General features: G+C 40.9%; 1 protein-coding gene across 1 annotated transcript; it reads left to right on the forward strand.

Annotated features, from left to right (window-relative positions):
- Positions 1 to 38368: 38368 nt before the first annotated feature.
- LOC130885854 (type-1 angiotensin II receptor A) lies at positions 38369 to 80120 on the forward strand. Its single transcript, XM_057787656.1, has 2 exons — positions 38369 to 38434; positions 78111 to 80120. The coding sequence occupies exon 2, from the start codon at positions 78157 to 78159 to the stop codon at positions 79234 to 79236; it is 1080 nt and encodes a 359-aa protein (XP_057643639.1). The 5' UTR covers positions 38369 to 38434; positions 78111 to 78156; the 3' UTR covers positions 79237 to 80120.
- The last annotated feature ends 64059 nt before the right edge of the window (positions 80121 to 144179 follow it).

Raw genomic sequence — 144179 nt, forward strand, 5'->3', positions numbered from 1 at the left:
TGGGTGACACAGTAGTAGTACACTGTGTTTGGATTATATCACATACTGTATCCCAATGTGATAGCAGTCTGGGGAAGTTTTTACAGCTACCTTGACCATATAGTTCTAACTTCATTTGGAGTAGCTAGCTCTAATTCTGAGAAAAAAATTTGTTCTTTAGTATTTAAATTATCATAGCTCTTATTTGTGGATATTATCTTGATCTGTTTTATTATACTGGCATCATACCAGATTTAGCCTGTAAGATATATGGAAAGTCACATTTTTGAAGCAATATGATAACTATATAGTATTCCTTTAACTTGACTGCCTTTTCAGTATACCAAATGCTAAAAAGTGATAGAAACAAGAGATGAGACCCACTAGAAACCAGGATGCTATAGGCCTTGTAGGCGTAACCAAATCCCCTTTTCTATCTTCATAGTTAGAAACAGAAACTGGATTCTAAACGGAATCACTGTAGTGAAGTTCATTTCCTTTTTAATTATCAGAAAACAACTACTGTTTAATTTTAAAAAGCTTTATTTTTATTGTTTTTAGGTATCTCTAGGTGTATCTGGATATGTGTGCTCCAGTGCAGGAGCCTACAGAGGCCAGGAGTATCAGTTTTCCCTTGCAGTGGAGTTACATTTGGTTGGGAACTGCCTGATGTGGGTGCTGGGAACCAAACTCTAATCCTCTGGAAGAATAGCAAGTGTGCTTAACCACTGAGCCATCTCTTCAGTCCGCTAACTCTTATAAATCCTGGCTAATTATACTATATGACTCCTTAAATATTCATTTAACCAAGGACTATTAGGACTTAATGTAAAGAACATCACAAATTTGGTTATTAGAGACTGATGTCTTCTGTATAATTTGGTTAAGAAGAGTTAATGCCCAATCTTTGTGTGTCTCTAGCTGGAGAAATAAAGGGACAGTTACTTCATTTGTTAACTATCTGAGGATACTGTAATGCCATTTTACAACTTTTAATGTGATGAACAAATTTTAACATTCGTAGAAACATAATAATTAAATTGGCTAGACCCAGTATATATATGAGTGTGCATGTGTGTGTGTGTGTCTTTTACTTAACAATAAAAAATTTATTAACTTGTTTTAAGAATTTGAATTTATTTCCAAACTGAAGTATTGAGGGTTTTTTTTTTAAAGATTTTAAATAAGTTTTGGTGAATTTATCTAATTTCTTTATCTAATTTATACTGAATCACAGTGAGAAAAGTTGCTTCACAAAAATTGTGAATAAAGACACTTGAATCTTGAATCACAAAAATTAGATTTAAGTAAGGTGGGAGTCGGGATATGCTCATAGTGGTAAAAGCATGATTAACAAAAGGAAATGTTTCATTATCATATAATTTCATTAAAAACAAGATTAGCCTTATTTTGTTACTCAGGAACATACAAGTGAATTATTAAATGTCATAATTAAAATCTAAACATGAAAGGATTTAAGAAACATAAAAAGTGGGAGAAATGTTCAGTTACTCGGGGTTCTCAGTTGTCAGTGGCGGTGAAGGCCAGCATTATCCAGATTTTTGGATGTTATGTGGATATGTGTTTTCAGATGTAGCTGGCACATGTTTGACGGGGAAAATGGGAGTCTAAAAGTTCATCTCCTGGAGTTGTGTAACGCAGGTGTTGTTTAGAAGTACCTGGAGAGAGTTTCTTTCCTCTAGTCAGAATGGCAGCTTCATAACAATGTCCTTTTTACAATTGGTCAACAACAACAGCCTGCTTCTTTATCCCTCAAGGAAGGCTTTGTAACCAATTCTGATTCTTAGTTATTGTGTTTAAAGTCCTTTATAATGCTATATATCTTTATTTGTTAGAGATAGCTCTTGTTTAATTTTTATAGGATACCAAGTATTTGTTTTACAGCGAGATAATGATGATTCCCAAAGGAGTAAATCTTAATAGAAAGGCAGAGTTTTATTTCATTTATACAGTTCAATAGCATTATTGTTTGTCTAATAGATCACATTTTATAAACAGATTTCAGAATCATCCACTAAAGTGAGTTTCACAATCATTATGTAATTTTAGTAGGAATGACTCAACCAGGAATTGTTCCTTAAAGAGGAATTTCCCCACAATTAATATACTAACTATTTAACAAATCAAAGAGTTTGGCCAATGAGAAAAACTGTAAAACATAAAAGCAAAATTTAGCCATGGGTTTAGTAAAAAAATAAAACAAAGTATTTTTCTGTACCTCATATTTAATGGTTTTATACTAAGAATATTTATGAAAAAAGAAAGTCATATGCTTTTTATGTTAACCATGGTTATTACATAAGTGAAATCAAACTTTCGTTTATATATTTTAATTTAGAACCAGTTTTGGAAGAAAATCTTATCAAATATACATATTATATATATTATATATATAAAATACAGTTCACAGCTTAATGAAGCCTTTATCTTATGAATCCAGTGAATACTGTTTTATGCAAACAAATAGCATTTTAAGGTTTTATTAAACACTTAATAGACCCAAAAATATCATTTTAATACTTTGAAGAAGTTTAGAGTATGCAAGTATGCAAGGCAGTATGTATTTATTAGTGTTTTTAATAAATCATCAAAATGTTTGATAGCACCTTCCCATCCACTCTGGAATTAGTTTTCAGTTTTTGAAATTAAAATATAATTACATTATTTTCCCCTTTCTCTTTACTTCCTCCAACCCCTCACATATACCCATATGTGTGTGTGCTCAAGTGCACATGTATGTATTCCTGAATATGTAAGTCCAGTCTTCTTAGTCCATGTAATGTTAATTGTATGCATATGTTTTCAGGGCTTATCATTTGTTATTGGATAACCAATTGTGGTACTCTTCCCTTGGGAATACCATTTTCTTCCATTCTCAATATTCCTTAGTTGTCTGTGGGTCTTCATCCAGGGTTTATATTTTCCCCTTCATTATTATTTTGTCTGTGGGTGTCACCCTTACTCAGGTCTTGCTTAGGTAGCCATGTTGTTGAGACTTCATGGGTGTAGTTTCCCTGATGTTTCTAGGAGATGCAATCTCACAGCAGATATCCTGTTGCTTTGGTTCATAATTCTTTCTGACTCCACTTTTGCCATGATCCCTAAGCATTGGGTGCAGGAGTTGTATTATAGAAGAAGGATCAGTAGTTTAGTGCAATTCTACCTGGTCTGGCAATGCTTCCCTTAAAAGTTATAGACTATCTAACACCAGCCTTAAGACACCCCTTATATGTTACTGGTTATGGAACTCCAAGAAAGTCTCAGAATACTACAGGTTATTGCGGTTACCCTTGGTGCCTCCCAGAGGTTGAATATAAGTCCCTATCACTGAAGACACCTGCACTTCAGATGCAGAACCTGGAGGACATGAACTGTATTTGACCTAAAAGCATCCTTCATGTGGTCGAGCTTTCATGGTGCCAGAAAGTGCCATGCAAGTTTCCAAGGGAGGGGAGCAACCAACAGTCCTACTCAGCTATGATGCCCATGGAACTACAGCAACTACCATTTCACAATAAAGCCTAAGGGTACAATGGTGGCACCACATTTTGTTCTCTAATTGAAGTAAGACCTATTTAACAAAAGGGAAATTAAGTCTGGTACAGAAAACCCAGCCGTCTACCTGGGGCTAGTGACGTCATGGATCTTGGAGGAGAACCTACAGCCATTACTTTGCTAAATTAGCACATTCCTAACAGCAATCTAAATATGCATTTTTATACCTACAAATAAGTATAGCTCTCACCCTTCAGCAAAGAAACTTCTGCTTGCAGCAGATAGCGGTTATTACAGAAAACCACAACAAATCAAAAAGAGGACAAGCGATCCTGTGGTGCTCAGCCCCAGTTGATCCATGTTGGAATTTTTAACTGGCTGATGTTTTATTAGGATATAGAAGTAGAAATCTGTGTTTTTGCAACTTCAAGATATGGAGATAAATTTCAAGTAGTCAAGGAAGCCCCTCATTACCAGAATGAAAGTTCAATAAATCAGAAGACAACACAAAAGTGACATCTGCATATATTGATTGAACAAAGGTTCCAGAGACCAGTGGAAAATGATTGTTTAACAACTATTGATGGAAAAAACTGGATATGAATAAGGAAAATGTCACGATCACCTCATGATCTATACAAAACTTAACTCAAATTAGATTGTAAATATTTTAAAACGTAAATCCATAAAACTGCTGTAAATACACAAGCGAAAAATCTTCTTTTGTTTGAGATAAATAAAGATGTTTTATGGCCAAAGTAAAAGCTATAAAAGAAAAGGACAGCTGAATGTAATAGCATACACAAGTAATTCAAACACTGGGGAAACAGGCAGGACTGAAGTTATGGCCTGCCTGAGCTCCAAAAATGAGAGGTTATGTTAAAACATCAAGGACTGGGAATGCTGCTCAGTGGTAGGGAACTGGCCGCACGTGCACAGGTTCTGGGATTCACTGCTAGACCTAGAAAGAAAGAAAATAAAAGAGAGAAAGGAGAGGAAGGAGAGAGTAAAGAAGGGTCAAGGAGGAAAGGGAAAGAGACAGGAGGAGAGATAGGAAAGTGATGGAGGAAAGAAGAAAAACTGACTAATTTGACTTCCCTAATATTAAAATTGTCTAGTCTTCTATTAAAAGATAAGTTAAACTGATGGAAAATATTCATAACACATATATCTGATGAATGACCAGCATTTATCTTTATAACAATGTATTACATGAGATAATACTCTGCACTTCTCAGGCTTTCTCTCTCTCTCTCTCTCTCTCTCTCTCTCTCTCTCTGTGTGTGTGTATGTGTGTGTGTGTGAGTGAATGTTTCACCAAGCATAGGCTTATATTTCATGTGCTCTAGCCTATTCCTTTCAGAAAAACTAATTTGATCCATAGGAATAAAAGACTGAATACAAAATATAAGATGATGTGGCAAGAGTACTCCCAAAGTACAGTTGTATGAGAGTGGTATTCTCTGGGGTAAGTATTGAACTCTTACAACTACATAGCATGAAATCAAATCAAATAGAAATTTGGCAAATTTGTGTATAAATGAGCTTGAAATGAATCATCAGCAAAACAAATTTGAAGTCCTCAGTTTGGGCTAAGGATGTAACTCAGCTGGTAGCATGCTTGCCTAGCCTTCATGAAGCCCTGGGTCTGAGCCTCAGCACCACAGAAATTGGGGAATGTAGCACATACCCACATTGCCAGAGCTCCAAAAGTAATTGTCAGAAGATAAGAGTTTTACACTTATTTTCAGCTACATACAGAGTTCCAAGACCAGCCTAGGGTACATGGTATGGGGGAGGGGAGTCCCATCTCTAAAAATTAAAAGAAAAAATCTGATGCTACCATACAGTATGGCAAATGGCTAGATTTCAACATGATGATTCCAATGGTTAACATGGAGGTGAAACAACATGGAATGGAGCCTAGGCCTAAGTATTCGGTTTGACCTTGTGAACCAACAAACTCACCACTGGGTGTTTCCTCAATGGAAATAAAAGCATATATCTAGATGTATAAGGACTGGTAGAGAAATGTTTGTTGTAAGAAGAACCTACCTGTTAATTCCCGGCTATTCAATCCCGAAATAATTACACTGAAACTGTATTAATTAGATCATTGTTTGTCCCATTATCTCTAGCTTCTTATTGGCTAACTCTTACATCTTAATTTAACCCATTTCTGTTAATTTATATTTACCACAAGGCTTGTGGTCTACCTGCAAAGTTCTGTTGCATCTGTCTCCAACAGGGCTACATGGCTTCTCTCTCACTCTGCCTTCCCAGCATTCAGTTTAGTCTTTTCAGCTTAGATCTACTCTATCCTATCATAGGCCTAAAACAGCTTCTTTATTAACCAATGGTAATCACAACATACAGATGGGAATCCCATATCACCTTCCCTTTTCTGTTTAAATTAAAAGGAATGTTTTAACTTTAACACAGAAAAATTACATATAGCAAAACAGTTATCAAGCAAGATTTACAGTTAGAATGTTTATATCTACTTTATCTTTTATCATAATTAAGGAAAACTATAGTTATATATATCTATTTTTCAACTCCATCAAAGACTCCAGAAGTATATATTACCTAAATAAACAGGAAGTGCATTATAAGCAACTTCAAAAACTCTAGAATTGACAGAGACATCTCACTGTCTGGACAGTCACCTAAAGTTCTTCTATATCATTGGGACATCCATCTTAAGTCTACAGACCCCATAGTATCAGACAGACTTTTCCATGAAGCAGGAAATTTTAAAGACAGTTCCACCTATATTGGCAGTTTGTCAGTCACTTTTTTCCTGTATCATGCAGATTGTCTCATAGACTCTTTCATTGAAGTAAGAACCTCAAAGGACCATCTCACCTTTAGGCATGTTCAGCAATCATTTCTTTGTGGGTCCTGCATGACCAGTTAACCCAAATGGCTAACAAACTCCATAAGGAGCCTCTTTGATGCCCATCTTCCTCTTGAAGTAGATTGGTGTTGTCAGGAGCAGATGTGTCTTACTGTCATGAAAAGTTCTTAAACATTTTAAATGCCATATTCTGTAGCCTTTGAAAGTTTTGAAGAATACCCATCCATCTGAAATATATCTCTGTACATCTAGAAAACCCAACTAAGATATATAAACCCAACTAATATATATGTTATAACAGTACAACAAAATTGACCTTAAACTTATATCAATAAACCAAGATCCATACCAATGCAAATCTCTATAGCACATCCCCCTTTAATGCAAACAAGCATTTATAAACAATATTTGGGAATATGGGCGTAGTTCTTCTCTAAACTGCTTCCTGCTTTTTGTTGGGTGAAGTAATTTTTTGAGGGGTTTTCAAGGCAACCTTTCAGGGGATATTGGTCCATCAAACCACATTAGCCTGGAATGAATACACAGCTTCTCATCCTCTGTGGAAACAAAAGAAGAACCTCTTTTCCAAAGCATTATATCCATAGACCCAAATTTTAAAGTCAAGATACCTTTAAGATTATATATATTGGTTTAGCTTAGCAGTCCATAAAATGAAATGTCTCTTTGTGCTTAGCTTTTTCACAGTCAAAAAATTCAAAGACACAATAATATGCATAATTCTGACTCTCTGTGTATATTCCATATTTATGTGGCTTTTTAAAAAAACAATTTAATTATTTTCCAACTTTCTATACTCTTTTTCTTCTCTCTCCCAAGCCTACATACATTTTTCCAACACTGTCATTTTCCTGCTGTAATACTATCTCCTCCCAAATCATTGAAAAATTATTACTTGTACTCCTGAGATTTTTACTGTGAGACACTCAGGCCAGGGAACATCCTATTCCCTTGGGTTTGCTTTGGGAGTGAAGTCACCATTGTCATGATTAGGGAACACAGCCAGAGAGAAAGCACACAAAACACAACATCCCTCTACAGTCCCCCACAAGGATTTCTTATACACGAACTGACAAGAACATTCTGATTACAAATCCTTGCAATATGCCACTTATGCATTAGAGATGAGAAAACTAATTGTAAAATAGAAGGTTTCTCTAATAGATACAAAGACAGAGTCAAACAGCAGTGAGATAGGCAGGGATCAGAAGCCCATAACCTCTCATGATACTCAGCTATGCAGTGACAGCCAGTAAGGAGTTTTTTCTATACAGAAGCCAGACAAGCATAATGAGAAAACTATGGGGATATAGCTGGAGAAGTAGGAGAATGTTCTTTGTGGTTGTCCAGCATTGTCTGAGGAAGTAAGCAGACACCAGGGCAGGCAACATCAATGGTAGTACTAGTAGGAAGTGGGACCAGTTTACAATGCCAATTATATTGAAGTCTGCCTGAGTAATGAGTTAATTTTAATGGGAAAATTACTATTACAAATCATGCTGTTATTGGGACCCTGTGCAGCAAGGGACAGATGAACACACTAAAATGCACAACAATGGTATCTAAAAATTTTAGATTTTGCAAAGATGATTCATGAACAATATATTCTACTAAATAGTTGAATGTGCCAAGAGAATGAAAGAAACCTGTTATAATTATTGTTACACATTGAGATACACATTAATTAGTAGATGCAACAATATTATCAAGGTTCAACCTGTACATAATTTTCCCCATGTGTGAATAGCTATGGTAGGCCTGGAATTAGATTTTATTGGGTCATCTTTGATCAAAGGTCCATCTTTGAGCTAAACATTCTGCTGTAAAAGATGGCAAATGCTTAGGTTTGGGTCACATGGCTGTTCTGGAGTCAAGGGATGAAGGTACTTCACTGGGACACATAGACTGAAATAGTTGTAAGAATTTCTTGCTGTGCCCGTGGATAGAACACCCATCACCATAAATCTGCATACCAACCACAACAATAGTAATATACAACTTCCTTTTGTGTGTTACAGAGCCAGTCATCAGCCTGTGTATTTGGTGTGTGGCCACAGATGGCTTCAGTGTTTAAAGCTAGGCTCCATTACACATTTCTGAACCTTTGTTATGAAATTAGTATAACTATATAAAGACACAGCTTTGGAAAAGAGACATTTCATCTGGTTAACTCAACTTACGGTTGGATTCCTCGAGTGTTTTTATATCAGCGTATGACAAATTGTAAACTATGTTAAGAGTTCTGAAAATGTCGACTTCTGGCCACACGCTGGCCTTTTTTGTGACCGTGCAGTCTTATGCATCACCATGGCTGCCTCGTTCTGTAAAGCACACGGTCTAGAGCCGGTGTCTTCATTTCTCCTTCCCCCTTGTCTAGCAGCTGTCCTCACTGCCAGTTTCCTTGCTTCTAATTTCTCACCTCCGTTCTAGTTTGTCTTTCTTTTTTAATCCTCTTTGAGCAGGAAACCAGAAAAGCCACAATGATTGCGACCTTGACTGACTAAGAAGAAACAACCTCCAATGAAAGCACACATGTGTGCAAGGGGAAGGAGAGACACTCCAGACAGTTGTCATCTGCCTTCCTCACTCACATTTCATGGCACGCATGCACAAGTGCATACATACCCACACGCGCATGCACACACATATATAAATGTGAAAAAAAATGGTAAGAAATCCTGGTAACCTCCTCTCTTCTACTTCAAGTGTAGTTGATCTTCCTTCACCTAAGATACCTAAATTTAACTTATAATTGTATCCCTTCCCTCCTCCACGTCAAATAAATCGGTGGCCATTACAATCAAGCTGCTTGACTCGACAGAATCCTGGATGAACTGGTTTCTTAGAGGTAATGACGGCTGCATTACAGGTGTTCCCACTCCTCACTGCTTCAAGCTCAGTTCTGTTCATGGTGCTCTCCCGACTTGACCTCTGGATATGAGCATGACCACTGCACTGAAGCCAAGAGACAGAGGCAGGCCACAAACTACAGAAGTGATTGTACTCTGTGCACATGTGTAAAACTGCCATGCTGTGTATGCTTCATATTTTCTAGACTATTTCTTTTTTTTTTTTTTTTTTTTTTGGTTTTTCGAGTCAGGGTTTCTCTGTGGTTTTGGAGCCTATCCTGGAACTAGCTCTTGTAGACCAGGCTGGTCTCGAACTCACAGAGATCTGCCTGCCTCTGCCTCCCGAGTGCTGGGATTAAAGGCGTGAGCCACCACCGCCCGGCTAGACTATTTCATACTATTGAAAAGATACATCAATTTTGATACAGTTATATTAATTTTCTTGCTTTTGAAGCATGTACCACCATGTTACCTGCTTTACCTAAGAGAAACAGCACCCTTTAAACAAGGGGGGGGGCATGGACCAGGTGAAGAAAGCAGCCAGACCAAATGCTTGTCCTTTATAACAAATACAGAGATACCTTACCACCTTCTTTGGGTTTTCACACACTAGCATTAAGTGACAGAGGGCTTATGGAGTGTGAAAACACATCCTCTCAGCCAGGATATGTGGTAGAAGCCCCCAGGACTAATGGACCTGTCAGTTCTCAGAGAAGGTGGAGTCTGGCCCTTCTGTCAATAGGGCTCCAGGGGCACGCTTCCGTTGTCGCTTCATCCCCGTGTCAATACGGCATATTTTTCATCCACCTCTTGCTGTTTTAATCAGCATTCAAAGGAAGAGAGAGGTAGGGGATCCGTTAGGAGGAAAGGTAATTGAGTTCAGTGCCCCTGGCTGTCAGATGATCCTAAAATATCCATTCATCACTTCTATAAACTACTGGGGTTACACTACCAAAGAGCTATCAGAATGTTTAAAAACACCCATTAAAATAAATCTTTCAAGACCTCCCTGCATGAAAAAGGATTGAAAAAAAGGGGCTTAAAAGAAATCTCTTTTCTTTAGTAATTGAGTGTCACATTGTTTTATAGATCATTTTTCTCTCCAGAGGACAGGAAAATGAGAGACATTTTGAAGGAATTTTTATTTTCTTTTTTAAAATAAGTTGCAGGAAGCTACAAAATATATAACTTCTCTAGAAGGCACTTAATTCCCTAGCATTCTGATTTTTAAATTTAAATCTTTGTACTCTCTGAAACTATTCATGTTTTCCAATTGCAGGGTATTTATATATACATATATAAAGTACAAACAAAAGATTTCAAACAGAATTACTAACTATGGTTTCTGTCACTTAATCTTGATGTGCTTGTGTATTGTTGATTTTGCTGGGGAAGCAAGAACGATTGGAGACACGTATTACACACTGTATCCCCTTTGGAAGAGATGTTTTCCCGTATCAGTGTTGAATGGTGGGTGTCCAATTGTGGTTCTTCTTTCATAGCACTTGCAGTAAGTCACACTAAAAATGTATAACAATGCTCCCTGTTACTAATGCCAGCCCATTCCTTAAGTATTTTATATTGGCTGCCATTTTAAAGGTTATAGCATAAGGCTATAGACAGTGGTTCTCAATATGTGGGTAGTGACCCCTTGCCAAACTTCTATCTTCAAAGAATATTTGCATTACAATTCACAACAGCAGCAAAATTGTAGTTATAGAGTAGCAATAAAAATAATTGTATGGTTGGGGTCATCACAACATGAGGTACTGTGTTAAAGTGATGCAGCAGTAGGAAGGTTGAGAACCACTGCTCTAGACTCTGGTGCATTCAGAATGATAAAAGATGATTTTTTTTTATTAATTGGGGTCTTGTGCCTAAAATATGTAGAAATTTCTATGGGATTCTGGAGTGGTGGGATTAAAGACGTGCAACACCCCTCTGGAGGCAGAGGCAGGTGAATCTCTGTAAATTCAAAACTAGCCGTGTCTACAGAGAGAGTTTGGGATAGCCAGAGCTACACAGAGAAAGCTTTCCTGTGGGAAAAAATGCTCTTGTGCCCTGTAAAGATTTGTAACTTGTATTGGTTTAGTAAACCTGATGACCAGTATCCAGGCAGGAAGTATAGGCAGGGTGACCAGACTAGAAGAATTCTGGGAAGAAGAAAGGTTCAGTCTGCAGTCACTAGCCAGCACAGACAAGAATTATGGATTAATTTAAATTATAAGAGATAGTTAATAATAAGCCTGAACTAATAGGTCAAACAATTTATAGTTAATATAAGCCTCTGTGTGTTTTGTTGGAACTGAATGGCTGTGGGACCAGGCGGGACAGAAACTTCTGTCTACAAATTTTGTCTCAAAAAATTAAAAAAAAAATCTCTAAAAATAATTTTTAAAAACTTCATGATAAAATTAAAAAAGTATATTTTAGAAATAGTTGCCATTTTATTCATTTTTCTTTTGTTTCCTTTATATTAATAATTTACATTTCACAAATCTAAGCAAATGTTAGGAGTAATTTGCAATGAAAAGGTTACAATTTAGAGACAGAAGTTTAGATACTTTAGAGAAAAGTGCATTTTATATACTGATTACAAGAAAAAGAAAGATTCCATTTGTGGTGGGTTGAATGAGGAACATCCCCCATAGGCTCAGAAATTTTAGCACCTGGTCCTCATTTGATGGCACTATTTGGGGAGGTGGTTTGAATAAGAACAGTCTGACAGACTCATATATTTGAATGCTTAGTCCCAGGGAGCAGGACAGTTTCAGAAGGATTAGGAGGTTCGACCTTGTTGGGTTAGATGTGGTCTGCCTGGAGGAAATGTGCCACACAGGTGGGCTGTAAGGTTTCAAAAGCCCAGGCTAGGCCCAGTCTCTCTCTACTAGTGGATCAGGATGTTGACTCTCAGCTGGTGCTCCATCATAATGCATGCTGCCATGTTCCCCACCATGATGATAATGGACTAACCCTCTGGAACTGTAGGGAAGTTTCCAGTTAAATGCTTCCTTTTGTAAGAGTTGCCTTGGTCATGTGTCTCCTGACAGAATCAGAGTGAAGACAGAAAGTGCGGCCTTGTTGTAGGAAGTAGTTACTGAGCGTTTGCTTAGAGAGATTATAGCCTCTCTCCACTTTCAGTTCTCTCTCTCTCTCTCTCTCTCTCTCTCTCTCTCTCTCTCTCTCTCTCTCTCTCTCCTTTTTGGAACTCTCCCTATGGTAAAAAGAATAAACACTTCCTTCCAATAGCTACTTTAGGTCATGGTGTTTCGTCACAGAAATTGAGAAGTACCTATGACCCTACCTGAGCTCTTTGCCATTTACATTCTTAGAATAATGCCTGACAATGATAAAAACAACCACACCAGCTATTAGTAATCTTTACGTTATCCATTTAACATACACTCTAGGTATGAGTTCACTTTACAATTTCTTGAAGTTCAGCTTGTGTTTTCCCTGCTTTTCAAAAAAGAGTCAAGGAAGTTTAGAAAACTTAATTCATTAGCCACGTGTGCCCCCACCTAAGTCTTTAGTTAAAACTGAAATCGTGACTTCATAGTCAACTCATAATTTTGCTTTATGTAGTTCTTAGAAGCTGACTGTCTCCTGAACCTAGCGAGTCTGAGTGCTGCAGTAATCTTGAGATTACTTACCATTCGAAGCGGATACAATCGAGGTAATACAATGTGGCAGTGGCATGTATGTCCTTTTAGTCCTAATTTATAAGTGTTCTGAACACTGTAAGTCTAGCATGATGTAGACAAAACTATCACAGACAAAATGTCCCAAATGAAAGACTCTGGGTTCCTCTGCCTTGTGTTTAATTTGTTTTTTTTTTTTTAATTTGGAGTGAGATGATTGAAAAGATACAATTAACTTATAGAAGAAACGTTGACTGGAAAATCAATTAGTTACGGAGCTCTCTTCCCTAAGGAACTTCTGCAATGTTTATTTTGGACAGTGCTTGATTTTTTTTATGATGAATCATGAGTTCTTTGCAAGAAAAATATGTCTAGGTTTCCGAGCCAAAATGATTACAGCTGAAAAAAAGGACTCTTTTCTTGAAGATGAAATTAAAAACACAGTCATCAAGCCTTGCCTAGAGAGAAATCTGCCTCCTACGAAGTGTGACATGTTTCCATTCACTGGAGTGTAAAAGTGGAAACAAATAACTTGTGGTTCTCAGCTTATTGTTTATGAACCATCCTTCATTTGAGCAAAGTAAGATCTGATAGCGCATTCAAATTCATTTACTAGACTTTCAGACATTTTACTTAGACAAAATTATGAGTACGCTGTGTAGATGCCCAGGAAAAATGATGTAATTAACTTAATATTCTTCAATGGCTCAACTTACTAAGTACCAATTGGAAAACCTCAGGCATTGATCCTTACCTTCCATCTCATCTGAAAAAAGAACTTGCTCTTTGCTGCCTCTCATTCCGGGTGAGTCCGTGATCCTTCAGGGAATTGCCATCTTCGCCTCACGTCTTGTCTCAGGAACGCTGAGACTACAGATGTGTGCTGTTGCCTCTGACTTTACACGGGTTCTGAGAATCTTCAGGTCCCCACATTTGCACAGCAAGTACGTTTACCCATTGAGGCATTTCCCAAGCCCCACTGTTGTATTTTACAAAAGAGTCCCTGGTCATCCTGCCTCAGTCAAGTGTGGAGACTACAGGCCCATTTTTATAGCAATAAAACTTAGTTTTCCAGCCAGCATTAAGAAAGACAAAGAGCTGGAAAGATGGTCCAGTGACTAAGAGCCCCAGAAGCCCTTTGAGAGACTCTGGTTTGATTCCCAGCACCCACATAGTAACTCACCACCTTCTGCATCTCTAGGTCCAGGGGGGGTTGATCCCTTTTCTGGCTTTACCGGCAATGCATGAACATGCCGCTCAGACATACATGCAGGCAAAACACAAACAATACAATAAAAATAAATCTTAATAAAAGACTTCATCATGCCCCAATCAAAATAGCCGTCATCAAGAATGTACGTGACTAAAAATGACGGCAGGGATCTGACAACTGCTGTACACTCTTGATGGGAGTGGGAACTAGTGCAGCCACTTTTGGAATCCATCCGGAAGCTTTTAAAAATACTCGGAATAGACTTGAGACCTGCTCCACAGAATGGAATTCAGATCTGATACAGCAAACCTTGTCAAAATCCCATGTCTGGGGAGGTCATAGGATGACACATGATACAACCTACTATTGCTCTCATGCTAAATTGTCCTGTTGTCAAATTTTCTTCTGAATATATGTTTTGAGACCCATAGACCTGGGCTGCTCTTGACGTTGGCCAGAGAACCTTCTATTTCAGCAGGCATAAGTCAGTGCAGAGATTCATAACTGGTCAAAACATTTCTAATAAGCGACTGTGGGTTGGGTACTCAGACTTACACAGAACATCTTTACCAACACCCTTCCCCCACCTCTGCCAAGGCTCAGGAACCACAGGAGAAGAGAAGGCAGAAAGAACTTCTTTGTTATTTTTGCATTGTATCTCCTCTCAACAATCTTCAATTGTTTTGAAAGTAGACGAAAAAGAAAAATAGAAGGTGAAACTTGTTTTGTTTTGGGTTTGAAGCAAGGTTTCACTATATATTACTATCTAGATTTGCTGAGTGTAGAGTTTATTGGCATGTGTTGCCACAGCCAGCAAGGTACTTTTGAGACAGTTAACCTGAACATTTCTTTAGGACAGATGAAAAATACTTTATTTCAACCATTGACAACCACCCCTAAGATTTAGGCCAGTTTGTCATCCTGTTCCTCAATGATATTCCCCTTTCCAGAGCAGTCAATGGTTAGAAAAGATGGCCATGCATACGTAATTGTCTTTAAAATGACATCATTAAGGCAGGTCCTTGCTTGTTCCTCTAAGTAGGAATTACCTAAACAAATTGATGTAGCTAAGGGCTATAATGAAATTTTCAATTGAACTCGTCTGTAAGGCAAGATTATTTTAGAATGAAAATGAATTCCCTTCAGCCATCTTAGAATCTTCTTTAGAAACATTTACAGTAGGGGCCATGAGAAAGAATAAGTGGCTTCACCTGAAAGGCTAAATGGGAGGAAAGGCAATGGCTGTGTACAGAAGCCAACACACTTCTGCTTTCCACACCACCGTGCCTATTTCTGATGTCTTCTCTTCCACGCAACTCCTCTACTTACTTAAAAGACCACACAGACAGACCCACAGACACACACATACATAGACAGACAGGCAGACACATACCAAAGCTCTTTAACCCCAAATGAACAAAACTGTTTTGAGGTATTGTCTTTTCCTTAAATTATTACCTAAATTCGTTTTCTCCCGGTCAAATATAAGAAAATGTGTATTATTATTTCAGCAGCCTCTTGATTATTCCTTAACCTGTTACAGAAGAGTTTGTGTTCCTTTATTCTTCAGAAATCGTTTTTGCTGGGTGAAGATGCAATTTCTAATTTTTAGGACTCATTGCATTTTTACCAGAACCTAAATATTCCCCTTTAAATCAAGAAACAATTTGCAGCCCTCTTCCAGATTTTATGTGGCCTGGGATCTTAGAATTCTTTACACATTTTTAAGTCATTTCTTTTAAATCCAAAGAATAATATTTTATGACAGATAAAAAAATAAATTGAAATAGAATGTGGCTGAAACATAGTCACTGATCTTTTCTTATCAATGGCTACTTTTGCACATGGGAGACAGAGTGGAACAGTCACTATTATGATAGGGTAGCCGTAAGGCCATATATAATTAATCCCTAGGTAGGCTGGGTAGGTAGGATTAGATGAGAAGGAGCCAGGGAAACCAGCTGTGTCAGAGTGGCCCTTTGTGGTTAAATGTCCCTGAAATTATAGACGGATTCTTTCCCCTGTATCAGAAATCCATGGGACTCCCCAGTTGCTTACATATCATTGATATTCTTCCTCAAACACCTGGGGTTCTTGGTAACAGGATTTGCATTTGAGTTTTGATCTCCGTTATGCACCTTTTAAGAGGATCATAGCACAAACCCCACTACAAAGGACACAGGACTTATTATGATTTGGAAGTAGTGCTGCTTTACTCCTACAAATATGTTCCTCAGGTCATACATATTCATTACAGCATCTTTAAAATCTCCAGTGCTGAACGTGATGAGCTAATAACACCACCGCCCATCCTAGCCAGTCTGCGGTAATCTCTCTCTAACTTTTGCTTGGCTAACTAAACTTCTGTTAAATTGGCTATGTCTTTGACGGAGTTTTTCCCTCGGAGAAGACAGGATGTGTATCTTCTGTTTCTCTTTTGCTTCTGTGAAGATCAGATAAGATGCACAAAGCAGAGATGTTTTCTCACTGTTACCGATTGAGTTAGTGTTCATTCCTCCCTGTGTTGGCTAATCTGCCTTTGCCCATTCCTGAAGTTCCACCTGAATCTATTCATCTGCTGTTTATCCTCCAACCTCATTTCCCTCCTTTAGCCTCTGTGATGGTTTATAGTTATTGTCAACTTGATGGGATCTAGAATCACAAAAGAAGCGAGCCCCTGGGCATATCTGTAAGGGGTAATCTAAATTAGTTGAAGTGGAAAGAGTCACCTTAAACATTGGTGGCACCATTTTCTGTGTTCAAATCCTAGAATGAATAAGCAAGAGAAGCAAGTGGAGCACCAGCCCTCACTGCTCTCTGATCTCACTTCCTTCTTCCTCACTGCAGACACAAGGCAACCCCTTGGCCTCCCTCTGCCATGACCCTGGTACTACACCTTCCCTGCCGCCATAAGATGCACGCCCTCAAACTGCAAGCCAAAATAAATCCTTTGCCCTTCCATATTTTCTTGTTAGATCTTTTGACACAGCAATGAGAAACATATCTAATACAAGCCTCAGACATATTCTTGATGATAGCCGTTGCCCCGAGATACATATCCCAGCTCAGATTCTGCTTATGTTTGGATTGTAAAACTCTTCCCTTCTCTAAAACTTGTTTCTTATTTGCATTCTTAATCTCTAGGAACGGCACAGCCACCCACTGTAGCACCAAGTGAACACGTCTCTCTTGTGCTTCATTTTCATCCTTCACAACCAGTCAGCAAACCGCTCAGGCCCCACTGCATTGCAGATTCCACCATCCACACAACCATTACCCTTAGGAATATCTAATCTGATTCAAGGTGTGATGGCGCACACATTTAATCCCAGCTCTCGGGAGTCAGAGACAGGTGGATCTCTGAGTTTAAGGCCAACCTGTTCTATCTACATAGTGTGTTCCAAGACTGTCATAGTGAGACCCTATCTCAAAAAACAAACAAACAAACAAACAAGACAGCTTGACTCAACTCCCTGTCAGAAGTGACTTTCTATTTGAGTCCTTGTCCTCTATTTCCACCAGAATCAGCTTTCATCTTCCTACCCAACAAGTGATGTCACAGAACCCTGGACAGTGATTTGGTTCTACTTTTCCATGGGAAATGGTTCAAAGACTAGAATCTATCCTTTCATCATCTGCTCATTCTTTCAAATAGTGCTAATTGAACATGTCCAATGTGTTATATAGGGATTCCAGCTCATGAAAATTGATCTATATCAAGAAAAGACTCATGAGATTTCTCATTCAGCCACACTGGCAAAGGCACTATTTCATACCCAGTGGCATCTGCACGGGTATGACCTTTGTCTGGGGTACCCTAACCTTCAAAGCGTGACTCAATTTTTTTCTCTTCTGTTACAAGGCCTTCTCCCTACTTGCTGTCGTCAGAGTAAATTCTGGCCTAGCTAATCTCCGAGTCAGTCTCGAGTTCTCTATTAGTTAAACACAGTGGTGTACGTTCCTCATTCTCTTGCCTACCTGAATTGTGTTTTGGTTGTGGTGGTGTGGTGCTGGGAATCAAATCCAGAGCCTTGTAATCCAAAGCAAGCATTCTACCACTGAGCTGTATCCTCAGCACGAAAATCCTGAAGTTTGTCCACTTAGAGTCTATAAAATATCAATGTTGTAACGACTAACGAAGAATTATGATAGTTTGTATGAAGCTGTTTTGATTATTGATTAGTCATGTCTTTTGATGACTAAAGTCCACAAATTGCCACATGTGTATGTCAAAGTGATAAGCAGTACTTCAAAAATAAAATTTGTAAAAGAAACATTTAAAATTTATAAAAATAAATCCAAAAAAATATTCAAAGGATAACATTTTTGCTTCTGAACAAGTGCTGTGAAGAAAGGGGACTTCATTTGAAATATTAATCTATCACTTTAATAATATAATTTTTATAATTTTTATTCAAGAAAAGTCAAGTGTTTTGTCAAAAAAGACATATTACCTACTGATGCTCAATTTTTTACTATTAAATTTGGTTTGCATTTTACTATGTTTTAGTACATATCAATATCTTTGCAGATAAATATTGAGAGTTAATCTCACAATAAAATGTATATTTTATATGAATAATTTTTCTGACTGGAAATATTACTATTTATTTGTTAGTATATAGTTGAATACTTAAATTTTCAATACCATATTAAACAATTTGATTTGGAAATTAACATGCAAATTACATTAATTGAAATTTTCTTCCCCAAATTTATACTGTATAGAAATTGAGAAATTTTACTGGAAATTTTCATTTATTAAAGAAATACATGTGTGCATGGATGACCATGTCTTTAACCCAAGTTCTCAAGAGTCTGAAGCAGGCTGGTCCTGAATATCACAACAGCGTAGAACAATAGGAATTCAAAGACAGCCTGGCCTTTTATTTCAAAACTGAGTCTCAAAAAGAGTTCCATTTCACCGACAATGCTCAATAAGGCACTATGAATTCATTGCAATTTCTTTATGATTGCTTTTATTTAAAAAATTGATTTATAAGCATGGATATGAAATTCAGGTTATCTGTAAGAACCTTCTAGTATAAAAGAACAGGTGCTGCATGTGCTTGGCAAGCACAGCATGACTGGGTCATCCCTCAGCACACCCAGTGACATGTGTTCTCACTACTCATTGCTGTCTTACCTGCTAAGAGACATGACTGGGTCATCCCTCAGCACACCCAGTGACATGTGTTCTCACTACTCGTCGCTGTCATACCTGCTAAGAGACATGACTGGGTCATCCCTCAGCACACCCAGTGACATGTGTTCTCACTACTCATTGCTGTCTTACCTGCTAAGAGACATGACTGGGTCATCCTTCAGCACACCCAGTGACATGTGTTCTCACTACTCGTCGCTGTCATACCTGCTCAGACGTGGGTGTAGCCACGATAACCCACATCCACACCCCTCAGATCCACATGGCTTCTTTGATGCAAACTCAGGCAGAACATGCCAGCACGTACCCTGGTGTCACACGTTCATACAGCTTTCTCTGTGGGGCTTCTGATGCCAGTGGAGCTTATTTCAGACGTTTGGGACATCTTTTATGTCTTTATAATTTAATAGTAATGTTAGTTCTGATGTCATTTAATAATATTTCCTGGAGAAAAACTGTCTGTCTGTCTGTCTGTCTGTCTACCTATCTATCTATTAGCAAGGCCTTACTGTGCAGCCCTGGCTGGCTTGAGACTTGCTATGTAGATCAGACCATCCTCAGCCTCACTGAGGTTCACCTGCCTGTGCCTCCCAAGTGCTGTGAGCAAAGGCAGATCCTCCCACACCTGGCTTTCCCACGTGTTTTGATATGGGTCTTGCTCTGTTGCTCAGGCTAGCCCTAGAGTCCAGAGGCCCTTCTTGATATGGGATTTGCTCTGTTGCTCAGGCTAGCCCTAGAGTCCAGAGGCCCTTCTTGCCAAAGTCACACAAATGGCCTGAGATGAAAAGCTGTGCCTAGATAAACTATTTGCCATTCAAGACCTCACACGTTTATGAGTTTGTTTTTTATCTTACAGATATTCAAGTCATAGACCATGCAGAAAATTGGCGATGATACACAGTCTACACAAAGAGTTAAAAATATAATTATAGCAACAGCTATTTGGAATCTACGAAATGTGCCAAAGGGGAGACTCAGGAAATTACCTGCTAGTTAGCATCAATACCAGGGAAGAAAAAGAACAAGTAATGACAGGATCGATCAAGAAGTACTTAGGCAAGAACAATTTAATGAGCAAGAAGCAGCGTGAGTTTGTACAGAAAGATTGTGGAACACAAACCAATCGGAAAATACGAATCTAAGTGCTGGAGCCAAAGGAACCCAAATGTGGCAATTTTCTGCTATAACAGTAATTCTGTGAAAAGTATAAATTAAGGTAATCCTATGAGAATAGAAAGAAAATGAGCTTTGGAGTGGAAAATCTTGCTGCTTAGAAGACAGTTTCAACCCAATCAATGCTTCCACCACTGCCACACAACACATAATGAGTGTTAGGGTATTAGCCCACCACCCACTAACACGGTCAAAGCTGATTAATAAGCAGTAGCCACGCCAGCCAACATGGGCAGTTGTGAAGGCTTCATCAGTAACCCGAGGCTGAAAACTAACAGACAGTAAGCACTGAAAAGATGAAAGCTTTGAGCAATCCAAGGCCCTTAGGCAGATGTATTAAATTACTTTATTTCACATTTGTTTGTTATTTATTTAAAGCTGGTTGTGATTTTGTTTTGTTTTTTGGCACAAGGTTTCTCTGTGTAGCCCTGACTTTCCTAGAACTTGCTCTGTAGGCCAGGCTGTCCTCGAACTCAGAGATCTGCCTGCTGCTGCTTATTGAAGCTGGGATTAAAGGCGTATGCCACCACTGCTCGGCTTATTTTATTTTTCTGGAGAATTTCACACACGAGTACTGAGTACTGCTTTTATATTGTTTACAGCCTACCTAGATCCTGTTCTAATTCCTCCTGTGTGTCCCTGCCACTCTTTCTCACATACATGACATTTTCTCTTTATTACTGTTCGTACACACAGAGACACACACAGACACACACACGTGCATACACTCATAACAGGCTGAGTCTATTTGTTGTTGCTTGCATGCATATGTGTTTAGGGCTAACCACTTGGGATTAGATAACCCAGTCTTACAGTAGACTGTTTGTTGTAGAATAATCTTTTTGTACACTGTGAAGATGTGTTTGTGTAGAGCATGCCATATTTATTCAATGGTCATCAATGAAACGCTATTAGATTTAAAACACATAAAATATTTTGCTGGTGGGAATTTTTTAGCTTTTTAAAAATTGTTTCCTCTTACCTATCAAAATTATTTGCCATGCTTGGGCATGTAATATGTAATATGAAAGTAGATTGGCATAAGCAGGGGTAGGGAAAAGAGAAGAGTGGAAAGGGCCAATCAAAACAAAGGACACATTGAAACTGCTACTTGATAGGTAATTAAGATTAAATTAAAAATTCAAGTTAAGTACCTTTTGAAAAATTTATTTATTTTTATGTGTATGATTATTACCTGCATGTATGTGTATTGCGTACATGCCTGTTTTGCATGGAGGCCAGAAGATGTCAACAGACCCCTTGCAACTACGGTTACAGTTGTGAGCCACCACATGGGTTCTGGGAAATGACACCAAGTCCTCTGCAAAAGTAGCAAGCACGGAGTGATCTCTCTCCATGTTCAAGACCGTGCTTCGGCAAGGATACCACTTACCAGGGTGGGGCATGGGGATTAGAAAAATAAGTAAAGAGTATGAAGATGAGAGTGAAAATAATAAAACAGAAGCATGGGATAGCATTGAGAGGGAGTTCTAGTGAATACTGAAATCCACACTTTTATACCCAATACAACAAGGGGAAGAAGACAGAAGACTGTTTTAACAAGTTACAAAGAACAGCTTGAACAGTTGCTTGCTTCAAAATTTTGAGCCATTAGAAAATTAATCAATGAGAAAAGATTTCTGTTGTTTAGGCAGTGAATCCACCCTAGACCAAGTATCCTGAAGGCAGCCACTCCCTAAATCAAACCTCTTAATTCAAAAGAAGGAGCAGAAGTATGCTTGAATATCCTGACCATTGGGGGTGGGGGGGGCAGGGGAACTGCCTGTGTGGGCCTCTTAATGACAAAATGACGAAGCAACCACACCCTAGGTCAGGATGTGTAGCCACACTTGTCAACAATTCTGAACAAGCTAAAACTCTCTGACCCTCCAAGGTGGAAATAGGCTCACAGTTTTGGGGATTCCACATCTCCAGCCCTTAATAAATAAATCAATGAATGAATAAATAAGCAAATAAATTTAAGCAGTTACACTGCAAAGGTAGAAAGTAAAATGGATAAAGCAGCTGTTTATTTGCCACGTGTAACATCTGGCAGTACACTACACAGATAGTAGCAATAGATCCAGAAAATAAATCGCCAGAACTCAAATGGTAAAACTCTGAAAAAAAAAAAAAGACATGCGTGCAAACCCAAACATTGAGCAATGCTGTTTTTGTCATTTTTTTATTTGTCTCTCTGTTCTTATGAAATTACTAGAATGAAGAACATGAAATTTGGCAAAGCATACTGAATAAGATAGGTTCCTGTGTTGTCCAGTGGATTCATAGCTGGTGTGTTTGAGCTGTGGGCAATATCCATGCATAGAATAATTTGCACTGGGACTGAGGAAGTAACTAAATGGTGGACCATTTACCCAACATGTGTAAGGCACTAAGTGCAATTCCCAGCACCATCAGGAAAAATAAATAAATAGACAGAGGGGGGAGGGCGGAAGGAAGAAATAAAGGAAGATTTGAGCTAATAAAAATAGCCGACATTTATTGATCTTAATTGCAGTCAGTCACAATAAACTATTTGTGCCTGTATTAGTTAATTCATTGGATCTTCGTTCACATTGAGACCCTCTATAGTGCAGCAAAGCCCCTTTAAGACAGAAAGTAAAGAACTTAAAATAGTTTTGGGAAGTCTCTGAAACTGATCAAATTTACTAAGCCTCTCTTCTCAAGAGTATATAAGTGAAGAACACACGTCACTCAGGCCAGACAAGCTGTACCCTTGTGACAAGCCCAGCTTCCAGGATTAAACAGATACCAGCCAAGAAGCCTGAATGTAGACCAGCCAAGCTTCTTAGAAGAAGAAAAAAAGACCAGTTGAGCTGTCCGAAAGAGGCTCAGGCCCACTGGAAGGCCAGCCTGGAAGCAGCACTCTACAATCTAGTGAGGTTGCGTAGTGGGCTTCGGGTTCCCAGCTTGGTGAACTGTCACCTATCCTGGGGTGGGCTTATGATGCAGCTGTCTTTGAGTCATGTTTGCACCTGTCATAACCTCACGTTACCTCTCACCTATATTCCTGAAAGTAATCCTAAGAAAATTTATTGGCTCACCAAGTTGGAGTTTGGTGGTATCTGGTCTTTGGTCTATCATTGGGCATGTATCTGGGGTAAGTGGATATTGCTCATGTCTGTCTAGGAAAAGTCTGTCTTACAACCAAGTGCCAGGAAACATCTGCTGTCAGCTGGCCTAGCCAAGCTCCAATGGCACCTCTTTAAATGAATGTCACGTCTCTGGTCTCCTAGTTAACACTTTTCTCCACAAAATTATGCTGTCTCTGTATCTTCAAAAACAGGCATGCTGGGCAGTGGTGGCTCATGCTGGTAATCCCAGCACTCAGGAGGCAGAGGCAGGTGAGTTCTGTGAGTTCAAGGCCAGCCTGGTCTACAAAGCAAGTTCCATGATAGCCAGAACTGTTATACAGAGAAGCTTTGTCACAGAGAAACCAAAAACAGACATAAAGGGAGAAAGTAGCAACTCCTGGTAGATACGAAAAGAAAAATTAAAAACTGGCATTTGATCTCAATTTTTGAGGCTAGGCAAGTGTTCCAATAGCAAGGGTTAGATGGTAGGGCAGTCTAAACAATGGGTCACACAGGATAAAGATTGACATGGAAACTTGGGGAAATGTGTACAGACAGGAAAGGGTAAGAGAAAATGAAATACAATGAAGCCTGTGAGGGCTGAGAGTCAGCAAGGCTCTTTCCTAGCATTGACTTGGCGTGCTACACTGCCAACTTGCCAGACAAGAGAAGCATACTGGTGGGATAGTGGCATTATTGCTACCTAGGTAGCTGACTGAATTCTGATTCAGTCTGAGGCTTACTCCATACAAGGAAGTTAAGGCACATTAATGGCATGATGGAAGACACTAAAATGAACCTGCTTCTTCTGTTTGGCTAAATTGAGATGTTGTCAAACTGTCTCATAAATATTTATGTTTATACACCTAGACTAGTGATGCTTTCAGCGTTGACCAAGCAGCTAATTTAGATACTATAGCTGGTTAAAATTCTGAGAACAAGTGATTGTTGGATACTCAGCCTTAAATGAGACACCCATAAAATTCCCTTCCTGAATAAAGCAAGAGCAGGACAGTGGAGAGAAGGCCCATGAAATGCTGTGGAAAGCTGTGATTTCCTGACAGGGTCCTCACCAGACTGAGCCCACAAACATTTAGTCACAGACAGAGGAGGGGATAGTAGGGCCTTGCCCTGCCCAGCCGAGCTAGCGGGAACCAAAGGCTGTAAGGAAGAAGTCATTATCTCTAGTGCTGTAGCCACTGGTGAGTTACTCACACTCCAGCAAATAGCTTCGCACCCATGCCACACGGTGGCCTTGGCTGCTCCCAGTGGGTCACAAAGCAAAGCAAAGCAAACAGACAAAAACAAACAAAAGAAAAAGTCCTGAAGCTACAATGGGCACTCGGTGGCAGGAGGAGGGCTAGGATGACAAGCGACGCGAGGCATTAGCATGACCAGAGCGCATTATATCCTCATAGGACATCAAGAAAAATAAATTTATTTCAAAAGATAACATATTCCTGTACCTCTTTTTAAAAACAGGTTTTTAAAGTTCCTTATCTCAGTCAAGCAGAGGTAAGACAGGAGTGTGCAAATTTGGGCCGTTTTTTTTTTTTTTTTTAAAGGTACTCTGAAAAACCTACGTAGAGACTTCCAGATACATCTTGAGGTTTAATAATAATCTTGTGTTTCATGGTAATTGTATTTTCCATTTTGCAATGTACTTGGGATGATAACTCATCTCTATGCTTTTAGCTTTAGAGAAAGAGAAAGTAATTTAGGTAAAATACTGTTAAATGATTAACAGGCTTATCTATAGAAGAACAGTTAGCTCAAGGGAAAGGAAGTAGACAGGGAATAAACTTTATCCTCCTTTGGGTGCCTTATGAGCCCAAATCAGAAATAAAAACCTTTGAATGGAGGTGCTTTCTACATGCGTGTTACACAGGACTCAAATCTCCCACAGCAGAGGCCCAGGGCTTCTGACTGATGGTTTTGTTTGTGTTCAGACAAGCGTCCTGGCTTTTATTTACATATAATTAGCTTACAAAGAAAGAAATTCTATCTTATAATTTTTATCAAAACCTTTATAAATTTCATAATAATAATAGCAATAATAATTCAGGAATGAGCCATCATGTTAATAAGAAGGATGTAAGGTTTATAGATGTAAATAATTTTTTGATAAAGAGTGTTAAAGAGTAAGGAAATGCTTTTACATAAGGATGGGTTTTGTACAGGGAGCTTTGTCCTGAAGTAGAAAAGCATTTGAGGATGGGAAGACGGGAAAGGACAAAACTGAAGGCTGAGAGTGCCAAATGTACAGAAAGTGGACATGGCTATAACTAAGTTAATTGTAGTAACTAATCATTAAAGCTGTTAAAGTCGAAATTCAATACCCGGAGGTAAAACTGAAACTCAATTCTTCATTCACAAAAATCAGGTTTTCCTCTATATTGATCTATTCTTAGCGATGTTTACCAAAACCTGGAATAGAAGGACAAGAATTTTATTAATCCTTTTGTTAAATGAGACCTTTAACCTATCTCTCTAATCACTAAACTTATGTTTTCTTATTGAATAAAGAATTCACTTGCTGGGTGGCCTATGCAATGGAAGAAGTTTTGTGAAAATATATTTATATTGGGAGCATTTCTGGTGAATTACACAGTGAGTGGTGAACTTATTTTAATGACACAATTCAAATCTCCTCATACAATTAGAGCTCTTAGATGACACTAATAACCTTTCAAAATTAACCAAAATTTTGGCTGTAGTAAGACCCACCCCTTTGGAAACACCAACATCTCTTTATAAAATAAGTTCTTGGTGTGTTATAAGAAGTTAAATGAAAGCCATGTGAGCTTATAGGGAGGCACAGATGAAAAGAGACTTTAAATATGACAATCGAACATTCAGAGTTGGTTGCCATCTTCCTCCATAGATGCGAAGCCCAGGTGAGGGAAAAGAGCTTCAGGCTCACGCACAAATTCCTATTGTGTGGGCCTTCACTTGAATCAGACAGCTGCTGTTACACCCCAGGCGACAGTGCCACTGTGGCTCTATTGGGGCTATCGTGCCGACCATATTGGCTCCTGACAGATAGGACCATGAATTGCTCCCCTTCCTTGGCAACTTACCTATCACTTCTGAGGCTGAGAGCAAGTCACTGAGCGTGCAGATCAGTTCCAGCGTGATTCCTCCAACTCCTGTGTCCAAAGTGTGTGGTGTATTCAGAAAGAAGGTCTTACCTGCAAGTTCTGGGAGGCAACCCAGGGCACCTACAATAACCCATGTTGTTTTAGAAAGCTCTTGTTATCTCCCGACCAACAACTCAAAAGCTTTCCCATGCTTAATGTCGCAATGATGGCAAGGTAGTGTATGTCTCTCATGAACGTCATTGTCACACTGTGTGGTATCACTCAGACCGTGTGTGTGTGTGTGTGTGTGTGTGTGTATATATACATTTTAAAAATGTAAGCTTATTGAATAACATGTTGCCCTATGGTCTTTTCAACCATTCTTAGCGTTAGTTCTTTCTCCTTCCCCTTCCTGCATATTCCCCTTCATCCTTACTCTCTAGTATAGGTCTCCCCCTTTTCTATCACCTTCTTTGTAGTTCAAGTCTCCTGTTACCCCCTTTCCAGAGCTTCTCCTCCCCTCCTCACGTGGTTTCCTTCTGTTTCCCTGGCTTCCTAGGCTACTTCAAGTTACATCTGGGTTACCTCACTCAGTGTAATGTTTTCTAGTTCCATCCATTTACCTATAAATTTCATGACTTTATTTCTTTTAGAGCTGAATGGTATTCCATGGTGTGCATGAACCACATTTTCATCATCATTCGTTAGCTGAAGGGCATTTGGGTTGTTTCTTTCTCCTAGCCATTGTGAACGGAGTGGCTGTGAACACGGACGAGCAAGTGTCATGGGGTAGGATGTCAAGTCCTTTGGGCTTATGACTAAGAGTGTGGTAGCCGGGTCACATGGCAGACTGACCTTTAGCTTTCTGAGAATTTTCCACACTGATATCGACATTCGCTGCACCAGTTTACAGTCTGACCAAGAGTGAATAAGGGTCCCCTTTCCCTGCATACTCCATGGTCCTGGTCGCTGTTTGCTTGGTCTTCACCAACCTAACTGGGAAAATGGACTCTCAGAGGGGTTTAATTTTCACTTCTCTGATTGCTAAGGATGCTGAACATTTTATGATATATTTCTTAACCATTTTTATTGCTTCTTTAGAAAATTTTCTGTTCAGATTCAGAGGGCATTTTAAAATTGGACCTTATGTTTTCATGACTTTATTTTCTGAGTTCTTTCTATAGTCTGGCTATAAAGCCTCTCTCAGATGTACAGCTGGCAAAAAATCTCTCTTCTACTCTGTGGGCTTCCACTTCACTCAGTTGACTGTTTCTATTTCTTTCGTTGTGTAGAAGACTTTAAGTTTTATGAAGTCTCATTTGTCAATTGCTGGCTTTAATTTCTGAGCAAATGGAGTCCTATACAGAAAGTTATGACCTACGTGCATCTTGCAGAACACTGCTTGTGTTTTCTTTAGCAGTTCGACTGTTTCAGGTTTCACACTAAAAGGACCACCTACATTTCTTTAAACTGAGTTTTTGTTTTTATGTTTACAAAGATTCAACTCTGTATTTTCACAATGTTGGAATTTATAGAACTAACAATAGATTCACAAGGTAGGTTGACTTTGTAAGTATCAATGTTCCCAAGTAGTCTCTTGATAGCCTGACAAGGCAAATACAGGAGCACAGATTCTTTTATTCTAATCTTACCTATGAATATTAACTTTCAGATTGTGTATTATACTACACACAATATATATGCATATATGTCGTTTACAGATTGACCATATAGGATTGCAGAAGCCCACGTGAAACTCAAGGAATTGCAAAGATGCCTGAGAGGCAGACAGGGCAGCTATGGGATCGTAAAGAGTCTCTATGGCAATGAGATAAACCCCTGCTGGAGGTCTGCTTTTACCAAGTCAAGGTTTGCACTTAGTCAATGACAGAGGCTGGAGAGGCCACATGCAATACTCAGTCCAGAAGACAGTTACATGGCCGGTTGAGACAGACAAGTGGGCAAAGGTACCAATGGCATTTCGAGAAGAACAACCACAGCAGCAGGGACAGCCAATTGAAAGCCGCAGACTGCTGGGAGTTCTCTGCTGCACACAGGGTGGTAAGATAAGGTCTTCTGACCACTGAAGCACTAGGTCTCCTCTTCACGCGGTTCTGGTGAGGGAGCTGCACCCGTCCCCAGCCTTGTGAGTCCAGTGTGTTGTCATGCGGGTTTTCCCTGGTTTGATCTTAACATCAGCATGTGGTTGTAGCTCCCATTTACTTTGATGGTTTAAAAAAAAAATAGTGGGCCCCTTTTTGCTTTGAGGAATAAGTTCTTAATCTGTCTGTGCCTTGTGGTTGGTGCCAGACAGATGGTGTTTACTTGCCCATCAAGGTGTGAACTCTTCTGAAATTTTTTCTCAAAATGGAGTCAATGCTGCTTGTAAAACAGAACCTGCTGCAGTCTGAAAAGCCATTGTTTTGCAGTGTGGAGTAACTCAAAGCAGAGCACATCCTGATCTCAATATCTTTACTTTTCACTAGATTTGAACTGCAAACACTTCATTGAGGAATTGCATTTCTGTTCACAGAAGTCGTTAGTCTGATATCTTCTTGCAATGTGTTGCCTAGGTTTGGTATCGGAGTCATTCTGGCCTCATGATGCACTGGGGAAAATATTTTCTTTTTTGAAAAAAAAATTGAGTTCATTTTTGTTCTCAAATATTTTGTGCTATTCCTTTTTTCTGGCAGTCCGTTTTTATTTTCAAATAAGTGCAGGGCGAGCCACGTGTAAACTGGGAGGAACTGCTAATCGGCTTTCATTTTACAACTCTGAGATTAATCCATACCATCTGTGATCTATGACAAGGGCGCCAAATTTTTAGTTAGCCGCAGCAAAGACAAGGGAGCCAAATTTTTAGTTAGCCGCAGCAAAGACAAGGGAGTTCCCTAATTCATCCTTAAAAGTTTCTCAAGCTTCCCCCTCTCACCCTTTTCTAAGTGGAGCATTTATCTCGGAGTCAGTTCATGTGGCCTTACCCCAACCTCCCTCTATCTTCAATACAGGACCAGCTGAGCGTGGATCTGGGAAGTGACAGCCAGGGAGTGACTCCTAGCTTAGAAGAAGCCATCAGAATCCCTAGAGGGAGAGGGTTGGACGGAGGGTCTGGGGCGGGGCGAGGGAGGAGTGCAAAACAGAACCTAGGGGTTGGAACCTGTGGAGCAGCAACGCCCCCTAGGCTATAAATATTGAGGTGCTTCACTGCTCATCGCCAGGCAGCTGCGAGGGACTGGATGATGCTGTGTGACCGGAGAGGACACACGGCGGCGTGAGTCCTGCTCCACGGGTGGCTCGGGTGACTGAGGCCGACTGAGGCCGGTACCAGCGCAGCGGCTTTCCCAGCTCTGGTGCTCTCTCGGGTGCGGTGAGTCCTAGCCGAGGCGTCCCGCCAGCGTGGTGATCAGGGGCGGGAGGGGCCGGTTCCTTGTCACTGCGTTTGAACCGGGGGTACTGGGAGAGGAGGACCCTGAGGATCCTGGAGAGCAAGCACTTTCCCGACCAGCGGGCAGACTGGAGCTAGCCGCCCTTCTCCAGATCAGGTGGGAGGAAACTGCGCTCACTTGCAGCGTGCTCCAAAGAGTCATAGTGTTTTGACCAAACTCTTTCGAGTACAGGCTAAACAGCTACAGAAATGGGAGGCAATCAAACAACTTTCCTCCGTGCTTTTAAATAACTGTTGTGTTTTAACTGTGATCTGAATTTAACCCTGGCCTGTGTGACTGCGAAGCCAGCCATTAGAAGTTGCGCTACTTCGAGTTTAAGAGTGTTCCCACTTTGTTTGCCCCTGACCCCCTATCAGCGGGTCATTGTCATCAGACACAGTCGGTAGGTGGGCCAAACTCCACCACCGCTGGTGTTCCCAGCGGCTCTTTGATTTCTCACTCTGGGGCGGGGAGAAGCAGGTTGCTGTATCTTAGCAGGCCCACTTGGCCTGTGGTGACTGCATGATTCCAGTGGTTCAGTACCGAACCTAGAGAATGGCTCTCCACTCCTCTACCCCGTTCCCAGTTCCTTTAGCCCAGGGCCTCTGTAACCCCAAACTGTGGTGGTCTCCAGAAAACTCAAGCCGTCCTGTCTGTCTCCTCCTTCTCTTTGGTCAAGTATAGAGTAATTGGCTGCCGGTGTCCCCTTGTTTTCTAATGTCCTCACTAAGCATAAAAACCCACTACCGATTCGCAGGAGACTTTTTTCGCAGGAAAGTTTGGGCACTGTGTGCCCTGAGGTCACGTTTGGAAGTTGACTGCATTAATTTCCTGTGTCATTCCAGGAAAAGAGGCTGCGTCAAGCATCCTTATCCCCTTCTGTTTTCTTCAGCAGTAATTGTCTTCTTCAGGGTACTTCACTCCCAAAGTGATTTATTTTTTTCTGATAGTTACTACCATGGGGTTCCGGGGGTCCCCATATTTATTGCCTTAGCAATAACCCTCCTTAAAATATTCTATAAAAAAAAAAACCAAAAGGAACCCAAGAGGCTTATTTTAGGGTTTCATCTCCTTGGTTTAACCACAAACAAACACTACCTATTTTGTTTGCCTTCTAAAGGCCCTACTTGAACAATCGCTTCACTGGGAACCTAGAATAATTTTCTTGCTAATGCCCTTCTTGTCCTCCCACCAAATTAGCTGCATGGTATTAAGAGTGTTTTTATTTGTTCAACAAGTCTGAGTCTCAGGTCACTGCACAGAAGGTCTCCTCCAGTTACTAAAAACCCTTGATTCTTTCTGCTTATTGGCGATTGCTGACAAAATAAAAGTCTAAAATGTTTACCCCGTTAGCCCGGGTTTAGAGTCTTCAAAACTGTCTGTCTTTCCTTTTGTCTCCTCAGGACAGACATTAAGTTTCCTAATAGCTCCATAGGTCCATCCCCAAATCATAGGTGGCAATTCCTGTAATGTATAATAGATAATGCTGAGGTTTAGGGAGTGGCTTCAAGTTGCAAGGTCTTAATATTTACTGGATTTTCAGATTCTTCCTCTTCCTGGATTTTTTTGAGTTTTGTTTGTTCATGTTTTTGTTGTTGATGTTGATGTTGGTTTATTTTCCCCTTTATAAGGCCTTGGCTTCTAGTTCTGCTCTTCCTTGGTGTTAGTTGAGCCGACCTCAGTGCCCACCACCTCAGGAGAGAGTGGGTTTCCTCCCAGGGGAAAACCTGTCATTCTGAGGCTTACAAAATGTCCGACCATCACAGTGTCTGAGGCAGGCGTACTGAGTGCCAGTGTGTCTTCTGTCTTAACTTGGGTCAGTGTGAGGACACACCTATGAACCATTCTGCTTCCTCTCCGGTCTAGTTTGGAGGAAGAACGTTCCCTGATACCTTAGAGCTTATTTTTGCTGCCTTTGGCTGCTGCTCCTTATGACTGTGGATATTGTGTTACTAATTAACAGTGGCAACTAATTTTGCTTATTCCAAGGAACCAAAAGTTTAATCTTATACTTACTCCAAACCCCAGTGAAGTACTTAGCTGCGAAGGACTTTGAAGCACAGTTTGAACGATGGCCACCAGCCTCTCTCGTGATACCCTTCCCAGGCAGATAGCTGAGAGCTGCGATATTTTGCTTTCAAATCTGTTATAGGGACAGAAATGGAGTTCCTATTCTATTTGTATTTTTTTTTACTGCCCAGAACAGACTCCTGTCCCTCAGCCTTTTGTTGATCACTGTGCCTGGTCCTTCCTTTCCCTGAATAGTAGGTTCTAGCAATCAGCCTTTTAATGATTTTATGGCTAGTTACTTTTAACCAGTCTTACTCAGTGGCAGAAGGTAACGCGCAAATGATTTGGCGAGCGACTGCTATTAACGTATTAAAAGCTCAGAAATGTAGTGTTTGCCTCTCAGAAAAGAAATGTAAAGGGGTATAAAGTTTTGCGAGAGTTATTACTTTAATACCAGATGGGAATACAAAGCAAAATATATATTTGGGATATTCATAGAAATGACAACTCGATATTGCTGTTTTGTACAGCTCTATTACCAGGAAATATTTGCTGATCTTTAATTCTTTTCATAGCAGATATTCAGAAAAGTTCCTTTGCATATGAAAACTAAAATTATGATTCAAATTTCTTTAATAGAAAAGAGTTTGTTGTATGGTTTGAATGTTGTGTCATTGCTTTCTTCTACTTCACTCTTACAGGTCCGTTGAGAAACGCTCGCTTTAGGTTTCGTTTTTGCGCTTCCTCTAAGGGTCTTAAGGGGAGACAAGCGTCTAGAATCTGCTAGCTACGGTTACAGCTCCCATACCCAAGAGTCTTTTCCAGAGTTTTATGTTTAATTACATTTACAGCATTGAAAAGTTTGGGAAACAGTTGAACAGGGAGTCCACACTGCTTCTAGTGGCAGTCTTCTGGATGAGTTATGAACTTTAACTCATACGACTAACGATCCTTAGGTTTAGAGCAACTGGTTTCTTACTCATTTTGTTTACACAGAAGGCACCTTGATCTTCACCGAGTGATAAAAGTCTTGGCTCAGGCCAATGACTTTTAACTCTTTGTCTTAACTTCAGAGCAAGAATATTGGAGACACATGCATGTTGCTACGTACTTGCCTATAAAGAGACACTCTGCTTGTTAATTCACTTTCTGAGTTGCTTAGATATTTGCTCATTTTATACGAATCAGAGATCATACACTGCTTTGGAAAATGAAGGATTGTCTTTGAAACTGAATCAGCAGTAGTAGGTTCTTGCAAAGGCAGCTGTATGGAGCAGGGTGACATTCAGCCTTTGAGGACACGTCAAAGCATGAAAACGGTCTTTGCCCTGCAGAGTTAGTTGCAGGGATGTTGAGAAAGAGAAGACATTTAAAAGCCACTCCTCCTGTCCTGGTGTTCAGATGAGATGGGTGTCTGGCGTGGCTGTACTGTTCAGTTCCTGAACTTCTCCAACAAAGACAGCTCCTTCCATTCCCCCCTAAGACTCGCTTAATATTATAGATCATGTGTTTGCACCCTCATAGTCCTTTATTAAGTGATTCCTTGTGTCTGGGGGAAAGCGTGACAGCAGAGCTTCCTTTCCAACCCATCTAGTGTTCCATCCTGTCATCCACAATAAAAAGGCTTAACATTAACATTGGTCATTGGTCTCGTTGGCAATAGACACCAATATTGTTTTTTTTTTTTTTTTTTTTTTTGGTTTTTTCGAGACAGGAAGAACTACTGGCAAGGAAAGAGTGAAAGGATGAAAAAAAAAAAACAGAATCAAAGATGATGAAAGGCAGCCTCAAATCAGTGGTTTTGAATGTGTTGAGGCCAGTCAAGCTCTGTCCCCCTGTTCAGACTCACCACATTTCAAACCCAAAACAAGCGCCGTCCAGTCACCCCAGGTGCCATCCAGTCTCCCCTGGTGCTGTCCAGTCCCCCAGGTGCCATCCAGTCTCCCCAAGTGCCATCCAGTCTCCCCAGGTGCCGTCCAGTCTCCCCAGGTGCCGTCCAGTCTCTCCAGATGCCATCCAGTCTCCCCAGGTGCCGTCCAGTCTCCCCAGGTGCCGTCCAGTCTCCCCAGATGCCGTCCAGTCTCCCCAGGTGCCGTCCAGTCTCCCCAGATGCCGTCCAGTCTCCCCAGGTGCCGTTCAGTCTCCCCAGGTGCCGTCCAGTCATCTCAAATGCCGTAGTCCATAGAGCAGGCTCTTATTTATCTACTGTATTGTTTAAAAACTCTGAATCATCTGAGAATTTATGAAAATGTAAAATCTCACACTCCTTGAATAAGAATCTGCATTCTCAAAAGACTTCTGAGTGGTTCAAGCACATTAAACACAGAAAAGCCTTGGTATTCATGCCTTCCTTAAAATGATTACCTTGAATGTTATTTTTTTGGCCTTTGTATAAGATAATGTTTTAAAACTGGGTGGTGGTGGCACATGCCTTTAGTCCCAACATTCAAGAAGAGAGGCAGGGGATTTCTGGGTTCCAGGTCAGCCTGGTCTGCAGAACAAGTTCCAGAACAGCCAGCACGACACAAAGAAACCCCTTCCCTCCAACAGAAAATATATTTTTAATAAAGCTAAAATTTATTCATCACATAACACATGGCGCATAGTGTTCATTCTGTAAATGTCCTTCATTTAACCTTCAGAAAACTATGACATAGTCTCTATGTATCTTCATGTTATCTGCCAGAATACTAAGAAATAATGGAGATAGATTAAAAAAATACACAAATGTGGTAACATTTTAGATTTACTTAAATCTTAAAAGCCATGTACTTTGCCACATTATCTGTCGCACACTGGGCAACTTTCGTTTTGATGAAAGCTAATGGCGTAAGAATTTATTTAAAGTTGTAATTTGAAATCAAGACCCATTTTTCTCTGGGAGAAGAACACTAAGAACAATTGTTTTGTTTCTGGTATTTGACTTAAGATGCACTGAGAAGAAATCTAGAAATTTCTGCTATCGGTTGAGAACTGAAAGTGTGGCAGTCTGTCACCCGATGTGCATGTGGCGGGAGGAACCAGGGTAACACACACACCGCGATCGAGCTTTCTAAAAATGGAACTGGAAACAGTACAGTCTGGAGTCATAACTGCTTGGGAAACTGAGGCAGGAGGGCCCATTGAATCAGGAGTTCAAGAACAGTCTGGAAAATATACAAAGATGGTCCTTAAAAGGTGTAAAATAAAAAGGGTAGTAGGGCTTTTTAAAATAAACTTTTGGGGAACTGGGAGTGTAACTTGGGTTTCTTCCCCAGAACCGTGTGAGCTGAGCATGGTGGTTCATACCAGCCTGGATCACATCTTACCTTCAGCTTTTAGTATAGGCTCTTATTTACCTACAGTACGGGTTTAAAAACTCTGTAGTAGAGTCTAGCTGTAAAGTGGTCAGGCTCCACCTAAGTGGCAAATTCTTTGAAGTCAGTGACTCTCCAAATGCTTTAGTTCCTGTAGGGTTCCTCCCTATGTAAGCAGACTTCTGACAGTTGTTAGATAGACCCAGCCAAATGCTTCTTGTTTTGCCAGAAGATCATTGAAGTTGTCTAAAAGACCGAGCCGAGCCTAGGTTCCCTGGGATCGTGTCTAAGAATCATGGCCTGCCACCAGGACAGTTGGCACGGTTTTCTCAATGATGAATTTTACCCGCTGCTTGGATCTAGTATGTTAGCATCCAGGCAGATTTACCAGTACAGAATTTAACATTTATGGGAAAGACTGGGGGCAAAGCTCAACTCAGAGACACCAGCATGCCGTGCAGTGAGCATGGGAGAGAGTTAGTGCAGCACATAGGAGATGTACACGCAGCAGGCAGAGTTCCTCAGTGCTAACAAGCAAGGCAGTATCAATGGCCATCCTCACCGGCTTTGCCAGGCCCAGCCTGTAAGGGCAGACAACTTCTATTAGGTTTCCTTCTTCTTCCAAACAGATTAAAACATTCTGTAGCACTTCCTCCAACAAATGCCATATGCTTACAATTTTATCATCAGAATTTCCTCTACTCTTTGACCCACATTTTTCTTGGTATTTAATTCAATTACATTTCTTCATGATTCTAAATATGTGTAATTCTTCTTGAATAAGAATGCTCCATTAAGCCGGGTTTCATGACTGGCTTTCCATTCAGAGGATGTCACTTTAGATAAAACACATTGTACCATGAATAAAACACACTGCACCATGATGTTTCCCAGCCATTCGCTGCCCATAGTTCATTGTTGTTACTTTAGCCATAATAGGAGAGAACTGGAGTGTTTTCTACATGTTGATAGTTCTTAAATACTTTTTGAAGTTTGACCTGCTGAGAGAAGAGGTTTGAACCAGGCAGTCACAATATAATTGAGAAGTATAGAGTCATCATGTATGTATCTTATATTTTAATAACACGTAATGACAATATATTCATTAGCAACATATAAAACATAAATCACAAGTATCATTCTGTGCGCATTACAGCTTTGTTGATTCTTATCAAAATACTATTAAGGCCGGAATTAGGTTCTTGATGGTCTAATGAAAGTAATTTAGTTTTTTTATCACTGATTTGTAAAATAATTTTTTAAACTTTTATTAATGTCATAAAATTTGTATAGCAAAATAACCACAACAAAAGGATCAATAAAAAATACAACAGATCTGAGAAGTCCTAAAGGGCTAGTCATTAAAGATTTATTCTTCCTATCATTTTTTGTATGCTTTCTAAATTTCCTTAGTGAGTGTTTAACATTTCCACTTTGTGTTTGCCTTGGACCTTCTGGTACTTTCCCTCTAACCCACTCTGGTGGGTTAGAAACTTGTCTTAGCCGGCCACAGCTAACACTCTGAAGAGGGGCACTGTAAAATTGATGATTTTCTTATTTTTCTTCCAAAAATGTAGTCGTACAGAAAGCCCATAGCTTTTATATCATTTTAAGTGAAGAATCTTCTTATAAAAATGTCTTTGACAATGGTAATAATGCCCCAAATCCTTCTGTTTTGATACTATATTTCTGTTATGATACTATACTTCTGTGTACAGGCTTTCTGTGTCACCTGTACACAGTCCCTTCAAGTAACTGAACAGGTTAAAACAACCTTTGTAGACTCTCCCAAATCCATAATAGAAACTATCGATGAATTTAGCTACCTAAAAATAAATAATTAAACAAACAAACAAACAGCTAGATAATAAGCAGCATGATAAACAAATTCAAGAGATAAAACTGCAAACCTTTGGAAGCTGCTTGCCACACATGGCATGTAAAATATTAGCTTCTATAACTAACATTCACCTTTTCATATGAGAAACTATGCATGGCCTAATTGAAAAAGGAAGCAAAGGTAATGGCCATGTAAGATAGGAGCAGAAAAACTCCTGAAGAACATTAGAAGTTGAGAAACTCAGTTTAATCCACAGGCACTGAAAGAAGATTTTTGCAAAAATCTAGATTTTGGGCATCAGATTTTTATCACAAACTTTATAAATAGAATTTTATCACTATCCATCAAAATGTTAAAGAACAGTTTAATTTAATAATTCTATTTTGGACCTGTGCTAGTGATAATGTTCAGTAAGTATAAAATGTCTATGTATGAATATGAGCATTGAAACGTTTTGTAGCAGCCAAAAGGAAAGCTGGAAAAAAAGAGATTTAAGGCTTTAAGAACAGGCCGGCTAAGTAAATTATCAATGAATGGATCTGCTTTCTGTGTGCCCTCAAAGAACGTTCTGTATAGCTATAAGGCTAAATAAAACCAACAGATTAATGTCAACAATGAACAGAGAAGTAAAACCTTAGTTAAGAGAACATGAATGTACACACATGTGTACATGTATATATACTTTGAGTTCTAGAGGGGTAAAGAAGGAGAGTATCTCTGGGAGGCAAACTCACAAAATTAGAGTCAGACATTTACATTATTATGTAGCAACCTTTATATGACGTGCAGGTCTTATATAAAAAAGACAAACAGAAAAAAAATCTTTTGTAATAGAATTCTCAAAATATAGTTTAATAATACTTGCGTAAACCTCATAAAAAAAGAGAATATGTAGCAAAGTTTAACTGCAGTTTCTTAAGTAAAAGCCCAATCCACTGTAATAGTTTGCATCTTTAGGGTCAGTTTCACTAAGTCTGGTCCCCCTTGCCTGCAAGACACCGGGAAGGGTTGTTAAACATGATTAGGAGAGAGCAGCCTAACTCCATATTAGGGAAAATGTGTTCTCAGTGCGAAACATGTGGCTTCTTTCTCTCCTCAAACAGTCTTAGTATGCAGTATTAGCAAGTTTTTAATAGAAAAAATTAAAATCTGACCACATTTGTGAGTCCCTTTAATATTTTCCTCTTCCAGATTTAACATATGATCGATTGGTATACCATGGCTGGCACTTTCTCCAGATAAATCACTACAGCCATCCCTGGAAGTCATCACCAGGTAAGGGTCTCATAAGTCGTTTTCTCTAATAGTCAGTTATGCAAGCAGGGAAGAGTAAAATTTCACCTTTACTCTATTTTCTTGATACATGGCTTAGGAATGTGTTTCGTGTAACTTTAAATATAAACGCTATCATAGTAACCATTCATTCATGAACCGATGGCAAACCATGCCAGATAACTGAAAACCTTTGGCAAAGGGCCCTTCAGCATCTGATGGTTGCCCTGTGTTGCGTTCTCGCTGTGCAAGGGGTGAAAAGGCTAGCCACAAAATGGTTGTGGCCTCATCAGCTTCAGGTCGGGTATGCGTTCACTCATTGTCGGGAATCTAAAGACAGAGACCTTAACATTAAACCTGCTTGCTTTCAGAATGCCAGCGTGTCTCACAGTCTCTGCTTGCAAACCTCTCCCCTGCTTTAGTGATAATGCAGGGTGATATCAGTCAGGGAGGGAGGTCCTGTAAGCTCTGTGAGAAACGTGGAGGCACAGGGTCGCACACTGGTGCCTTGGAGAGTAACACAGCGGTCTGAGACTGTTTTGGAGATCTTCTTCTGTAGTAGACCTGATATTTTTCATGAAGGGGGGTCCCTTGAACTCAACTAGTAGGGAAAGGAACCTTCAGGAGCTTCCCTGTTCTATTTAGAGGAATTTAAAAGCCGTGTGTGTCCAGGGGTAGGTTGATCCCGACTTTCCTGAGAAACCGCCACACTGTTTCCAAAGTGGTTGCACAAGTTTGCATTCCCACCAGCAATGGATGAGTGTACCCCTTTCTCCACAACCTCTCCAGCAGAGGCTATCATTGTGTTTTTGATTTTAGTCATTCTGACAGGTGTAAGATGGTATCTTAATGTTGTCTTGATTTGCATTTCCCTGATCGCTAAGGAAGTTGAGCATGATCTTAAGGGATGTTCTATTGGGAACTCACCAAGGCCAGCTGGCCGGGGTCTGAAAAAGCATGGGACAAAACCGGACTCGCTGAACATAGCGGACAATGAGGACTACTGAGAACTCAAGAACAATGGCAATGGGTTTTTGATCCTATTGCACATAATGACTTTGTGGGAGCCTAGGTAGTTTGGATGCTCACCTTACTAGACCTGGATGGAGGTGGGTGGTCCTTGGACCTCCCACAGGGTAGGGAACCCTGATTGCTCTTTGGGGTGAAGAGGGAGGAAGACTTGATTGGAGGAGGGGGAGGGAAATGGGAGGCGGTGGCGGGGAAGAGGCAGAAATCTTTAAGAAATAAATAAATTAAAAAAAGGCCGTGTGTGCCCCTTGGGACACGCCATGATTCTGTTTTGCTGAGGCAGACTCTAGATGGGTGCTAGGTGGGCACAGAAATGTTACAAGTGGCTTTGTTCTTTTCCTCGCTGGCACGTAGGAATCTTTCTGGAAGGCACCCCAGGGTAGTGGTGTGAGCAAACTATTTAGGGCTACTTTAATCTTGAGGATTAAAATAGTCACATTCTACAGAGTTGTTGCTGTGTATCTTTGGCGTTTGTGTTTGGGGTGTGTGTGTGTGTGTGTGTGTGTGTGCGTGTAGATAAGCTTAAGAGTCTGGACAGTGTATGTTATGAAATTTAAAAAGTCAGCTTTGGAAACAAGTGCAATAAATTATATCAAATACTTTTCTAGTTTGTAAGACAGTAAGACAATATGTACGTTTTTTTTCAGTACTGGGGTTTGAACCCAAGACCTTACCCATGATATGCTGCTGAGTCACATCCCAGCTGAAAAAACAGACTTTTCTTTTGATTCGGAGTATTACTAATTACCCAGGCAAACTTTGTGTTTGTGATTCTGCTGCATCAGCTAAGCTCCCAAGTACTGAGGCTTAGAGGACAGCAACCCCAGGCCCAGCTGATGTGGTATATTTTTAGGAGTTCCTGTGCTGGTTTTTTTTTTTTTTTTTTTTTTTTTTTTGTTCATTTGACTTAAATCTAGACTTAAAGCTGTGAAGAGGGACTACTAATTGAGAAAATGCCTCCATAACATTGGCCTATAGGCCAGTCTGTAGGGCATTTTCTTAATTAGTGATTGTGGGATGCACGGTCCATTCCATTGTGGTCGGTGTCCTGGACTGGTGGTCCTAGGTTCTATAAGAAAGCAGGCTAAGGAAGTCATAAGGAGCAAGCCAGTAAGCAGCACCCTTCCATGGCTGATACATCAGTTCCTGCCTCCAGGTCCCTGCCTTGACTCTCCTGGATGATGGACTGGCTACAAACTGTAAGATGAAAGAAACCCTTCCCTCCTGAAGTTGCTTTTGGCTGTGGTATGTTAGCACAGCGATAGAAACCCTGACTAAGACAGCTCTGAAGAGGAAGGATCTCATTCCGTGTTATTTCCCATCAGCCCCAGGTGGAAGAAGTTCTAGTCTTGGGCCTGACCCCCTTCCCAACCTGTCCAAAGACATCCCATTCCTGACATTCACATTTGCAAGAAAACTTTTCAAATAATGGACACCTTGCTTAAGAATAGTAAACACAGACGATACATTGTACATTTATTTTTCAAACATTTCATTTAAGGCTACCACAAGCAGCATTCGTCACTGTAAGGCGCCATTTTTTTGTTGTTTCTAAAGAGCTGATGGTCTACCAATCCTCCTAACTAGCAACATTGCCCTGGTTTCCTGCCAACTCGTCCCAAAGGCCCTGTTTCCAGCTGTAGGCGCTCTGCTAAAATACAGAAGGCGTTTGTTTACCGAAGGACCTTGTGAACTCGGTAATGCCCCTTTAAAATTTCTGCCAACTTACAACTAAGGAACTCTGATCTCTCATTGATTGAAATGTGTAAACAGCATTTTAGAGTTTGTTTTACAGGTCCAAAGTGTTTATGTTAAAACCAACTTTTACAAGTAGGGAAGCCTGCCTACTTGTACATTTCAAAGAATAAAAAATTGGGGTTAGTGACATAAGAATCTGTGGACGTGCTAACAGCCATTGGTCACATGTGGGTACTGAAATGTAAATATAAATTAATCTGACTCCAGAAAGTAGAAATTCAGTTTCTCGGCTCCGAATGAGCATCTCAAGTGTTTAGTAGACAAGTAGTTGTTGTGTGACACAGACGTAGAACGTTCCCGTTCGCACAGACAGTCCCATTTCACAGGCTGCGATAAACACAGTTTTAAACGCTGCAGTGGACATTCGTGACCAGTTAAAGGAAAGTTTTATGTTCTTTTTTAACTTGCAAATTTCAAAGTATTTTGATATTCAAATTTTCTTAGTTCCCATTGCCTGAGATACAGCTATCACAGGCTTCTTTATGTGTTTCCTATTAGTTTTTACACTTGAATCTTTAGTAAATTAGTCTAGTTTTATATTCATGATCTCTCTAAGAGTTGTGCATAGGTCCCTATGTCGCCTCTTGAGCTGAGGACTAACATGTGGATGCGACAGTTGCCTTATTAACCTACATCCTTGTCACCCTTCTTTTTGTAAGGTCTCAATTTTGTAAGGAGGTGTGTCTCATTTGTTTTAACTTAAATACGCCTTATTGATTTTTTATAAAGAATTTGGTGAGTCAAACAAAATCAGTTGCTCAACGCTCTAGCTTTATTTGACGTATACATATTACATATAGTAGTAATTTGGTTTTATTTGTAATGAATACAACAAATCCCCAGTGTAATGTTCTTAAAGTTCTTGCTCCTTCTGTTTCCCCGTGTTCCAATAACGAAATGTCAGTCTCAAACACATTCCAGTCATTGTCTCTAGCGATGCAGTTACATTTATTTCCCGGAATAACACAGTTGCACAAGACCAAACACGGAAAACAAATTTGCCTTTCCTGTTGAAGCACAGGATTTGAAGGCAACTGTCAGCCTATCTCTCAGAAAGGCATGCCATATCTGCCCGTTTTCCAATTACATACTTAGAGTGTCACTTTTCAACCACAGCACGAGGTGGCCTGGAGCCACCTTAGACTTTTAGGAACAAATCCCCAAATGTTTCCATTGGGGGAAATTTTAGCCAGTGTGTGTGTGTTTAAGGAAACGAATGTGTAATTTGGTTTATAGGGGAAATTATGTAATATTTGCAGTTTATCGATGGTAACTTGATTCCTTTGTTGATTAGCATGGCTAGTGGAACTCTGCCCATGAACATGCTACTTTACATTGGTTAAGGAAGATGCTATAACATCTTAAACTTTTGTTCTTCTTCTCTGGTTCTGTGATGTTACCATCAATATAATATAATTAACATACTATCATATAATACAATGTATATGTATACATTTTCAAGAGAAAGTACTTTTACAATCTTTGTAAATGATTTATTCTAACAGTTAAAATTCTTAAATTGAAAAGGAAAAATTGACTTCACGGGAAGCTTTTATTCAGTATATGTAATGAGTTTTATTAATGAAAGGTTGCAAGTCAGGTTTACCTGATGCTGAAGATCCAAGAGGGTCTGTACCTTACCTCTTAGAAGAAGAGGCCATTTAGTTGGGAAACAAACATGATCAGATTTGAGCAGTTGAGTGTTGTGGTCTTGACTCAGAGTCACGCATTTACTTAAACCGGGTGTATACCGAGAAGAGGTAAGGAAAACAGTGTTGTCTTGCGCGCATTGACCATCGATGACTGAAGACAGTCAGGCTTCATTTAAAGAGGGCTGCTATAAATCCTTTCGTCGATACTGAGTTCCTTTAGAGTGGGACGGCTACAGCGGGATGATCAGTTCATACTCCTACTTGTCGCCGAGCCCACTGTCCTTGGCGCCCATGCTCCACACGGTTACTTAACTGTCTAAGGCCCTGGTGTTTCAGTTTTCAACTGTCAGGTATGAGGTACCTGTTAAGTTTCTTTCCTCCGACTACAAATTGGGAATATCAAGTAAGTGGTATGGCGTAGTGAGTCCTCAACAAAGATGACGGCACACACGTGGTGCCCTGATTCAGGCGTGCACTTGGCAATAGATTTTGCCATTCATTCAGTTGGTACTTGTGAACACCTGAGCTCTAGGTAGTGTGAGCACACAGGTGTAAACAAAGATCAAAGTCCCAGGACCCAGGTCTAGGATGATGGCTCATTTGGGAAAGTACCTTCTGTGTAAGCATGAGGACCTGCGTTTTGGTCCCCAGAACCCACAGAAAAGCTGAGTGTGGTGGTAGGGAGGGACAGGAGAATTGCTGGGGCTCATGGGCCGATCCGCCCAACTGAAATGGTGAGCTCCGGTTTCCCTGAGACATCCTGTCTCCAAAAACAGGATGGAGGAGTGAAGGAGGAAGACACCCAAAGTTGACCTCTGACTACACACACACACGCGCACACACACACATACACACACAAAGTGTACCTACACACGCATACACACATACCCCTACACTACACACACATGCACACATAAACCTACACTACACATGAGTACATACAAGCAAAAAAAATTTAAAAATGTCCTCATACCAATTGCAGTAGATGGAGAGAAAAATCAATTGAGTAAAATGCCTTAGGTGTTGAAGAACACAGAGAATGAGCAGTTTGTGGGAGCAGTGGGCAGAGGCTACTTCAGTTCTAAAGTGATGTTCAGAGAAACCTTTGACCAGAAAAGAATTATGTGGATGTTTGGAGGAAGATAACTCTGGGCAGAGGCTCTGAAACCATGAGGGAACATGTATAGTATTAGGAATGTCAGATGCGTGGGGTCTGACAAGTGACATGTAACTGCATGATGTGAATTGACAGAAACTAGAGACATGTTTAGAATGGACCTAGGAAAGGCGACTGACAGAATTTTAAATGTAAATGGTTGTAAAAGTTAAAATATTTTGATATGCAATGAATCATTCCCCTATTAAGGATTTTAAGTAGAAAGCAGGCCCACAACTCTGTCCTTATTGACGTGGCCTCTGATAGTGACTGTAACTTTAGAAACCCATCTGCTTAAAAATCTGCTCCTTCTGGAAAGCAACGTTCGTGTTTGTGCTTTTGTATAACTTCATTTATACTTTGCTTACAGTTGTGACCTTTAGTCTTGTTTCTGGGGATGAAAATATAGTTCTTCAAATACCAGAGAGTGAAGGCCTTGTCAGTAGATCACATTTAACGAAATACTTGGATTCTCAGACACACTGTGCTTAAGTCCTGGGACATCACGCAGTTCAAAATATTTTCATGGGCTTTTTATTCCATTTAAATGATTTTATCTTCAAGCTCAATAAGAAGATTCAAACTACACAATTCACATTGTAAGTGTGCTCATCCATCCCCATATAAGAGAGAATAAAATTATTTAATGGAAAAAAAAATCAAATCTACTCACTCTAAAATTATACGGATGACTTGAGTGAGAACAAACAATTCTGATGATCTTTGTTTTTTAATTGGTCTGGTTTTTCATACTCCTCTCTGCCTTCTCCCTCTCTGCTACCACTCAGGACTTCTAATGAGGCCAGGGAGCAAATGTATTTAGCAATCTGCGTTTCAGGGATGGAAACAAGGACATGAAGATTAACAGTATCATTCTTGTTAATTTGATTCTCTACAGCTTAAGGTCTCTGTTGCTATTTCCAGCAAATGGGCCCGAGGAGAAAACACAGGTGTGGTGCCGTGTTTCTTCTGAGAGCCTGCTGCCGTACAGGCCTGAGCTGGAGAATTCCTCAATAGTAGGAAGTTATAAGAAAAATGAAACTCCCTTCATTCAAAGAAGTGATAACAGCTCAAGGGTTGGGTGTTCCGTGAGCTAAGAGATTTTTAAAGCAGTGCGAATTCTGATAAAAATAAGAAAACTAATTCTGTTAGTATTACTCTTCAAAGAATTCTTTCCTTAATGCTTCTGTCAAGTAATTACCTTTTAAATAGATCTAAGCCAACAATTGAATATAACTGGAAACATGTTAATAGAAAATTATGCCTTCTAAAAAGCTTGTTTCACAATATATATTCTTCCTGCTAAAATGGTATTTAATGTAAAAACTAAGCCTTTGCTGGTCTCTTATAAATGATGACTTGTTTCATCTGGTGTGAATACATATCTGTGTCTTGGAAAGTGTTATTTGGACGACTTTCAAGCAACTAATATCCGCATATTCATAACTTTTATTATTTTACTTTAAAGACACAGCCTTGTTACACAGCTCAGGCTGACTTAGAACTCTGCCCTCCTGCAGGGATTATGGGTATGCACCATATTCCCAGAGCTCAGAACTTTCCTAAAAGCTGGGTCACCTTGTACACTGGATCACCGAACAGCAGTGGCTGTGTCATATAAAAGTACTATTGCAGTAAATTGAACCAAATTGTGCTCAGAGAACCAGCGTACCTACATTAAGCTGGGGAAAGGGTTCAGCAGGGTCCATGCCCCTTTGCCCAGCTTTCTGCCCCCAGTCCTGATTCTCCTCTCACTCATTAGTGCCCTCTGCCTTCTCTCTGAATCCCCCAGTGGAATCAAGCTTAGTCTTACAGAACTTTAGACTGCTCTAGAGATGAGCTTGTGCTGAAGTGGCAAGAAGATATGGGAATCAGCTGTCCTGGTGGTGTGTGGCTTCTAAACTGAAGTATATAAACCCAGAAGAATATTTGTGGCAGAATCCCAGGCTAGTAAGTACTCAAATCTCAGTCCATCACTGATAAGTAAGCACAGATTTGCTTGCCAATATCACTCCTGTTACTGAGAACACAAAAAACAGCCATGTTTGGAAGCAGCACACTTGGGAATACACAAATAACTTCACACAAGGTCTTCCTTTCCCAACAAAAACATGAAAAGGTTGTTCCAATTGTTCTGAAATTTTCGGCCAGGGCCTGGTTCCTGCTCCCCTGACTTCAGGAGACACACGCCTCTTTTTGTAACTCCAGTGTGTCCTTTGAAACTGCTCATAAAACTGCCAAAGTTTAGCCCCTCTCCTCCGAATTAAGTCTTTTTAGTTAAATGTCAGTGGTTCTCCTCAATGCTCATTGCAAAATAAGTCAGTTCTAGTTGTGAGTTCCAGGAGCACAGGGAGGAGCAGGTAAGCTAAGGCGGTGCCTGGGATTTAACCGCTGTTCCATTCAAAACAAGAAGCTTTAGATTCCATCACCAGGGGTTTCTTTGTCTGGAAAAATAACACCCCCACTCCCCCAAACAACAACAACAGAAAAAAATCCCAGCATTTGAGAGAATTACAACTCTCAGTGACAACCCATGGACTAGCGAAAGGGTCAAAACAGCGCCTAAGAAAATGCTAATAGTTTCTTTCTTTCGGTTCATTGAATTCAGATGGATTTTTAACCACTTTACTCTGCCAGCTGTTCCAAAAATGGCTTGTGTCTAGTTGATTCTTCTCTTTGAAAAATGATTTATCTTTATTTTATGTGCATTGATGCTTTGTCTGCATGTATATCTGTGTGAGGGAGTCAGATCCCCTGAACTGGAGTTACAGACAGTTGTGAACTGCCATGTGGATACTGGGAACTGAACCTGGCCTCTCTGGATGAGCAGTCAATGCTCTTAACCGATGAACCTTCTCTCCAGCTGGTTCTCAATTTCTATCTACTGTTTTATCGGGCAGAGTCTCAAGTTAAGCAATTATCCAATTCAGAAAAAAAGTGATATTAGAAAGAACTACAGTCTTCTCACCGAAAATTAAAAACCCAAGATTAAAATATTGTCAGCCCAGGAATGATTCATCTTTAGAATTCTCTCAACTTTTGTAACCCAGTTTTATTTTATGGACACTGGTGATGAGGGTTTCAAATCCCCTGAAACTGGAGCTACAGACAGTTGTGAGCTGTGTAACCCAGATTTAAAGGTGGAGATGGTAGGAGTATAATAGTTGGGTGAGCAGCTGGCACCGAGGAGTGATCTTGTCTGCCACTCACCATACTTTGAGGTCACCATGTTATTGACAATGTATTATATTGCCACTTTATAAATGAAAACAGGAACAATCGGAAAATCGCTGTGAACATTATTAAGAGGACACTCTCTGATAACCAGGCAATGTGTCCATCTCTTCACTTTTTTAAAGATCTAACAACAGTTTTTAAAATGTATAGTCTGATTTCTCTTACTGTGTCTACTTTTTGAAAGCAGCTGTTGTATACATTGTTAAATAAGGGTAGAGCCAGGACCCAGATCTGGGATTTACTCCAATAGCTTGTGTCTTAGTTCAGGTTCTTAATGTTGTGATGAGACACCATGACCACAGCAACTCTTATAAAGGAAAATATTTCATTGGAGTGACTTACAGTTCCAGTTTTTAGTCCATTTTCATCCTGGCAAGACATGGCAGCATATAGGCAGATATGGTACTGGAGAAGGAGCTGAGAGTTCTATATCTTGATTCACAGGCAACAAACAGGAAGTAAACTGTGTTACTGAGCATAGCTTGAGAAAAGAAGATCTCAAAGCCCACCCCTACAGTGACACACTTCCTCCAACAAGGCCACACCCACTCCAGCCAGGCCACACCTCCCAATAGTGCCACTCCCTATGAACTTATGGGGGCAGTTACATTCAAACTATCACAACTTGCTTCCAATCACTTCTCTCCCAAGTCACAAACCACTAAATATGCAGTACTCAAGATCTTGCTGATATTTTTAATTGCTACTGTTGGTAGTGTTATCTTCATATAAGTGAACATTATAATAATATCTCATTACAGTTTTTACTAATACCATGTCTATGTATACACTAACATTATTTGATAGTAGAGTGAGAGGCTCCAGAAGATATATTTGTTGTAGTGTAAAACAGATACTATGTCACATTTCAGTGTGGAAAATTATTAACTTATATGCCACCAAACATAGGCCCAAATGCAAAAGAAAACAAAGAAACACTTAGCTACTTTAAATGTATTCTGTAGGATATGATTGCAGTATGACTCAGTTTTTTTTTTTTTTGGCTGTATAACTAACTGGTCATTTGGGATGTGTAGAAATTGCTAAAATTATTCTTGAATTCTAGCTTAGAGTTCTATATGAAACATTAGCCAAGTTGTCTGATGATATATGGGGAACACTTTGAAAATATTTTACTTTAAATTATGTTTATGTCTGTCTATACCGCCGACATCCCCCCATACCTATCCATGTCCGCATTACTCCGACATGAGTGTATGTGTCTCTGGAAGCCAGAAGAGGGTGACAGACACCCTACAGTTGAAGTTACAGCCAGTTGCTAGCCACCCTTTGGGTTAGCATTCTCGGTAACACAATAGGGTCTGTGCATACCTTCTACTTCATAGATTATTGAAAATTATCATCTGCTTAAACTGAGGCATAAATGAGAAAAAATATTTCTTATTGCTGCAAAACTACATGGACTCTGTTGTTTGCACCATATCCTGTGTTGCTGTGCCCTCTCTGAGATATTTCACATAAATTTAATGGCCTGTGGGTTCTTGGTGGAGGCAAGTTGTTGACTGACCTGTCATCCCTGCAGCAGGTGTCCTGGTGAATAATAACGAGGTGATCTATTGGCAAGAGGGCAAAACCAGAGCAATTGGATCTGCTTGGGCAGGAGAAAAGGCCTCATGTGATCCTGCCAAGGAGAAAAAAAGAGTCTGTGAATGTAGTTCTTTGTGTGTGGATGTGGGTGTGTGTGCACATTGTTATGTGTGTGCGTGTGCAGGTGGAGGTCGGACATCTTTAGTAGCTTCTCCACCGGAGTTTTTCAAGAAAGGGTCTTTCACTGATTCTGGAGATCAGCAACTTGGCTAGCCGGGATGGCCAGTGAGCTCCACGGGTCCTCATCACCCCAGTCCTGGGGATGGAGAAGTCCACCACCCCACCAGCTTCCACACGGCTGCTGTGGGTCCACACGCTTGTCCTTGTGTGATGTATTGGTCTCTTCTCTGTCGCTGTGATCAAACACCAGGACCAACGGCAGCTTTAGGAAGAGACTATTTTGGCTTACGGTTTTAGAGTTAGAGTTCGTCATGATGGCAAGACATGGGCAGCACTTAGCAGGTATGGCTATAGGAACAGGAAACTGGGGGTTTGCACATTCAAATGCAAGCGTGGAGTAGAGAGAGCACACTGAAGTTGGGAGGCCTTTTAATCTCGTAGCCTGCCCCAGTGATGAACTTCCTCCAGCAAGCTCTACCACCTAAGCCTCCTGAAACAGAGCCACCAACTGGGGACTACGTGTTCAAATATCTGAGACAATGGGAAGCGTTTCTCACTTAAACCACTACAAATAGCAATCTTTGCGCTAAATGAGCCCTCTTCCAGCTCCATAGTCCTTTCTGAAAAAAGATTCACTATCATTTTCTTCTTTCCATATACACTTGCACTGGCAAATCATTGCAGTATTTCCCTGCAAGGGAGGGAAATGAATACAAGGCTTAAGGTTCTTCCCAGACCACATAACAGGGCTAGGACTCACTCTTAGACCTTTGCTTCCATACGAAGTGGAGCAACAGAGACCAGAGTTACAGCCATACCAGAAACAAGGTAACAGCTGGGCACACAAGTAAAACTGTGGTTTTCAAGACAGTGGGCCTTATGTGACAGAGAACCATAATCCTGAGGTATCCCCAAGAAGCAAATAAGGAGTTCGTAAGTCAGCCCAAGTTTGCTGTCTGTCTGTATTTCAAAGACAACCAATCCTTTTGTTGTTGTTGTTACTCACTCGGTAGACCAGGTTGGTCTTGAACTCACAGAGATCCACTTGTCTCTGCCTCCCGAGTGCTGGGATTAAAGACGTGCACCACCAATGCCCGGCCCATCAACCATTTTCAACATGCAGCTGCAAGAAAGTTCACATCCCCAGAGTACCACTTTTGCACCTAGGTTGTCTATTTTGCTATGAAAACTGTGTTTGGATAGAGATGAAAACACCTGCTCTTTATTATAGAATACAATTTGCCTACAAGTCAGAACTTTTGCAGAGTCCAACCATTCCTGTCCGAGATACCACACATAAAACCATGAACCTCTTTCTTCTATCTTCCAAGCAGCTAGCCTGCATATACATGTTATTCTTCAGTGGAATTTAAAGATTGCTCCTGAGTTAAGCTATATGTTTCTAATAAAGCAGAAAAAACCACCGATATGCTGATGTTAACATAATGTTAATATGTTTTACACAAGCTAGCCTGACTAGTGTGATTGCTCATCCAGTTGGGAAGGTAAGCCTCATGGAACTCTTCACTCAAATCTATGTAATCAATAGAATGAACTTAGGAAATGAGCTGGCATTGGAACCACGATGTGCCCTTGTCACATGAATGTTTAGGAAATTTCCTGCCTGCAAAGTGCACCTTAGAAACAATCGAAAAAACAAACAAACAAGAAAACATCCCAAACCAAATATTCTGTTATTCAGTAAGATATTTCAACTGTAATCTTTTTCTCATCAGTTATATAACAGGGGGCAATTAAATCAGTATGGAGTCAGTCTGTTCAGACTTTGGGTGCTAGATGATATTAGTTTCACAGATGTTAAAACAGGCACAAATCCCCCAATCCCATAGATTCCATGCTGTATTCATACACACGAAGGTGGTACATCACTGGACATCCACGCAACAGTCTCTTTTTATAGTGCAGAAAACAGAAGGAGGAAGATAAGTGTCTGTGTGGAACAGTAAGAGAGACGGCAGCGGAGTGGGGCCCAGGCTGCCATCTGGGGTGGTTCTCAGACTGAGCCAGGCTTGTGTCAGACACGTGGGGACAGGGCAGCCGGGCGGTCTGAGAGCCACAGTGGACAGTCCTCCCTCACACCATTCCTCTGTGTGCCTCCAGCCATCTCCGTGTTCTGGGCCATGGATTTTGTTGAACGCAGAAATGAGAGCAAGCCGTCTAGCAGCCTTGGGCATTTTTGCTGCAGGTGTTTAACATTGTGTAGAAGAAACATTGGATCGGTGTCCATAGCATCCTGCCAGGGCTCTGCAGCTGTTTTCTCAGTTATAAAATGAGGCAGTTGGCGCAGTCAGTTGGCAGCCGTGGGACCAGGTCTGCTGGCTAACAGACCTCTGTCCAGTTCCACCGCGTTGTTTCTTCTTGTGCTCCAGTGAAAATATTTCCGACCAAGACGTCTCCCATAAAATGTGAAATTCCCAGCCTATCTTTAAAAATCCCCTTCCCACCCCCAAGTGCCACAGTTGGCTGAAAAATAAACCCCCTATCTTCCTGTAAGGCAGAGGTGGGCCGTGGCTTCCCATCTGCTTACCCCTTGCTTGCTGTCTCCTGGCCCTGAAGTATGTGAGGACGAGAACCACGGTGCTCACGATTTCTAGGGATTATTCCAGAAATAAAACGGTAGGAATTTCTGATTTAAATTGTTTCAAGAGAAGCAAAAGACTGTGAAGAATGATTCAAATACACTAAAGGCTTAAAATATCCTTTTTGGTTAGATAATATGACAATCAATCACCTCTGATAATTACCATAGTATTGCGTTCATTTACAGAAACAGAAGACATATATATATATATATATATAATACATATATTACATATATCTATGTGTATTTTGATGAAAAAGGAATAAATTTGAATTACAAATTTCCTGCTTTTGCAGAAGATTCTATGACTTTTAAAGCCACATCCAAACAAACAAAGCTGCTCTCCAAGCCTCGATCGACAGTTGGAGAGTTAGACTACACAAACAGAACATCTTTGGTTTGGTTACGACATGAAGCCAGACTATTTACTGAGAGTGCAGTGAAAGTTGAATATTCCTTGTGGGTATGACTGGGGCTGCTGGAATAGGCTAGCTTCGAAAATATGGTTTCTGTAAAGGGGACCCTCTTCCTACCAGGGTTTCCAAAACTCTTAGTAATTCTGACATCCTTACAAAATTCTAATGAAATTCATAACTCTGCCTGCCCTCGAATGAGCAGAATGAAAGATGCAGAGTTATTTGTCTTTCCACTATTTTATACAGTAATAATGTAATACTTTAATTTACTGTAATACCGGTTACTATCACAACCGGTAGAGTATTGTGTAATTATTAAAAGCTGAAACCATGAACTCATGTTAGGGAACAACTGCAGATGTAAAGCCAGGTAACCCAAGGGAGAAGTCACATGAATATAAAAGGAGCAGTAAGCAAACAGAGTTCTGGACTCTGAACACTGTATTTTTAAGGTGGTTTTTTAAAAACACATTTTATATGACATATTCTGAGCACACTTCCCCCTTCTGCATTTCCTCCCAATCCTCCTCACCTCCCTGCTCACTCGATTCCATGCCCTTCTTTCTCACTCAAACAAAAACTAACAAGTAATGAAGCAAAAATCAGAAACACAACGACCCACAAAAACACAAAATCAGAAAACAAAATATGCAAGCAAAAGACCAATAAAACAAACAACAACAAGTACAAACAAAGCAATACGAGACAAAAAGCCTATGAAACCACCATTGAGCTTGTCTGGCCTTGGCCAACCACTCCCGGGGACTGGGGCCTACCCTAAAGTGTGGTTAACACGCCCAGCCCAGTGAGACTCCACCTGTAGGAAGTGTTATTTCCTTTAGAAGTGGATACAGACTGCAGGAGACTTCTTAGTGAGACCCTGTGTCCTTCCCCATCTCAGCATCGGAACCTGGCTGGGGTTGGACTTGTGTAGACCTTTAAGGGTGTTTTTGTTATTTAATTAGTCCAGTTATAATCTGCCAGCCAGAGGTGTATCTGCTGGTTAGTGAGATGGTTTTGTCCCCTCAATATAATCTTGTAATCACTTGTTCTTCAAAATGTTCATTGTTATTTTGTTTTTGTAACTGAGCCTTTAACCTGGCTTTATTGGGTGAGGAACATCATATAATCATGTAATATTAGATTAAAAGAGTTTCTAGCACCATTTCAACTTCTAGGCTTAATTAAGAATGAGATGAACCAATTATGAAATGTAAAGTTTTATTGAATAATTTAGTATAGGTATAAGGAGTTGGAAATAATGATATAATAGTATATCATGTGATGATTATATACAATGATAATAATGATAGGTAACATTTGATGGTAGCTGGAGAAAAGGTTCAGTGCTTAAAAAGCACTTATTGCTTTGGTTCTCATGACATGGTGGCTTACAATCGTCTGTAACTCTAGCTCCAATGACTCTGATGCCCTCCTCTATTAACTGCAGGCGTCAGACATTCCAGTGATCTGGACATGGTCGACACACAGGCCAAAAACTCAGAAGCATAAAATAGAATAAGTAAATTTGTATTTAAAAACTAGCACTTGTTGAGTATGTAATATTACATCTATTCCCCCCTTCATTTGATTTAACCTTCATGTTAGGAGTTTATGGTTGATTTTAATTTCGTTTTCGATAGAAGTCTCTGGAAGCATAGAGAGGAGAAGTAAACTACCCAATTACACGATTACTCTGAGATGTAGTGAGAATTTTAACCCTGTCCAAAGTTTTTGGGTTGGTTTGTGTCCAGTCAATCGACTAACCATGACTAAGGCAATATTGCTACATGCTGCACATAGATCCTAGCCTGTAGATAGGCTCTCCATTCCTGCCATGTATTTATTTTGGTCTAGTCTATCTACACAGAACATATATGCACACATGTTAGGCTGAATTTTACTCAGCCATCCTAGTTTTATATATGAAGATGCAGCCAGCAGCAAGCCAGGTGGTGGCGGCACACCCTTTAAACCCAGCACTTGGGAGGCAGAGGCAGGCGGATCTCTGTGAATATGAGGCCAGCCTGGTCTACAAGAGCTAGTTCTAGGACAGGCTCCAAAGCTACAGAGAAACCCTGTCTCGAAAAACAAAAATCAACAACAACAACAACAAAAAACAAAAAACATGTAACAGTCAGCATACCTCTTTATTATTAATTTTGGTCGTATCTCTGTTTCTGCCTTCCTGTTCATCTCTGTACTTCATGGGCTTCTCCTCCATTTCTGTTTTTTCCTTTGTTGAAGTGGGGTTGTTTTGATATTTGATGCAAACACTTTGCAATTGGTAGTGTTTATCTCTCAGGAACTGTATAGCCTGACCTCAAATGCCTCACCAAAATGTTACCTATTCGGCTTCAGCATACAGAAGAGACATCTGTGATAGGCAGTTTCTTGGTGTTTCCATAGTGAGAAAACAGAGCTCTTAATAGGGTGGGGTGAGGGTAAAACCGCCTCTGATTTAACTGCTCTTTCAAACTTCCTGGCACTTTTCTTCTTAATAACTAGTCTACGAGAAACTTGAAGGAAATGTTTGAGGGCAATGAACTATTAAAACTGTGGTCGCGGAATTTTGTTTATAGAAGTCTATTGGTAACTGCTATTTAGAAAGGTTTTATTTTTCTCAGAAATATTCATTAGCTGTGAAGACAATTACTCTATGTCCTGGTGGATTAAAAAAGCAACTTTGTAGCAGGAAGTTGAGCTGAGCCGTGACACTCACAGTCCCCATTGTGTGTCACTTCTTCCCAGCTGTGTGTCTCCTCGCTCCCTGACTTCTCTAGTGCTTTAATTCTCTCGAGTGCTTTATTAGAGTAAACCGAAGGCTGAATTTATATGCAAATATTGCTAAGTCATTTTATACCCTAAAGGGTGTACAATGTATTTACTACTCAGTGGCCTTCAAGTCCATCCAGTGTCTATCGACAGAATGCCACCAGAGGGCAGACTTTGATTTCCAGATTTGGTGGCTTCTGCCCTCTAGTGGAGATTTGTGGGCCACTTCAACAGGCCTCAGTTGTCTTGAATTCCAGGACTGCCTCTTCAAATCCTTGAGTCCTAAAAAATGCTTAGAGAGACTATTTTCTAGAATGATCTCATGAGCAGATGTTTAGGCAGTTCTCAATATTGAGCCAATGTGCCCCCAACACTAATTTGGTCTTTTGAAGGGTTACTCAACAGAACTGTGTCTCTTGTGAAACCTATGAGTACGTAAATGTGGCATATAGTTAACTTAGTGCTGTTAAAGGTAAAAACAATAAATTACCAAAGTTAAAGAAAAGAAGTAATGAAGAGAAAAGGAAATGAAGCAGGGAGGGGAAGGGAGAGGACGGAAAGGAAGGCACAGACCAGCACTCGTCATTCGCAGCACTGTTGACTTCTGCTCCGGGTAGAGGTCCTTGTCCACACTGTTCAAATCCACTTTTACTCTCTTAGTTTGATTTGTAAGTTTTACTCAGTGTATAGGAGATAAGCATCAAAATTAACTGGGGAGAAAAAAATAAACAAATGCTCCCAAATGGCCATTACATTCAGCTGGGATGGCTTCTGTGGGGAAATTAGAGCTCTGGGGCCCTAGTCAAAAACATTTGTAAAAATTAGGAAGTTGGGACTGGAGAGATGGCTCAGCCATTAAAGACCAGTCTCACAACAAACAAACAAAACCCTTAGAAAGTAAGGCTGTTTCAGTGGTTCAGTGGGAATGACATTTGTCATCAATCCTGATGGCCTGAGTCCTGTCCTTGAGGCCCAAGGGTGGGAGGAGAGAACAGATCCCTCCATGTTGTCCTCTGGCTTCCACATGTATACTATGTATGGCATGTGTGTCTCTGGCAAAAATAAGTTTAAAAATTTAAAAACTAGAAAGCTTTATTTATTTCTATCAACCCAGCTTACTGTTTTTTTCTGATTCAAGGGAAATAATGCTTTTCTCTTTTTTCTGTTGGGCTCCCCCAATGGGCTAAGCTATCTGGAAGAGCAAGGGATTTCTCACAACCTGATGGAGACAGGTTGTAAGTGTGTTGCTACAGTGGAATTCAGACAGTGTGGAGCTGGTGGTGAGAGAGACTGGTTTGGCAAGCTTTGTTGGTGGGAAATAAAAGCAGAAATTGCTTGGTGAATGGAAGGACGAGAAAGGCAGAAACCACAAGAGGAGAGTGAACGGAGAAGGTGATGGTTGTGGCGTGGCGGTAAATGTCCTGAGCAGCTGGTACACCGTGCATCACCTGCCACGTCACTGACACAGCCCTCCTATACAGACACGCTCTTTCAAACTTTGTCCAAACCAGGAGAGGAGTGTTAGTTACACTTAGAAGAGGAAAGAACTCTCAGATGGCCAAATGCTGCAGTAACGTAGGTCTTGCTCTCGAAAAGGGTTCCTGTTTGACGCCTGTTCGGACTGTATACTAGAAATGGATTTTCATTTCAAGTCGATGTCTGACATCTGGTTACTCATTAATTGCAAATGAGATTGTCACAGGAAGCCAAAGTCACCAACAGCAACGAGCTCATTTTAATTTTTGAGTGGCAGAGTGTCATGCCTTTTATCCCAACCTCTCTTGCCTCTTATCAAGGCTATTCATTAGAAAGTGTCAAACACCCAGTGTCGAAAGGAACAGAGTGACAGATAGCAGCGGGTAGAACAGACTACAGCCAATGGTGTAGTATCTACGTTTTAAAAATCATATACAATTCAAGAGTAATTTTCGGGGCTGGCATGTTGTGCAATCAATGCATGTTTTCATTGCTGTCTTTCAGCTCCTTGCTCCCAGGTCTAGTCCTTGCTTGTGCTTAATTTCTTTTGTTTTGAGTACTGTGTACAGCACTCCAATCTCTCTGTTACTGTTTGTTTGCAGTGAAAGGAATTAGTTATCTGCATCAGAGTATAAATCTAAGAACACCAACAAAAGTCTTGAAATAGGCCTGTCTGACTTTTGACTTCATGGCCCTACATAACAAAGTTCATTCTTGAGAGCCACATGATTGGGTTCTTAAAATAACCTCCCGGTTTAAGTTAGTTTACAGTTTTGTGTTTGACTACGTTCATAACTATCCTCTTGTGGCTCACAAGCCGCAGGTTGGACAGGACTGCTAGGACCCCATAGCACCTGCCTTTCTGTTGCCAGTGGCATGTAGTGGCGTGTAGTGTCACAGTAGACATGGCTGCCATGTCAGAATCATCTGTCACAAACAGCATTGTCATCATTTTCCAAATGAAGAAAATGAAGCATACATTAGGTGAAAATCCCAACTCGAAGAAGTAAATCGTATTTTTAATCCCAGCACTGGTGAGGGAGGCTGAGCCGGTCTGTGCTACATGATTTTGAGGCTATCCTGGGCTACAGAACAAGAGCCTCTCCCACTCAAAAATGTAAATTATATGTTGGTTGTACCCATCTCTCTTGTTTCCGTCCCATGTCCTTCCCACTCCTCGACCCACTCTGCACTCTCCTCTCTGTGTTCCTAGGTGGAACCACCTGTTCTAGGCAGTAGCTGGTTCCAGTGGTGTCACAGAAGAGGCCAGCCCAGTCTACACAAATCAGATGAAGTTCAGACACTCATGAGCAGATGGAAGAAGTGTTTTAGGAGATAGCACCGAGCTAGGTGGTTCACCCCAGTCCCGAATGTAGGAGAGACACACAGAATTTCATAAGCAATTCTTCATCTGGCTTCAGCAGTTTACTGAACTTCCATTTCTTTCTTTTTTTTAAAAAATATTTATTTATTTATTTATTTATTTATTTATTTATTATGTATACAATATTCTGTCTGTGTGTATGTCTGCAGGCCAGAAGAGGGCACCAGACCTCATTACAGATGGTTGTGAGCCACCATGTGGTTGCTGGGAATTGAACTCAGGACCTTTGGAAGAGCAGGCAATGCTCTTAACCACTGAGCCATCTCTCCAGCCCCTGAACTTCCATTTCTGATGACTGATAAAGGCTAAAGCACTGGACAATGGACAGTGTGGCATCTCACTGGACTTTGGTTGTTAGCCAGATCATCAGCATTAAGTCACATTTGCCAGCTCAGGTACCTGAAACTGCATCCATGTCTTTTGGTTTTCATCATGGGATCTTCCCAGTTCCTTGTATAACCCTGGCCCCGAGGAAACATGGTTCTGTAGTGAGGAGTCCAGGAGTGGAGAGGGATGGGCGCATGCTCACACCGGCTTCCTATCACATTGGTCTTCCTGCCCTCTGGAACTCTCCAACGGCTCTTAATCCGTAAAGTGAAGCATTTCATTTCCTGCTAACACCAGCATGGGCAGAGAAGATTTTCAAAGTGTGTTGACTAGCCTTGATGACATGTCTTTCATCTCAACTTTTCTACACCCTTTGGAAAAGAGACAATAGCATGAACAGTGAAGAGTTTGGGATTGTGGGCAAAGAGGAAGAGCTTAGGGACACTTATCGAGACTGAATTATAAGGCTGGGGAGATGGCTCAGTGGGAAAAGTTCTGTCCAAGAATGAGGACCCAAGTTTGGATCCCCAGAACCCATGTAAAACCTGAGCTTGTGGCCATACGCCTGAGGCTTCAACACTGGAGAGAGGAGACAGACAGGAGTGGGACAGGGTGCTAGCCAGCCAGCTGAGTTAAAATGGTGACTTCTGGGTTACTGAGAGACGCTGCCTCAAAAACTAACATCCCAGTGTCACTCACACCCTCTAGGCCTTCACACATGCACCTGCATGGCAAGCTCCCCAGCAGACACATGTACACGTTCATGCACCACACACACACATACATACACAGCTGAGTTCTTGAAGCCATGGTTATTAAGTAGGAACTCTTTGAGAGGATAAAATTTTAATTGTAGCTTAGGCTCACATCAGTAGGTTCTTACCTTGAATAACTCCTGAGAAACAGAGAAATTGGGGGGGGGGGCACTTAACTGATATCATCCAAGATTGAGAAGAATATCCATATTTCCTCTCGTGCTCCTCATTTGGGTCTGGCATTATTTTAAGTGAAGCAAGGGGCGAGGCTAATTAGTAATGGCAGCACATTTAGCTGCTGTCCCCATATAACTGATATGCAGGATTGAGGATGCGGCTTATCTTGTGATCATTTCTGTAAGGTCAGACCACAGTAGATTGATGCTGATGGAAAAAGGATTATAAACTGCTGGTATCACTTAGACATACCGTACAGTCAGTCTTTATCTAGCAGAAAGTGGATCTTAAATACTTACTTTATGTGCACCAATATTTAAATAAAGAAATTTCTTTTTACTTAGAGAAATACTCACTTAGGAATTGCAAGTGTAAGGGTAAACAAAATTATCTCCAAGGAAGAAGTTTCATGAGGACTCCATCCAAGAACGCAGCACCCTCTCCCCTCCCCTCCGTGTGTCTGTCTTAAAAGTTAACTCCAGATACTTGCCCCTTAGTGTCAGGTCCTCAACCACATTCCTGTAGTCATGGCTGCCAAGATAACCAGCATGGAAGTGAGGGCTGGAAAGGCCTGGATGATTTATCAGAAGGCGTGCTTATTACCCAAAGCTTAAGTGTGTCTCTTACTTGTAGTGAGGATGCAGGCAATGGTCTAATCATCCGTGAATAGTCTTCTAGGTAACAACTCTATCAAGGGTTAATGGTGTAGTCAACAAAGGACTGACAGTGGACCCAGGGTTGAGGTGAAGTTCCAGTGACCTCATCTGCCTGGAAACCAGGGCCACTAGACACTCACACACTGAAGAAAATAGGAATTGCATTTCCTTGTTAGCTAAGGCCAGGAACTAGAAAATATGGCCCAGTTGTAATCAAAGAATAGACTTTCTGCCCTTGTCTCATTTCTATTGCTGTGATGAACACCATGGCCAGAAAGCAAGTTGTAGTGGGAAGGGTTTATTTGATTTACCTTTCATGTTACTGTTCATCAGCAAAGGAGTCTGGACAGGAACTCAAACAGGGCAGGGACCTGGAGGCAGGAGCTGATGCAGAGGCCATGGAGGGGTGCTGCTTACTGACTTGCTCCACATGGTTTGTTCAATTTGCTTCCTTATAGAAACCAGCACCAGTCCAGGTTTGGACCCTCTCCCATCACTCACTAATTAAGAAAATGTTCTACAAGCTTGCTGTGAAACAGTCCTGATTGTCCTGGAATTCACTCTGTAGACCAGGCTGGCCTTGAACTCACAGAGATCCACCTTCCTCTGCCTCCCGAGTGCTAGGATTAAATGCACGCAGCACCACCACCTGGTCCACAGCCTGATCTTATGGAGATATCCTCTTAGTTGAGGCTTCCTCCTCTTAGATGTCTGCAGTTTGTATCTAGATGCCATCAATCTATCCAGCACACTCCTTGAAGCTGAAAGGAGGCTGCTTTGGTGAAAAGCTGGCTGAGGGAGATGCGATGCTAGAAAAACAGATACGATGCATCCCAGAAAGCAGCTTTTTCTATTACACTCTGCTTTGGCTGGAGTATTTCGATTGGGTCGGAGAGACTGCTCCTCCATTAAAGGCTAGACTCACAACCAAAACATCACTAGAACATTCGGTACTCCCAAATCAATTGAATTAAATTGTTCAATTCAATATGCTGTATAAATTAGCTCGCAATCTAAAGAGAAAGAGTCCATAGTATCCTAATGGACAATAAGTGGACCAGCCATTACATTTTCAAGGATTTTATTCATATTTCAAATGAGCAGGCCAGTGTTTGTAAGTTCACAGTTTGGGACAACTCAATAAATCATCCAGTGCAAATAAACTATTCTCTTTAGTACATATTTTTATAACTCTTTTTAAAAAGATTGATGTTTTCATTTATGCATACACCCATGTGAGCGCATGCATGCCATGTGTGTGCAGGTGTTCACAGAGGCCAGACAGGGTGCTGCATTCCTGGTGTTCAAGTTTGCAGGCAGTTTGAAGTGTCTGGCCTGGGTGCTTGGAACTGAGCTCAGAACTCTGGGCAGAGCAGCCAGCAGCTCCCGACTCCTGAGTCATCACTCCAGCCCCTTTATTCTGTAATTCTGACTCTGGAAAGCGATTATCTTCCCGTGTGTCCCTCCACCATTGCAATGCTTCAGGGAACAACTCTTGCTGAATATCCACAGGGAGTCCAGTGGCTTAGAAAAATAAGCATTAAGAAATGTACAGTTTCTATTAAAAATCACCTTGTACTTGTTTCTTATCGTTCTATTTTATGGACTCTGTTTTCCCCCTATTTCCTCAATCACTCTGAATGCTTGGGGGAAAAAATCCCCACTGAGTTGTGCCCTGCTTCGCAGGTCCTCGAATAGAAATTTTATCTGTTCTTCCTTGGAATTTGCTAGGTTTTGTAATATTTTCAGCTCAGCCCTGTGAAGGGGAACATCCTTTGGAGGCTTCGATGTCTGGATATGAACTTCTGTTGGGGCATAGAATGCTCATTGGATGTGGGAGTTTATTTTTATTTATTTTTATTCATTTATTAAAAATTTCCACCTCCTCCCATTTCCCTCCCACTCCTCCCACTCCCTCTTCCCCCTCCCTCTCCAGTCCTAAGAGAAGTCAGCATGCCCTGCCCTGTGGGAAGTCCAAGGCCCTCCCCCCTCCATCCAGGTCTAGGAAAGTGGTGCATTCAAACAGACTAGGATTCCAAAAAGCCAGTACATGCAGTAGAATCAAATCCCAGTTCCATTATCATTGACTTCTCAGTCATCCCCTCATTGTCAGCCACATTTAGAGAGTCCGGTTTGATCACATGCTCGTTCAGTCCCAGTCCAGCTGGTCTTGTTGAGCTACCATTAGATCAGTCCCACTGTCTCCGTGGGTGGACGCACCCCTCGCAGTCCTGACTTCCTTGCTCATGTTCTCCCTCCGTCTGTTCTTCATTTGGACCTTGGGAGCTCAGTCCAGTGCTCCAATGTGGGTCTCTGTCTCTATCTCCATCCATTGCCAGATGAACCCATTCATCATTTTGGGTCTAGGTTATCTCACTTAGTAAAGTGTTTTCTATTTTCATCCATTTGTATGCAAAACTCAAGATGTCATTGTTTTTTACTGCTGAGTAGAACTCTAATGTGTAGATGTGCCACACCTTTTTTATCCATTCTTCCATTGAGGGGCACCTAGGTTGTTGCCAGGTTCTGACTATTACAAATAATGCTGCTATGAACATAGTTGAACACATGCTTTTGTAGTATGATAGGGCATCTCTTGGGTATATTCCCAAGAGTGGAATTGCTGGATCCTGAAGTAGGTTGACTCCCAGTTTCCTGAGAAACCACCACCCTGATTTCCAAAGTGGTTGCACAAGTTTGCATCCCCACCAACAATGGATGAGTGTTCCCCTTACTGGATGTGGGAGTTTTTAAACCCAATTCAGAGGTTCACTTTTCAACTTGTGCTCTTTTCTATAGACGTACTGGATTGGGTTTACCAGCTCAGACTTTGGCTGGTCTAAATTATTGTACCAATGCTTATGGAAGACGCACTTCTAATGAGCAGCGTCAAGGCTGTGTTGAGTCTTTTATCAATACATCACTATTGTTTCCAAGGATGCTCCCTTGGCTTCCCTGAACCTTTCACATATTTGATATTAGTCAGTGGGAACCAGTGGAGTTGAAGGAGAGGCTGACCTTGGCTTGCAAAGACGTTGGATTTGCAAACTCGTTCCTGGCTCATTCTGCTGTGAATGCTGTTGATGGTTTCAGGCAAGTCAGTACAATTTTAGATACGCCAAACATGGGATTAATGGAACCAACTGATTTGTGTAATGTCAAAGTAGGGTCAAGAGAGCAAGGAGGGAGGGGAGGACCATTTCCTCCTAGCCCTGGCAGCTAGGGCTCCCCAGAGATTTGCATGCATTAAATCAATTCCTTCCTGTTGTTTTTTAGTGTCTTTTTGTTTTTTAAAGGCACTCTCACATACCCCAGGCTGGCCTCCTGTGATGCTGAAGTAGGTCTTGAACCTTTTATCTTCCTGCGTCCACCTCCTGAGTGCGGCTAGGATTATGCTGCAGCACCATGCAAGAAGCAGAGCAGAGAAGTAAACTGATTAGTCCTTGTTAAGATATGAATGACTGCTAGCCAAAACAATCGTATGCAATAATTAACTTTCATAAAGAATTATCTAGAAATTATACTGCTATACAGGCATAAGTTCAAAAAGTATAATAAGATTAGTGGAAAAGTCAATAAAACTTAAGGAAGTCCTTCTGAGACAAAAAAGAAAAAAAAGCAATAGGCCTCCCCCAAAGCTGAGCACTAGGTTGTACACATTAATCCTTTTAACTCTCCATTGTTCTCTAAGCCCTTTTCTAGAGGCTTTCTGCCTGCTTTGCTTTCTTGTCCAAAAGTTGGGTTTGCCCCTGGTGTTTTTCTGTGAGTGAAGAGCAGGGAGAACTGATTCCATGAGCCTGACAGAAATTGGTGTGTGTGCCTTAGACTCAGCCACCCACTCACTCACTCTCCACCTACTGGGTAGCTGGGAAGACATCACCAAGCCACGAAGTAGGATGGACATCTTTACAACCCACTGCGGGGCCTGCTTTCCTTCTCTCTGTAATACACTGGCTTAGAGGATCGGAACAGCATCACAACTGACCGTTCTTAGAATTTGAAATGCCATATGGGGAGGCGGCCACATAGCTGCCTGTCCTGAAGATTTAAAATGGCAGATGAACAGCAGGAAAGCAGAGGCAGTGGGTTCATGGAAACCCATTAGGTGAAAGCTATTTCTTCATAGTAAGCATAACTATTCTGTAGATTTAGTTTTTAAAGTTTTTTTTTTTTTTTTAATTCTTCATAATACACAGTGTAGCTTGGTCTCAAGAATGGATTGAGGTTGTATCTCTGGGCAGGAAGGCGGGCCTTTCTAAGCTGTCCCAATGACTGAACAAAGACACAATATCACCCCTCTCATGAGCAAACAAAATGGGCCTAATTATCTGGACAGGAACACATCCCTCAAAAATCTGTCTGTTCCAGTATTCCACTCCCTGGGGACTCTGGGGACTCTGCCCAACCAAACGGCTGACCCAGCTTTCCTGCTTCCTGTGGACCCTCTCGGTGTCCCTTTCCAGCCCATTCCCATTCCCCTGTTGTCAGGAGCCGTGTCCCCCCAAAATTTACAGGAAGCACCACCGTGAGGAGTTTTTGCAGAGGGCTTCACTTCTCAATTGTATTGAGAATAGTCTTATTGACCAAGCCTATCCCACACCCAAATTAACTGTTAATAGAGAGTTATCTGTTAAAGGAACCTGCCTCACATTCCAAACTATCTAGAGAACTAGGTGGGTCACCTTGTGACTTCCCGACCAAGGAATCTTGACCTGACCCATCGTAACCTCTTGGACGTGAGGGGCGTGGACCACGTGGCAAGACCCCGTGCCCCAGCCCCCTAAGCTACTCATCCAGGGGCTATATAAGCTGTAACCATGACCCTAATAAACGGAGGCTTTGACAAATACGCTTAGCCTCCTTCCTGCTTATCAGCCTATGTCTTTCAGGTGGTGCCTGTCCGTGACCCTGGAATAACTGGCCAGCCAGGCGGGTTACAAACCCTAGACAGAGTAACCCGTCGAGGCCGCTACACCCTGTGCCAGCTGCCAGTGCCTGGTGCCATCCTTTACCTGTGACATGAATTCTAGTTGGTCTTAATAATAAAAACCCAGAGTCAGATATAAGGGTTAATGCTGAAGATCAGAGAAGCAGAGAGGCCACCCAATAGAGAGACCTTTTACCATCTTCTACCAGTGCTCAGTCATATGGGGCTATCTTGTCCTCAGACTGTCTCCTCAGACTTCATCCTCAGATGCAGGGATGATCCACAGACTGCAAGTGTCTCCACCAAACCTCAGACTGCACTGAGCTCCTGTTTTCTTCTGCCTTATATTCCTCTCTCCACCCAGCCATATCACTTTTGTCTCCTCTTCCCTAGTGCTGGGATCACCTTTGAGTGAGTTCTGTTTCTCTTTTAGACAGATTCTGTGTAGCCCAGGATGACCTTGAACTAACAGAGATCCCTCTGCCTCTGTCTCTCGAGTCCTAGGATTAAAGGTGTGTGCCACCACTCCCTGACCTGTAGTGGCTTAGCTCTGCACTCTGATCTTCAGGCAAGCTTTATTTGCTAAAACATAAACAAAATATCACTATATTTACCTGTGAACTGGCTAGCCAGGAATTAAGTAGGCAATCCACACTCTCCTTCCTTACCCTCCACTGCAAATTCCTCCATCTCATCCCTAGTTCTATAGCAGACCACTTGCTGGGCCTGCCCCCCGCCCCCCCTTTTCCTGTGGACATCACCAAACCTGGTGACAGACTTAGCTTTATTCCTGTCTCTTGACCTTCTCAGTTCCCCCCTTCTAGACCATTCTGGCTCCTCTGTGTCAGCTGCCCATAGCTAAAACACTGTCTATCTGGAAACTCAGTAGCCACACTGGTCTAGAAATGTTAGGTGATCTTCACTTCCCTTCCTCTCCTTCACTGCAAATTCCCCAGTGGCATTCTGAGCCCTGCAGCAGACCACCTTCCGGGACCTGTCCTCCCTCTCTATCCGTGTTCCAGGAGACTCTGCCAACCTTGCATGGGCCCAGATTTCCTACTTCTGTGAACCCTCACAGTCCTCCTCCTAGAACACCCCCATTCCTTTGTGTCAGCCAGGGATACCTAGAAACGCCATCTACTTGGGACTCGCACTGGCCATACCTGTCAGGGATCAGAAGCACTCCCCCACAGCCACACTTTCTGAAGATCCAGAAAGGGCAACAGAAACCAAGGAACCAAACCCCACTCAATAAAGACAAGACCAGAGAGCAGAACCCCAAATCACCTCAATCATCCCAACCCTACATGCCTAAACATCAACCTTAAAACCAGAATCATTAATACCCAAGACTATAATGTCTTCACCAGTACCTAGCAATCCCACTGCAATAGGTCCCAAGAAATGTGTTATAGCTGAGGCAAAAGGACTTCAAAATGCCAACTATAAAAATGTACAATGATCTTAAAACAGACATTAATAATTCTCTTAATGAAATCTATGAGAACAAAAACAATCAAGCAAAAGGGAAAAAGAAACAGTTCAAGACTTGAACGTAAAAATAGACTCTCTAAAGACACACAAATGGAGGTAAAACTGGAAATGAAAAATGAAGGAAGTCAAACAGCAACCTCATAGGTAAGCCTCCCCAACAAAGCACATGACAAAGGAGAATTCCAGGCACTGAAGACAAGGTAGAATAAATGGATACCTTAGTCAAAGAAACATCCAGGACATCTGGGACACTATGAAGAGATCAAATCTAGAATAATAGGAATGGAGAAAGGTGAGAAAACCAGGGACAAAGACACAGAAAGTATTTTCAACAAAATCATAGAAGAAAACTGCCCTAAAGAGGGAGATGCCCATCACGGCACAAGAAACAAGCAGAAGACCAAACAGACTGGACCAGAAAAGAAAAGCCTGTGTGTTCTAGAATCTCAAAAGAAAACAACACGCTGGAAGACTCCCTAAGAAGAATGGAGAAATTCCGCCCTCCATTGTGAGTGTAGACTCCCCCTGCTAAACCCACCCACTCCCCGAGGTCTAACCCTGAACTCCAAGGCTTTCCATTTCCCTCTTTCTGGCTCCCATTTCAGGCACTGGTTACAACCCTAAGATGCTTGCCTGGCTGTTCTGTTCTGTATTCTCTTTCTCTAATGCCTCCACCCCAGGACGCTCTCCAAGATTTCCTTGCTGGTCCTGACTGCTTCTTTGACTCCAACTCAACAAATGACTTTCTACCCTCGTCTTTCTAGGTTCTCTCTTCCAGAAGCTTCCAAGGTCCCTAACTTGTCTGTGTTCTTGTTTTTGTTGCTGACATCCTAATAAATTTTCCCTCTAGGTTCCTTCTGAGTCTGTTTTTAAATTTGAGAATAAGGACCTTGAGAGGGGACTCTGTGTTCCCTGATAAGGCACTCCGTCTTTTAGGAGACATTTATCATCTGCCCCCTGGAATACTGCAGGGCTTACAGTAGTAAACAAGATGATTCGGAACAGGACTCTCCTCGAGCAGCTGGCAGACCAGTGGGGAAAACAAATATGTCAAGATGATTAAAGTGCCAAGATCTATATCCAAAGTTCCAAAGCTACTAGCAAGGTTGGGACGGCATCACAGAATGTGGCACGTGGAGCAGACCGTGTTTGTGTGTGGATACTAATGACTCCGCAGTGAAGGGAAGTGAAGGGAAAGAGTGTAGAGCATACAAGCTGGGCGAAAGGGACAAGGAGGTGAAATGGGAGAGCTGGGGCGTCTTTTAGGACAAAGGAGTCTTTCTTGGAAGCTAGTGTCCTGGACATTTGATGACCACCAAATGCTGCCCTGAGCCAGTGACTTTTGGGTCCCTGTTCTGTGGTTTGGGAGAATGAAATCCCCAGATGGCACAGGGTGAATTTTAGAGGGTTGAGATTCACAGGAGGGGGTCTGTCGGAGCAGAGTATCCATTCCTATAGCCCTAATATCGGACAAAGAGACACAGGAATGAAGCGAAAGCAACTTGGCAAGGCGAACGACTTCTGAAAATGTTTTTAATCACCCAAACCAAGGGATCCAGCACACAGAGGTGGGGTGAAGATCACTTAGTATTTATCCTATCACCGGGTGGTGACTCTGTGTCTCCCCCTTGGTGGGAGCCTGACCTAATAAACTGACACAATTGGATAACTCAGAATTGGGGCAAAGGGGAAGGGTAGGATAGAGTCAAGTCTCAGGAATGCCTGGCATCCAGGGCTTGGGCAAACAGACAAATACACAAAAGTTTCTCAAGACCAGAGAGGTGGATAGAGACTATGAGCCCTTGGTGAGCCAACCGTCTTTAATAGGAGAAGCAAAACAAAGAGCTCGCGTTTCTCACAAGTCTTTACTGGACTTAGGGGTCACAGCCTGTGAACCCAGCGATCCAAGTTCAGCTGTTTATCGCCAGTAAATCGATTTAAGAAGCCAAATTAAAAGTCAAACAGAAAAGGAGATTCATTCAATCCGGCCACAGGGTCAAGGAGATCCAGTGACCCTTCTAGAACCCTTCTTCATGGTCCTGACTGGAGGGGAGAATTTAATAGGAAAAAAGATATGTTTTTGTCAAGGCGTGGTTCCATGGCCACCAGTGTCTCGGCTCCTGGTCTCTCCTGTGAGGGCCCTGACCAGCCATCTTTCTCTAGGACACAGGCTGCCTTCAGGGCTTCAGCTATTTCCTCTTACAATAGGAAGATTCCTGAGGGAAACTGTCATTTCTTCAACTTCATTTTTGCAATAGTCTGATAGCCAAAGAAGGAAGCATACAACATCTCTTTGGAAGGTGTTCATTCCCTCTAGGTAGGCCAGTTCCTCTGGGAGCCAAGGAAGGAGGAGAGGACATGCTATTTGAATGAGTATGGAGGTCAGCCATGTGGCAGTAGCTCTGTAGTAAAAGCGGGAGGAAGGGGCGCCAGAGAAAGAGTAAGGAAGCCCAGAGCACTAGGTAGAGTTTACGTGGGTTCTGGCTAGCACCCACAAGAAAGACAGAAGAGCAGGAAAAAGCAAAGTTCTGTCTCTCAGAGGGAATCAGGGCTCAGAGAGATAGGCAGACCTGACAGAACCCCAGGACTCTCCTGGGGCCCCAAGGGTCAGGAATTCTGGGAGGAAAACACATTGTCTCTTACATTAAAGGGATAAAAGTTCCTGCTGTGTCTATGGCTTCTGGTGGAGCTGCATTCCCAGGGGTGGTCCTGCTTTATTGATTTAACCAGGTGGCTGACCTGCCTCCTGGCCTGCCTAATTTTTTGTTTTGAGATAGCTTGGAAAGCAAGGCCTCTACCAGGAAAGAGGAATCACTTTCCCTAACTGGCCTCCACAGGGTTCTGATCAAGGTTACTTCTGCTAACAACAAGAATGGAAACTAAACCCTCAGATAGGTCAGATAGGAACAGTCACTCTACCTACTGAGGAAGGCAAAGGGGCCGCTTAGAAATCTGCCTTTGATTTTTCCTGGGGAAAGGGGAACAGATATCTATCTACTCATGCTAATCGGGCATCAATAACAGATCAAGTTCAATATGGTGAACCAGTGATCTTACTGAGCTCACCTACAGGAGTATGGGTGATGGGTTACTGACAGGAGCACCAGTGGTGGCCCCAAAACAGCTGCATCATTGCTACCTGCGTGAAGATGTCATGGAAGATGCATCATGAAGCCGCACTTTCATTAACTACCACTTCTGGTTTTATTCAGGGACCTTGCACAACCTCTTGCAGTATGACAGGCAGGAGAAAGCAGTGGCTGCAGTACCAGGTTAGGGTTGGGATCCTTCCCTTTTTCTGTCATAGAGTTCTAAAACCATTGCTATGATGTAGTCTTACCCATCACTGCATCACTGGATTGTCCTGCTTGGTTCATTGCCATGGTTACTGGGGCGAAGGTTCTCTCTGTGCTGAGGTGATTATGAGATGTCTGCTTCATGCATTGAGGAAAAAGCCACAGTGCAGTAGGAATTTCTCCTGCCTCGTATTCATGTTCTCCCTCCCTCCCCCCTCTCTCCCCCACAATTTTTTTTTGATGTGCTCCTAAGGAAAAAGTATACATTTTCAGACTCATATAAGTGAACAGTTTGATTATGTAAAACCTAGCATGGAATATTTGCAGGAGTCTTTACAGAATTCCTTCCCAAGCACCTGCTTATTCCTGAAATTCCTAAGAATCACTTCAAGCTCTCACACTCTGTGACGACATGTCTTGTTGGTAAATCATGCCTACTTTCTGCATTTGACATTCTTACTGCACAAATGGTCATTTTACAGGTAAGCCCTGAATGACCTAGGGGAAATAAACACCCAGACAGTTGCAAGTTAAGGAATAAACAGTTTTACCCTGTATATGGTGACGAGCCATGGAAAGAACACGTCCCCAGTGACCTCAGGGGACACTGGGATGTGGATGCCACTTCTATATGGGTTCAAGTTTGTGTGTCCCTGACTGGCTATGAATAGTAGTAAACTAAGTGAAAGACACTATTGGGAGGTTGTATTTCCAAAGAAACAAGTGAGCAGCCAGGGACAGAGTTTAGAAACTCAGTGCTCATGTTGTATAGAAGACGGGGCTTGCTATGTCAGATTTCATGAGCATTTTGGCTCATGGGCATAGCTTGAGTTTTCACTCCCATTCCCTCTGGAACATGTTGCTCTACACACAACTTCAAAACAGTCTGCTTAGCTTTGTCTCCATCAGGGGTATGCATTTTACTATTGTAATAAGTCACAGATACCCTTCAGACACTCTAGTGCAATGGTTCTCAACCTGTAATTCCTTGTCTAACAAGGCCAATTCTCTCTCAGCCTCAACTGATACTTTCTTGGACTATTTAAGTCCTTCTCAGTAAAGCTTGAAATAAAATACTTAGCCTTTGAGTAGTTAATCCAGTTGTGGGCCATAGCTGGTTAATATCTCCCAGCAATTTTTGAAAATCAGTAAGAGTTTGTGATTGATCTCGCCTGATTTGTACTTTCTGTGGTTGAATTTTTGTAAATTATCTTATATCCTAGGTAATTAACAGAATCTCCTCTTTGTATTTTTCAGGAGCAACTTGTACTTTCCAATAGGGAAAAAATTTCTTTACTACTTCAAACATTTTTTCTAGGGTATCTGAGTCTGAATCAGCTAGTAAGATATCATCCATGTAGTGGTAAATTATAGATTGAGGAAACTGTTTACAAATTATTTCCAATGGCTGTTGTACAAAATACTGATACGAAGTAGGGTTGTTTAACATTCTTTCTGGGAGAATCTTCCAATGGTATCTTTTAATTGACTGGTAATTATTATAAGGAGGCACTAGGAATTTTTTTCTATCCTGTTCTTGTAAAGTGATAGTAAAAAAGCAGTCTTTTAATCAATCACTGTAGTAGACCACACTTTAGGTAAAGGAAGGCAAGGGAATCCCAGGCTGCAAACCACCCATTGGCTGGATCACCTTATTTATAGCTTGTATCACTCTCCATTTTCCCAGATTTCCTTTTAGTGACAAATATAACAGAATTCCAAAGATTGGTCGATTCTTCAATATGTTGAGCGTTTAGCTGTTTCTGTACCAGCTGTTTTAGTGCCTGCGATTTTCCATGTTGAAGGCCATTGCCTCACCCAGACAGGTTTGTCAGTTAACCATTTTAAAGGTAGGACTGTTGGTCCTTTGAAAAGTCAACAGCTGTTGTGCCTTACTTATGCACAACCTAAATGATTGGAGACTGTTCTTGATAATACCTTTTACTATTTCTCTTAGAAGCATTCTTTATTTTATACTAGTTTTATACTTTGATTGAAGGAATGCTAATCTATGTTTTCCATTGTTGTAACAAGTCATGTCCCCATAAACTCATTGCTCTGTTGGCCACATATGGATTTAACTTTCCTATCTGGCCTTCTGGCCCCATACACTCGAATCACCTTGTAATTGGTTTCACCTGAGATAAAGTTCCAATCCCTAGAAGTTAAATATTTATCTCCTGAAAAGGCGACTCTGGATACCAAGATTATGGTGAAATTATTACATCCACACTTGTGTCAACCAAACCTTCAACTGCAATGCCATTTATTTATATTTTAAGCTTTGGTCTTTCCATCATTTATAGAAATTTGCCAAAATACTTGTTGTATGGTCTCTTTTTAAAATTTTCTTTTATCTACTGAAGCTTTTCTGTTATCCAGAGCAGTATGTTTTTTAACAACAGACATTAAGTCTTTTAATTGCTCAGAGGATGCATTTCCCCAATGCTGATAGGAACGGCTGAACCTAATTTGATAATGGGGCCTGCAAGAGGCCCCACAGGGTGCATGCTGATGGCAAAGGGTTACCTTGATTGTCCCTTGTTGATCTACTTTCATTAGATGTAGATCATTCATTATGCCTTTGCCATACCTTCTCCCTATTCCAGAAAGCTGGGATCTTCTGTTTGGATTATCTCTAGAAAAAAAAAAAACAGTTTCTAAGAATGCCTTGCCTACAATCCCTTTTCAGGTGACCTTATTTACCACAAGGAAAATATCTGATTTCTGATTTTTCTTAACATTTTAGAAATCGCTTCTCCTATCTACGTATCATCATGAGGGTAAGATTCATTATTAGCTGTATATCAAATCTGTTCATCTATCTAGGTGCTGATATTGCCTTTAAAAGTTTAATCACTCTTTTGTATTCTGAATTAGCATTTTCAAAAACAGAGATTAAATTAATATTTGTCTAATTTATGGATCTTATATTATTCTATTTATAGCTGAAGACAATCTTCGTAAAAAAATCAGTGAAGGCTTCCTTTGGACCTTGTATAGTTTTAGTAAATGACTCAGTCCTCTTTTCTGATTCTTCAAACATGTCCCAAGCATTAAACACCTCCATATGACATAGGGCAAAGGTGTAATCATCAAATCTAAACTGTCTTTGCGGATCAGCATACTGACCTTCAAGAAGCTGGTCTTGGGAAATATCAACACCTCTAGTTTTATTTCATTGTTTTATGACCCTAGCTTCCTGTTTCCATCACGTTTTCCATTGTTACTTCCAATATTGCTGTAGCTAAATCTAAGTCTTGGGGAATAATTCTATTTCAAGTTGCCCATGAATTTAACATCCGCTTCACATAAGGTGAATACATACCATATGAAATGACAGCTTCCTTAAATCTCCTCAAATCTAACATTCCTACAGGATTGCAGTTAACTTTTACATAACCTTGGGGCTGCCTATCATCTGGTGAATGTTGTTATATGGTAACTTAATAAACTAGTGTTGGTTTTCTAATAAACTTGGGCCACTCCTCTTCATTTTTATCATACCATGGTGTAGTAGGTTCTGATCTAAATTCCTCTGTCGGTGTGTGAAGACTTTTCTTCATTTCATTGGTAGGCTTTTCTAAGGCTTGTATCTTATCAATCAATTTTTCATGTTTGGCACCAATATCAAACCACCTTTTAAAGGATAAAATATGAGTTACCAAACTATTAATAATTATAATCAACATTATGTCAATCCGCTAAGTCGGTTATTCCTTCATTTGTTTTGTTTTCATTTTCAGTCCAACTGTTGTGGAACCATACAGAGTTTTAGCTCCCTGCACCATAATATTCCCCATTCTTAGGGTGGGAAAGATTTTTTTTTTAACAAAACCTAATTTCCCCTTAACAATTAGCAGGTGCCTCACCAGATCTATGGACTTCTCAGATTTTCTACAGCAGCCATGGTAGAACTCTGTGGGGGCAGCCAGCTACAGTAGCAGTACTCAACTGTGTGTGGTGGGGTGGGGAGCAGTGGCAGGAAGGACCAGATGGGCTAAGTCCACTCATCTCATCTCTGAGACCTGAGACACATAGGGCTACTCAGGGTGGGCCAATGATGAGGTGGCCCCTGTGTGGTGTCCAAACAGCCAGGCTAACCGCTGTGCTGCACAGGCTGGGCCTCAGGCACCTGCAGCTGTTCACACACAACCTGGACGGAGGACAAGGAGTGAGGGTTGGAGTGGGGGGACTGAATGACAGAGCCAGTGGCGGCAGCTGTGGCTGTGGTCAGGGAGTATTGGTCGTGGGAGTGCTGTGGTGGCTCAGTGAAGTGGCGGCTTTAAAAGCTGCCACGGGAGCTGCCATGGGTTGGATGCCAGATGAAGCCTTTACTTATTTACTTATTGTTCTATTATTAATAAAATCTTTGGAGTCAGATATTGGGGGGGGACCTGATAGACCCAAAGAGTGGTGGAGGAACGATCAGTTGATCCTAACTCTCCACATTAGTTAGATCTAAAAGACCAAGAATCTCTCAAGCCCCTCCTTATACCTTCCTGTGCCCCCTATCTTGGTCCTCCAAAGTCTCTTTGGCTAATTCTGGTCAGCTAATTACTGACTCCTCCTCAAGGTGCACTTTATTGTCAGTTTTGAGTGTCAGTGAGAACAAATACCCCACAATGCATATATAAGAGAAACTGAAAATGGATTAAGAAGGAAATGGGGAGAGTTTCATTAAAGTCTGAGAAAACAACTGGGCAGACAAGCTGGAGGTCATGGAAGCTTCAGGGAGGAAGGACCTAGCTAAGAAAGAAAGTCAAGAATTTTAAAGGTAGAGACAAAGAAGCAGACAGGTTCAGGCATGGAGATCTAGAAACGCCCCAAACTCTGGGGGACTTCACAAAGGATGAACGTAGAGTGTCAGGGCAAATGGCTTAGGGACGCTGGACAGTATCTGAAAAGGGAGAAAGAAAGAGAAGAGGAAATGTTACGACTTGGAACTCAGAAAGCGAGGGTCCCAGTGACTACATCTAAGAGGGGCTTCTGAATGTGCATATTTCAATGAGATAGTTGTCTCTCCCATCTTAACATGCCTTCCAAGTATGTGTGTTATTGTCTTAGTTAGGGTTTCTATTGCTGCGATGAAACACCATGACCATAAAGCAAGTCAGGGAAGAAAGGATTTATTCAGCTTACACTTCCACAGCACTGAAGGAAGTCAGGACAGGAACTCAAACAGAGCAGGAATGTGGTGGAGGCCGGAGCTGATACAGATAGAGGAAACCTCCTTACTGGCTTGCTTCCCCTGGCTTGCTCAGCCTGCTCTCTTATAGAACCCAGAACCACCAGCCCAGGGATGGCCCCGCCCACCATAGGCTGGGTCCTCTCCTACTGTTAACTAATTGAGAAAACGCCCTGCAGGTGGATCTCATGGAGGCATTTTCTCCACTGAGACTCCTTCCTCTCTGATGACTCTAGCGTGTGCCAAGTTAACATACAAAATCAGACAAAAGTTGATGATTCTTAAAGTTTCAGGGACATACAGTTTTCTGAAGGATGGTTTCCTATCCAGGTAATAAATTGACCCATTTGTATTAACGTGTGTGTGTGTGTGTGTGTCTGTGTGTGTGTGTGTGTGTGTGTGTGTGTGTGTGAGAGAGAGAGAGAGAGAGAGAGAGAGAGAGAGAGAGAGAGAGAGAGAGAGAGAGAGGGCGGTGCATGCCTGCAGAGTACATATGTGAATGTCGGAGAACAATCTGGGGCATTGGTCCTTACTCTTTTTTTTTTTATACAAACTTTTATTCAAAGATAATTCAAGAAAGACACATATTGGTCATCTTTAAAGAGATTAATAGAAGATCTCAGAAAAACTATCTGCTCAATACACATGGTTACTCACCCACCTCTTGAGACAGGATCTCCCACTGTCTTGGAATTTTGCTACCTAGACCAGACTAGCTGGCCCTTGAGCTCCCAGGACCCACATGTCTTTACCTCCCATCTTGTCATTACTGGGAATCAATGTGCATCTTATTACACCCAACGTTTTACATGGGTTCTGAGGATCCACACTCAAGGTGTCTTGTTTGCATGGGAAGTACATTTTAGCGACTGAGCTATATTGCAGCCCTCATTTAGACGACCTTGGTCTATAGGAGACAACAGTCTTTTGGACAGTTTCTAAAGTCATGTGTCTCTCTAGGGTGTGTGACTCAGCTAGCTCCTCATCTTTTGACAAAAGAAATAATATATTATAAAGGACCTAAGGAAAAAATACAGCCGGGCAGTGGTGACTCATGCCTTTATAATCCCAGCCCTCCAGAAGCAGAGGCAGGCAGATCCTTGCGAGTTTAAGAATAGCCTGGTCTACACCCTACTGACTGGGAGAAGATATTCACCAACCCCGCAACAGACAAAGGTCTGATCTCCAAAATATATAAAGAACTCAAGAAACTAGACGTTAAAATGATAATTAACCCAATTAAAAAATGGGGCACTGAACTGAACAGAGAATTCTCAACAGAAGATGTTCAAATGGCCAAAAGATATTTAAGGTCATGCTCAACCTCCTTAGCGATCAGAGAAATGCAAATCAAAACAACTTTGAGATATCATCTTACACCTGTCAGAATGGCTAAAATCAAAAACACCAAGGATAGCCTTTGCTGGAGAGGTTGTGGAGAAAGGGGTACCCTCACCCATTGCTGGTGGGACTGCAAACTTGTGCAACCACTTTGGAAATCAGTGTGGCGGTTTCTCAGAAAAATTGGGATCAACCTACCCCTAGACCCAGCAATACCACTCTTGGGAATATACCCAAGAGATCCCTTATCATATGACAAAAGCATTTGTTCAACTATGTTCATAGCAGCATTATTTGTAATAGCCAGAACCTGGAAGCATCCTAGGTATCCTTCAATGGAAGAATGGATGAAGAAAGTGTGGAATATATACACATTAGAGTACTACTCTGCAGTAAAAAACAATGACTTCTCGAATTTTGCATGCAAATGGATGGAAATAGAAAATACTATCCTGAGTGAGGTAACCCAGACCCAAAAAGAAGATCATGGGATGTACTCACTCATAATTGGTTTCTAGCCATGGATAGGGGGCCACTGAGTCTATAATTTGTGGTCCTAAAGAAGCTAAACAAGAGGGCAAACCCAAGGAAAAACATATAGTTATCCTCCTGGCTATGGGAAATAGACAAGATTGCCGGGCAAAAAATTGGAATCTTGGGGGTAGGGTGGGATGGGGGTAAGGGGAGATGGAGAGAGAAAAGTGTGAAGGAGAGGATGAGGGGAACTTGGGGAAACGGGATGATTGGGGATATAGGAAGGTTGGATAGGGGAGCCGGGAAACTCATATCTTAGTTAAGGGAACCACCTAAGGGTTGGCAAGAGACTTGAACTTGGGGTGGCTACCAGATGCCCAGGGCAATGTCCCCAGTTAGTTCCTTGGGCACCTGAGGATAGGGAACCTGAAATGAACCTATCCTATAGCCATACGGATGAATATCTTGCATATCACCATAGAACCTTCATCTAGCGATGGATGGAGATAGAGACAGAGACCCACACTGGAGCACCGGACTGAGCTCCCAAGGTCCTAATGAGGAGCAGAAGGAGGGAGAACATGTACAACGAAGTCAGGACCACGAGGGGTGCACCCACTCACTGAGACAGTGGGGCCGATCTATTGGGAGCTCACCAAGGCCAGCTGGACTGTGACTGAAAAAGCATGGGATAAAACCGGACTCTCTGAACATGGCGGACAATGAGAGCTGACGAGAGGCCAAGTACAATGGCACGGGGTTTTGATCCTACTTCAGGTTCTGGCTTTGTGGGAGCCTAGACAGTTTGGATGTTCAACTTCCTAGATCTGGATGGAGAGGGAGGACCTTGGACTTTCCACAGGGCAGGAAACCCTGACTGCTCCTGGGACTGGAGAGGGAGGAGAAGAGGAGTGGGGGGAGGGGGAGAGGGGCGGGAGGAGGGGGAGGGAAATGGGAGGCGGGGAGGAGGTGGAAAATTTTTTTATAGCCTGGTCTATAAGAGAGTTCCATGACTGGCTCCAAAGCTACAGAGAAACCCTGTCCAAAAAACAAACAAAAGATTACAAGTCTACGATAGCCATGCTTTCTCAGGAGCCAATAGAGTCTCCTTAATAGACCTCAGGCAGAGCCTGTGTTCCACCTTCCTCCTTCCCATAAGCTGTTACAAACATCGGGAGAGGCAGCTGGATTGTGATAGTGTCTCCTTCCTTAACATTAGCAGGTTTCAAGTAGGATCTGTATTAGTTACCAGACTTGTTACTTTGACAGACGACCTGACAAGTCACTTAAGGAAGGAAGGGGATGTTTCGGCTCGTAGTTAGAGCACAGGATGCTATCATGAGGAACACGAGGAAGCTATTTACACTGGATCCGCAGTCAGTGGATGCTGGTGTCCGACAAGCTCTCTATTTTATGTGGTCCAGGATACCAATTGATGGAACAGTGCCCAGACAGTTGGGGTGGCACCTTTAACACACCCAAAAGTTTGTCATTTCAATGAGTCTACATTCTGTCAAGTTGACAATCTGTTGTAAGAATCAAAGGGTTAATTATGGGATTATGGTTATGAAGAAGGGGTCCCTCATTCTATGACCTTCAAGCTTTCTGTCTAATTGGCCACTTAACACTGCCTAAGCATATGCTCTAGAAATTAAGGGGGATATCATAGGTTTTATCAATTTATGAGATTTCTTCAGAAAATACGATCCAATCTCTTTGTCAAAGAGTAAAGTTTCATTACTAGATTTGTAGCTGAGAATGAAAATTGCTCATTTACAACTGGAACTTAAACTTTTAACTTTTATCTTCTTTGGATTTTTGTTTCCTCCAGGTGCATTTTGAATAGTGTCTGAGACTAATCGACCCAGAAAAGCAAAATGATCCTCAACTCTTCTACTGAAGATGGTATTAAGAGAATCCAAGATGACTGTCCCAAGGCTGGCAGGCACAATTACATATTTGTCATGATTCCAACTCTCTACAGCATCATCTTCGTGGTGGGAATACTTGGAAACAGCTTGGTGGTGATTGTCATTTACTTTTACATGAAGCTGAAGACTGTGGCCAGTGTTTTCCTTCTGAATCTCGCCCTGGCTGACTTATGCTTTTTGCTGACTTTGCCACTGTGGGCTGTCTATACCGCTATGGAGTACCGCTGGCCCTTTGGCAATCACCTGTGTAAGATCGCATCAGCGAGTGTCAGTTTCAACCTCTACGCCAGCGTGTTCCTGCTCACCTGTCTCAGCATTGACCGCTACCTGGCCATTGTCCACCCGATGAAGTCTCGCCTCCGCCGTACCATGCTGGTGGCCAAAGTCACCTGCATCATCATCTGGATGCTGGCTGGCTTGGCCAGTTTGCCAGCTATTATCCACCGGAATGTGTATTTCATTGAGAACACCAATATCACAGTCTGCGCTTTCCACTATGAATCTCAGAACTCAACCCTCCCCATAGGGCTGGGCCTGACCAAGAACATTCTGGGCTTCCTGTTCCCTTTTCTGATCATTCTCACCAGCTATACCCTAATCTGGAAAGCCCTAAAGAAGGCTTACGACATTCAGAAGAACAAGCCGAGAAATGACGACATCTTTAGGATAATTATGGCGATCGTGCTATTCTTTTTCTTCTCCTGGGTTCCCCACCAAATATTCACTTTTCTGGATGTCCTGATCCAGCTGGGCGTCATCCGCAACTGTAAAATCTCTGACATCGTAGACACTGCCATGCCGATCACCATCTGCATAGCATATTTTAACAACTGCCTGAACCCCCTGTTTTATGGCTTTCTGGGGAAAAAATTTAAGAAATATTTCCTCCAGCTTCTGAAATACATTCCCCCGAAGGCCAAGTCCCACTCAAGCCTGTCGACAAAAATGAGTACGCTTTCCTATCGCCCTTCGGATAACATGAGCTCATCAGCCAAAAAGCCTGCATCTTGTTTTGAGGTAGAGTGACAGGTCCAGAGTCTGCTGGTGAAGCTGTGACAGAAGCCAGGGCCGCATGCAGTTAGATGGCACACTACCAAAGGAACATTCACCCCTGCCTAGGATCTAAGCAGAACATGCATTCAATGGACTGTAGGTATTTTCTAAAAACTCTGAAAGAAAACTTTGACAAGAAACCAAGCAAAGCCGCTCCTTGCCGCATCTTGCAATAGGTGATGGCTGCCCAAAGGAAGAGTCAGGAGCCATATGGATTTGTGGGTTTGGAAAGCGTTTGCTGGCAGAAATGCAATCTCCTCAGTCCCCTCTTGCTATGTTCCTTTTGATTTCCACATGAAGGTATGTAGAGCTTGTTGAATGTTTAGAAACAAGAGGCAGGAGGTCAAGATTATTTGTTCTGCTCAATGTCCAGAGGGCAAGGAACCTTTTTTTGATCCCTTTAGTCATTAGTAACAGCAGCCTGCTTGTCCCTGTTACTGCACTTATCAGGCAAAGATTTCCTAAGCTGTAGTGATCATGTTTCAGGATCCCTTTGTAAATTTCAGTCAGTGTCTTACTAATGTCCAGCGACCCCAACCAATGCCAGCTAGTGGTGTATTTATGTAGCAGTGTTACCAAAGTCACACATCAAAGGCAAACTGCTTGTAATTACTGTGACTTCCTAGGTTCTTCAGCTTTACTTCACATGTAAGAATTGTATACTGTCGGTGGTGAATAGACTATAGATCATAAAATCTGCCTTGCTCTCTAAAAAAGTATATATTCTCTACAGCTCTAAACTGTCATTTGGTGAAAATCTGGCAATGTTATGTTTACCTCAAAATAAAGTAATTTTATTGTAATGTATCTAATCATTATTTAAAATCGAAGCTTGTCTATTTTTACAATGACATGGATATAAGTACAAATGTATTTTTACTTTGTTTGGTTTGCTTGATGGTTTAATATGGTTAGATATAGGATTTCTAGCCCAGAAAAGATCAGAAGGAACTAGATTTTTTACTGAACAACATGAGACAGATTTCACCATTTTTAATTTTTTGAAGTTTTTCATACAAAAACAAAAATATTTTCATTGCTCATAACATTAAATTAATACATTGTTTTACTCATAAGATTTTAAATAATCAAATGCCTCTAGTTATCTGCGTGGTATTGCAGGAAATTTAGAAACTCTAGAAAGCACAAGATACTAGTCATATTTAGTTCTTCAATACAAAAACATGTTCATTTCAGTATTGTAGGTCACATACTTATACTATTTTTGTACTCATCATATATACATACATATGTAAATTATGATGTTGGAGTCATAATGTATAAGCAATTCTATACACAGGTTTGTCCCTCCTCAGTGACATTGCATAGTAGCTAGTATCCTATTAAATGTACTTGCTCAAACATACCTTATATAATTAGGAAATCACCAAATTTGGAACATTTACCATTCTTCTAAAAAATTTGTTGGTATCAAAAATTGCACTGTGCTGATCATTCAAGTATATGAATCTGATGAACCCTTCTCACTCCAAGAAGCAGTAGAACCAATGATACAGTTGTAAACATTTTTCATATTCTAATGTATGTGGCTAAATATTTTCCAGAAAACATAACACAATTTATCTGCCACCAGCTATGTTTGGCTGTAGCTCATGACAGCCTCAGCATAGAGGAGTTTACTTGCTGTAAGAATCCAGGTACTTAATACAAGGGTAGGGAGCAAACTAGGCCAGAATGCGCCCATGGGGCAGCTAGCTCATTCTTTACCCTGGAAACATTCATTGTTCCTACCCCAGGCATGCCGGGGTGTCCATTCTGGTCCAGTAAAATGTGCAAAGGATTGGTCAAGATTTAGAATAGTTGTTTGTAGTATAATAATTAGAATGGTTGAGAGATGTTATGGGCAAAAAGGTTGTTCAGAGACATTGGTGGACAGGACAACATCAAATCATCTCAGTCATATTCTTGGAAATAAATGTGGTTACATGTGCTTCATATTAATTTTTCTTGTCTTATTTTAAATTTCATTAATACATTGCTGGCCACTTATTTCAATTTTCGTTTGATTTAAAAAGGATTGTGTGATAGTTTCAGTGAAATACCCCCTATAAATTTCAGGTATTTGAATACTTGGTCCCCAGATAGTGGCTGTCTGGGCAGGGGGTGAGGTGGAGAGGTGGAGGGATTAAGAGGTGTGACCTTGCTGAAACAAGTATGTCACCAGGGGTGGGCTTTGAGTTTCAGAAGACTAGAGCCATTTCAAATCACTCTTTCTGCTTCCTATTTATGGATGAAGATGTGAGCTCTCAGCTGCTGCTCAAGAAACCTGCCTGCCTGCTACCATGCTCATCACTAAGATGGTTATGGACTCTGATCCTGTAAGCCCCCAAATAAACCCTTTCTTCTTTAAATTGTCTTGGTTATGGTGTTTTGCCCTTGCCATAGGCTCAAAGCAGTTCTTCATTCATTAACCAATAAAAGCAACACATAGACCGAAGGACCTCCCACATCATATCATAGCAATAGAAGAGTAACTAATACCGATTTTCCTCCAAACATTAAATTCTACTTCATCTCAAATGAGATACCATGATTTAGTTTTTTCATGTACATATTTTAAAGTAAGTGCACTACTTGCTTTTGGAATATCTTTTAAATATGCAACATCCAAAGACAAAAATTCCAGGTTCCCCATGAAATGCAGGAGCTACATATACTGCTTTATTCCTCCATGAACTAATCTAATTTTCAGTTGAAAATTCATTTGTTCAGTGGGGCGGTGGTGGCGCACGCCTTTAATCCCAGCACTCGGGAGGCAGAGGCAGGCAGATCTCTGTGAGTTTGAGGCCAGCCTGGTCTACAAGAGCTAGTTCCAGGACAAGAACCAAAAGCTACGGAGAAACCCTGTCTTGAAAATCCAAAAAAGAAAAGAAAAGAAAAGAAAAGAAAATTCATGTGTTCATCAATTCAGTAAATGTTTTATGTTTACCTAGTCTGTGTTGGGGCTATAGAGTTGTGTAACTCCCAGCTTATAATAGGCCTTTCCATAGTTTGCAAGGTAGGCAAGTAAGATGTAGCTGGATTGACAAGCCGTAGTAAAGCTCAGAGTTTTTATGTAATGCATTTTCAGCTCTTCATAACTTTATGCACCACTGCATTTTCCCTAATAGTCCACAGCCACCTGAGAATCAAGGGAGGAGAAAGCAGGATCAAGTAGGTCAAAAGTGAAGTAAATGAAAACAAGCCCAGGGAATTCCAGATATGCGTATGGCGGACAAGATCCTTGAAAGTAGAGAACAAAGTAAAAAGAGGCTGGAGACAGGCAAATACTGCTTCAGATCATGGGACAGATGTCATAGGAGGACCACACACAGATGTCTGGGACCCTGAAATTATATTAGATTTAGGCCTAGACCAACAGGAGGAAGAGGAAGCTAAAATGTCAGGGAGAGACGCAAGCTATAAACAATGGTATGGCCACAACACAGCTGTACAGATTTTACATAATTTAGGTTATGTCGTATAATAGGAAAGCATCCCTTGAATGCAGAAGGCACCAAAGGGGTTAGAGAATAAGTGCCAAGGGAAAAAGGAAATGATAAGGGTGGTAGGATATTCCAGGCAAGGAGCAGAGGATTGGATTTTCAAAATTTAAATTTCTTACTGAGTCAGGTCCAATATGTGGTTGCTAATGAGAGGTCTAGCCTAGTGGTAGAGTGTTTGGATAGCAGGCATAAGGCCTCTGTTTCTTTCATGATTGTAAAATCAGTATCTATAATTGTATTCACTTATGTATATTTATGTAATAGAATTCTGTGGGATTACCTGTAGTGCCCTGTCCTATTTGAATGGAAATTTTTCATGTCATCTGAGGACAGGACTACTTTAGAACAAGCCATGTTCCTCCCTAACTCCATTTCTAGGCCACAAAAATGGGTGTAGGTTTGACATGTTTCATTAACAGTTTTATAAAGATAAAGTAGAGCAGAACCCACTGAGGCTCATCCTTCTGCAGCCTGAACATGCACCCAAAGAAACCATATACATTATTTAGTGAAACATCCATGCTTATAGAATAAATACAACATGCTGTCTAGATAGTTTCCGGTGACCTGAATGTATTAACAGGAGTTGATATACCCATATACAGTATATCTACTTAAATAATATTAATTATGGAAGATGATGGGCCCTGCAGAAGTTAAGCCTAAGCAAGGCAGTTGAACCAAGGTTTCCACACATGTGGCATATTTTTCTCATTGACTTCTTCCTAACAAATGCTCAGATGAGATGTGACAATTATGAAAGTATCTGTTGAAGAAGAACAGCAGTTCAAACCTGGCTCTTCATCAGTTTCTTGTAGAAGGCTGAGTCTTGCTCAAAATACAGGTATGTATCTAGGACTAGTTGTGTTTATTTCAAAATCATACTTTTATACTTTGATCTACAAATTTGAAGGAACTGAAGAGCTCTGGAGATGATATCATTTATTAAGTCTCATTTGCTTTGTGTGACTTACCTGTTGATAAGTTTTCAATCTTTCAAAGTATTTTACAAATTGTCAAATGGAATAGATCATACATTAGGAAAACAGAAAAACGCTTGCATCTGTGAGATGCAGCTTTGGACAATGTTTCCCATTCATGAGAGTAATGTTAACAGAGATGATGGGAGCTAAGGTCACAGTGGAGTCTTTGATTCTGTATATGTCTGACTCCCACCTGCGGAGTCCCAAAAATGTGGGTCCATGTCCATCTTGTCTGAAGGTCAGAGAGTTTTAGCTTGATCAAAGTTGTTTCAAAGTGTGGCTACACATTCTGAACTAAGGTGTGTTCACTTGGTCTCTTTGACAAGATGGCCCACAAGGGTAGATCCTCTCCACCCTGACCAAAGGTCAGGTTATTCAAGCATACTTCTGCTCCTTCTTTTGAAATAAGAGGATTGACCTTGGGAGTGGTTGTCTTCAGGATACTTGGTCTGGGGTGGGTTCACTGCCTAAACAACAGAATGCTAATGACTTGATGTCTCAAAGTGTTGAAGCAAATAACTGTTCAAGTCCTTTGTATCATGTTAAAGCAGTCTTTTGTCTTCTTCCCCTGTTGTATTGAGATATAAAACTGTATGGAAAAATAAATGCAGGGGATTTCAGTATTCGCTGTAACTCCCTCCTAGTACTATCCTATGTTTGCTGTTTTATTTTTTCACTCACATCTTTGTTCTCTTTATTATTTTTCTAATTCTCATGCCTCTACTTTGGTAAGTAGTATCCTTGTCAAAGATGGGTCCCCAACACCATTTGTGTCTTTATGGATGGTAAATGATACAGCCAACATTCATGTTTCTTTTAAAAATTGTATCTTTTACTTACTATGTGAATAAGTGCAGTTATGCATGCTTGATTTTTTTTTGTCACAGTGCATTGTGGAGGTCAGAGGATAATTTGGAAGAATCAGTTATCTCCTTCAACCATATAGGTGCCTGGGTTTTGAACTCAGGTTCTTGGGCGTGGTAGCAAACACTTTTATCCATTGCATTGTCTCATCAGTCCCAGATCCAAGGGACCATGACTAAGATCTACAAGTGTGGTTGTGATTGATAAGAGTTCCCCTTTTCCAGTGTCAAGCACATCATCCATCGGGCCATTTAATAAAGGTTCTATCATCAAAGTTCCACAATCCCTCGGTTTATACACAAGTGAAGGTGATGTGGACTAACCTATGTTAGTCACCTCTGTCAGCCTGTGGGATAGTGGAGGCCCAGATATACAAGAGTGTGTGTGTTAAAGGGAAGAACTGCATGGGACTGAGGATATGACAGTACCTGCTATTATATATTATTGTAACTAAAACCTGTCTCCTGACATGGCACAGTGGCAAAATATTGACTAGAATAAATCTAATTTGAAGCATAGAATCATAAGGCAGAAAAAGAACAACCATGCCATCTGACAGCTCAAACAGATGGCCTTTGTGTTGTTAGGCCTCCCCATCAGACCCAGTAGCCTATAGAAAGAGAAAATACAACATTCCACCTGGCCTAAGTCCATAGAAAATATCTTCACCAAACTAACTCATATGATCCTTTAGAAATCATATAGTGAATTTTCATGATCAGAAAGAACCAGAATTGAAAACTTAGAATGAGCTTGTGTAGCTTTAGCAATATTTAATTATGTCACTCACATACAAGAAAGCTTTGGATAGGTAAGTTTCTGTGAGCTGAAAAACCCTAAGATTTACCCTTCATCAGCACGATAAGAGATTTTTATCTATTAGTGTGAGATATAAATTTAAATGATAAGTGATGTGAACTGTGAGATATTTAAAGGAGGCTTTACCACAGTGACTTAGTTTCAAGAATCCTCATGTCAGTGAGTCAGTTATTCCCCCGGGCCTAGTTCTTGATTCTTTCCATGTCCGTAAAGTTTCTTTAAAATACTAAACAGGATGAGAAAAAATAGAGATTCTGAGTAAACCTGCTTGTGAATTGGGTTAGAGCTCACAGAAATACTTTTCCAAGAACATTGAAGTTCTGTTGGGTCATATGGGTACATACAGTTACCAAAGGATAATTTTCCTGAAATAAGCCAATAGGCTTCCAGCCTCCGAGCAGCAGATATAAAAGCAGACTAGCATTAGCCTGCAGCAAGAAACTCTGCCAGGTCTCATTAGAGAGGAGAGAGATGCCAGACAGATGTGCCTGGACAGATGATGTGCCCGGACAGATGTGCCCGGACAGATGTGCCGCGCCTTAGCCAGCACCGTGTATGTGACACTAGAAGCCGCCATGTGGACCTATTCTCGTGGTGGACACTGCAGGGACATTTCCAAGCAGTGTTGACTTCACCTAAAGCAGTTGGTTATCCCGGGATCAACAGTCAGTTCTCCAGACAAGCAGCTGCTATTCCCCTTCATTCAGATACTAAGCGGATGATGGGAAAAGAGACCTTACTACTGATGTTACCTGTATAGCTATTTCTTGAACTCCCAAAGACTCCAATTCTTGCATCCCATTAGATTACCCAGTGAGTGTAGACTCTGGATAGAGCTCTCCCCACCCCCACCCTGCCAACCTTAAGTAAACTGGTCCATTCTCTTCCCCTGGCTCAGGAGGCATTGGTATGCAATCTCAGTGTTACCCAATCAGAGCAGATTGCTAATTTTGCCAGGAGATGCTACCAACGCAAAATGTTCTCCCCATTACAAAAAATCTAAGGGAACCTGAAGTGCTATTCCTTCCAAGGGAGATGTGGGAATTTCCAGGAACTTGTACAGAAAGAATATGCATATTGGCAACATAATGAAAGATTGAACAAAATCTTTAGGTCGTCATTTGAGAATTTCCAGGAGGTAGTACCATCCTTCAGATTTCTGGCTGTTTTTTGTTTTTTTTTTTTTTTCCAGCCAGTTGCGGATGGACAAAACTACACACTAAACCCCAACTCTCTGTGAAACTGTTGTAACCACCATGCAGTTCTCATTGGATGCTTGGCTCCTGAGCCCTGCACACAACAGTCAGTCGCATCAGTGCCTTTGTTATCCAATGGGACACATAGAAGCTCCGGAGGCCTGCATAGCCAAGGCTGCAGCACTCCTTGCCAATGCTGGCCCTGGAACGTGAACCTGCGCAAGTTCACTCTAGAAAGCACACCAAGGGTGCTTTCCATGCCTCACTTCTAAAGGCTCAACTAAATCTCGTAGGCACTTTCTAAAAATAATTTCCTATGACTACTTATTCAAAATCAATAAAATATCTTGTTTTGTCTTTGGCCATATTTACTGAACTTCATCTAGAACTTGTTGAAAAGTGGGCTCACTGATGGGAAAGCCTGGCTGATCTTACAGCAGAGCACTGACTTTTATGTTTATTTTAATTTGATTTGGGCTACGCATGTATTTCATCCAATAAACAAGCGGGCTACAACTGTTAACTGCCTCGGTGATGATTGCTCTGGTGCTTTGTGTCACTAAGGCTTTAGAAAGTATTTTCTAAGTTCCCAAATTAGTTTTTAGAGCAAAGTTTTACCTTTTATACCTAATAAAATGATGCGTTTTGGGAATGACTGAGAATTATTATATTCTGAAGAAGAGTTCCTGTGAAGCCATATACAGTTCAGACTTGGCAATGGATTTAGATGAAGAATTAACCTAGAGTGAGAAAAGCCCAAATTGCTGATTTATTTAAAGTGTACACAGAAAACCAGGGAACAAGAAGATCCCAGGTGTGAATCTGGCACTGAAAACCACCCCTAAAGAATACCGTTCAGATCAGGAACACGACAACGTGGCAGACAGACTTACTCCTGCTTGCCGTGTACTCCTGCAGCTACCAGAGGCAGAAAGGGAGCATTTTCTCATGAAATACTTAAAAATGAAGCCATTTAGCCTCAAGCTGAGGGAATGACAAACTTGACAATCCCTACTGTAGGAGATTAAGGAAGGAGCCACAATTTAAGTCTATGGATTAGCTGCAAAGCCTTGTGGGAAATAACATGTGAACATCCTGGTTTTTACAACTTACAATGTGCTTCTTTGCCCTAGTTTTCTCGCTCTCCCATGTAGCATCCCAAATGGCATTGCGTGTGAATGAGCTTCAGCTGTGGAAGCTGACTTTATGGGAAACTTGCCCTGAAAGGAGTACTGCCAGTTCCCGAGTCTAGTGAGCTCCTAAGTCTACTGAGATGGTCCCCAACGCAGTGTGTTTTAACGTCACTGAGAAATGCTGGAAATGAAGGCAGGTGGAGTGGGCGATACGATGAAACCTGAAATTGTTCAACCTTAAATCTGCTTCCACAGAGAGACAAGAACGCATGGTCCCACCAAGCCACTAATCCTCAGAGAAGAGAGTGCAGGAATGAAATGTCGACATGAGAAGCTACTGGCGGCTCTGAGGGCCACACTAGTGTCAGCATTTGAAGAGATTCTGATAAAAGGTCTTATTGGACAAATCCAAACATGTATTTTTTTTTTACTTTAAATATTTTCATAGAGGAATTGAGTAACTTTCAATAAAGAACACATTAGAACAAAATAATAGTAACAGGAAGCCAGAGAGAAGATCCACACAAAGACACAAGCAAAATTACTGATGCTGTTATCCGAGAAAAACACTGGGCTCAGATCTTCTTGTGCCTGGGTAAAAGAGTGACATCACTAAATCCCTGGCTCCTTTCCTCAACACAAGAGTAGACAAGGCCCCTAAGTGGAGCGACTGCCTTGATATCAAATTCCCAAGGCAACTGCTCATGTGGGGTAATGGGTGAATGAGACACTCAATATAATGGGTGGTCTTATTTTAGTACACTTATTTCTTTGTGTGTGTGTGTGTGTGTGTGTGTACATGTGTGTACATGCACAGGCTGCACTTGTGGTCAGAGGACAATTTGAAGGAGTCAGTACTCTCCTTCCACCATGTGGGTTCAAGGGATCTACCTCAGGCTGCAAGTGTCTATGCACTCAGCCTTTTCGCTGGCCCAGTGAACGATTTTAAAGAAACACATCCCGTTTTATTGTCTGATTCAAATATGGTTCTTTTGCAATGTTATTCTACAAAAGAGAAGAGCAAGAGCTAGGTATGGTGGCAAATGCCTGGCATTCTAGCACTCAGAAGGCAAATTCTAGACCAGCTTGATCTACATGGTACATCCCAGGTCAGTCAGGGGTATAGACCAAGATCTTGTCAAAATAAAATTCCAAGAACACGACACCAATTTAATGAGTGTTGGTGACAGGGGGATGAGATATGGACTTAGCCAATGGTGTACGTCATAGACTAATGAGTGCATTCTGGCGTCAGTGGGAATGTCTATGTCCATTGAAACCTTAGATGAAATCAGCTCACATTGCCAGGGAGAGTACCAAGTCTCCAGAAATTTCTGCAGAATCCTAGAGAGTTTTGCATTTCTGTGGTCTCTTAAACTCCTAATCATTTCCCTCTCTAATTCAGCTTACCATTTATTTTACTATCCTAGACATACTTTAGAATGCTTCATCCCATGTGATACAGGCACAAAAAAGTTCCAGTCTAAAGAGGGGAACACAGAAGACACAGCACATTGACATTCTGTATTATTAGGGTGACAGCACTGATTCAAAAAGTCCTCCATTCCCTCTGGGTGTTTCTCTTCTATACATCACCCAAGATCAAATTTTGGTCTCTTCTCACACATCTACTCTCTCCTCTGGCTCCTTCTTCCTTCCTTCCTTCCTTCCTTCCTTCCTTCCTTCCTTCCTTCCTTCCTTCCTTCCTTCCTTCTTCCTGTCTGTCTCTATGTATCTGTTTCTCTCCTCTCTCTCTCTCTCTCTCTCTCTCTCTCTCTCTCTCTCTCTCTCTCTCTCTCTCTCTCTCTCTCTCTCTCTCTCTCTCTCTCTCTCTCTCTCTCTCTCTCTCTCCATCTCCCTTGGGGAAACAAAGCCCATATGTAGTTTCTCACAGGAAACAGTTTAGATGTTTATCTCATTAGCTACTTATTCAATGTCAGCCATTCCTTCAGATGGGAATTCATTGTTCCCAACAAGACTGTCAGGATCTGTCCTTTGGGAAATCCTGCCCCACACTAGGATGGAGACATTGTTTGCACTGTCGCTGGCCATCCAGTGGTTATTAAAAAGTAGATCCCAGTACTGATAAGCAGAAAAATTTCTTATGAAAGGAGCAGCTACGTGGTTTGATTTATTCAGAATTTATCCTCCATCAATTCTCACGTCTTCCTACCAATCAGATATGCCACTTTCTGATGTCTTTCTTGCCTGAGACTATCCAGTGTTTTCTATATGTCCAATGTTCTCTGCTGTGTGTGAGCATCCACTCAAGGGACTTATGCAGTAGATGTTTAAGCTGAACTACTTTCTTACTCCCCCACTTATATCAATTTATCAGTTCCTTCAAATACATCTATCATTGGGCTTATTTTTATAAATTGCTCATATTCCATAGTCATTTGCTAAATTTAAATAACATCATTTCATCCTAATATATTTTCTAACTGCCTGCAGAGCAGTGGGATCTAGAGATGTGCGCCTGTCATCTTACACTCAACTTGTCCAAAACCACCCTTGAAAACAGAGAAGAAAAGATATGAGAATGAGGACCCCTCTCCCCAAAGAAAAGTCTTCCAAGGATGCTGCTTCTGCCACTGATGAACTCATACGCGGGTTCTGTGCAAACCATATGCCCGTATATGTATTTCTTTCTTGACACCAGCCTCTGGCCCCACTGCCATCATGGAGACTCTGAGGCGGAGAATGGATGAGAACCCCTGAAAGAATTCCACCCCCCACCTTCTGGCATGCTTGCAAAATAAAATCTATGTTCAGTTGCCGGGGAGCCAGAAAATAACAAATGAACTCTATAAAAATAAAACCATTTATTACTGAGACGCAAAAGACAAGGAGAGAATGCTAGTGAGCAGACCGTGTTCTGGGCCCAACTGTGAAGTCACTATTGTTGCTGGGTGTGTTCATAGTCAATCCTATGTGCAGGTCTGCCAGGGCTTCCTCCCTGAAGCCCCTGGGCCCACATTGCCAATTCTCTTCTTGGACTAAAATGATAGCCATGGGCAAACCTCTTATGTTCCATGTAACTTCTTGTTACATGACTTTTTCCTTCCTGTTATTAAGTCATATTTCAGTTCTGTCAGAAGGGCTATAATAAAGCTTCCTGTGTATCCTGGAGACATGACTCAGTAGGTAAGAGCACTTGCGGTACAGGCATTAGGACCTGCCTTTGGATTCCTCAAACCCACATAAAAGCAGGATGTGGCAGCGTGCACCTGTGACTCCAGCCCTGGGGAGCAGAGACAGAAACAGAAGGACTGCAGAGGCCTGCTAGCCTGTCAGCCTAGCAAAGCAACAACAAACACACACGCAAGTTAGGTGTGCTCCTAACTTGATAACAGACACACCCCTCCATCTCAAAGGAATAAAATGGAGAATGATAGAGCAAGATACCCTGGCATCTACACACAAGTGCACAGGCATGGCCACCCATGTGTGCCCACATACATAAAACACTTTCTCTTCTCTTCTTCTCTTCTCTTCTCTTCTCTTCTCTTCTCTTCTCTTCTCTTCTCTTCTCTTCTCTTTTCTCTTCTCTGTCTCTCTGCCTACACACGCGCACACGCGTGCGCATGCGCACAAACACACACACACACACACACACACACACACACACACACACACACACAGAGTTTCCTTTTATACCATTTGGGGAAGGAAAAGTTCTTGGCTTCAGTCTTCCTCAACTCCTGTCTTACAGATTGCATGGCGGGATCAGTGCTTCAACAAAGGACAAAGCCGCACCAGGAATGTAATGTTGGAGGCGCAATCCCAGAGGGAATGCAGCTTTGGAACAGAGGATGCCAGGGTTCTTAAAATCACACCAAATGTCAGCCTTAAGATCCGGAAAAGGAAATGAGAAGGAAAGAAGAATCAGACCCTGGGGATCTGAAAAGGGGAGAAAGGGAAGATTGATTTCCAGGGGATTAGAAAGAAGTCTGAAATTTATTTCATGTGTAAACTGCTGGGCAGGATGGGGGGTTGGAGGGTGGGGGGCATGGGCCCCATAAGGAGCATTTGTCTTCTTTCGTTCTTCCCAATGACAACTCTCATTCATTCCCTCAGCTGAATGGCAAATCCCAGCGGCAAGAGTCCGGTCCCTTGTTAGAGTCCCCACCTTCACCCCCCACCCCACTGCTGGAGATTCCTTGCCCAAAGCTTCACAACTTTGGATCACTTCGCCTGGAGTCCACGGCACACTGCAGTTCCTAATGTGTTGGGTGGGCATCAGATTCTAAGCATCTGTGTGTCTTGACAAACTCCCAGAGAATCCGTTTGACCCTCCAGGGTGGACCACACTCTGGGTAGTGTGGAGAATCAAATGCAACTCGGGGAGCTTCCTCTTGAAAGATGTTTGTTACTTTTGGCATGGTAACTATTTTTAAAATATTATTTAAGCTGTTTGAGAATAATAACAGAAATTCATAGTCCTAAAAGCATCCAGAGAAGAATGCACGCTCAAACCACAAGCCGAGACTCCTGAGTGACGTTAGCGCAGTCTTGGGGATGTCTGTGAGACCGAGTCTTAGCACATTCCTGAAGGACCCACAGCTCTGTCCATGCCACGAAAGTCGGCACTGCTTTGAGGAACAAGTTGCGATTTCTCCTCAGCATCAATTGTAAGATCTCACGGTTACAGCCACGCACAAACTCAGACAGACCACGTGGAAGGATGGCGGGAGCACAGTTGTTCCCCCATGGGTCTGTCTTCCTTGAAGGGCACATATATGTGCAGCAAGCAAGCAAGCAGAAACGGCGACTCCTCTGGTCACTGAATACTCAGAGTGTGCCCCAGTCCAAAACATCACAAACACTGTTGTGTTTGTTGTGTAAGTGCCCTAAACCCAACTCACTTAACAGGGAAATACATTATCATGAAATGCACTGGATCACTGGTACATACAGACAGCTGCACTCTAGCTATTCTTTTTAAATACGTGAAAGTAAAAGACTTTATTAATTTTTACATTTTTTTTTGAGACAGGGTTTCTCTGTGTAACCCCAACTATCCTGGAACTCACTTTGTAGACCAGGCTGGCCTTAAATTCAGGGATTGACCTGCATCTGCTTCCTGCGTGCTGGGATTAAAGGCGTGTGCCACCATGTTGGGCTCAAAAATATTTTATTTAATATTCATACATGCATATAATGTGTTTGGATCAAATCTACCCCCATTTGTTTCTTGTCAGTTACTCTCTTATCCCGATCTCCAGCCAGTTTCCCTTCCAACTTCTGTGTGATCATATTTTTTTTATTGCTTTCCAGCTCAGTAAAAAGAAGGAGGGACAGAGACAGGAGGATCGTGGAGCTTGATGACTGCCAGCCTAATACTAGGTACAGTGAGAGACCCTGACCCACTAGAATGAAGTGGTGACACCCAAGTCTGGCCTCCCTACTTACACACTCATACACACACCCACACTCACAAAAGATACAACAAATGAAATAAAATACTTATATCTTTCTCATCATCACAGCTATTGTTAAACTTTTGTCATAAAAATTTAACTCTACAAATTTTTAATGTGTTTCAAGTCTAGAATTTGTAGCAATGCCAAGAATGAAGGAATAACTTGAGCAAACAAAAAAATCAGTGTTGTCTAGTAACTCATTAATCTGTAGAAAGCCGTACATTGCAATTGTTGGAATTGTTTACATCAGCGTAGAAACTTTCGCAGGTGATTTAGCACATTCTTCCTTGATGGATGCAGAATTCTTGACACAGCTCATGCAGGATGCAGAAGCCACCATACATGGCCTGCCAGTGGTTAGCCTTCAGGAGACGTTGCTATTTCTGACAGTTCCAAAGGTGTTTCTGTCCATTTTAAGGAAGAAACATCAAATCTTTCTAGGACCAGTGATACTGAAAAGGCAGAATGGGCCTGCAATTAGCCACTTCCAGCTACAGCTTCCAACAAAGAATGGGAGCATGATGCAGTAATTTATAATCTAATCAACTGTGTTAACCAAAACCAGCTCCCAGTGAACCAGGCAGAGACTAGAGGGCAGCCTTCCTATCGTGTAACATAAAGACAGAAATGTCATCCAGAAATGGCTCAAATCATCCAGGAAAGAACATTTTGAAGATGAAAACCAAAAGCCGGAAGGACATTTGTATTTGTTATAACAAATATGTCAAGGAGCAAATATCTCTTTTAAGAACCAAGTTTTTTTAATGGTTTTGTGAAAGATCAAATTTTAGATAATCATAGAACAATATTTTTCTACAGTGGTCTATTATTGTATTTTAATAAATAAAGGTTGCCTGAAGATCAGAGGGCAGAGCAGTCATACTAGATAGTCATACAGCCCAGGGAGTGGTGGATCACACCTTTAATCCCAGGACTTTGGGAGACAGAGTCAAAAGGATCTCTGTGAGTTCAAGGCTACCCTGGACTATATAAGATTGATCTGGAAGCAGATCCAGGTAGTTGTTGTTCACATCTTTAATTCCATTGCTTGGGAGTCATACACTTTTAATTCCAGGACTAGGAAAGTAAAGACAGGAGTGATATGGCTGGGCAGAGAGAGGAGGATAAAGGGGAAGAGAGAGGAACTCAGTGGAGTGTGGAGTCTGAGGATTCATGGAGACAGGATCTCACCTTTAGGTCTGAAGATTTGGTAGAGGTAAAAGGTCTCTCTCGTGGTTGGCTGCTTTGCTTTTCTGATCTTCAGCTTTAACTCCAATATCTGTCTCTGAATTTTTATTATTTGTGCTACATGCTTCAACATATGTATATATTATACAATATTTAATTCAGGATAAACATATGTATTTGCTTATTTTTCACTTCTTTATGGTAAAAATAATTTTGAAGGATGCAGAGCCGTGTTGTTCCACAGGGTCACCCCACTTTGCTATACAGTAGTACGCTACTTTCTCCATGTACATAAACCTGGTACCTATTCGTCAAGGTAAGGAGCCATCACAAAAGAGCTCCAATCCAGGTAAGTACCCATTCATAGAGGTAAGGGGCTATCACAAAACAGTGCCAATGTTTAAAGTTATTGAAATAAAAATAAATATTTTTGTTGAAGCACCCAGGAGAAATTGTATTCATATTGAATTCAAGATAACTAATTAATTAATAACACCCTGACAGGTTCCTAACAAAGCAGGTTGTGGGAATAATTTATTAAACTCTGACACACACACACACACATAAATGAATGAGTGTGTCACCAACAGTGACTTTGATAGTTCTTTTTCTCTGCAAACATATTTCTAGAGTAGATTCACCAGCGTGGAGAGCTCAAGAAAACTGAGAAATAAATGTTCGGCCTTTCATAACTTTGGCATTTTTCTAGCTTTGGCTTTGACAAAAGCTGCTAACAGAGTTAATAGGCATAAAACAACATGCTGCAAAACATAGACTTGTCTCCTTGGACTTGCCTTTCTGTAAATCTGTGCCTGAGCTTCCTGGAGAACATCCAGCAAATTCTAGCTCACTGTCTGTGAGCCTCATAATGTCTGCCCACAGGGTAGAGGGGGAGAATTACTGCCCTGAAGTTTCCCTCTGACCTCCACAATACATACAGATTAACAAAACAAACACATCATACCAGGACAAAACACACAGAAATAAAAGAACCCAAGAAATTCACAAGAAACAAATATAGACTCAGAGACACACTCATTCACATACTCAGGAATCCCATAAAACACAAAACTGGGCGCTATAGATATGTGTGTGTGTGCGCGTGTGTGTGTGTGTGTAAAAGAACTGTAAAAAAAGGAGAAAGAGAGAGAGGTGGGGGGAGGGAGGGGAAGAAGGAGAAAGAGAGCCTTGACACAGCATTGTGAGACAAAACCAAAAGCAAACCAAACCAATCAACAAACAAAAACCCTCCAAATTACATTGTTGAGTTTATTTTCTGTTGATCATCTATTGCTGGGCATGCAGCCTACCCTTGGGAGTAGCTTGTTTCCCCAGTGAGACCTCTTTGGAGGAAATTAAATTTCTATTTGCACATAGTTATCAATTGGAGATTGCTTCTGGAGTAGGAATAGGGGCATGTGTCCACGTCTCCATTCAGCTGTAGGACCCCATCAATAACAGACCCCTGTAGGCCCTGTGAATGCTATCTCAGACTCAGGAAGTTTGTATGTGCACTGTTCCTGTTGTGGTTAGAAAGTATTGCTTTGATATTGTCTTCCACCCCCTATGGCTCTTGCACTCTTTCTGCCTCCTCTTCAGCAGGATCCTCTGAGTACTGAGGGGAGGGATTTAATAGAGACATCCTGTTAGAAATGAGTGGTCCAAGATCTCTCTGACTATGGGTCTCTGAGTTTGTTCCCATCTGCTGAAGGAAGAAACTTCTCTGATAATGAGGCCATTTAAGTACAGCAGAATGTCATTAGGGGTCTGTTTGTTTTGCCTTATGTCCCTAGGCTATCTAGTCTAGGGTTTTTGATCACCCAGGCAGTGTCAGGAATGGGTTCCGTCTCTTGTGGAGTGGGCCATAAGTCAAATTGGATATCGGTTGGTAGCTTACGCAAGCTTTATACCACCATTGCTCTAGCAAATCCTGCAGGCAGTACACCATTGTAGATCAAAGGGTTTGGGGCTGGGTTGGTGTTTACATTTTCCTTCAATAGCACTAACAAAGATGCTAGAATGTGGGGGTAAAGACTATTAGTTTCCTTGATTCTTTGTAATGTCTTTGTTGTTGTTGTTGTCTCTATTTTGTTGTTTTCAGCACCGACTTTGATTATTTCCCATCATTTACCCTGATTGGCTGTAATTTCTTCTTTTTGTTCTAGAGCTTTCAGGTGTGATGTTAAGTTAATAGCATGAGATCTATCCAGTTTTTTAAAATGTAGTCACAGTGCTATGAACTTGCCTTCACTATGTCCCTTAAGTTTGGGCATATTGTGTTTTATTAAAAACACCAATGATATCCTTTGCTGGAGAGGTTGTGGGGTAAGGGGTATACTCATCCATTGCTGGTGGGAATGCAAACTTATGCAATCACTTTGGAAATCAGTGTGGCGGTTTTTCAGGAAATTCGGGATCAACCTACCCCAGGACCCAGCAATACCACTCTTGGGAATATACCCAAGAGATCCCCTATCATATTACAAAAGCATTTGTTCAACTATGTTCATAGCAGCATTATTTGTAATAGCCAGAACCTGGAAACAACATATTGTGTTTTAATTTTCATTCAATTTTAGGAAGTCTTCAATTTCTTCCTCAATTTCTGTCTTGACCTATTTTTCATTCAGTAGTGATTTTTTCAGCTTCCATGAGTTTGTAAACTTTTTACTATTTCTGTTGTTGCTATCAGGCTTTAATATGTGGTGGTTAGATACGACACAGGGAGTTATTTCAATTTTCTTGTATCTGTTGAGTCTTGCCTTGTGTCCAAGTGTGTGAGGTTTTGGAGAAAGTTCCTTGAATTGTTGAGAAAAAGGTATATTCTTTTGTGTTTGAGTGAAATGTACTGCAAATCCATTTGACTTATGAAGTCAGTTAGCATCAGTATTTCTCTGTTTAGTGTTTGTCTGGATGACAAACCTGTCTTTTGGCAAGAGTGGTATGGTGGTTTGAAGAAAAGGCACCCATGGGAGTGGGACTATTAGGAGGTGTGGCTTTGTTAGTATTTGTGGCCTTATTGGAGGAAGTGTATCACTGTGGGGGTGGGCGTTGAGCTCTTCATGCTCAAGTTATGCCAAATATAGAACACAGTTCATTTCCTGTTTCCTGCAGATCAAGATGTAGAACTCTCGCCTCCTTCTCCAGCACCACGTCTGCCTGAATGGCAACATTAAGTAATGGACTAAACTTGTGAAATTGTAAGCCAGTCCAAATTAAATGTTTTCCTTTATAAGAGTTGCTATAGTCATGGTGTCTCTTCACAGCAATAGAAACCCTAACTAACACAAGTGGGGTATTGAAGTTACCCACTATCAGTGTGTGAGGGTAATATGTTATTTAAGCTATAGTAGTATTTCTTTTATGGATGTTGGTGCTTTTGTGTTTGGTACACAGATGTTGAGAATTACAATATCAAGCTGAGCAGTGGTGGTATATGCCTTTAATCTCAGCACTTGGGAGGCAGAGGCAGGTGGATCTCAATAAGTTTGAGGCCAGCATGGTCTACAAAGTGAGTTCCAGGATAGCCAGGACTGCAGGATGGTTTCAAAAGAAACCCTGTCTTAAAAAAACAAACAAAAAAAATTGAAATATCATCTTGGTGGATTTTACCTTTGATGAGTATGTAGTATTCTTTCCCATCTCTTCTGGTCAGTTTTGTTTTGTAGTCTCTTTTGTCAGATATGAAGATGACTACATTAGCTTGCTTCTTAGGTCTATTTGCTTGGAATATCTCTTCCAGTCCTCTGACTCTGAGGTGATGTCTGTCCTTGATGCTAAGATGTATTTCTTGAATGCAGCAGAAGAATGGATAATGTTTGCACATGTGTTCTGCTCATGTGTATCTTTTTATTGTGGAATTGAAACCACTGATGTTCAGAGATATCAATGAGCAGTGTCTGCTGGGTCCTGTTATTTCATTGTTGTTGATGATGATGTTGTGTATGTGTGTGTGTTTCCTCTCTTTTGATTTGTTGGTCTGTGATTATTCATTCCCTGTGTTTTCTTGATATTGTAACCTCTTTAGGTTGGAGTTTTCCTTCTAGTGCCTTCTGTAGGCCTGTATTTGTGGGCAGATGTTGCTCAATTTTGGATTTATCATGGAAAGTCTTATTTTCTTCACATATGTTAATTGAAAGTTTTGCTGGGTATAGTAATCGGGGCTGGCATCTGGGGTCTCTTAGAGTGTGTAGAACATTTGTCTAGGCTCTTCTGGCTTCTAGAGTCTCCATTGAGAAGCCAGGTGTTATTCTAATAGGCCTGTCTTTATACATATCATGGTTTTTCCCCTCTTGCTACTCTGAATATTCTTTCTCTGCCCTGTGTGTTTAGTGTTTTGATTGTACGTCACAGTGATTTTCTTTCCTGGCCCAGGCTATTGGTGTTCTCTATGCTCTTTGTACTTTGATGGGCACCTGCTTCTTTAGATTAGGAAATTTTTCTCCTATGATTTTGTTGAAAATATCTTCTGTGTCTTTGATCTGGGTTTCTTCTCTGTCCTTTATTTCTAATATTCTTAGGTTTAATCTTTTAATAGTATTCCAGATTTTCTGGATGTTTTGTGCCAGGATTTTTTTAAGTTAACATTTTCTTTACTGGGGTATTCATTTCTTCTATCATGTCTTCAGTGTCTGAGATTCTCTTTTCCAACTCTTGGATTCTGTTGGTGAGGCTTGTCTCTGAGGTTCCAGTTCCCAAACCTCTCATATCCAGACTTCCCTCAGTTTGAGTTTTCGTTATTGATTTCCACCTTCGGTTCTTGACCCATTTTATTCATTTCCATCCACTGTTTCTGCTTTCATTAAGGGTTTTTAAAAATTAATTTCCTCTTTAGGGACCTCTGTCATATTCATAAAGGTTGTTTTAAGGTCATTTTCCCCAGAAATGTTGGAATACTCAGGGCCTACTGTTATAGGGTTGCCTAGCTCTGGTGGAGACATATTCTCCTGGCTGCTATTGCATTTTCACACTGGTGTCTAGGCATCTGGGTTTAGAATTTGGAATTCTAATTCTAGGTGCTGATAGCTGGTCTTTTCTTTTTTGCATGGGTGTTTTGTTCCTTGATTTCTGATGCCCTCTCTTGTTCTTAGGAGGGTGTGGCGGCTGTGTGTTGCCTATTAGGGAATTTTTTTCTGGGATCCTACCAGGTGTGGCCACTATGAGCTCTGGGTAGAATGTGTTTCTAGGTATTGAGAGCTGACACTTGGGAATGGGGGTGGGTTACAGTGGAGGGGGTGGGACTGGGGGTCCACAGGAAGGAGAAAGAAGGATGCTTCAGCAGGATCTGCTTAGCTTCCTGTGAGTGAGGCAGAGTGTGAGGAGAGTCCACAATAGAGGGTCAGCTACAGAGCTGGGGGATTGGATTTGGAGGAGACGAAGAAGAGGCGAATATCTGCCGTTAGCCTACCTCCCCCTGGCTGGCCTGGCCTATGGGTTCCCAGGGCAGCAGAATTTTTTAAAAATACAAATTCTCTAAAATAAAAATTTAAAACATGAAGTTCCTGAAGGACATTTTTATTTTTTTTAATTTATTGATACAAAGTCTCACTATGTAGCTCCAGTTGTCCTTGGGCTCATAGCAATCCTTCTGCCTCAGTCTCTAAGTGCTGAGATTGCAGGACTCCCAACACAGCAGGCTCCAATAATTTCCTTCCCTTATTTATTCTTTCAAAGTTTCATACATGTTTATAATGAATTTCAGTCATGTTTACTCCCACTACCCTCTTTTGCCTACCTCCCTCTTCTGCTGAGGCCCTTCCTCCCAACTAGGGTCTCTCTTACTTCCATGCCCTTTTATTTGTGTGACTCATTGGGTTTAATTAGGAATGCTTGCTTGAGCAGGCGTGGGAGGTTATTTACTGGAGCATGGACAGTTTCTTAGTTGAAGAATGTGACATTTTGACCAGTGTGTCTCTGCATTAATCACCACCTGCAGCAATATTAGTCGTCTTAGAGGAAGGTTGAAATCCATACTAATCTGAGTAACCCAGATAATCAGAAGACAGGTTGACAACATGTCCATCAGCCAAACAAGAGTAGTGGGCTCCCATATGGGTCTCATGATCTCCCTAGTCATAGGCTCTTGCCCATGTTTATGGTGCTAAGCCTGAGTTCCTTCCTGTGGAGTGGGACTCAAAGCCAGTTGATTACCACAATCATGCCAGTGTTGCATGGGTGGGCACATCTTTACTGGTATGTTGGTACTGTAGCTAGAAGGGTAGGTGGCTGGGTAAGACTGCCAATAGATCTTCTCCCTCAGCAGCCTGCCTCCCACTTTCTAGCATCCCAAAAGCTAGCCAACAGGGAATAAGCTTCCATCTCCGTTCCAGATTGATCTTTTGGTGTTTTATATCTGAACTGTATGGTTGGTGTCTTCAGAAATAGGGTCTAACTATTAAGTTCTGGTGTCACCAAGAACAATGTCAAAAATCTATATTGTTTGGGAGTGGTCTTCTGTGGTGTCTCCAACTAACAACTTGTAGGAAGGTATCCCATGTTTGGAACTAGATTTTTTTTTTCAGTTGCTGTCCCATGGCATTTGGGAGAATCAACCGAGATCCAGGAAGGCAATGACATGTATTGTCTCTTATATAGAGATACTAGCTATGAATTCTTAGAATTGTATGTTTAACTTGAAGTACCTGTGGAAACCTATTGTAAAGAGGCCACTTGTTTATGCTGGCTGCTCAGCCCCAAAATAATCACACAGATACTATATTATTTAAATGACTGCTTGGCCCATTAGCTCTAGCTTCTTATTGACTAGCTCTTATATATTAATTTAACTCATCTCCATTAATCTGTGTATCGCCACATGGCAGTGGCTTACTGGGTAAATTTCAGGCATCTGTCTCCAGTGGGGCTACATGGCTTCTCTCTGACTCCACCCTTCTTTCTCCCAGCATTCAGTTTAGTTTTCCCCACCTAGTTCTGCTCTACTCAATCAACAGGCAAAGGTAGTTTCTTTATTCACCTAAGGTATTCACAGCATACAGAGGGGAATCCCACATCAGAGATCAGGAAGATAGCAGGAAACCATTAGCTGGAGAGGGAGAAAAGAGGCCCCAAGGAAGAGGAGAATAGTAAAACACCTGAGGTGTGAAAGTAGGGTGGGGGAATGCAGTGGAAGGAGTCAAGCAGGAAGTGGGAGAAGTAGAGGAGAAGGTGAGGGATAGAGAATCAAAACTCTTGGAGTATGAGAAAACCACTGGAAGACAGTAACTTCTTTTTTAAAAAATAATTAAAATATTACTGTAAAGAACATGCAAATATAAACATCATGCACATGAAATTAGTAACTTCCCAAATGTATACATCTCATCCAACATCTGTGCAGTTGTAATAGCCATTTTGAAGCTGTTGTGCCTTCTTATTGATGAATTAGTGCATGAGTTTCAATATCAAAAGTATCAACTATTCAGTTGTCAGAGTCACAAGTAGATTAGAGTTTATCAAGTTAGCTCACTTTGCTGATAGGCTTTGCATACTTTATTACATGAATATAATGCACATTTATTTAATTTTCTGGCCCAAATTAACAAGTAGAAAAATTTTGAATCTGTTGAAAAAACAAGCATGTTTATAGTTCCCTAAATTAGGAGTAAGGTCTGTTTAGCCAGAACTGGGAAAGTCCAGCCTATTGAACAACTACAGGATAAGTTACAAACTACTTTTTTGTCTTATCAACAATGTTACTTCATTTTCAAAGGAATAGAACAATCATGCTTTTTGATATGCTTTAAGAACATTTTATTTTTAACGACTGTTAGCATGCTGGAGGCTCCTCCATTTCTGTTAATGATGTTGAACTCACAAACTGTCTGATGTAAAGATGTGAGTGTAGGGTGGGGACCTGGGCTCTTACATATGTGCTTATAAGTAGACACCTGCCGTCACTGTGTGTTCCTCACAGCAGGGCACGGAAATCCTTTCTTTTTTAAACAAGCTGTGATAGAAGCTATCTATCATCAACACCACACAGTGTTAGAGGATTCATACAGAGCTGCTCATCCCCATGCAGTGTTGCAGGGTTCATACAGAGCTGCTCATCCCCACGCAGTGTTGCAGGGTTCATACAGAGCTGCTCATCCCCACGCAGTGTTGCAGGGTTCATACAGAGCTGCTCATCCCCACGCAGTGTTGCAGGGTTTGTACAGGAGAACAGTGGAACTTGGTGAAAGGATGGGGCAGGGATTTCTATTAGAAATAGAGGTTTCCCTCAAATCTCATCAAAGACTAGAACACGGCTTTCAATACAGTGCTATAAAAAGGAAAACAGGCCTGAGTCCATGGTATCTATTTTTAATTCTGGAGACACACAGTCCTCAAGCTTGCAGAGTCAGCCAGAGTTAATGGAGGCCTGGGAATCAGAGAAAAAAAATACCTTACAGGGAAATAACTCCCTGTGGGTTTAAATGCAAATAAAAACTCATTTTTTTTATACTCACTAAATTAAATATGCAGCCTTTCCCCTTTTAAGATCTAATAATCAAGATTTTTGAAAACAAATCATTTGAATATGATTATAGAGAACAGAAGAAGTCATTATGTTTCCTAGTTATAAAAAATACACTAAGTCAGTTGACTATATCTTTGTAATGGTGGTGGCAGCACATTGCAGTGCTGAATTGAATTGCAAATATAGTATTTAATGAATGTCATAGATTAAAAGAAAACTGCATAAAGTAGGGAATAACTACATTGATATTATTATTATTATCATCATCATTTTTGTTTTTTGGGATAAGGTTTCTGTGGGCCTGGCTGTCTTGGAACTCACTTTCTAGACTACTGGGATTAAAGGCATGCACTACAGGTGTCTGAAAATCCTATTATTTCTTATAAAATTTACTACTTCCCAAAAATCTACTTAACATTGTGTATTTTCATATTATATATCTACATTCATCAAGTCAAAATCCATGAAGTCAGCAAAGGAGCCCTCAGCCAATTGCTAATAGAGAAAGAATCTGCCTAGTGATAAGGTATTAGAAATGAAGCTGTCTGGAAAATCAGTCTGGAAATATTGTATACAATGTCCTTGGTTTGTTTTGTCTTTTTGGAAAATATTATAATTTCAAATCTGACAGGGGTGAGTTGAAAGTAAAAGGACAGGAGAGTAATACATCATATGAATATTTATAAATAGTAAGAATGAGTGTGTTATTTTCATATGATAAAACTAACAGAAAGCAAAATTACTAATGATGGAGTGTAGACCGAGACTACCCTTTGGTTTCCCAGTCTCTCAGACCCAGATAATCACATAGAAACTATATTAATTACAACATTGTTTAGCCAATGGCTCAGGCATATTCCTAACTAGCTTTTACATTTTAAATTGACCTATTTCTATTTATCTATGTATTGCCACGAGGCTGTGGCTTACCGTAGGTAATGTTCTGGCATCTTTCTCCTTTGGCAGTTACATGGTGTCTCTTCGACTCTGCCTACTCCCTCTCTTTATCTCTGCTTGGATTTCCTGCCTGACTTTACTCTGTTAAGCCATTGGTCAAAACAGCTTTATTTGTCAGCTAATAAAAGAAACACATATAGAGAAGAACATCCCACATCAATGGAGAATGATACTATATAAGTTGATCCATCAATAAACGTGGCAATCTTAAATGTATATGAACCAAACAACAAGGTTGCAAAATGTGAAAATCATAAACAGATAGAACTGGAAAAGGAAGCAAGAAACTTTTTACAAACAAATGGAAAGAAGAGCCACGATCCTAAGATCACTTATGTGTGGGAGCCATTGAACCAGTACAACTTTAAATGACTCTCCTTCCTTCCTTTCTCACTCCTTCTCTCTTTTCCTCCATGCATTCTAGAACTGTTTTATTGGTCAAGGTACAAAATAAAAACATTCAAAAAATACACACAGTCCCTAGCCTTGAGGAGAGGAATCATAACCATCAGAGGAAACAAACATTTCCAAATTATGATGGCAAAGATAGAGAACCCTGTAATGATATGTTGTTTGTGTTTTAACAAATAATGGACTGGTGGTGGCAGCACACATCTTTAATCCCAGTACTCAGGAGGCAGAGGCAGGTGAATCTCTGTGAGTTAGAGGCCGGCCTGGTCTGCAAGGCTAGTTCCAGGACAGACTCCAAAGCAAGACAGAGAAACCCTGTCTTGAAAAACAAAACAAAACAGAAAACAAAAACAAAATTCAAAAAACAAACAAACAAAAAAATAAACCTTACCCAAAGATCAGAGTGCAAAGCTAACCCACTAGAGGCCAGGGAGTGGTGGTGCATGCCTTTAATCCCAGCACTAGGGAGTTGCAGACAGGAGTGATGTGACTGGGAGGAGAGAGGAATAGAAGGCAGGAGGAGACAGAAACTCGTTGCAGTCTGAGGTTTGGTAGAGACAGTTGCAGTCTGAGGAGACAGTCTGAGGACAGGATCACCCCTTTGGTCTGAGTGTTGCTAGAGGAAAAAGGTCTGTCTAGTGGCTGGCCGCACTGCTTCTCTGATCTTTTAGTTTTCACCCCCTAATATCTGACTCTGGGCTTTATTTATTAAGACCAGTGAGAATTCGTGTTACAGAACCGTGCCTGAACAAGGGATGTTTTCTACTCCCTCAAGTTCATTCCAGCAGTTACTTGATGTGTAAAGGACCATATATATGTGGCAGTGTGGTTTAGATACCTTAGGAAATCTATAAGGTTGGCGAGTCTTAAGCATGAATTTTGTCTGAAGATATATGTCAAAATCCCAACTTCTAGTACCTCAAAATTTCCTTATGTGGAAATAGGATCACTGTTAATGAAGTTGGTTATAACAAATTCCAACAGAAGGCTATCATCTTAATCCAATACAAATGCTGAATTACAAAAAAAGAGAACTTTTTAAAAAAATGTTAGGAATGAAGCGTTCTACAGGACTAGACAATACAGTTTCTAAAATCCATGAGTTATTAAAAAAAAAATCCCAGGGCCAGCACTGGGTTTCTCCTTATCAGTTGTTGGTCAGGGAGGCCCCAGAGGCGGCCTTAACAACCCAGACTCTTGTCATTCCTCTGGGTTGCTCACTGGAACTAGCTGATAAGGTCCTGTTGCCAAAAACACCACACACCTTGAATGTAAGATAGAGATCAGGTGGGAGCTGGGTTAAAGCTTCAGACATGCTGGCTGCCTTTCAGTACCAGAAGATGCTGCTATGCAGGCTGTTGGGGATGAAAAGCATCAATGGTCTTATCTACCAGCTGTGCAAATTATAATTGCCCAATGGTGCAGCTGTGGAAAAACTGTTATATGGTTACCAACCATCCTTAGTTTGGATTTGAGGCCTGCTTCCCAAAGAAGAGTTCGTGCCTGGTACTGTAAACCTGGTCAAAACTCAGCGGTTGAGGAGGTCCTAGGGGGAGATCACTGCAGTTGTTTAGCTAAAGATTTGTGTTCATACTTATAGACAAATGCTATCTCAGCCTTAATCAGAGAACCATCTCTGCAATGAATGCTTGTGAAGGCAGAGCCACACAGCTAGTCAAAGCCCTAACAGTCAGTGATGGCTAGGCGGGAGGAAAGAAGGGCCACAAAAAGAAGGGCTGTGAAATATGATCTTGTGCACATGACACAGTCAGTGCAAGCATAATCTCACAGCAGCTGCAGCAGCCCACCATGGCCTTGAACAAAGGACTTGGCCCATCACCAGGCAATCATGGATTGGGGAGGGGCTCATCAGGCCTTACACTCCCTACTTAAATGTTGTCTACAGATGGGATACAAGAGAGATGACCAGGGCGTGTTAGGCTCAGATTAAACTATGGACGGTAGCCTGATGTTCTTAGCTATTACATGGGATGGATACAAAAAAATTAAATAATGATTCTCAACCTGAACTCAGCTCACAACATTCTCTCTAGACAGGGAAGGCCAAGAATTGTGGACAGGCTTTTTGAAGTGAGTCTCAAGGTCCCACAGAAGCAAGAACTGAACTCCAGGCTCTTCTGATGCAGTGGTGAACAGTAACTATTCAGTTGACCAACTACCAGGCAGTGAGTTAGATATCAGACACCGTAGAGAAACTCCAGCTACGTCAGTGTCACGAGCTCCCTGTTATGGACCAACAATGACCAAGTTACCTGAGGCTAAACAGCCAGCAAATGGAAACTTCCAGATTTGCAGTTGCATCTTTCAAAGTTTAAGCACCTTAGACTATTCTTATGAGTCTCTCGTGGTCTGTTAGGCTCTCTAAAATGATATAATGTATTTCTTTTGCTTTTCCAGATGGAGTTTCTCTATGTAACAGCCCTGGCTGTCCTGACACTCTCTTTGTAGACCAGGTTGACCTTGAACTCACAGAGATCTTCCTGTTTCTGCCACCCTACTACTGGTATGAAAGTCGTGCACCACCATTGCCCAGCCATAATTTCTTGATTTTACTAAAATAAGAGATCTTTTTCCAAGATATTCTTTCATGACTAGGATTTTCACAAAGGGTTTGGGATGGAGCAAAGGCATCCTAAGAGGTATTATCTTTTCTATAATTTTCCTTTTTTATCAAATTAAATCTAGCATACTTTGTTATGAATTATTATATTTTTATTTCAGTGAAATGTTAGAGCCATAAGCTTCAGTTAAATGTTGTGTTAATTATTTTTCTCACCACTGTGGACAGATTCTAGGCAAATAACTTAAGAGAAGGATTTATTTTGGCTCACAGCTTGAGGAAGTACAGTCCAGCATGGTGGAGAAAGGTCTGTGGGAGAGCCTGCACCAGCAGCAAGACCAGGCCTTTTAGGGAGAGATCCAGTCAGGTCAAGAGGCCCACCTGCAACAACTCACCTTCCTCTGCCTAAGGCCCATTTCCTAGCAGTTTGACACCCTATAAAAAGAGTGCCACTGTCTGAGGACCAGCTGTTTAGACATCTGAATATCCACACATGAGAAGACTAACTTTCTAAACCCTGAGAGGTGTTTTATAGCCTAAAGTGAAGTCTGACAGGAACGTAAATTTGATGAGTATTTTGATAAAAACACAAGCCTCCAGTCACACTCTGAAAACTGGGAGAGAAAAAAAATCTTGAATGACTGACTGGTAACTTTTGATACTCTCACTATATTAAATATTAGACTTTTCTTTATTCAAAGGTGCCTTTGAGACCATCTGTCCCAATTCTCTTTCTTTTTATTGAAGTTTATTTGCTCATATAAAAGTCTTGAAGGGTTAAAAAAGTAAATAGAAAAAAAAAGTCTTGAAGGGACATATAATACAAAGGCAGGTAGGCTGAAACATTAAAAAAATATAGAAAGAACTGAAAAACAAAAGAAAGAGATCATTCAATTGGCAAACTAGAGCTTATGGTTATACATGGTCATCAGTTCCATCTGTGGTTCCTTAGCAATGAAAACAAAAATGGAAACAGTTATCTGAATGTAATTTATCTCACATTACATAAGAATATTAGTAACTAATATCTATAGTAAAGCACAAAGCATCTCCCTGGCAAGTATTCTCTTCTCCTTTCCCCATGAAGGACATTTTTACCTTTCACACAGTTTCAGATTGGACAGTAACATCTGCTCAAAGCAACAGTTTTGAAACTATGTTCTCCTGGGAGCTGTTTGTAGATACACTTCCCTCTTTACTAAAAACAACCACAGCAGGGAAAATATCACAAAATAAATGATAACTTTTAAAAATCTTTAAATTTCTTTAAAAAATCTGAACCAATAATAAAAGAAAAGGAAAATGGGTGGAGAAGAAATGAAAAGAGAAACATAATCATACAAATCAACACTTTTTTTTCCGAGATAGCGTTTCTCTGTGTAACAGTACTAGCTGTCCTGGAACTCATTTTGCAGACCAGGCTGGCCTTGAACACACAGAGATCCACCAAAGGTCCACTGCTCGGCAACAAATCAACATTTAACGTGTGTGCGTGCTTATAAGCATTTAAAAAAGAATCCTTCAATGAAAACGAATGCACAACATACCCAAACATAAGGGACACAATGAAGGCAGGTGTAAGGGACAAGTTCATAGCACTAAGAGTCTACATAAAAATAATTGGGGTGAGTTCATACTAGCAACTGAACAGCACACTCGAAAGTTCAAGAACAAGAAGAAGCCATCACACCCAAAAGGAGCAGATGGCAAGAAACAATCAAACACAGGACTGAAATCAGCAAAATAGAAACCAAAAACATTTACAAAGAATAAATTAAATAGAAGAGTTGGTTCTTTGAGAAAAACAAAAAGATGGACAAACCCTTAGCAAAATTCACTAAAAGGTGAAGAAAATATCCAAATTAACAGAATTGTGGATGTAAATGGGGGAATAACAACAGAAACCGAGGGAATCCAGAGAATATTAAGAGCATATATTAAAAACTTGTACCCCACCAAAGAGGAAAACCTTTTTAAAAAGTGGGTAATTTTCTTGATACATACTATTTGCCAAAACTAGATCAAGATTACACAAACAATTTAAATAGACCTCCATCCCTAGGGAAATAAAAATAACTAAATTTTAAAAAGTCAAGGTCAGATGGAGTTAACCCAGAATTCTACTAGACTTTCAAAGAATTAATGCCAATACTTCTCAAGTTATTCCACAAAATAGGAACTGAAGGAACTCCCCAATTTATTTTAACTTTCTCTTTACTTATTCTTTGTATCTTTCACATCATACATCTCCATCCCATTCATTTCCCCATCCCCAATTCATTTTTATGAGGCCACAGTTTTCCAGATATCGAAACCACGTAATGATGCAGCAAAGAGAATTACAGACCAATTTCCCTTATTAACATAAGTGTAAACATTCTCTGTAAAATACTTGCAAACTGAATCCAAAAAGATCATTCTAAAATGATCAAGGAGGCTTCATCCTGGCACCCCTTCAGGATAAAAGTCCTAGAGAGATTAGGGATATAAGGACATACCTAAACATAATAAAGACAGTTTACAACAAGCCCTTAACCAACATCTATTTAAACGGAGAGAAATTCAAAACAAATACACACAAGTCAGAAACAAGACAAGGCTGTCCACTCTCCCCACATCTATTCAATATAGCATTTGAAGTCTTAGCTAGAGCAATAAGATAACTGAAGGAGATCAAGGGAACACAAATCAGAAAGGAAGAAGTTAAAGTATCTTTATTTGCAGATAATATGGTAGTATACATAAATTACCCAGAAATTCCACCAGGGAACGCCTACAGCTGATAAACACTTTTAGCAAGGTAGCTGGCTAGAAAATTAACTCACAAACATCAGTAGCTCTCCTATGTACAAACGACAAACAGACTGAGAAAGAAATCGTGGAAACAAAACCTTCCACATTACCTCAATCAATATAAAATAACCTGGAGTAACTCGAAGCAAAAAAGCATAATAAAAATTTTAAGATATTGAAGGAAGAAATTGAAGATGATATCAGAAGATAGAAAGATCTCCCATGTTTGTGGATCAGTAAGATTAATGTACTAAAAATGGACATCCTACAAAAGCAATCTACCAATTCAATGCTCTCCCCATCAAAATTCCAACACAATTCTTTACAGATCTTGAAAGGGCCATCTTCAACTTCATATACATATCTGATTTGACTTAAGGCCCACTCCATGAGACGGACTCCAAACCCAATACTGCTTGAATAAAACCGAGACTAGATAGCCCAGGGACCTAGAGCAAAACCAATACTAATGCTCAAAAAAAAAAAAACAAAAACAACCTAGGGCAAAAAGAAGGAATAATTACTCCTAATGACATTCTGCTATACTATAGATTAGTGTGCTGCTCAGCCATCATCAGAGAAACTTCTTCCTACAGGAGACTGGAACTAATACAAAGACCCACAACAGGATGATCTGAAGGACTGAGAGAGCTTGGAACACTCTGCCCTAAAAGGCATGTGTCTGTCAAAACCTTTCCCTCAGGGCTCAGGGAGACCTTCTGAAATGGAGGCAGAAAGAGTGTGAAAGGCAGAGGGGACGGAGGACAACAGGTCAACCAGGCTTTCTAAACCCACAGGATTGATGCACATTTGAACTCACAGAGACTGAGGCAGCATGCGTGGGGTCTGCAGAGTTCTGCACCGGATGGGACCCTAAAGATGACAGGAACAGTGGGCACACACACCTTTTCTCAACCCAGAAGCCGTCTCAAGTTGATAACCACTTGCAAATGAAAGTTTAGGCTCCTCCAGGAAGTCCCACTGGAGACACAAACTCCTTGTAAGAAGGGTGGGCTACATATCGGCTGGTTTTGAGAGCTGTAACAAATCTGAGAATTTGACTGTTTAAGCAGTTTTACAAATTTAATACACGGTCAACTAAAGTTTTAGGAAGCGCAAAAGTCACCAAAACCTATGGAAATGTTGTGATCCTACTGTCAAATGTAATGAAAGATAAAAGAGAATAATTCCAGGGTTTCCACGGGCATGCTGTGCCAACCATGTAAGAGAGAGGCTGCAATCTGAACCGCACACCTGGGGCTCCTCCAATCCCTCCTCCCCTCCCCTCCCCTCTCATCTGGATTCATCCCCTTTCTGTGTCTCATTACCTTCCATGTCAATTTAATATTTTCTCCTTGTAAAACATAAGATGAAAGGTTTGAAAATAAACCGTAATGAAGATAGACAGAGTGTAGGCATGGATAACTTGAAAGGAGCAGAAAATCATTGAACTTACTGTTGCAAATTCTTTGAGAAGTGCAGTCAATTTAGAAGAAGTCAATATAAGGAGCATCAGCTGTAGTAAACACTTTCCAGGAAGATGGCAGGCTTAACAGTTAAAGAGGCAAACAAACCGAACGGGTGCTCAAGTGACCGTGAAGTGCTAGGAGTTTGAGTGGCTTATAAAATCTGCTTCTGGATTCACGCGCAAGAAAGTAGCTGGCACCAGGCAGATGCTCAATGGTAAGAACTCTTGCCACACAACTGTGAGGACCCCAGATCAGATCCTCAGAAAGCACACAGAAGCCAGGTGCAACCGAGCACATGCCTTAGCCCCAGTGCTGTGGGGACTCAAGACAGAGGATCAGCAGGGCTTGCAAGCAGCCAGTCCAGCTCCAAGTTCAGTTTGGAATAAGGAGGCAGAGAGCGATAAAGGTGCAAAACAGAGTCCTCCTTTGGCTCTGTGCTGGTGTGAATGGGTGCATCACACACATAACTGTGCGCGCGCGCACACACACATACACAAATGTCTTGATGTGTTTCTTTTCATAAAAGGTACCTCTCAGAATTATCCTCCCCCCATTCCCTCAGTGTTCTCTCAGATTAAACACAGCTCTTTAGCTTTTAGTTATACAGACCTCTTTACTTTGGGGGTTTAGGGATTGAACCTAGGTCTCATAAAGCTAGGAAAGTGTTCCACCAATAAGTTCTATGCCAGCCTCACCACCTTTTCCACTCGATCAAGGTCTCCCTAAAATGTCTAGGCTAACCTCTAACTTGACATGTAGCCCAGGGAGGCCTTCAACTTGCGCTCCTCTTGTCTCTACCTCCAGAACAGCTGGGATACAGACATGTATTAGTATGATGTACAACATACAAACAGAATTGAAATGTTTTCTTTTTTTTAATTGGTTACTACACACACACACACACACACACACACGTTAATTCAGGTACTGATAGCTTTTACATTACAATAAGATAAAAATTTAACATAGGGCATGTCAGTACATGCCCTTAACCCCAGCACTCAGGAGGGCAGAGGCAAGCAGATCTCTGTGAGTTTGATGCCAGCCTGGTCTACATAGTGAGCTCTAGGACAGTAAGGGCTATGTAGAGAGACTCTTTCTCAACAATACAAAACAAAGCAAAAAATAATAAGATTGAAAATAAAAACAGAAAAATATCAAAAAACAAAAACCTGCCTAAGTGTTTGCAAAATTTTTATTTTGACTTAATTTCTTATTAATATTAAAATTCAGTTGTTAAAATCCCTTTGAGGTTGCTTGTAACCGGTTTGAAGTCAAATTACTCTCTCCCTTATTAGAATATTTGATTCAGTCTTATGAACAGAGGAGCCCTTCCCAATTCAGCCTCATAGAAACTGGTTTTACTTTTGGAGTCTAGCCAGGGTGGGAGCATATGGAATTGTCTAGTACTTGACCAGTCTGTATTTCTTTCATTTAGTGTGAGGAAAGCAATACAAAAGTTAAAAGACAAAAGTTGGTTATTCTGAAACCACAATTTTAATTGATTGGGTTTCCTCAGTTCCCATAGTTATAAACCCCCATTGGCACTATTATTATTTGAGGATTTCTATGATACAGGAATGTCTGTCAAAGTTCATTTTCTTATATCTCTATAGAACGTAAATCAACTCAAAAAATCTACAAATCAAAGAGAAGAATTCTTAATATCTAGCACAGTCTCACACTTCTGTATACATTTATGTTTTTTTCCCACAGCATCCTATAATTAGGCTTCATGCTTTCAAACCTAATATTCTATTATCAGTATGTCTCATTCTTCTTTATTATACTCCAGTCATCTTATTTAATATATTTCAGCCACATGATATGACAGTTACAAATTATTTCCTATTAGCTATGTGTGAATTTATCTCAACATTCAAGAATAAAAACATTTAAGTTACCCACATTTTTATCATGAGAAACAATACAAATTTCACTTACTGAAACTAAATTGTTTAAGGAAATATAATTTAAAAACAAAAAATTAATAAATTTATAGCCAAATGCAAAAATAATCAGGGAAATTCGCAGGTTCCAGAAACATAAGGAAACCTAAAAGTCTTGAGAATATAAATTAAAAGATCTTCCTTTTAACAGATCTATTAGAATCAACATAAACCAAGGGTTGGAAGTTTAAGGGTAAGAAGTTAGGAGATGGGTAAATGTCACACCTAGGAAAGTCAGAAATAAACTGAATTCATTAAAGATCTACACGGAGGGCTTTTCATTCTAATCTATGAGCTGTGTTGGTCAGCACGGGAATATACAAGGTAGCTGGCAGTGAAAATTAGGTAAAGATTGGAAATTAAATAATTTGTACCAAAGCTTAACATTAAAGGTCCCCTGTCACTCAGGGGCATAAAGATATTTTCTTTGGGTGTGGAAATTCTAACACGAGAAATTAGTGACTCGTTTGTCTAAATCAGTAAAGCTCAAAATCCTTGGAAAAGGCCAATACAAAGTCATTCCCTAGGAATGACTCCACAGGGACAATTCCAAACCCAGGATACTGGCTTGTCCATGGTAAACAAGTCTCACTGAAAAATTACTCAGTAAAAAATTCTAAGCTCTGTGTAGAAATGAGTCACACTGAAGCAGAGTGACTAGGTCATCTAACAGGATCATCAGAAAAGTAGAGCAAAGGAAATGTAACAACAGATATGAAAGTTTTAAATAGTTCAAGATGGAGAGGGAAGAATTAGAAATGCAGTATCAAGGAAAGAGAGATTTAAGGAAATAAAATTTTGTCATCAATGCAATTTTAAAACGGACTTGCCTCTTTCAGTTCGAAAGCCTTTAGGTAAGGCTGAATCAAATGTGTGGCTCTTCAAGACCAAGGAGTGAAATCTGTAGAATCAATGACAGCTTCCAGGATATACAAAGCTAAGCTTGATGGTGCAGTCAACCTACGGGGAGCCAGGTTCCCCTCTGCTGGAGAAATGAGTGGCAAACAGAAGGATGTTGGAATTGGAGTCATTAGTGAAATCCATGGGTGTCAATACAAGCAGATTTTGAAATAAATATAGAAACAGTAAATATGTAGAAAATAAATGATAGATGGATAAATAGATGGATAGATAGACAGACAGACAGATAGTTAGGTAGGCCTATGAGCTATAGCAGTTCTAGATCCAAGACTTGACTCAGTATTTTGTAATATCTTGCAACTGCCCTAGCAAGAGAGGAGCTACTCTAAAAAGAGACTACTGTATCCTTCTGTTGGGTTTATCTGACTACTGAAATAACAGACCTTGACGTATTTGAAAGAGAACTGACCCTGAAGGCTCATATATTTGAATATTTGGTTCCCGGTTGCTGAAACTGTTTGGGAAAGATTAGGCAGTATAGACTTGTTGAAGAAGGTGTGCCATTGGGAGCAGGCCTGCTGCCTGCTGCTGCTGCACTCCCGAACACTGTGGTCATGGACTCCAGCTTTCTGAAACTGTAAGCCTTCAATAAAGTCTTTCTTCTAAAAGTTGTCTCAGCCATGGTGTCCTATTATAGAATTAGAAAAGGAAACAGATCCCCATAGAATGAGTTTCCCCAAGGAATCCCATGGTGGAGGAAGGGGAAAGGCTAAACCCTGGTTCAAACCAGAGGAGGAACTTGCCTCCCAGGAGGAGTCTTCATGCCATCTTGAGAATTTGTGGAATCATGCTGTAGGACAGACAAGGTAGATAATAGTGGACACAGTGATGGATGGGGTGCCAATCTGACCAGGACTCTTTGTTATGCATATATTTTGTCCTTTTCTTAAGCCTACATCTTATATCAGTACCCAAGATAGACCTGGGCAACACTTTACCTTTATTTGTTCTTTCTAACATGGCCATATTAAATAAATCCCCTTTCTCACTGTTATTTGTCTTTTTAATGGGCACAATGGAGGGAAGAGCAGTCAATTAAAGTCTTCTGGAGGTCAAGTGTTTACCCTAAAAATTCCAGTACCATAAATGGTCTTCACTAAAAAGGGAAACATTTCTTGGGACAAGGGTACTGCCAAGGCTGAGGGAGGGAAAGCATAACATCAACTTAGAACACATCTGGGAAAGAAAAGTACTCAAAAACAGTGGGAGCATTTCACTCATATAAGGAGATGTCTATCCAAACGAGGGACAAGTGAGCACTGAAGCAAATAATTGGAACAGAGACTATATCTATTGGATCAAGTGGGAACTTATGACTTTGTACTGATGTAAATTAATAAGTGAGTATATAAGTGTAAAGAAAACTTTTCCTTGCAATGTACCATTGCCAGTGAATAAATACAGATGGGATGAAATGATTAAAGAATCGCGAATTGACTGGCATAAATATTACAGACCCAAACATGAAGTATAAATCATTACTATAGCTAGCTGGGTAAAATTTAATAAAGAATGGGGACCTTTTATAAATCCTTTCTAATTGCAACAGTATAAGGAGTAACTTGACAGTGGAAAACCTTGACAGATATCAAGTGAACACCACTATGGTGACCACAATGGAACAAATCGACCCCACCTGTCACCTAATACAATCCAATGGTATCACTTCCAACAGCATTGAATTTCAACATAGAAGTTGAAAGGAGACAAAGAGACATAGCTACATACTATATTCATAGCAATGTTGTTTATCATAACCAGAACCTAGAAACAACCTAAATGCCCCTCAACTGAAGAATGAATGAGGAAAATGTGGTATATTTACACAATGGAGTACTACACAGCAGAAAACAATGACAACATCTTGAAATTTGCAGGCAAATGGATGGAGCTAGAAAACATCATATTGAGTGAGGTAACCCAGACCCAGAAAGACAATTATCATATATACTCACTCGTAAGTGCTTTTTAAACATAAAGCAAAGGAAACCAGGCTACAAATGACAATCCCAGAGAATCTAGACAAGGAGGACCCTAAGAGAGACATACATGGATCTAATCTACATAGGAAGTAGAAAAAGACAGTCATTTACTCTTAAAAGTACTGCAGGGAGGGGAGTTTTTTCTCCTACTCTTACAATTTTTCCACTAGGTTCAAAATTAACTCCTACTAAACATAAGTAAGGGGACTAGAAAGACAACTCAATTAGTGGTCTAGGTACATTGCTGCTGCTCTAATAAAATATTCTGATGAAAAGTAACTTGGGATAAAGGCTGTATGTTAGCTCACAGCTTTCTGTCACAATTCAAGGTAACAAGGAAGGCATGGTGGCAGAACAGGGAAGTCAACATAGTAGAAACTTTAAACAAATAGCCACATCATATCTATAGTCAAAAGCATGGAAAAATTAATGAACACATGCCCATTTGTTTATATGTTTGTGCTTAGCTAGATTTCTCTATGATTACACAGTTCAGGAATACCCACCTAGGGAATGGTGCTACCCACAGTGAGCCAGGCCTTCCCACACCAATTTGCATAATAAAGATAATCCCATGCATACATAAATGTCACAGCTCAACACAATGTAACAACCCCTCGTTATAAGATCCTCTTCCCAGGTAAGAGAATCTAGGTTCTACCAAGCTGTAGTCCAGGTTGTATCAAGTTGACAGCTGATGTTAACTATCCATAGAGTTGGTAAAGTATTTATACACACAGATGAGAACCTGGATTAGATCCACAACATCCATGTGTGGAAAAACCACAGGTTGTGGCCTGTGTTTGTAATCACAGTGTTGGTAGACCCCTGGCTCTTGCTGTCCAACCAACCTCACCTAGTCAGAAGGCCACGGGATCTGCTGAGTGTCTCTGTCTCAAGTAACAAGATATACCGTTACTAAAAAACAATATCTAAAGTTGGCTTCCAGCCTCTACATGTACCATGTCCATATATACACATGCATAGCACATTTGCCCACATCCACCACTACACATTCTTCATTCATATACACATACAAAAATAAAAATGTTGTATTTAAACATTCATATTTAAACCCATCCCACACCCGTACACTCCAGACTCAGTCATTCCAGATCTGGTAAGAGACTTCCCCTACCTCAGGTCCCTCTGCCCCAGCAACTCCACATTCCTTCATGGTACTCGCCCTGGCCCCTAGTATGGAATGTCTGTGCTGATTTTGTCTCCTGGTCCATTCTGCCCCTAGACCAATATGTTCCAGCTGCTCCACATGGTCACCGGAGTCCCCGACCTGGTAAGAGACCAAATTTTAATATATACTAATTTTAGCTCTTGAGCAGGCACCAATATTATTAAATTAGTGTTGCCTAGAAAAGAACATCATTTAAAACCAAGAAAGTTAAGTATTGGCCAAAGGGGGGGGGAAATGAGTGGCAGGAGTCAGAATTGAGTACCAATTAGACCCCCCCTCCAATGAATTAAGAGGAAATAACATGTGTTTGGTTTGGGTGTCATATAATTTAATGTAAGGGAAATCCATCCTTTTAGAATCCTAAGAAATTAAATTGCTAATTTATATACAGAATTTCATTATAAACTGTGGTGTTATGAATGGGAAATGTCCCATATTGACTCACACATTTGAAAACTTGGTCCCCACCTGGGTAGGCTGTGGAGCTTTTGGGAGGTGGAGCTTTGCTAGAGGAGGCACAACATTGAGGAGGACTTTGAGAGTGTATAGTCTCTCTCTACTTTTGGATTTACTTGCTGCCTCCTGTGTGTGGACGGAGATTTGGTCTCTCAGCTCCTTGCTTTGGCTGCCTGCTGCCACGCCACCCTCATCATTGCGGACTGTCCCTCTGGACCTATGGGCCAAAATAAACTCTTCACTCAATCTCTTTGGCTCATGCTGTTTTATTACAGAAAAAAAAAAACTGACTAATACATAGTCATAAAATATTCCTAGTTCTCTAACACATAAATTAAGGGTTTGCTTCACAAGTATTTTTTTATTTAAGAGCTTTTAACCACATCTTTCAAATACCGCTCTTTGCTATGTTTTACCCCTTGGGCCATGCTCTGACCACACTACTGCCCACCTGCCTCCATAGCATAACAGCCTACTTCCTGCCCGATGTTGTCTTTGCAAATGTTGATCTTTCTGTTAACTCTGTTTCATAACTCCCCTAGCTTTGTCCCACAACTGCCACATCTCCGGAAGGTCATCTTCCCCAATGAAGCCATGGCCACACTGTGCAGAAAACTTGCTCCTGCTTTCTCTCAAAGCAGAAGGGTTTCAGTGTCCCCTTCGTATGTCACCCACCACTGAACAGCCTTTCTCTTTTGTCACTGCAGCTAACTTTTCTCTTTTATACATTGAGCTTCCAAGGGTTCAGAGAACATGCAATAAAATGGGAAATGACATCTTTATCCATTTTAAGTACTGCTAGTAATTTTTCAGTTACAGCTGCACATTACACAAACCTCATGAGGTTGATTGTCAGTGTCTTTTATACATGGGAGAGGCTCACTGAAGCTGTCTTATAGCTTACATCATGTGTGTTCTCTTCTCCTTTAAAAATAAAGCCCTGGGCTATGGTGTTACACACCTGTAATCTCAGCATTCGGGAGGTTGAAGCAGGAGGATCATGAACTGAAGGTCGGTCTGATCTACACAGTGAATTAAAGAGCAGCCCGGAGCTAGAGTAAGGCCATATACTAAAAAAGTTAATTTTGATGCCTCCCAGGCCTCCCCACTAAGACCAAACCCATGTATAAAATCTATTTCACTCAGCCACTGCAGATCTGACAAGAGACCCTAGCTCCCTTGAATATCTCCTACCAGGCTGCTTAACTCCAAGACTCATGTGTTCCAACCACTTTACAAAGTTATTGTGGCACTGGCCTCTACTCAGGAAGAGACCTTGCCCCTGGATTTCCCTCCTCCCCCCAGTCCCCTCAGTCCCTGAATCCATGAGTTTCAGCCATTTCATATAATCACTATACCCTGAACCAGGCAGGAGACCTAATCTTCTCTGTTCACCTCAAGATTTCTCCAAATTGGCCGGCCTGCTGACTCAGCTTGGGATCCCAGTCCAGTGAATTAAAAACCCATATTCAAAGATAACCCACATCCTGACTCCTGACTTCAGATGTGCGGGTCCCTTCAGAAAAGAGCAGCAATGTGATTCTCATGTGCTCAACAAGAGTTTCCACATGTTTCTTCTCCGAAGCACCAGTCCCATAGTAAAGGTCCCCAGGGAGAACAACTTAGATGCGGTTCAATCCATAGGATTCAAAAGAACAATGGTAAGCATGGCAAACAAGTTCTAAGGATTCAAAGAGGACACAAACACGTGAATGGACGTAGAGAGGTGAGGAATAGACAGATGGATTCTAAGGAATACGAAGGGAGACTAAAACAATAAGGGCAATTCAGGAAATGAGAACCAAATTCAATGAAGAGATTAAAGTACTGAGGAAAAGCCAAACAAATGTATCAGGAAATGAAAAACTCAATAAGTCTAATAAAAATGCCCAGTGGAAACCCTCACCACAGAATGTATCCACAGATGACAGAATATTAGGGCTTGAATACAAGGCAGAGAAATCTGGTGATCAATAAATGAAAATAAAAATAAAAACATTTAAAACTCATTAACAGAGGGCCACAGTAAAAGCACCCAATCTATAAACTGTGGGCTGAGAAGATAAAGAAGAATTTCTGGTCAAAGACAAAGTCTTATCAATATAAGCATAGGAGAAACTTTACCAGATCTAGAGAAAGGAATGCCTACTTGAGAACAAGAGTCATAAAGAATACCAAATAGACAGCTTGTGAGAAAAAAAACTCCCTCAAAATAGATAAAACCATAAACACAGACTCAAAAAGAAATATTGAAAACTATGAGAAGTGAGAAGTTAATATAAAGGCAGACTAGTCAGAATAATATCTGATTATTTGAAAAAAAACCCTTTAAAGCCAAAAGGCCTAGAAATATGAATTTCAAGTTTTGAAATATCGAAACTGCCACCAGACAGTTACACCCAGCAAAACTATCCACTAAATCTAAAAGAGAAATAAAAGCTACCCTTTATAAAAGATATACTAAAAGAAGATATGACCTCTAAAGCCATATAGACAAAAAATATTGGAAGGACTATTTTAAACTAAAAAGAAGGATAAATGCAACCAAGAGGCTGTTGGGAATAAATATACAATAAGATGATATTTAAGGAAAAGATATCTAAGAAAATATCACAAAGCAACAAAACAGGACCTAATACATGATTTCATCAACAATTTTAGTTATTAGTAGTCTTAGTTCCCAATAGAAAGACATAGACTACAGATAGGATTAGAATACAGGATTGCTATGTCTTCTACCTCCAAGGAACACACCTCAAAGAGAGATACCATCTCAGGATAAAAGGACAGAAAAGGAAATTCTAAGAAGGCATTGGTATAGTTATTCAAATACCTGGCCAAAAAAAAATGACTTAAACTCCAAACTTATCAGAAGATAATAAAGAAGATCACTTAATACTATTTCAGTGAAAAAGAAGAGAATATTTCAATTTCAAATGTATTACACCCAACTTCACAAACAAATACAGCTAGAGTTGAAGCCACAGGTTGAACTCAGCATAGCATCCGTGGGTGATTGCCCTACTCCACACTCATAATAGACAGGTCATCTGGAAAAAGCAGAGAAATGTCGGAGTTAAATAATATGTCAGGTTCATTTAGCAGACATTTACAGAACATTTAATTCAAACACTAAAAAATTCACATTCTTCTTAGCAGCTCATAGAACTTTCTCCAAAATAGACCACATGTTATGATGCAAGGAAAGACTCAAGACTATAAGAAAACTGAGAGCAATCCTCTATTTGACCTGACCACAACGGAATAATGCCAGATATCAACAGCAAAAGAAAGTTCTGCAGATTAGCCAACATACTGTTGAACAGTTAATGAGTCATAAAAGAAATTAATAAGAAAATAAAATTTCCTGGAACTGAATGACAAACGAAACAGCAAATGAAGCATAAGTCTATATCACTACAGGTATCTGACTTTGAAAAAGGATGACAAAATTAGACATTGGAAAAAGAACTGAGGCACAGTCGGAGAGTTTGTGAATAGACCCTGGGAGTACAGTAAATAGTAGCAACAGTGTATATGGGAGCTTGAATTAAAAAGACCCCATAGGCCCATAGAGTCTGGCACTACTGGGAGATGTGACCTGTTGGAGTAGGTGTGGAATTGTTAGAGGGGGTGTGTCACGTGGGGTTGGCTTTGAGATCTCAGAAGCTCAAGGTAGGCCTAGTGTGCCTCAGTCTCTTCCTGCTGCCTGCGTATAAAGATGCAGCTCTCCAGCACAGCGTCTGCCCGCATGTGGCCATGCCTTTTGGCATATAATAATGGACTGAACCTCTGAACTGTAAGCCAGCCCCAATTAAATGTTTTCCTTTATAAGAGTTGTCATGGTCATGGTGTCTCCTCAGAGCAATAAAATGCTAATTAAGACAGTGTACATATGAGATTTCATGAACCTAAATAGGTTTTGTACAGCACAGCAAAACACAAATGGAGTTATACTGAGCTCACTGAACAGGGGAAAAAGAACTGTTCCAGTAATATATGTAACAGAAGGTTAATACCTGGTATATACAAAGAACTCAGAAAACTCAAATATTAAGAAAACAAGCAACCCAACTTAAAAATGGACTTTGGAAGTAAGCAGAGTTCTCAAGGGAAGAAATACAAATGGCTAGTAAGCTCTTTCAGAAGTGTTCAAACTTTCAACTCTTTGTGCTACCCGTGGTCCATTAGTTTCAGAGTTTATTACACTGTGGCCTCTGCAGCATTTGGCACTGACTATCTAGAGGGTGACAGCTAGGAAATAGAATTAATTGATTTATTAACTTACTTTTAGTTTTTTGAGACAGGGTGTCTCTCCAAAGCCCTGCACGTCCTGGAACTAACTACACAGATAAGGTTAGCTTTGAACTCAAAAAGACCTGTCTGCCTCTGCCTCTTCTTCTGCCTCTCCCTCTGCCTCTTCCGGTGTCCCTGCCTCAAGAGTGCTGGGACTAAAGGAATGCTCCAACAATCCAGGTGGAATCAAATTTCTTTCTGTACATGTGGATAACCAGGTTTCCCAGCATGATTTGAGGAAGAGGTCATGTGTAAGCTGAGGTGCATTTTTGGTACCTGCCTAAAATCCCTAAAGACTTAACTGCATGCACTTCCAATTGGAACTCAACTCAGATTCATTTTCCTGACAAGCTGCTAAGTTCCAGTTGTAAGCTGTACATGTTACGATGTCCCTGAAGCACTAACCTCATGTGAGGTGTGCTTATTCTATCCGGGGTATTTTATATTTTTGTGCTAAAGTTACGATTGCTTTTCTACTTCTAGGAAGTTTGGCATCAGAATTTTACGGAGTGATTGTATTCAAACTGTCCAAAGATCTTCATGATGCATCTGTTTTTACAGTATCTAATCCCCAACCACTGTGTAGGCCCAATACTGTCCTTTGAAACAAGGGCTATTTGCTGTCCAGAGTCACCCATTCTAGATAATGTTAACAAGACTTACATGAGAACATCCGAACACCTGTATCCATTGATCCTCACAAGGACAAGTTTGGGTACAAGAGAATGATGAAAAACAATAACGTAGGGAGGTCTCTGGTTTTATGGCTCTCTGTGTGCTGCTTTAACTACAGAATTAGGCACTACTCTGAGTCAATTGTGCCCACTTTACACCTTAGGAGTGATAGAAAGGCATTTGGATGCACATCTTCTAACTTTGATATTACTATTTTAATCTTTATGTTTTCAAATTAAGTGTCTTTTAGAATAACACTTATTAAACAAAGCTCAGGAAATATATTTTGTATTAAAGTAATCAACAAAATTCTTTAAAAAAGAATTTTTAAAAAGAATAAACACCTTTATCTCTCAGTGAAAATGCAGAATAAAACTACTTTAAAATTTCATCTTACTTGAGCCAGAATGGCCATCATCAAGAACATAAATAACAACAAATGTTGGCGTAGAAGGGAGTCTCACGCACTATTGGTGGGAATGCAGAAGGTAAGAGCTGGAATAGGCAGACAGGCTGTGCATCGCCATTTTGAAGACATGACACAGCAATGACAATCTTGAAATCATAGAGGCCATGGCTGTTGGCACAGGCCTTGCATGAACCAGCCCTGTCAACAATTAGTTACAGATTGGGAGAAGGGCCTGAAGTTCTGGCTTCTGATAGATTACGGGGAAAGGAGAGAGTCGTTGTCTTCAGGTGTGTATCTCCTGCTGAACTCACCAAGCTCCAGTAGATAGCAGTAAACCCATGGCTCCACAGATGACCCTGGTTAAACTGAGTCACAGAACAATATACATAGAGCTAGGAATGTGAAAAGGGTATTTGTAGGAAAGTAGGGATTGAGATAGACAGGGGAAAGTTAAGACAGGCTATGGGTGAGAGTAATCAATAAACATGTACCGAAGAGCAAATGAGTACAAAAATAATTAGTTGATTGATTAATTAAAAATCCTTTAAAATATCTGGATAGGTCAGTCAGCAGCTGAAAGGGGACACACACGGTGTGTTCATCATCTTAACTACAGTAAAAAGCCCTTGCTCTCTACACTGGTAAATCTTATAGCCACCCTACAAATCCCAGCCTTCCTGTGAACCTTAACTTCGTAGGGATGAAAATCTGTCATTTTCAATAGGAAGTGCATTTGAAGGTCTTGTGCTGGCATTTAAGCCCAAGCAGGTGACCAAGGATAAATCTGGAGGCCTGGGGTTGACAAAATGTTGTATAATCTCTCTTTCTAGTCGCAGCCCTCAGGTGTAGAAAGGGAGCAACAACAGCCATAGCTACTTTGCAGAGTTTGTTCGTTTGTTTGAGACAGGGTCTCTTCACATGGTCCTGGCTGACCTGGAACTCAGAGATCTTCCCGCCTCTGCCTCCCAAATGCTGGGTCAAAGGCATGAGCCACCATGCCTTGCTGCTTTGCAGTTTGGATGCTAATTCACAGAAAGATGAAACGCCACTTTCAAGACCACTGTAAGTTTTCCCCACAGAGCCTTAGATATTCACTGCTATCATGTTGTTTATATTTATATCATGCTGATGATAATATAGTAACCTTTATGTTTACAAAGACTAATGGAGTCTTAACATGAATGACAGACATTGTTTGATTTTTCTGAATGTCACAAATGTGAACTCTGAGCAAAGCTAAATGGCTCCAGGAGCATGCAGGTGCACCAGGCAGGCACTTTGCTCCAAGCTCAGCATTCTTTCATCCTAAGTCATGTGTGTCTGTCATCCTGGCCATTCTCCATCCAAAGGGCACTACTGGTGAGAATAAGCAAGGAGAAAACACCCCTGAGGGAAAGGTGATTGGGTGGGAGTCTTGGGTAGAGGACTCTATTAACCGAGAGAATGGGGCTCATGGACTGAAGAGACTGTGGGGCAGATGCTGGATGCTGGAAGTTCCTAAGTGCCCAGTCTGAAGGACTCCAAGGGAGGTCATTATTGTTCAGTAATCACCAGTTCCACCTCCCACAGGAGCACATGGGCAAGGCAAAGGCTTGAAACCTAGATTCTTTCTGGGGGGCAGCCATGGTATCAAGCCCGGCCTTGGACCTTCTATTCAGTTCTTGAAGCACCCTTCCTTCTGCACATGGGAGAGGCTGTAATAGCTACCAAGCATGTTCATAGTGAACGACAGTGTACACAGCTCGTCGTCAGTTTTCTATCTGATCCAGTTACCTTTACCCTCTTCGTGAACACGCTGAGCATAAAAATTTGGCTGCTCTGTAGAGTTCATCAAACTAGAGTGGAATGAGTTCCAGGGTTGACCCCAAGCTTCTGAACTGATTCCCACCTTCAAAATATTTTTTCAGTCACACTGTCTTCTAAGTACAAGTTAAGGACAGTCCCTCAATTGCTGTGTTTAGCATCTAAGCCAAGATGTTTTTCACTGTGGGGCTTGGGGCTTCCCGTAACCCTGAGACCATGTTGTTCCTTGCATGTGATAGAGTTCATTGACTTTCGACTATGGCCCCTACTTGTTCCCTGGAGGACAGACCTGGCACCCACAGTGCTACAGGCGGACCATAAAATTTCCAGAATGAGGAAATGTTGGAAACAGCTAATATGTTCAGCTGAGCATTCTTGGCAAAGGAAAGCAGAATTCTGCTCTGGACTTTAAGAGTAGAATGACAGCAGAAAACAGCACTGGCCACTGGGTTCCTCCTAAGCAAAACAAGGCAGGTGCTGAGAAAATACGTCTGAAGCTTTGTGGTTTCTTTCTGCACTAAAGAAAACAAACAAATCGCCCTTCTACACAGGCTGCTTTCATGGAGTCAGGAATCTCAGCATCTTTGTGTGTGACCTGGACTTCTTGGCATCTTTGACTCCCTCCCAGCACCTGAGGATGAATAGCCTGCTGAGAGTTTGGAAAGGGAGGCCGGGAAGATTTGGAGCTGGTTTGAATGGCTGCAGAGCACACATGGCCACTTATTGCTGTAATCTGTGTATCTGGCAGGCATATGCCTAGATGTAGCTACTAGGCCAAAGGATTCAAGCCATGGTTCCTAAGGCAGAAGGAATGGTTAAACCAACATAGAGGTTTTGAATTTATGCTTGTGGACAGGGCTATGATTGATGGTTATGTATAAATAAGGATGGCATGCTTGGATCGATGGAGGGTTTTCCCAATGTGCAATTCTGTGCAGCCTCAGAGCCATGCTCTGTTTTCCTGATGGGGACATTTTACAAAGTTAGCCTTAACTTCATTTGCTTGACATGCTACATGCGCTGTTTTACTACTGAGACTGGACTGCGTTTTGTAATTAAGGATAAGGTTCAGGTTTAAGAAGCTTTGGACCCATTATTTTCCAAAGGAGAAAGAAAAATCATGAAATGTCTTAGTATGCTTACTGATTATTTAAATGTGTCTTTTTATGCTGGGTATTTCTTGGATTTTCTATCCATCCATGGTGTAACTCCATACCGATCTTGGAAAAATGAGCCAACATTGCTTTGCTCTTTCTGTATGCACAATACCAGATCCTAATTGTGTTTTCCAGAGTGGAAACCGCCAAGATAATTTACTTTGATAAATCAACTCACTTTTGTGGCCATCTGCACTGAGCTGCAGCTCCAGTTCCACTCACAGTGTCCATAGCAGCTAATGAATTGTTCCGGGAGCCTGTTAAGCTGAGTTTTTTGGTCAGTTATTGTGTGTGAATCACTTAAAGGAAATACATCATAATTAGGCCAACAAATATGTGTGGAGCCATCTTTCCTGATGGAGAAATTCCTTGGAGAATGAGTAAAAGTTTGTAGGTCATAGGGGTACCTTGAAGTTTTACTGTTTATTGACTTTCATACGTTATAATATGTTAATTAACATGGGCTCACAATTGCTAAATGCCCAGAATACAATGAAGGGAGGAAAGTTTTTGATCTCCATCCCTGAAGTATGGGACGGCCGAGCACATGCTCATCAAGCTACACCTAGTAAACATCCACTTAGATGAGAAAGAGGAAACCTACTTTCGATGTGACTATCATGTCACTGAAGTTCTGCACAGTTCAAAGGAATAAAGATTCCATTTTCTTCAGAAACTCTTCTCTGAGTTTTGAACTCAGATACCAAGTGAAGGAATCAAAGAAGATATGCAGAGTCTTAAAAATAGTCATTAATTCAACCAAGAATAACGGCATTAAAAATTAACTTGGGGACCAGTGAAATGGTTCCATAGGTAAAAGCCCTTGCTCTACAAGTATGGGGACGTGATCCCTGGGGCACTTGGAAGGAGAGAGCTGGCTCCCAAAAGTCTTCCTCTCACTTCACATGTGCACAGCATGCATGATCACACACACACACACACACACACACACCAAAATTAAAGTAAATCAATAAACTTCTTGTGCAAGCATTGGTGAGAAACTGGCCTGTAAAGACTTTTAGCCCAGAGATGATCAAATGCATACACTTCTGGGTTTATTAAAATCTGATCTCATATCTGCAGGAAAGGAGTAAAGAGACAATGAGGAGAATACATTTTAGCCTCTTACGAAGGTTTGGGGCACTGATTAGAAATCAGCTAAGGACAATGTTATGCTCTGTTAGATGAAATTTAATGAATTATCGACTCTATAGGACAAGTCAGTGTTGAAATGACCAAGGCCATTCAGACTGTGCCCAAATGGAGGGACGTCTCGTGACTCAGCAGCAGGGCTTTCCTTTTTTTTCTTTTTTTGAGGCAGGATTTCTCTGTGTAGTCCTGGCTGGCCTGGAACTAGCTTTGAGACTAGGCTGGCTTCAAACGCACAGAGATCCACCTGCCATTATCTTCCAATTACTGGGATTAAAGGTGTGTACCACCAAATGCCTGGCCTAGTGGTGAATTTCTTAGGAAAAACATGTGTGCCAGAAAGAATGGCTACTGGACACTCAATTTCTCTGACTGGTAAGAGATCTTGGTCTCCCTCCAAGAGGGAGTCTTAAAAATAGTCATTAATATTCTTATTCTTCTAAGTTGGTGCTTCTCAACCTTCCTGATGCCGTGCCTTTAATACAGTTCCTCATGTTGTGATGACTCCAAACATACAATTATTTTGTTGCTATTTCATTCCTGTGATTTTGCTAGCTTATGAATCATAATGTAAATATTTGATATATAGGATATCTGTTATGTGATCCCCAAAGGAGTCGTGATCCCCAGGTTGAGAACCATTGCTATAAGTTCATTTCTTCACTGGAATAAAAAGAAATAGTGATAATTTGAAATGTGCAATGTTTTTGGAATTCCAACGCTAAGAGGAGAAATCACTAGTAAGGGAGCTCAGGTCTTAGAACATCATTCCCAAGAATTCTCAGCTCGGCATGTGTGAAGTTCATGTTTATGTCAATGAAGCTATTTGAGTTCACAGCCTTGAGGGCTTTGGCCCCAGGGATCAAGAGTGTACATACTTCAAGCCAGCACTGTGAACCATTCCCACAGGAAGTTTTGTTGTCCATACAGCTCATTTTCCAAAATGTAATGAACATCCACAATACAAGTTGTCTTGCTTCAAGATTAATTTGGTTTCTTTCTAGACTTTTCTCTTACATTATTTAACAAAGCTTCGAGTTCCAGTTCCAACCGATGCCACTTTAGAGTGCTTATTTGTCGGTGTAAAGGCTTTTACATTGAAAGGTATCTGCTTGCTAGTCAAACATCAAAACATCATTGTCTGCTATAATCAGAGGTAATGGGGTTTAAGTACCTTCTCACTACCCTACCTGGAGAACACAGAGGCTTTGAATCCCAAACAGACCTCAGAGAATACCCAGTTTCCTGTTTCCTCCTGTGCTGATGGAGGCCAGGTGGAGGGTTTGGCTGGCTTAGCTAATTGCTTCTATCTGGAGGCATAAGCAAATGTGACAGGGTGTTAGCCCTAGATACAAATTAAACATCACCATAGTGCACTTAGAAGAAATTAACATGGGAAATGACTAGAAAATTCACTTCCTTTTTATTTCAGTTTTATAATTAATGGGAAATGAATAAGTGAAAAGATCAAAAGAGAAAAGAGCAGGGAGAGAAGAAACTAATGAAATTATTACATCAGCACAAAGCTTTATAGATGTTAAATTTGAATGGAATGAATACAAAGGTCGATCTTTAAGCAGTTCTCCTTTTTAAAGAGATCATTATTTTAAATTTTGTTTTGGAAAACTCTTAGCTAAGTCAATGTACTTTGTGTTTTTAAGACAAAGGAGTCACAATTTAAAATTGATTCGGTATGATAGAAGGCCAATGCAAGTTATCTAGGTGAATGCGACTTTTTCCTTTTTGCTATGGCAAGGCAGATGGGATGGTCCTAGGCTAGAGGAAGCCTGCTTACTCTTGAATTACATATGTACATCAAGTAGCTTTGCTATGAGAAATGAATCAGAATTAGCACACTTTGGTATGTATAATACCAAGAGGAACAAAATAGGTTCCTAAGTAGGTAAATGACATTCCACATCCACAAAAGTTGACCTTGCTTCCTTTTTACAGTTCAAGATAGTAGCTGATTACTTGTCTATATCAGTAGAAGGCTGTTGGTGTTTGATCAAGGAATTATTCTATGTCTGGCTCAGCTAAAAATGCATTGTTTAACTTGGTTTCTAAATCTGCTCCATAAATTGTCCTTATGTCTGAAGAAACTGGTGCTTATAGAAAAATAGCTGCCAGTGATTACATGAGTGGTCAGGGAAGCCAAGATTTGAATCAGACACCATGTATGTATGCGCTCATGTATGTAAATAGACCAGTAGGGAGACATATGCAACCTGGAAGAGATTTAGTGTGAGCTTCCTGCTCAACTACCGGGAAAGGAGGGGAGTTATGGGAAACTGAGGCAATCTCAAGGGGTTGCAGGCAGACAGAATATGCACTTCATTCTAGACCAGTGGCTCTCACTCCTCCTAATGCTGAGACCCTTTACCTTCCTCGTGTAGTGGTGACTCCAACCACAAAATTGTTGCTACTTCATACCTGTAATTTTGCTACTGTTATGAATTGTAATAGAAATATCTGAAATGCAGGATATCTGATATGTGACCTCAAAGGAGCCTAGACCCGTAGGTTGAGATCCGCTGCTCTACACAGAGACTGCTATGTAGACAGCTGCCCCAAGGCGCCTGGGCACACAAGGATCACCAACAGATAGGCACAAGCCTACCTGCAGACTGGCACAGTAGGCAAAGAGGTAGGCACACAAACCTACATTCAGACGCACATCGGCGAGCTGGTAAGGCAAGGTCTTAGGCCAAGTCACAGACATGAAAGTCATATTCATATAGAATCACAAAAGAGGCACTCTGCCAGAGAGGTTAACATATTATAGCATTGCTTCCTTTCAGGTACCCAGACATCATATGTCAGCTATTTGGTTCTGACTCAAAGTCTCCCATCAATGTTCAATGCATTGACTCATACTGGGTATCCATATCAGCATCATGTTGTCTGGCCCGTCTGACCATCTGTTTCCAACAAAGACAGGCTCCAAAAGGAATGAGGATGCATGTAACTATTCTATGCAGGTGAACTAGATTGGCTACCCGCCATGATGAATTAAGAAGCTCAAAATATCACAAAAGGCACCATGTCACACTTTTGAAATAATTGAAATATCTCTCATTTTCAGTGCTAGACAGCACAGCAGCCCGAACATTTTCCAGCTGACTTTGCCATAATTATGATTTCAGACAGTTTTCTACCCAGGCAGGTAAGAGGTTTTTCTAGTATTTTGTTTTACGTATTTTTAAATATAATTCAATATAATATAAAGCTGAAACTAACAAATCAGAATTGGACAAAATAAACAAACAAGAAGAAAAGAGCTCAAGAGAAGGCACAAGAATCAGAGACTCACTCATTCACACACTCAGAAATCCCATGAAAACATGAAACTGGAAGTTGTAATATATACACAGAGGACCGGGTGCAACCCATGCAAGGCCTGTGCATGCTGCCTCAGTCTTTGTGGGTTCATACAAGCTTTAATCATTTTGATTTAGAGGGTCTTATTTTCTTGGTGCCCTCCATCACCTGTGGCTCTTAAACTCTTTCTGCCTACTCTACTGCAGACTTCCCTAAGTTTATTTACCTGTAAATTTCATTTTTTTAAAAATGGGTGGGTAATATTCCAAGTGTAAATGTGCCATATTTTTTTTAAATCTATTCATCTGTTGGGGGACATATAGTCTTTTTCCAGTTTCTGGCTATTAGAAATAGAGCAGCAACGAACATGGTTGAGCAAATGTTTCTATGCTAGGGTGAAGCATCCTTTGGGTATATGCTGGAGTTGTATAGCTGGTTCTCGAGGTACATTGATTCCCATCTTCACGAGGAACCACCACACTGATTTCCATGGTGGCTGCACAACTTTGGACTCCCACCAGCAATGGAGGAGTGTTCCTTTTACTCCATCCACGTCCTTACCAGCACGAGCGATCACTTGTTTTATTGCTCTTGGCCATTCTGACAGGAATTAGATGAAATATTATAGTTTTTATTTACACTTCCCTGTTGTCTAAGGATATTGAACATTTTTTCAATTGTTTCTCTGCCATTTGAGATTTCTCTTTTGAGAATTCTATTTAGATCTATACCCTATGTTTAAACTGGATTATTTGCTTTCTTAAGATTTGGTTTCTTGAGTGTTTTATATATCTTGAATATTAGTGCTCTATCAGATGTAGGGTTTGTAAAATTTTTTTCCCATTCTGTAGATTGCCATTTTGTCTGAGTGACAGTGTTCTTTGCCATGTAGAAGCCTCTCAGTTTCATGAGGTCCCATTTGTTATTTGCTGATCTTAGTACCTGTGATAACAGTGTTCTGTTTAGATAGGCTTTTTTTCTTTTCTGTGCTAATGAGTTCAAGGCTATTCCCCACTTTCTTTTCTATTAGATTCAGTGTATCTGGTTTTATGTTGACATCATTGATCCATTTGTGGTTGAGTTTTGTACAGGGTGGTATGGATCTGTCTGGATTCTTGTACATGAAGCCTGAAGCGTTATTCTAATTATTCTTTACCAATGAAGATTTAGGTGTCAGATATTGGGGCAAGAGCCTGAAAGATCAGAGAAGCAGAGAAGCTACCAGTCCTCCCTACCTGCTCCATTCCTTTTTCCAAATAGAGAACCAGTCCTGCACTACTACTTCCTGTCCTATCTATCCTCAGCCATCCAAAACCTCTCTGGGTAATTTTGGCCTACTGGTGGCTAACCCGGTCCCCTGACTCCGAGCAAGCTTCACCTGTCAGAACGTGATCAAAATGTCACACAGCAGAAACCATCCAGTCTGACCAGCACTATTTGCTGAAAATACTTTCTTTTCTCCACTGTGTTTTTCTGTTTGTTTTTTTTTTTAAATTAAAACTTGGATGTCCATACTGTGTGGATTTATGTCTCAGTTTTCAATCCAATCCTATTAATTGATGTGTCATTTTTGTGTGGCAATACCATACTGTTTTTATTACCATAGTTCTGCAGAGAAACATGGAATTAGGATAGTGATTCCCCAACAGTTCTTTTATTCTTATTCAGGATAATAATATTATTTAACAATAATTATTGCTTTAATCCTCTGTGTGTGTTTCCATATAAAGCTGAAGATGGCCCTTTCAAGATCTATGAAGAACTATGTTGGAATTTTGATGGAGAGTGAATTGAATCTGTGAATTGCTTTTCTATAGAAGCAAAACAACAACAACAACAATGTATTTGACATTCAAGTAATGAAGGATTTCACTGACTGGACTTGAGAACAGTGTTTTGAGCAGCTGACAGAGCATGGTCTGGGTCATAGATATATAAAAATTCCTGGTCTTTGTGAGTAACTGTGGAATTTAGAAAGTCAAAGTCAGTCCTTAATCAAAAATATTAGAGCAATTAAATTAAATTAAACCTAGAAGGAAGACTAATCTTACAGCGTCTTTGTTGATACAGACAATTTGGACAAGATATAAACAAGGAAAACCGAGGTTTACTGATGTGCACGTTTTATATGTGCCTGGGAGAAGTCAAGGGAATAAGTTATTCCAAAGAGAAGTCTTTGAATTCCAGCTTTACAGCACCGTCAAAAAGGAATGGTAAGTTTTCAGAAGTAACAACCAGGGAAAGACCTAGAAAACTCTAGGGGTTGATGGAGTGGGAGAAGGTGACAGGGTACACGTTACATGGAAGGGAGGAGAATTTCTATCCTGCCTGGTCCCACAGCTGTTCAGTCCCAAAGAAACACACAGAGGTCTACATTAATTATAAACTGGTTGGCCTATTAGCTTAGGCTTCTTATTAACTAATTCTTACATCTAAAATTAGACCATTATTCCTGTCTATGTTAGCCATGTGACTTGGTATCTTTCATCAGTGAAGCAGTCTCATCTTGCTTCCTCTCTATCCGGGTAATGACTGCAAACTGACCTTTCCTCTTCCCAGAATTCTCCTGTTCTCATGGCTCTGTCTTTACTTCCTGCCTGGTGGCCCCGCCTATACTTCCTGCCTGGCTACTGGCCAATCAGCATTTTATTAAAAATAATACAAGTGACAGGACAAAAGACCATTGTCCCACAGCGGAATTTGTTACATATTCTTAGTGCATGGAGTAGCAGCTCTTACCTTGGGAATGTGCCAGTAAAAAGAATTCGAGTGTGAACTTTGCTATGTATCCTGTCCAATCCCATTCAGAGTCCCCAGCATCGCATGCAATATTGCATGTCAAAACACTGCTAGCTCATTGTATGTGCAAATCTCTAAATGTGTGTATGTGACTATATGTAAATCATCAACAGTTCATTTAGTGAGTGCAGGGAAGTATAAACTTCCAGCTTCTGCTCCTACCTTTCTCAGGAGCCTGCTCTACTCTTCTGTTAGTTCTGAGGTCCTTCCCACCTCATCAGCACTGCACACAGTGCAAATCGCTCTGTGATCGAGGGGAACGAAGGGCGTCCCTCTTCTGTATCTCAGGACTTTACCCGTGTACCCAACTCTAAAGGCCAGAAAGAACTATGTAACCCAGCTATTTCTGGCATTTTCAAAAATATAACTATAGTAGCCATTTTGTGAATATTTTAGTTGATGACCTTTGAAGACAACATGAGCAAACAAATTATTTTATAAAATGGGTACAGTGTCTCACATCAATGAGACGGTGGCTAGGAATGAAAAGCAGCAAGAGACGAACAGACGTGGGGAATTTTTTTAAAATCTACATTTCTGCTACAGATGTTGCTGGTACCTTCAGCTCCGCCCTTCGCTCTGATTCTGAAACCCCACCTTTGTCCACAGTTTGTGGCTCACTCCTGTATTTCTCTTGGCTAAGCCGTCACATTGAATTTGCCATCAAAGTACACTTTTTTACCCTTATGCCTATTAGACACAACGTAGCTACTCCTTACAGCCTGTTATACGCTGAACTAAATCGTGTGTGAAAATGACCTTTTACTGACTGGAGTAAGAGCTTCATATAAACAACAGGAGGCTGATTGCAACTGCCTGCTTCCAAGACAGCCCTTTGCCCATCTGTTGGATGCATATACCATTAAAACTTTTATTAGTCTTAGAAATAGAGAACTCAGTTTATACTGCGGACTAAAAACCTACAAAATTCCTTGGAAGCAGTCTAGCACCCCTGGTAACCACTGCATGGGAGCAAATGCCAAAGAACGAGGTTGGCATCAAGATCAAAATACAAGCCCGGCGGTGGTGGCGCACGCCTTTAATCCCAGCACTTGGGAGGCAGAGGCAGGTGGATCTCTGTGAGTTCGAGGCCAGCCTGGTCTACAAGAGCTAGTTCCAGGACGGGAACCAAAAAAGCTACAGAGAAACCCTGTCTTGAAAATCAAAAAAAAAAACAAAAAAAAACAAAAAAAAGATCAAAATACAAATGATAGCACCAAATTGTATTATTTTGAAAACTCATACTTGAATATGAATGGAGCTATTGTTCCTCCTCAAAATGAACATTACAAAAATACAGATTTTGACATTTTCTTATGATATTTACTGCTATTTGCTATTTTAAAATGAGTATCAAACGAGACAGTGTTTCAGTTAGGCAGGAAGAATAAGTTCAATAGCATTAGGAGATATTGTGGTGGCAATCAGGAAGTTAACAGTATAGTGTATACATAAATATTTTTAATATAAGGCATTTCTCACCACAAAAACATTATTATAGATAATACATATATTAAATAACTTGACTTAGACATTTTGCAAAGTACCTTTATCAAGGTATCGTATTGTATACCATAAATACATATACACACATATAATTATCTTCTGTAAGTTAAACGTATGCAGAGAAGAAAAATTCTCACAACCATGTGCAAAACATAATCTCTTTAAAAGTTTTGTCTTTATTTCATTTATGTGTGTCTGCCATGTGTTTAGGTGCCCATGGAAGCCAGAAGGTGTCAGATCCCCTGGAGCTGGAGTTACAGATGGTTGTGGACCACCATATGGATGCGGGGAACAGACCTCCCCACCCTGTTTTCTGGAGAGCAGACCATGTCTTTAACCACTGAGCCATCTCTTTCCAGCTCAAGACTGATTTATTTTTCATTTTGTATATGTTGATGTCTGTGTGGGTTTGTAGATGTGTGTATGTGAAGGCCTGCAGAAGCCAGAAGGTGCCAGATGCCCTGGAGCTGGAGTTAAGAAAGACTGTTAATTGCTGGCTATGGGTACTGGCAACTGAACTTAGGTCCTCTGCAGTGTTCTCACCATTGAGTCATCTTCTCAGCCCCTGAAAACATAATTTCTTAAAGGACCCACTGTGAAGAAAAGACCTGACTTTAAGAGTTACTCTTAGAAGAAATCAAGATCATCCTTCAAAAGAGTTGCAAGAGGCTTAACCATTGCTAATCAGGAGATATTTTATCAGATGGAGATTACAAAACAAATCATAGAAGCCTAACATGGCCTTTTATACTTCTGCTTACATTACACATTAACCAATTTACCCCTCCGTGGATGAAATTTTAACACCTAGAGATGTTAACGGTAGAGAGAAATGAGGACAGGCTGGCTTTTCTTCTGTTGTGGATTATTTTTATTAAAGCAAAACCCTCACAACTGAAAGATAGACTTTGGTTGAATTCTATTTTCCCCCAGAAGAAGGGCACCACGAATGAGCATTCAGCTAACATTTGCCATAAGCCCAGCAATAAAAGAAAACGGTTTGTCCGTTCATGCCCAGCCAGTGTCCCGTGGACTGTCATTAAAGGCAGCAGATGGCATACCTAAATTTAATTTACTATTTGATTTATCCTTGTGTTACCACTCTGAATGTTTGTCTAATGCTGTTAGGAAACACAAACCCATGCTTCGAGGAGGTTTATCATGTAACCTGATGCAGAACCATCCATCTAGAGAATGAACGTCAGGCCCCATCCACAATGACGCTGGCCTCTGAGTAAGTGGCTCTTGTCAGCAGCTAACAGCCTGTACTGGATGACATTGCAAGTGATGTCACTACATATGGCAGGAGAGCAACACCAGATACCATCAAAAGGAGGAATTTGGCTTTGGCTTTGTTGCTCTAATTTGTAACTAGAGAGGTCATGTTTCAGTTTTTAATCTACACCTCCCCTAAGAATTTATGCTTGAGTGTTATCATTTCCTTATGTGGTGCGGAGTATATGTGATTAGCATCACTGAAGTTCTGGACTACTGTGTTCTAAAAGGAACATGTCTTAAGACTGCTTCTGCAGTTGCTAAGTCACTCCCGCTGATACCCTGTTTCACAGACTTGTTTCTGAGTCATCCAATGCAGAGGAGTGACACGTAAAATTTGGTCACTAATTGTGAAGCAAGCTCCCTATCGTTGTGTTTTGGGTGATGTAAAAGGAAATGTTTAGCTTTTCAGCCCCAGACAAGATGTCAATTCAGCAATTTAATTTTCCGAGTATTTTGGAAGGATTATTTTGAAGCAAGGTGTCCTAGTTTGTTTGTTTGTTTGTTTTTTCTGTGATAAAGCACTGTACGAAATCAACACGAGGTAAAGAGTTTAGTTCATCTTACAAGTTATCATTCATAAATGAGGGGCAGAGGGGCACCAAGACAGGAAGTCAAGACAGGCGCTTGAGGTAGAAACCATAGAGTAACAGAGCTAACTTGCTTGCTTTCTCTGACTCCCTCAGTTACCACAGCTACCGTCCTTTTCTTCTTTTTCTTTTTTTCTTTTTTTTTTTTCTGACAGGGTAGATAGGGCTTATCTGTGTAACAGTTACAGCTGTCTTAGAACTCACTAGGCTGACCAGACTCAATCCCACAGAGATCAGTCCTCCTAGGCCTCCTGATTGCTGGAATTAAGGGCCTGAGTCACCTCTGCTCAGCTCAGTTACTGTTCTCTACAGCCTATTCCCACCTACCCAGAGATGCTACCACCCACACTGGGATAGGCCCTTCCACATCAAGAAAATGCCCCCACAGTGCATAGGTCAATCTGATGAAGGCAGTTCCCTGATATTCCCTCTTCCCAGGTGACTCTAGGTCTGTGCTAGGTTGACAAAAACCAACCAGCACAATCCGTCACTTGTCAACCTGACACAAACGTTTTACCATTAAACCGTAACCATTTCTATTTTTGCCCCCAAGACCCCATGTTTATATCACACTATAAAGTACAGCCCAACTTTTAAAAGTTCCACAATCTTTTAAAAATCTCAAGGAGTTAAAAGGTTTAAAATCTCTCTCTCTCTCTCTCTCTCTCTCTCTCTCTCTCTCTCTCTTTCTCTCTCTCTCAGAAAGACTTTCTCTGTACCTTTGGAGCCTGTCCTAGAACTTGCTATGTAGATCAGGCTGGCTTCAAATGCACAGAAATCCACCTGTCTCTGCCACCAGAATGCTGAGATTAAAGGTATGAGTCACCACCTCCTGGCTTAAGTTCTCTTTCTTAAAAAAAATCCAAAGTCTCTTAACTGGACTCATGTAAAATCCAAAATAAACTTTAAACTTTCTTATTTCAAAAAAAAAGAACAAGGGGCTGGAGAGATGGCTCAGAGGTTAAGAGCATTGCCTGCTCTTCCAAAGGTCCTGAGTTCAATTCCCAGCAACCACATGGTGGTTCACAACCATCTGTAATAGGATCTGGTGCCCTCTTCTGGCCGGCAGGCATACACACAGACAGAATTGTATACATAACGAATGAATAAATAAATAAATAAATATTAAAAAAAGAACAAGGTATAGTTACAATCAGAACAACAACAACCCCCCCCAAAAAAAATCAAAGGAAACCAAACAACAACAACAACAAAATACCAAAAAGCAAACAAAACAAAAAACCAAAACAAACAAACAAAAGCCCAGGAATAAAACAAATAAATAAAAAGCCCACAAAATGTAAACTAGTTCAATGTTTGATATCTAGGGCTCACTCATGGACTTCTGGGCACCAAAGGACTTGATTGCCTCATTTCTCTAACTCTGCCATTCACAGCATACACACAGCTTGTCTAGGTGCGTGCTGCCTCCAGGGCATACTGACTGTTGTCCTCAAGTGTCATCCCAAGGTTCTAGTATCTCCACTAATCCTGGGGCTGTGTGCTTCTCTACTGAAAATGAAGCAACACTTTCACCAATGGCTTCCTCATCTCACCAGGGAACTCCAGGGACTCCAACACTACCATATGGTGCCAAGTCTTTGTTTCTGTCCATGGTTTGAAAACAAGTACCTTGTTGGAGTGTCATACACATTACCAAATTCACTACCAGCTTGAGATCTTCTCTTGAGTCTCTCTGGACTACAGTTTTTGTGTGCTGACCCCGAGGAAATACTTTCCAAAAGTTTTCACCTTCAAATGCTTTCATTAATCACAGGTAACTTTTAAGCTCCAACTGATCAAAATCGATTATTTCAGTAAAGCAAAAGTTTTAGTTCCACAGATTCTTAATTAAAACATGTAACATAAACAGCCAATAGAGTCTTTGAGGGGTCCTCCAACTACCCTCTGTATCTTCATAAATCAGGCTTCCATTGCCTGCCTCTCTCTCTCTCTCTCTCTCTCTCTCTCTCTCTCTCTCTCTCACACACACACACACACATACACACACACACACACACACAAACACACCACACACACACTTTTTATTTTCCAAATGCCCACAGAAAAGCCCACTAAAGTTCTGAGAACACAAAACCTTTTCCAATCCAAAATTCCAAACTTTTACCCATTCCTCCCCAAACAACATGATCAGATCTGTCACGGCAACACTCCATTTGTATGGTACCAATTTCTGTCCTCCTTTGCTAGTTGTTACTGTGTTGAAACACTTCCCCAAACCAACTTGGGGTGAGGTTACTTCATCTTCCACTTTATGGTCTCTCATCAAGAGAAGTCAAGGCAGGAACTCGAGGTAGAAGCTTGAAGCAGAAGGCATGCTGCTTCCTAGCTGCTTCCCAGCCCTGTGTCCTTTCTTCCACATCCCAGGTCCACCTGCCAAGGATGGCACTGCTCACAGTGGGCTAAGTCCTCCTATATTAATTAGCTATCAGAAGAATCCTCCATAGGACATGGCCATAGATCAGTTTCATGCCGACAGTTTCTCGCTTCTTCCTGGGTATGCCTAAGCTTGTGTCAAGTTGACAGAAACTGAACAGCACACATAAGAACGCAACACAAACCTTTTAATATTTGTATGTCTGGTGAAACTTTTCGACATATTTTCTTCACAAGAGCTAGAACCCCAAGTCCTAGTGTTGACTATACTGACCATCCTGCTGAATAACATTGCTCCTCAGAATCTAAGGTCAGTCTCTCTCTTTGTGTCAGCCAGTATGGTCACCACAAGACTAGTCTACAAAATGACTTGATGGTCATATAGCTTAAAGGAAAAAATCATGAGAGTCGCGATGACTTAGGCTCTAGGAGCGTGAAGAAAATGATCAATTTGGTGGTGAGAATCAGATTACCAAATGACAGTATCAGCTGTCTTACCTGTGTGCTTGGGATCAGTCTTCCAAATCCATCACCTGATATATTAGTTGCTTTCTGCTGCTGTGATAAAGCACTGCCTAGGGCAACATAAAAAGGAAGGGATTATTTATACTTACTGTTCCAGAGGGATAAGAGTCCATGGTAGTGGGGAGAGATGGCAGCAGGCAGCAGGCTTGAAAATACAGGCAGGAAGTTGACACCTCACTTCTCTTCCACGAGCATGAGAAAGAGGAGAAACTGGAAGTGGCAAGAAATTTTTAATGTCAAAACCCACCTCCAGTGACATACTTACTCCAGTGAGGTCACACTACCTAAACTTCCCCAAATAGCATCCCCAACTGGAGATCAATTGTTCAAACTCCTGAGCCTATGGGAGACATTTCTCATTCAAACACCCAGATCTAATATAAATCAAAGAACAAAATAATAAAAATGACCTATGAGAATCACCAATGATAAATGCAGGGAAAGAATCAGGTGGATTTATCTGGTATCAGTTCACCTAAGCTCACACTTTTATGCTAGCTAATTGCCTGAGGGTAGAGGGGGAGCTGTAGCCTAGGTACACTGTTTTCTTAATTCCTGTTGATGGAGTGTTGATATAAAGACAGAACAAAAACCATCTATCTTTTGACTAATCTATTATTCATATATTAATCAATCATAACATGTCCATTTTAATTATCTTCCAAATACCAAATAAAGACAAACTTGCAGTTTTCAAATATTTGGATGATTAAAGATGTTTTCTCCGTTCCACTGAGGAAACTCAAACTGATGACTCAGGTGGTAAGATTTATGGGATGAAGTAGTTTTGTACATCCTCCAGCTTTCCAAACTATCCTCCTGCAATTCAGTAACAAATACCATTCCTACCAGAGATATGTAGACTTTGCTCACTCATGATAATGATTATCTTAACACATACACACACACACACACACCAGCATTAGCAGATGTCAGAGAAAAAAACAAGCCAAGAAAATGCTTATTAGATTTCTTCTTTATATATACAATAATTTAGTTGTTTTGAATATTAAATACAATTACATAAAGTTAACAGACAATAAGTGCAGCCATATAACACGTTCTGTTCAGGTTGTTTTTAACTTAGCTGAAGGAATATTGGGCCATGAACTTATTTTATCTATCAAATTATATTTTTTTCTCACAGATTGAATAGTTCAGTTAAGAAAAAGCTAAGAGCACAACAGATTGGAACAATTAGTTATCGTAACTAAATGCAAACAAGGGCAGCACAGTCTTTTCTGAAATAACCCCTCATGTATATACTGCCCTTCTCTATTACATAAAATCCAAATAAATTGCTCTATCATAGTCAGTGACTGGGAACTGAGAGAATCTGATCATGTGGGGAGAAAAGAATATTTCCTCCCCCTTTCCTGAGTGAGATGAATCCCTGTAACCAAAGACAGATAAAGCCAGGTGTGATGCCACAGGCACAGTGGCCTAGTCATGGCAACACAGACCTACAATCTCAGGGCTTGGAAAATCGGCAGGAGGATGAGGAGTCCAATGTCATCTGTGGTTGCATAGCTACTTGAGGCCAACTTGAAACACAGGGGTATTGTCTCAAAAGGCAGAACAGATCAACCAAGGCACTTCCTTTGCAAGCCTGAAGACCTGAGTCTGACTGCCCCGAACCCACATAAAGATGAAAAGAGAGACCTGGCTGCACAAATGCATTCTTGCCTCTCTTTATATGCATGCACGTAGACATGAAATTTACCTAAAATGTCAGAAGTCAGAGGACAGCTTGCAGGAGTCATTTCTTTTCCTGCAGCACATGGGCTCCAGGAACCAAACTCTGGATGCCAGACTTGGCAGCACACACCCTTACCCACTGAGCCATCTCACTGCCCATGGAGGAATAATTTTACATGAAGTTTTTCTATTCAATATCTGGTAGACACGAATGTGTCTACAAAGTACTTGTATCTCTCCAAGTTGTCAGAGTGGCTTTCTCTGAATTAATAAAAATTAAACATTCGCTGAGTGCTACTGTGAGAGTCAAAGCTACATTTTAAGCTTCAATTACCATGCCTAAGAGATCCAGGTAACAAAAACGCCAAGGACAGATAGATCCTGAAGCACTCAAGACTATTGCTGCCGGGCGGTGGTGGCGCACGCCTTTAATCCCAGCACTCAGGAGGCAGAGACAGGTGAATCTCTGTGAGTTCGAGACCAGCCTGGTCTACAAGAGCTAGTTCCAGGACAGGCTCCAAAGCCACAGAGAAACCCTGTCTCGAAAAACAAAAAAAAAAAAAAAAAGCGACTATTGCTTATGGGAAATAACAAGCCGCATTTTCCACCCCCTAAAGGAGTTTGTTTGGCCTATCTGCACCAGCTGTGCTTCATCACACGTGGGTGGGAGGGTCACAGGCTGGAAGGCCATCAAGATGCCTGCTTGCTCCAGATTAGACCTGATGGGAAATGCAATGAATTATGGGGTTTTCCTTCTTAAGTTGCTGCAAACCGTAATTTGGATCCATTTCCCAGGAACCTTGGTATGAACCTGGCCAGTATTTGATTAAGGCTTGTTTCAAATTTGGTTTTAAACTGTGGTATTAGTTTTGACATGAAGGTCGGCAAGGAATGGTTACTGACTAGTCCAAGACAAGGTAGGCTCTGGATCCATCTGCAGCATTCCAACCCTCCCACACCATTGCAGCTGTAATCCACCAATCAGTCTCTGCAGACTTTCCAGGAAATCTCAGGAATTCACAAATATATTATCTTTCAAAATGAGTAATGAATCTTTTGGTACGCAAAACTTCCTGTTAGTGGCCATCCTGATGTGAAAGGGCCCACCAGAAAGAGAAAGAAACTCAGGCTTAAGAAACATTGCTAACTTGCCTGTGAAGCCAGAACCATTGCTAAACTTTCCAGCTATGTGAAAAGCAATTTCTCTCAGCAACAAAACTTTTTTTTTTCAATGCAACTAAGAGAGAATTGAGGGAAGTGAAGAAAAATCCCAAATCAGCACTGATAGATTGCAAGGGGTGGGGCTGGGAGACTTTCAAAAGGGCTAAATCCAAAGGCAAGGTCACTATGGAGGTGAAAATAAACAAATAACAACAGAACGGGGAGCAATGAGGTCAGATTCTGGAAGACTCTGTAGCAGGACAAATGTGTGTTTGGAGCACACATTTGGGTTAGGATAATTTAGGGAAAAAAGCCACGAAAAATCAGCAAATGACATGATTTACTGGTGTTGCGGGCCCTGGTTGAAGCTGAATAGGGAATAGGGTGAAGGCCGACATTAGCATACAGAAGGCTGCAGTGGAAATATTGGAAGCCCTGAGCCTCCTGGACTTCATTCAGCCTAGGGAGCAGACTCCAAAAAGCTGTTATACAAGCTTGGGAGAGGCGGGTAGTATGAAAACGACCCATAAAGGGTCATATAAACCCCTGACAAACACACACACACACCCCTTCTTGGAGCCAGGTCACAGGCAAGGTCTGGCACAGTCCCTAGCTGGTCTGTATTTCAGGTTTGTTTTTTGTTTATTTTTGTTGTTTTCAAGACAGGGTTTCCCTGTGTTACAAACCTAGCTGTCCTGGAACTAGCTCTTGTAGACCAGGCTAGCCTCGAACTCACAGGGATTCACCTGCCTCTGTCTCTGGAGTGCTGGGGATTAAGGGTATGCACCACCACTGCTCGGCCTGTATTTCAGTTTTAATAAGCTATTTTTTCTGCAGTTATCTATGCAACTATCTTTGTATAATTCACTGCAAAGAGGCACAAGAACCTGGCAGTGCCAGTCACTGCCTTCCAGACTTAAATGCAGAACACAGAAGAATGTGAGTGAGTGTAGCAACTCATGCCCATAATCCCAACACTGCAGACACTGAGGCAGGTATCAGGAGTCCAAAGCCAGCCTGGACCTTGACTCGAATAGTCAAGACACCCTATGAAGACACCATTAGAAAATAATCTTTTGAGACTAAAAACCTATTTGCCAAGAGAATACAATCTCTCTCTGGTCTGCATAGGAATTAAGTCATTAATCCTTCTAGACTAAAAACCTATTTGTCAAGAGAATACAGTTTCTCTCCAGTCTGGGTAGGAATCTAACATTCCAGTTGGACTGGTTGGATCACTTTGGCTAAGCAACCACTCCCAGGTGGTGGGCTCACCCTAAACCATATTAAAGGGGTGGGCAGAATAATTAGTTCTTTTTAAAAAACTGTTTCTTTATTGCAGCTACTAGATACTTTTAATTTTATTATGATTTGTCTTACATATACGGGTGTTTTGCTTGCATTCACGTCTGTGTAATATCATGCCTGGTGCCCTTGGAGAGCACAAGAGGCCATTGGATTCCCTGGAACTGGAGCCTCAGATACTTGTGAAAGGTCATGTGGGTGCTGGGAATCAAGCCTGAGTCATTTGGAAGAGCAGCCAGTGCTCTTACCTGCTAACCCATCTTTCCAGCCCTGAATCATCCGATCTTTATTGAGATGCTGACCTCTCTTCCAGGAATCCTCAACCCTAGTGCAGCAGCTCTAAGCATCTGATATTGCGACAATATCAAAAGCGACTCGGCACCTGGGGCTCAACAAGTGAAAAGGGGTAAGACACAGTTTAGTAAGGATCTTGTGGTCCCAGTCAAAAAAAGAGATCCACAAATATTCAACCAGAACACAAAAATAAATAAACAACATGCACAGCTAAAAACAAAACATTGTAAGGGTGTATGGGGCAGAAAGTAATTAATAATAGCCACAAAAGA

The sequence above is a fragment of the Chionomys nivalis genome, chromosome 13 (genome assembly GCF_950005125.1).
Source record: "Chionomys nivalis chromosome 13, mChiNiv1.1, whole genome shotgun sequence".
Taxonomy (NCBI): Eukaryota; Metazoa; Chordata; class Mammalia; order Rodentia; family Cricetidae; genus Chionomys; species Chionomys nivalis.

What these genes read in the sequence shown, in the direction of transcription:
- LOC130885854 (XM_057787656.1), top strand. Translation starts at nt 78,157, where the DNA reads ATGATCCTCAACTCTTCTACTGAAGATGGTATTAAGAGAATCCAAGAT.